Below are 127,935 nucleotides of genomic sequence, written 5' to 3'. Positions count from 1 at the left end.
CACAAACCCGGAGACATGGGGCTCCGGTGTGGCCTAGTGATTCACCAACCGGCCCGGCCCTCCAGATGCCCTTGAGGACAGTGCCTGTGATGAACAACAGGAATGAGATAGTCCAAGCATACCAGGTAGTGCCTTTCAGTAGTAGTGATATTCTGAATTGGAAGAATAATACTCCACCTTATAGTGAAGAACCCCAAGCTATGGCTAGGCTATTGGAAGGGATTATGGCAACCCATAATCCCACCTGGCAAGATTGCAGACAATTGTTGAATATGTTGTTCACATCAGAAGAGAGAAGAGCAGTGTTGAATAATGGGGTAGCCATAGCCCAGGTTGGGGCCCCACAAGATGGTGATGCAGCCGAGTGGGGAGCACAGAGGTTTACTGTGGAAATAGATCCCCAATGGGACACCGAGCAAGAAGGACATTTGCAGAGACTGAAAGGATTCCAGCGTATATTGGTAGAAGCGGTAAAGAGGGGCCCGCCACGACCCATCAACATTATAAAAATTCAGGGAGTGGTACAGGAAAAATCTGAGTCACCAACAGCCTTTTTGGAAAGGCTGGAGGCAGCATACAGAAAGTATAGCCCGTATAATTTGGAGGATGAAAACGGTAGGAGGGCGATTCAACAGTCTTTTATCAGTCAGGCGGCTCCTGACATCCGGAGAAAGATTCAAAAGCAACCAGGATTTCTAGGAAAGACTATGAATGAATTGTTGGCACTCGCAGATCAGGTTTATATGCCAAGGGACCAGGTAGAAAAGGAGAAGAAGGACAGGAAGAAGAAGCAGGAATACCAAGCATTAGTTACCATGATGGAACAGAGTGCAAGTGGACAGAGAGGAAGAGGAGGATATGCCAGAGGGGGACAAGGAGGAAGAAGAGGGCCCCCTCGGAGGTTAGGTCGAGACCAATGTGCTAAATGTAAGAAGTTTGGACACTGGAAAGGTGAATGCCCAGAAGGAAAAGAAGGAAGTCAGGAAGGACCGAGAGGAAGAGGAAGGCCTGAGAGAGGAAGAAACCCAGGAAGGGGAAGAGGACGTGGAAACTACGTACCTTTTCCTGCGAGAGAGGTGATAGCTGCAGCAGCTGTGATGGAAGAATGGGAAGATATGGATGGAGGAGAGGAATGAGGAAGCCAGGCTCTTGTTTTGTTGGACCCCGGGGAGCCGATGGTCACACTTGAAATCGGGGACCAACAATTGGACTTTTTAGTGGACACAGGTGCCGAAAAATCAGTAGTAAATACAAAAATTAGTCCACCAACTCGGGAAACTACGAAAGTAATAGGGGTGTCTGGGAAGACCCAGAAGTGCCCCTTCCTCAAGGAACGCACCTGCAATCTGGCCGGACATCAGGTCAAGCATAAGATGTTATATCTTCCAGACTGCCCAGTCCCTTTGTTGGGAAGGGACATTTTATCAAAATTACAAGCACAACTCCAGTTCATGAAGAATGGACAAATGGAAATATCATTTCCTATGGAAGAGGAATGGAGACTGTTTCAAGTTAGGATTTTTACTGAAGAAATACAGTGGCCATGGCATGAGACTCCTTTAGTATGGGCAGAAGATAATCCTCCAGGATTAGCTAAATATGTTCCACTGGTGGTGGTGGAAGTGAAAAGAGGAATGGGACCCATATGTAAGCCACAGTATCCCGTCAGTCGAGAGGCGGTGCAGGGGATCAGAAAGCATCTAGAGCGACTTCTGCAGCATGGGATATTGGTACCATGCAGTTCCCCGTGGAATACGCCCCTGCTCCCAGTCAAGAAACCTGGAGGACAAGGAGAATATCGCCCAGTTCAAGATTTGCGGGCTGTGAATCAAGCCACCGTTCCCCTAACCCCAGTAGTGCCTAATCCATACATCATGATGAGTCTAGTACCAGCATTTGCCAAATGGTTTACTGTATTGGATTTAAAGGATGCATTCTTTTGCATTCGATTGGCCCCTGTATCCCAACCGATCTTTGCTTTCCAATGGGAATCTCAGCAGTCAGGGCAAAGGACCCAGTATGTTTGGACACGCCTTCCTCAGGGGTTCCAGAACAGCCCGACCATTTTTGGTCAAGCCCTGGCCAAAGACTTGCAAGATTTTGTAATACCTAAAGAAGAGGGAATTTGGCTTCAATATGTAGATGACCTGCTTATCGCTTGCCGGACACTAGGGGGCTGTAGAGAGCATACTTTGAGGTTACTCAAGGAATTGGAAGAGAAGGGTTACAAAGTGTCAAGGAAGAAGGCCCAGTTGTGCTGTCCCACGGTGAAATATTTGGGGTTCCATCTGACCGAAGGAAAGAAGATGTTAGGAGCTGAAAGAAAGGAAGTTGTTTGCGCCATTCCCACTCCCAGTACCCGGCGACAGGTGCAGGAATTTTTGGGATCAGCAGGATATTGCAGACAGTGGATCCCCAACTACGCCGTGTTGGCTAAGCCGCTGTACCAGGCTACGAGAGGTGGAAAAGAAGATCCGTTTGAGTGGACAGAAGAATGTCAACAGACATTTAAGGCATTAAAAGAAGCATTGATGTCATCTCCAGCATTAGGACTGCCCGATTTGGAAAAACCATTCACTCTGTTCGCTGCAGAGCGGGAAGGAACAGCGGTTGGAGTATTGACCCAACCACTAGGTTCATGGCAAAGGCCGGTTGCCTACTTGTCAAAGCAATTGGACACAGTGGCTCGTGGATTGCCACCTTGCCTGAGGGCTGTGGCAGCATCAGTAGATTTAATCAAAGAAGCGAATAAATTGACCCTAGGACAGCCACTGACAGTTAAGGTGCCCCATAGCGTTAAGGCGCTGTTAGACACTAAGGGACCGCGCTGGCTCACAAGTGAGAGGTTAATGAAATACGAGGGATTGCTGTGTGACAACCCACTGGTGACCCTGGAGACTTGCTCCACTCTGAATCCGGCCACCCTGCTCCCGACTCCAGGAGACACCACGATCCATCAGTGTGCCCAGGTGATGGACGAGGTATTCTCCAGTCGACCGGACTTGAAGGATGTGCCACTGACGAAGGTGGACGACACCCTGTTCACAGATGGAAGCTCCTTTATGGAAAATAGTCAAAGACACTCAGGTTATGCGGTGGTCCGGTGGGGGGGAGAGACGCTGGAAGCAGGGTCACTGCCCCCGGGGACTTCTGCCCAGAAGGCCGAATTGATTGCCCTGACCCGAGCGTTGGAATTGTCAAGCGAAAAGCGGGTTAACATCTACACAGACTCAAAATATGCCTTCACTACCCTCCACGCACACGGAGCACTGTACAAGGAGCGCGGGCTCCTCACGTCTGGAGGAAAGTGCGTGAAACATGCCGGAGAGATTGTGGATCTCCTGGAGGCGATTTGGAAGCCAAGGCAGGTGGCTGTGATGCATTGTAAAGGGCACCAACGTGGAGACGATCCCGTAGTGCAAGGAAATAGGCAGGCTGATCTGGCAGCCAAAGAGGCAGCTAGGCTGCCCCATATTGAACATCAGGTAATGGCCCTACAGGTAGAATTAACTGAACATAACGTTACATATACACCAGAGGAAGAAGGATGGGCCTTAAAGGAAAAGGGTCAGTGGTCAGGAGAACTCATAGTGATGCCAGACGCCCGTGTCTACGTCCCTAAGGACTTGGCATGGCACATAGTCCAACACATGCACAAAAACACACATTTAGGAAAAATGGCATTGGCAAATCTGCTAGGACGACAGTTGTATATCGATGGATTACATAGCCTAACGGCAGCAGCAGCCCGAAGATGCTGGACATGTATCAAAAATAACCCCAGAGAAGGACCCCTCAAGCCACCAGGAGTCCAACATGTGGGTGGGGTACCCTTTGAAGCTTTAGTCACTGACTTTACAGAAATGCCCCCATACAAAGGATACAAATATTTACTGGTGTTCGTGGACACATACACAGGATGGGTGGAGGCTTACCCTACAAAGACTGAGAAGGCTGTGGAGGTTTCAAGAGCTCTAATGAAAGATGTTATTCCCAGATTTGGCCTACCCTTAGAAATTGGATCAGATAATGGCCCCGCATATATTCAACAGGCCGTGCAAGGATTATGTAGAATTTTGGGCATAAAATGGAAGTTACATTGTGCATATAGACCCCAATCTTCTGGAAAAGTGGAAAGAATGAATAGGACATTAAAGGCTCAGCTTGGGAAACTTTGCCAGGAGACAGGATTGCCGTGGACGGTGGTTTTGCCCATGGCATTATTAGGAATCAGATGTACACCACACAAACGGACAGGACTCTCCCCTTTTGAAAGACTCTATGGACGACCCCCTTTGAACTTGAAGGGAGCCTTAGAGACAGGAGCTGAGCAACACCTCATAGGAGAGAAACAGACATTGGCCCAGGTTCAGGCTTTGGGCAGACAAATGCAGCAGTTAGAAAAATACATTTCTGAATTGAACCCACCATTCCCTACCACACCTCTACATTGTTTTTCACCAGGTGACGAGGTTTTGGTCAAGGATTGGAAGATTGAGCCATTGGGACCCAAGTGGCGAGGACCCTATGTTGTGCTCCTGTCTACCCCCACTGCAGTGAAGGTGAAGGAGATTAAGCCATGAATACATTACACCCGTGTAAAACTAGCACCTGAGGAGTGGCGGACGGAGCGAGTTCCTGGTGAGGACCTGAGACTCAGGATCATCCGGCAACTCCCTGAGGGGTCAACAAGGCCATGAAGCTGATCCCTTCGGGTGCAACGGAGCGTCGGTGGTCAAGTATGTCGCAGCATGGCCCAACAAAGGCGCTCTCCGGGAGATGGTGGCTAGACATTTTGAGAGGAAAAAGTGGGAGACAAGTTATGAGGGGGGGGGGGAGGAAAGCGTACTGTTTTTGGTATATTATTTGTGCTGAGTTTTATTCTTTCTTTTGGAAAAAGAGCACATGGGAATTGGATAAAAGAACATGCCAATTATATGTTTGAACAGCATGGGAAAGAGGCAACATTGATTTATGAACACCCCCTCACCGTAGGAGATTTTTCATTTCTTACCGATTTGATTGATGAACCACAGATTGTTTTAGAGGGACTAGTAAAGGTCCAGAATGCGTGGCCACCCACTCTATTTTCAAGCATATCCCGGAAGTTAAACTCCACCCGATTCCGGCGTTTCAGATATCATGCCTCCACAAGAGGCCTGTGCTTCTGCCATGGGGGGCCGGAGGTTGATAATTCCATGTGGAAACATTGGGGACCCAGACAGGCATTCTTTTCCCGGTTAGGAAACTACTACTATTGCCGGGACCGTTTCTATCTACATGGTCTGTATAACAGATCATATGCCTTCCCTAATCTAGGTGATACCGAGTGGACATCCATGTACCCCGAATATCTTCCCCCCGAACCTATTCCCCCCGAGGACATGTTCAAAACTGACAATTCTACTGATGGTGAGGTGGGATACCTTCCTTATCTTGGGGGACTGGTCAGGTAAGACGGCCCGTTAGGACCCTGCCTGATATGCCGCCTTCATGGTTAATCAGAGACCCCAACTTGTGGTTCTTTTTTGATAAGTGGGCAACAAACTATCACCCAGGAGGCTATCGATGTGTTGGAATAGGATACTTAACTTTCCCCGTTAGAGTTTATCATAAAACACGACTTAGACGTAAGCGAGACATAATCCAAACTGATCCTCTGGGACCAGAATGTATAGATGAAGTAATTATTAATAAGGCTTTGTCAGGCTCAGAAGCTTCTCGTGTTGGAGGAGGCTTGGTCACTGGCTTATTGACCCTGGGTGCCTACCCAGGGATTGTAGCCCAGGCTAATCGTAGAAGTGTTCTAGGCCTGACTTGCCGTCTTGAAAAGTCCATAAATGCCACTGGTAAAATTTTCTGGGAAATCCAGTCTGAAGTAGAAGAAATCAGCCAGATGGCCCTGCAGCATAAGCTGGCCCTTGACTACCTACTGGCGGCCAGGGGGGGGTTTATGCGCCATGGTTAGAGGGCGTTGTGTAGTGAAATTTCATAACTTGAATAGTACTATTGAAGATGACATCGAGTCATTGCAAAAGTTAATTTACAATAATGTCCAGGAGGTAGGAGGTTGGTCTCCCTTCTCCTGGGTGACTAGCTGGTTACCCTCAGTAGAATGGTTAAAGGACATATTGTTGGTAGGGATTTTAGGATTGTTCATTGTTCTCATAGTTATGTGCTGCACTCCAATAATGATGCAAAGTGTATTAGGTGTGTCACACAATCTTTACCTGGAGAAAAGATAGCCATACTCCAAGCCAAGCGGGATTGGATGGAACCATAATGCTTTGCTTCAGCTTTTGTACACGCGCTTCGCAAAAAGAAAATGGGGGAGTGAGGTGGGAGGTTAAAGAACCCCAGGAAATGCCATATATGGGCAGAGATGGCGACGGCTAGCGACCCGGGTGCATAAGCTCACAGAAACATGTGATTTCTGGGAAATCACGTGTTTCTGAAGAAATGAAAGCTAAAGATAAACAAACTGCACGTGCGCACGCAGGCGCTCTGAGTGATTGTGAACACGACACAGAAAGAGTGCACCCGGGCCGCTGGTCAGCACTGATTGGATGCAAGTCGAGCCGCGTCACAACTCTAAGCCAATGAATTTGCTTGTGGGCGGGCATAACCCGAACCCTGTAATGTGTATAAATATTTACTCAGCCCACCGCTGGGGGTTCTCCCTTTGGGAAGCACCGTGTTGTGCTAGGGGGAACCCCAGCGGCCGCTTGCCAATAAACTGTTTTTCTTGGAAAGACTCCAGTTGTCCGTCTTCAATTCCTCCCACTGCGCTCGCAAGGACTGTAGCACAAAGGTTCCGCTACACTATATGTTACCAGAAATGGCAATCAAAATGTCAACCATTACTGTTATTGGCAACCAGTACACAAATGATTGTAACTGGCAACCAGTGATCTTGTTTGTTCTTCACATTTTTGTTGTTTTATTTTGCTGTTGTGAATGAGAGATTTTTACCTCTTGACAAAGTTCATACTTCTTTTCATTCTAAAACTAGCCCCACCTATTTGCCCTTCTCCCATTTTATATGTGATTGGGTTCAAAATCTATATCTAAATAAACATATATGCTTCCTCTACTAGAAATTGAGATTATAGTAAAAGTCATAACTGGAACACAAATACATACTTTTGCATATTTGTTTTACTTCAGCATTTCCAGAACCACACTCCTCAGTTTTCTCATTTGTGTTTCTACACTCTGCTTCCAATTTTGAAAGCATGAGCTTATGATATAGTCCAAACCAAAATTTTGGTCTCCAAATTGTGATATTTTATTAAATGTTTGGGGTTGCTGTTATGTTAAAAGAACTCTGTAACCATGTACATTTCTTAAGAAAAGAGAAAAAGCAGAATAATTCTTAGCTCATACTTCTTTTTCCATATGTAACTCAACATGTGGCAAACATCTGTATAAGTTGTAAAATTGTTTTTCTATACTGTGTGCACACTGGAGCCTACACACAATTGTGGTAAATGAGATTTGAGGAAGAAAAAATGGGTCTGTTTTTGTTTATACAGAAAATGAGAGTCAGAGAGAGGGGGAATAAAGAATATTGGCATTTATTTAAAAAATCAAAAGTTTAGGTCTTCTAATTGATCAGAACAGTAGAACATCTTTTCAGAGCAAGACACAACCTATGGCACAAGGTATTAAACATAAATCCTTGTAGTGGAAAATTTAAGCACATGTTAAAAATACATTTTGTCCGATATTTGTCATCCAACCTAGTTCCACTAGAAAAGTGGGCCAAATTGGCTGCTTCTGGGCCTTTTCTTTTGCTTTTTGGCTCATGCTGTGCTAATCAAATATTCAACGTTAACAAGGTACTTTGGCAAATTTTACCTGTGATCTTTTTAACTCAGTTGAAGCATTGCAGGCACATTTTGGAATGAAAACCAGAGCAAGACAGGACAGGTGGTTAATTCCCCCACCCACACCCCCTTTTAGAATAGGAAAATCTGCTTCAGAAAGTTTGATCTGTAGAGAAGTGGTTACATATGGAATTCAGCTTTATAAGAGAGAGAGAGAGAGTAAGCTTTAAATGGGTCATACTCTCATGTTTAGGAGTAAATTCTTTAAGAGGCATACCATAAACCAGTGAATATAATTTCTTTTTATAACTTTAATTTCCTTTACAAAACTGGAATGCAATTGAGTTGTTTTTGTTGGGGTTGCAGAATGAACGGATTAAGGGTTGGATTATAAAGTGTTTCATTATATGATTTTGGCAGCAAGACTGTTATATGCTTTGAAATGAAAAAAAAGCCTAAAATGCCAACAAAAAAGACTGGGAACTGAAGATCTTTGAAATGGTAGAAATGGACAACTATCAACTTTGATTGGAGAGAAATCTTTGGACAATTTGGAAGAGACTGGACTACATTTGTCGTTTATAAAGAAGAGAGAAGGGGGTCTGTCTTCAATACTGTATTTTAGGACTGAATATAAGGCAGAAATGTAAATGTCAGTTAAGTGGTAATAAAAAAGTATTTGATACTTTCCTAAGTAACCCTAACCCTACCCCCCCCCCCCCCATTTATTTATTTACAGTATTTATATTCCGTCCTTCTCACCCCAAAGGGGACTCGGGGCAGATCACAGAACATACATATATGGCAAACATTCAATGCCATTTTTATACACAGATAAGACAGACAATTATACATAGAAGGCTTTTTTCCATCTTCGGCATCTCAGAGGCTGTCATAGAATCATAGAATCATAGAATAGTAGAGTTGGAAGAGACCACATGGGCCATCTAGTCCAACCCCCTGCTAAGAAGCAGGAAATCGCATTCAAATCGCTGTGCTCGGTTCCAGCCATGGGGGGGATGCTGTCGCTCCATCTCCCTGCTGAAGAGCTGTTAGTAACCTTCCTCCTTTTTTGGTTGAATCGCTGTCATTTTTCTGGCATTTTCTTTTATGGGTACCTTAAAATACCTCCCCCATTTTTAAGCAGTACCTATTTATCTATTCACATTTTTTTGCTTTCGAACTGCTAGGTTGGCGGAAGCTGGGCTAAAGGCCAGGATTTCACCAGGGCTGACCCGGGCTTCAGACTGTCAACCTTGGATTGGCAAGATTTTACTGAAGCTGGTGGTTTAACCTGCTGTGTTAAAGCCTGGCCCAATCAATTCCTCTTACTTGAAGTGAAAACACAACAATAGTAAATTGATTTAACTAGCAAATAGTTTGCTCTTTTATGAAATTCTAAACCTGTGGTTCTCAACCCATGGGTCCCCAGATATTTTGGCCTTCAACTCCCAAAAATCCTAACAGCTGGTAAACTGGCTGGGATTTCTGAGAGTTGTAGGCCGAAACATCTGGGGACCCACAAGTTGAGAACTACTATACTAAACTGATTTCAAAAAGTAGCTGTCTCACTGTTCTTTAACTATATAACTATAGTGTTTGCCTGTTCTCCAGTTCTTTTGTATCTATCTCACAGTGTTTTAACTTCCATATACAGGAATCTAAATACATCTTGGTGTATATGAAACATATACAGTACCTTTGAATACAGGGAGGTGGAGTCTATGGCTCCAGCTCTGCTTATGTATCAGCTCAAAAGTCAAGCTGTTGCTGAATAAACATGAAAAGAGATTATATCTTACACCATTAAATCTAGTATTAGCATTCCTAGATGAACAAGAGCTATGTAAACCTCCCATATATGGGCAAATAAAGCAAAAGATCAACACACAGACACAAATACACACACCATTTCAGTTCTTTTGCAGACTCAGCAAAGACTTATGTTCCACCTGCATCTGAGTCTGGGTAAGTCAGGATTGTTAGAAAGAAAGCTGATCCTTACTTGCAGGAACTGATTCTGATAAATTGCATGTCGGTGAAAAGAATAATCCTTAGTCAGGGAAATCTAATGTTTCTCTAATCCATCAACAGTGGATTAAATACAGGACAACTACTGCATTAGTGGAACACAGCTACATTCAAAAGACTTAATAACTGCTGAATACTTGTACATGCTGAGGAAAGGATGGATTTCTTGACTTTGTTTCCCTCCTTCCTCTTGCTTGTGTTCAGTATAAGGAATCAAAGTACAAACCCTGATTCAAAGGAAAATAATATGTAACATCTCACAGTGGGAATTCCTGATTAATATGATACTGAGCAACTTAAGAATAATATTATATAATCATAGTATTGATGTAAGATTTTCACAGTTTCTTTGTGTACAATTTAGGAAACCAGCTAGAATGGGTCAAGTCATTGTTCCATCCAATTTTTTAGGGTTTGAGGGTTTATTTATTTATTCTACAGTGCCCCAGTGGCAAAGTGCATTAAAGCACTGAGCTGGAGACCGAAAGGTCCCAGGTTCAATCCCCAGGAGCGGCGGGAGCGGCCGCTGTTAGCTCCAGCTCCTGCCAACCTAGCAGTTCGGATACATGCCAATGTGAGTAGATCAGTAGATCCAGCGGGAAGGTAACGGCGCTCCATGCAGTCATGCCGGCCACATGACCTTGGAGGTGTCTACGGACAACGCCAGCTCTTCGACTTAGAAATGGAGATGAGCACCAACCCCCAGAGTCAGACATGACTGGACTTAACGTCTGGGGAAAATTTATCTTGAGACACTGAGTTTTCTCTCCTTCTGAGGGATGTAAGCTTTATATAAGAGCATGTGTATCATTTTGCAGATGGGCTTACATTCAAATGATTCAGGAGTCTGATCTGTCAGAATTGTAGCACTAGGAAAAGTTACTACTTGATGTAGGACTGGCTTGCCTAGTGGGGGACTAAATTGTAGAAAATGCCAAGTAGATTTTTTTACCTACAGTGCATCTACATAAGTGCAGTTTAACACCACTTCACCTGCCATGCAGACTTAACAGTCTTCAGTGGAGGTGCGCAAATGTACTAGAACCAGGCACAGATTTTCTTTGTTGTCATGTGCAGAGGGGTTTGTCTGAGATAACAATTATTACTCATCTTGACCTGAGGTTGGATGAGCTGGCACCATATGGTGTCCCATATTACTAAAATGCCAGCTCTTTTACAAAAGACTAATAGACTTCTTTTTTTTCTATTTTTATTTTTTAAAATTTCTTTTTTCCCCTAAAGATATTATACCAGGAGGAAGGCAAGACAGGTGATGGCCGAGAGCGTTCCAGAGGGCTCTCAGTCGCTGCATGCCTTCTTCGGGCTGCCCTCTCGGCATAAGGAGGGGTCATTTGCGCTGTCCTTATGCCGGGAGGAGGACGAGACATGTGGTGGCTGAGAGTGCTCTAGAGAGCTCTTAGCTGCTGTGTGCCTTCCTCTCCCGTCCTTTCTGCATAAGGATGCGGTGGGCCACTGTGAGGTAAGTGCCTAGGGGGCTGCATCCAGGCCCCAGGCCTTAGTTTGCCCGTGCCTACTATAGAAGGATGCCTGATGATCAAAGTGTTTGTTGATTAATTATGTAATTAAGCTTAATAGTGTATTTTCTGACAGGCTGGGACTTTCCGAAACATCAGGAGAGTTTCCCCCCATCATCCTTTTAACTGGAGAGCCATGTTTTACCACTTAGCAACAGAACAAGGAAACAAATAAGAGGCGGGAGATTCAAGCAAGCAAGAGCAAGGGAAACAAGAAACACATGGGCCAAACCTCAGATCCTCATTATCTTGTTTTCTAAAAGTATGATGAGATCACATCTACAGCAACCTTAAATTGTTTTGCATGTATTTTGAAAGTAGACTCCACGCAAACAAACAAGAGGTTTATGAGGTGGAGATCAAATGACTCACTGATCACTCAAGACATTTCCTTGTATCTAATTGAATATATGATAAAGGCCCTTCACCAATTAAATCTCATTTTTCATTGCAAAGCTTATGCATGACTCACTATGTATCACCAAAATCAAGATTCATACTTCAAATGATCTCATCTGGAAGAAATGAACAGGAACTGTTTATGGTCTTTTTTTGGAACAGGAGTATTATGTATGCAAAAGGATCTTGTAGCACCTTAGAGATTAGCTGAGGGAATGAAGTTGGCAGCATGAGCTTTCATAGGCTTAAGGTGCATCTGCATGTAGTCTGACGTCACTTTAACTGCCATGGCTCAATGCTATGAATCATGGGAGTTGTAGTTTTACAAGGTCTTTAGGTTTCTCTGTTAAAGATGGCTGGTGCCTCAACAGGCTACAAATCACATGGTATTGAGCCATGGTGTCAAACTGCATTAATTCTACAGTAAAGATGGACCTTAAGAGTACTTCCTCAGATCTAATCTGTTTCCTCTGTCTCTACTTCCTGCCGTCAAGAACTTTCCATGCAAATTTATGTCCATGAAACAGATTGTCTACATCAGTGGTTCTCAACCTGTGGGTTCCCAAATGTTTTGGCCTTCAACTCCCAGAAATCCTTACAGATGGTAAACTGGCTGGGATTTCTGGGAGTTGTAGGCCAAAAACATCTGGGGACCCACAGGTTGAAAACCGCTGGTCTACATCGTTGCTATCTCCATAGTATAGGGTACAACACAAGTGCTGGTGGCATCACAATTTAGTGCAGTTTTCAAGTCCTACACAATACAAACTCCAATGAACGGATGTCTAAAAAGAAGAGCCCACACCCTCAGATTACCTTCTTTGAATCTATGTTACCTGGACAATTGCTCCTAATACAATTTGAACTTTTCTAACTACTGCTGAATAGCAGTTCCTTTAGGTGCACACCTTGAGATTGTGACACACTGTGACATGTGGGATGTATCAGCATGTGGGATATATAATTGACAATCAGTGTAGGGCCAAGTTGTCCACATTCTTAACATTTCCTTAAGAACAGTCTTAGGCCTTTGATGACAAATACAGTATGCTACCAGCTGGATCAAGACCTTCCCAGAATCAGGGAGTAAAAATTATGTTACTTGTAGGGTGGATTAATCCTGTGCAAAAGAGTAGGAGTGGGATTTCCTCCCAGATCATTGCTTAGTGTGGAAGAGAGTTAACTACACCTTTTTTCATGTCAGGAGCGACCTGAGAAACTGCAAGTCACTTCTGATGTGAGAGAATTGGCGGTCTGCAAGGATGTTGCCCAGGTGATGCCCGGATGTTTAATGTTTGGAAGGCTTTCATGTCCCTGCATGGGGAGCTAGAGTTGACAGATGTGATCTTATCCCACTCCCTGGATTCGAACCACTGACCTTTTGGTCAGCAGTCCTGCCAATACAAGGGTTTAACCCATTGCGCCACCAGGGGCTCTTAACTACACCCCTGTGATGATTGTAATAAAAATTGCTCCTGTTCCAAGTATCAATACAAAGAAAGTTATTTTTCTGGACTACAGATTTTCCCCTACCAACATTGTAGATGGTGAAGGAAGAGTTGAATTGTTTCCCAAGGATTGATGCAAAGAAAGTTATTTTTCTAGATTGCAGGTTTTCCCCTATCAACATTGTAGATGATGAGGGAAGAGTTAAATTGCTTCCCGTCAATTGATGTCTCTTTGTTATGTCAAGACTGTCAGGCAATCCTAGGTAGTAATTAGATGTACAAGAAAGAAACATGTGCTCAGCCAAAAGTGTCTGGAAGGTATTTCATATGGTTGATCACCTGAGTAAACAAGCAAGCAATTTTGTAAATGGGAAAATATCACTATCTAAGCAATTGGGGTGGGTGTAAGGGGTGATGGAGAAGAAAAGAAAGAGAAAACTTTAAGGAAAACACCAGTTGTTCAAGAGTACTTTTCAAACTGCACATACCTGCATCCTATGGAGTCCTGGAATTTGTAGTTCAAAGGGTTATTATTATTAGTATTTTCTTAATAAACTGAAAATCCAAGAATTCCATTGGCTGCAGCCATGGTAGTTAAAGTGGGAATCATATAATTCTGCTATAATTGTGTAATGCAAGAGAGATCTTGGATGGTGGCTAAAGGACCAAATACTAGGGAATTGGCATTGTTCTAAAGATATAAATCCAGGATAACTTGAACAGAAAAGGAAAAAAGGCCTTTTAAAATGTAGTAGAGATGAAGAGATTAGAAGTGCAAGAACTAAGAATTTAAAATGTTTTTTCGTATTAATTTAATTTATGAGAGCTTTATGCCTTTTCCAATGACTTTTGACTTTTCTGATTTAAGAACATTTGTGGGAAAAAATTGCACAAAAAACCTTGTGCATAATATTTTGCAGAGAAAATGATGTCGACACTTCTAGCAGTTAAACTATTTTGTTAAAACAAGAAATTTTACAGCTATCCTTTACACACACACATACCCACCCATTAGATCAAAAGATTACTGCCTCTTTTTATCCATAAATATTGCCTTTTGTTTTTGTTTTTTAAATGTGATACCTCAATAATAGAATGGACCAATATGATACCTCTAGAGCCAGTTCGTTTGTTTTCATTACAGGCTACATTCAAAAACACAAAATGTCAATGTCCCCTAAGTGGTGTCAGCTATTGAGTTTCATTGCTCCCTGAATGAAACCAGCATGTGAGCTCCTTAAATAACATATGGCATTTCATTAAATTAAAAAATATTAGTGTAACAACCTATAGTAAATTCAGTCCAGCCCAAGTTAATTTCCTTCTAATGAACAGGAAACTATTCCCTATGATTGGTTCAATCTCTTTTGGCATGATTCTGCACAGGCAAATAAGATTTTATGGAGATACATACATACATACATATACATATACATATACACACACACACACACACACACACACACATATATATATATATATATATATAGAGAGAGAGAGAGAGAGAGAGAGAGAGAGAGAGAGCAACTAAGGAAGAATGCTCTGTACCACAAATAAAAAAATCAGAAAAGAAGCTCTAGAATTTGTAATACAGGACATCACAGAACTCCTTAGGCGATTCCTCATTGTCCGAGTAAGATTGTCTTCCAGATGTAGTGTCCTGGCGGTGGATACATAGGTGATTGTGGAGCCCTGTTCTTGACCCTCATGTTCTTCCACAGTGAAGGCATCTGTTTCCAGATGGAAGGCAGTCCCGATCAGGGTTGGCTTGACACGCCTTCCTCTTGACACGTTTCTCCCTTTTGCCTTCCATTCGTGCCTCTTCAAATTCCACAGCACTACTGGTCACAGCTGACCTCCAGTTAGAACGTTCAAGGGCCAGGGCTTCCCAGTTCTCAGTGCCTATGCCACAGATTTTAAGGTTGGCTTTAAGCCCCTCTTTAAATCTCTTTTCCTGTCCACCAACATTCTGTTTTCCATTCTTGAATTAGAAGTACAGTAACTGATTTGGGAGATGGTGATTGGGCATTGGGACAACGTGGCCAGTCCAGCGGAGTTGATGGAATAGGAGCATCGCTTCAGTGCTGGTGGTCTTTGCTTCTTCCAGCACACTAACATTTGTCCGCCTGTCTTCCCAAGAGATTTGCAAGATTTTTCAGACGCAATGCTGATGGAATCATTCCAGGAGTTGAGTGTGACGTCTGTAGACAGTCCACATTTCGCAGAACTACCCAAAATTTGTAATGTGTAATTCTTAAGTTGTGGTCTGTGGCTTTGATGACCTGTAAAAAGAGACAGGTGTTTTATCTTCTGTTTTGTTCCTGTTACCTTAGAAACTATTTTAAGAGGATTTGGGGGACATTCTCAAAGGGGTCTGAACCTCCCAAAGGTTACAAACCACAGGCGTATATCCCCATTCATGTCAGGGTACTTGCCAAGAAAAGGCATGCGTTCTTTTTAGAAATGCAACAAAAATCCATGACTTTTCCTTTTGAAGCAAAAGAAAATTATATTAACATAGCTACACATGATGAACTGTTATGAGTCCATGGTAAAAGGCAAAAAACAGGGACATGTTATAAAATGGGGTCAACTGCACAAAATTAAAAAAAAGATGCCAAGAGAAAGTGCTCAACAAGCTAGATGGTACTTTGCATAGAACAATCCGCATTTGTGCTGGGATTTAAAATCATACCAATTATATATTTGCGGATAAATGTTCCAAACATTGCAGATATGTGAAGACATAGAGTGTATCTACACTGTGGATTTAATGCAGTTTGGCACCACTTTAACTGCCATGGATCAATACTATGGAATGATAGGCATTGTCGTCTTACAAGGTATTCAGCCTTCTCTGCCAGAGAGTACTTGTGCCTCACCAAACTACAATTCCCAGGATTCCATAGCATTTGCGTTATAGCAGGGATGTCAAAATGCATGCATCCCACACTGTGTTGTAGCTCAGAGTTATGAGTGTGTTGTTTGTGTAGAGACAGAGAGACATCCAGCCCATTATGGGGGGACTTCCCAGGCTCCCGTTTCTGTCATTTTAGGCATTTAAAGGATGCAAGTTCTTAAAGCTGTTTTTCTACTCTAGAGGAGAGGCTCTGCAGGGAGGCGAACACGCTTTGTATACCCAGGCCTGCAGGCCATGCACTCTTCCCAAGGTATTTTAATGAGGCAAGTTCTTAAAACTGTTTACTTATTCTAGAGGAGAGGTGCTGCAGGCAGAGCCGGCCCTAGGTATTTTTCAAGTGTAGGCGAACAGAATTTTGGTGCCCCCCCCCCAAAAAAAACAATCACTGAAAAATAAAAGCGTTGGATAAGCAAAAATGTTTGATAATAAGGAGGGATTAAGGAAACGCCTATTAAACATCAAATTACATTAAGATTTTACAAATTAAGCACTAAAACATCATGTTTTACAACAAATCAACAGAAAAAGCAGTTCAATACCTTGCGGAGGCAGGGCGCAAGAGACAGGAGTTGCCTCGATGGCGCCCCCAACAAGATGGCACCACAGGCAAATGCCTAGTTGGCCTGGTGGTTGAACCGCCTCTGGCTGCAGGTAAGGGCGCACACTTTCTCTCCCAGGCCTGCATGCTACACAGCACACACTCTTTTCAAGGCATTTAAAGGAGGCAAGTTCTTAAAGCTGTTTCTCCTCTAGAGGAGAGGTGCTGCAGGGAGGCATGCACACTTTCTCTACCACACCTGCACCACATCACACACTCTTTCCAAGGCATTTTAAGGAGGCGTCCGACTTCCAGGTAAGGAAGAGCAATGACCTCCTGGAGCTATCCTCCCTGGGCTTCCTTAAATATCCCCTCTTTTTTCTTGGCATGCTTCAATATCCTTTCTACTTTGGTTTGAATGCTTCCTTGGAGCTGTTTCTATTTTCTAGTAGAGAAGAGATAACTAGGTGGTAGTAGTTTTCAGAATAGTTTTCTGGGATTAATAAAAAAGATTAAACTGTGATGCCAAATAGGACAAAAGGAGACAAGATTTGTTGCAAAGTGATCCCATTACAGAGGGGATTCCATGACGGGTGGGCCCTTGCCATTTTGTTCACCCAGCCAAACCAAAGAAGCTGGATTGGCCAAAGGAGATGGCTGATAACAGATCCGTACACAAGTCTAATGTTCATTGGACTGGATCCAGAATTGATCGTGGTTAGAGTTAACCAAATGAAATCAATGGGTAGAAGTTTATCAATACTGACTTACTTCCCTTGCTTTTAAAGAGTCTGTTTGAAGTATGACTTTATTTAACTTGCAGCTGGTTAAGATATCAAACAGATGCCAGATTAATGTAGGGGATCTTTAAAAGGTTCAGCTAAATGTGTGCATACAATTACGCACACAAATGCATTTACATGCCTTAAGGATTCCAAATCCATGTAAACGTGTTCTCCTCCCTTTCTCACTATTTATACGAGTATACAGCAGCAAACTATCATTTGGCAACATGACAATGGGTACATGAAATGTAACTATGGTGTATGAAATATGCATAGCTCAAGGGGACTAGCTATACCTGATTCAGCTCAACTCAGGATAATTTTACCTGTTCATTAAGGTATTCAATAAATCCCTCAGCATGCCCTTTCATCTATATTTAGATTATCCTGGCTGTGGATAAATGATGCAAAGTTTTTAGGCTTGGAAAGCATTCACCTGTAAAAAGATATAGGAAGCAAATAAAGCACAACAACGACAGAGTGCTGTGGCTTTTGTTGCTCATGGAGAAAGAAAGGCTGTCTAGAACTATTTGTCCTTAATGGCTGTTTTATCTCAAAAGGGACCCTGAAGTAAAGAATAAATAAACTGTCAGAGGAACAGCGAGAAAGTCTCTTAGAGTCAAGGTGAAGGTTCATTGGTACAATGGCTCGAAAGCAAAACATTACCTCATCTTGGATTCATCTTGGCATATCGATGAATGCAAAGGTACAGATACAGTGACTTTTCTTGCTGAGATCTCTGCATCCATTAACAGCCATGTTTTAAAACAACAGCAACAAAGTACTTTGTAGGGGAAAGGCAATATTTTAAACAAATGGAGGGCAACTCTATTCCGAAAGGTTCAATCAAAGGTTTGGAACATGGAAAGAGATGTTATCAATGTTAGCAGTTATCAAAGTTAGCGGTACTAATCTCATGTGGTTTCCCCCACTCAAACAACCTCTGGCCCCGTTTAATTCAAACCATTCTTGTTCAATGATCCAAATCTAAGAAGTTCAGATATCCTACCTCTCTTATTTGTAGTATTTTTTTTTCTTTTCACCTGTTGCCTAATTGGATATTATTTCCCCTTAAATAAAATTATTCTCCACCATGGGATACTTTCCATGAAAAAAAAAAAATCCACCACTCAGAAATGTCAGATGGAACATTTTAACTCCAGTCTACATTGTAATAATATAGATGTGAGCCAAAAAGACCCTTCCCCCAATCTGTGCACACAAACAATGGGCGATCTCCCTTGTTAATGCTTAACCAAGGTCCCATTATAGTATGTTTGCACTCTAAACATTCCTATCGGCTTTGCACAGACCTTTATGCCAAAGCTTTGGTCTATATAATTTTCTTTTAAGGCCTCAGTGTTTTAATACAATTCCAGACCTCAAATTTTATGTTACCATTTTCTAACTCCTATGTGTCTATGACATGATGCTCTGGCACAACTCAGGCTATGGTTTAGAGATATATGTGAATGAATAACCCTTAAGCTTACACACTCCCTGTTTCTCATCTGGCATGGCCTCAAGAAAGAGATTTGAGCTTGTCCCTTGTAGTTTTGAACCTGGATGGGGATCATGTGGCCTTTGTTGTTGAACTGCAAACCCTTCTTGCTTTAATCAAATCAGAATTTCTGTCCACATTGGGAAGTTTGGCTTGACTGTAGTACAGTGTGTTGAAACAAGACAGTCAGAACAGATTTACTGGTCAGGTTAAAATCAGGAGAGGGATAATAATAATAATACTTTTTTGGATGCCCGGGCTGTGGCACAGGCTGATAAAGCAGTCAGCTGCAACAAATCACTCTGACCAAGAGGTCATGAGTTCGAGGCCGGCTCGGAGCTGCATTTGTCTCTGTCTTTGTTCTATGTTAAGGCATTGAATGTTTGCCTTATATGTGTGATGTGATCCGCCCTGAGTCCCCTTCGGGGTGAGAAGGGCAGAATATAAATACTGTAAATAAATAAATAAATGCCTCCAATCTTCTGGCTTAATCAAAAAAACAGCAAATGACAACAAAAAGCGTGTGGGCATCAATGCTCCTTCGTGTAACAGAAGAGTTCCCAGGTCTCAAGAACTGGCCTTGAATCTCTGCCTCCATCGACACTGCTCTATAATGCAGATTCAGAATTCAGTTTAACTGCATTGAACCGTATTATATGGCAGTGTAGACTCAAATAATGCAGTTAAACTGCATTATACAGCAGTGTAGATGGGGCCTCTATTCCTCAGGGTAGGGAGGAGGAATCTTAGGGTGAGAAAAGTGGTTTGAAAGGTGTGTGTTCTAAAAAAAAAAGCAATGATATACTCTGAAGAATTATAGATGATGAATAATAATATATTTTAATAGTATCACCAGAACCTGTTGCCTGTGGCATTGGCAGCAGACAGGGGCCACCTCCTGATCACAGGTTTTGACTAAAATCTCAGGATCTCATTTGATACTCACCTGGTAACCCTAAGTAGCATTACATTACATCTTAGCACTGCATGGACGACTTCTGAGGGTCAGGGCCAAAATTAGCACACTCTGAATTCATTGGGGAATTTCATCTCACCTGCAGTGGCGCAATGGGTTAAACCCTTGTGCCAGCTGAACTGCTGTCCTAAAGATTGACAGTTCGAATCTGAGAGACAAAGTGAGCTCCCATCAGCTCTAGCTTCCCATGCTGGAACATGAGAGAAGCATCCCAGCAGGATGGTAACACATCCGGGTGTCCCCTGGGCAATATCTCTGTAGATGGCCGATTCTCTCACACCGGAAGCAATGTACAATACGTTCACTTCTGACATGATAAGAAAAACCTCACATCTGCAATGCTGTCAAATACACTGCACCAGTGGTGGCAACCATGGAGCTTTCTTCTAGTTTCCCCTTTTAAAAAGAGATGGACAACTGTGCTGGGTCTGAGGGTCAATCTTTTGCTCTGAGTCACCCAAGTCTCAAGATACATTGCATGAGGGCTTTCTTTAATGAGGTCCATCTGGTGAGGACATGGAAGAGAACTTTTTTGGAGGCTGCTTCCAGCTAGTGTAATTCCTTTTTACGGAAGGCCCAATTGGTCCCCCCCCCCCCCGCTCTCCTTTTTAGTCAAACAAAATGTAATAATTAACTGGATACAGGAGTCTTTTACTGTGTTTTCAATGGAAATGATTTTCTATTTTTAAAAATTGCTTAGTCTTGCAATATGATGACTTATTTATTTAACCTTTTTATTGTTATTAACATGACTTTCTTGATTTAGTCTTGAATAAGTCACTTTGTGAAGCCCCCGGTGGCGTAGCGGGTTAAACTGCTGAGCTGCTGAACCCTCCTGGGTTCAAATCTGAGGAGTGGGGTGAGCTCCCGCTGTTAGCCCCAGCTTCTGCCAACCTAGCCGTTCGAAAACATGAAAATGTGAGTAGTTCAATAGGTACCACTCCAGAGGGAAGGTAACAGCAATCATGCTGGCCACACAACCTTGGAGGTGTCTACGGACAACACCGGCTCTTCGGCTTAGAAATGGAGATGAGCACCAACCCCCAGAGTCAGACACAGCTAGACTTAATAATAAATAAATAAATAAGTTATTTTTATACCCCACCTGCATCTTCGCAACGAGACTCAGAGTGACGTAGAAGGGGATGAGCCCAGTCAACATCATAGAATATAATCACATTAAAATACATACACAGTCTCATAAAGCAGAATGAATCAACAATTATAACAACATAGCACTTGTGATAGAATAAAAACAATATCGAACCAGCAATCAATGAGCCTGTAATAAAGTCAAAGGAAAACCTTAAGTCACCTTGAGTCCCCATGCTAAGGAAAATGCAAAACATACACAAACAAACAAATCAATTCCAAAAATGACCATGTCGCCTCTTCTTTTGAAAAATGTAGAGGAGCCTCCAGTGGCTCAGTGTGTTAAAGCGCTGAGCTGCTGAACTTGCAGACCGAAAGGTCCCAGGTTCAAATCCGGGGAGTGGAGTGAGCGCTCGCTGTTAGCTCCAGCTTCTGCCAACCTAGCAGTTCGAAAACATGCAAATGTGAGTACCACTCCGGCGGGAAGGTAATGGCATTCCATGCAGTCATGCCGGCCACATGACCTTGGATGTGTCTATGGACAACGCCGGCTCTTCGGCTTAGAAATGGAGATGAGCACCAACCCCCAGAGTCGGACACGACTGGACTTAACGTCAGGGGAAACCTTTACCTTTACCTAGAGTTTCAAGAAGCATCCCAGATGTGAGAATAGTCACATATTTTTTTTCTCTCCCTTCCGTATTTCTCTCTCTCTCTCTCTCTCTCTCTCTCTCTCTCTCACACACACACACACACACAAACACATTCACACTCTCTCTCACACACACACACATTTGGTTATTAATCCCTGAACCGGGCCAATTCGAGTTATACTATGTTCAATATTTCTTCCATGTTTTTAATACATTTCTCCTTTGATAGCCGCTAAGCATTTGATTCCATATGAACCACACAGCATATAAGATGGAATATTCTTTAGTAACGCAGCAGCAGTACTGATTTATTGTAAAACACAACAGGCGGAACTCTTGGATAACCTTATGGAGGCTGCTAGGGATCTATGAAACTATTTTAATGGATCAGAGAGGATTTGGAGACTGTTTACAATGGCTTAGTCCCTTTAAAGTCAATCAGTCTGATCTGTCATCTAGGCAGAATCCCCACCAGATACATATGTGACAGTCCAGCCCAGAAATGCTCCTCCTTGTACAAGCCCTTTGTGTAAGGAGGAGCTGTCTGCTTCCACTGAAGCCAACAGGGTACTTTCCAAAGTGATGAGTTGTCAGAGGATACACAGCTTTCAGGGCTGAGGTGATTTCTGGCAATCTTGCAAAACCTTCAATAGACTGGTTATTAATTTTCTGTCATTCCAACATTCCCTGGATCCTCTTTTCCTCCTCCCACTTTCTATATTTTCAGCTAAATTCAATGGCTGGAAATTGTGTTAGACCCAGGATTTGGAAAAAAATTAACATGTGGATGTGTTAGAATGTGACAATGGTACCCTAGGGCTTCTCCAAACTTTGTTAAAGCATGTTTTCACCAGTGGCAGCCTATCACACAGTAATGAATCAAGGGAGTAATGCAAGAAATAATGTCCCTTAAAAAGAGCAGCCTTCAGTAATGACAGCATGCATCCCTGGTGCTAAAATAACATATGGGACTAATAGAAAGACCAGATGCAGGTGGACTAGAGAGAGCACACCCTAAGTGAGAAGCTAGCTAGGGATCCAAGCTCTGTATTTGTACCAATATAATAGGGTGTAAAAGGAGGGATCCCAATAAGTGTGATTTGGAATTTATATTTTGATATAAATAAGTAATTTTTGTGGTACAATAGCAACTTTTACATCTGTTATCTAGAAGTGAAATGTTTCAAGAAAAGAGATTCCACTTAAACATTAGGAAGAAGTTACTTCTACAGTGAAATATGCTGCCTCAGAGTATGCTGGAGCCTTCTTCTCTGAAGATTTGAAGCAGAGGCTGGATGGCCGTCTGTCAGGGGTGCTTTGATTGTGTGTTTTGCATAACAGGGGGTTGGGCTAGATAGCCCTTGTGGTCTCTTCCAGCTCCATAATTTGATGATTCATTGGAGGAAATTATATTTTCCAAAATACACATGTACAATACAGGGTGTTTGAAAAAGAACTCCATAGTTTTAAGTTAAAACACATTAAAACTAGGGAGTTCTTTTTCAAACACCCTGTTATATCTGCATCATCTCAGATACATATGCCCAATATATGTGCACATTGTCTGTACTCATACACATAATCCTTAGTTTTTTTAAAGGTGATCTTATACTAACATACTTACAAATTTCCCTCCAAGCCTTTACCTATTTTGTATTGTTACACCTGAGAAACTCAGGTCTCAACCTGCTTAGCTTCAGCAATAGACCAAATGATCAAGCCAGCCATGACACAGATGATCTAGTCACAGCTAAACAATGTTCCCCCAAAAACATTCTGAGCAGTTGCTGAGGGCACTGAGTACATACACAAGGAAGGGGAAACACACAGAGAGAGATAAATTATACCTTCACAGTGAAGCTATATTTTGCCTCAGAAAATTCCCCCTTTTTGCACAAATGAACCTAAGAACAGAGATCCTACCATCTCTTTCTTTTGAACACCCTTATTGATTCCAACCTGGTGTGTATGTGTTTTTGCATTCAAGTTGTCAGGGGGTGTTGTGGTTTTCAACTTTGAATATGTTTTAATGGGTTATAACTGTGAATTTTAAAATATTGTTTATATTTAATCCTGTGTTAATGTTTGCATATTTATTTACAGCATTTATATACTGCCCTTCTCACTCCAAAGGAGATTCAGGGCAGATCACAGAACATATACACAACAAACATTCAAGGCCAATTAAACATACAGGACAGACAACAGATAGAGGTATTATGTCGGCATTTTTCCAACTTTGACGTCCTGGAGGTTGTGCTCAATTCCGGCCACAGGGGGTGCTGTCGCTACAACCACTATGATGACAAGTCCTTGGTCACAAATTTTTCCTTCTGTTCTTTGCATATTTGTGTATTTTACATTGTATGCTTTTATGTTAAGCTGCTTTGAGTCTTCTTCAGGAGAGATAATGTGTCCAGAGGAGGGCGACTAAAATAATCAAGGGTCTGGAGAACAAGCCCTATGAGGAGCGGCTTAAAGAGCTGGGCATGTTTAGCCTGCAGAAGAGAAGGCTGAGAGGAGACATGATGAGGGCCATGTATAAATATGTGAGGGGAAGTCATAGGGAGGAGAGAACACGCTTGTTTTCTGCTGCCCTGGAGACTAGTACGTGGAACAATGGCTTCAAACTACAGGAAAGGAGATTCCACCTGAACATCAGGAAGAATTTCCTAACTGTGAGGGCTGTTCGGCAGTGGAACTCTCTCCCCCGGACTGTGGTGGAGGCTCCTTCTTTGGAAGCTTTTAAGCAGAGGCTGGATGGCCATCTGTCGGGGGTGCTTTGAATGCGATTTCCTGCTTCTTGCAGAGGGTTGGACTGGATGGCCCATGAGGTCTCTTCCAACTCTATGATTCTATGATAAAGCAGGGTAGTAGTAGTAGTAGTAGTAGTAGTAATAATAATAATAATAATAATAATAATAATAATAATAATAATTGTGTGGTTTTCTGGCATTGTATATTTCTGCCGCTTCTGTGACTATTCATCTGTATTTTGTTTCTGTAGCCCACTTGTCGATGGATGTCCAGAATCTGCAGCATCCACTGCGGTCCATTTCATCCTGGGCGATGACCGAGCCAGTATAGACTTCGTTTTGGTTTGTTTCTCCATAATGCTAATGGGTTAGGTGCTCTTAGTTCCACTCTTCAACTGAGACCTCTCTGGCTTGGTTGGACCTGTCGGTAGTTACACTACCGCTAGCACAGCTCTCAGCATCCTTGGAGCAGTTAAGCCTCTACTACCACCACCACAAGGTGGCACTCATCGACGGGGCTTAACAGCCAGTGACCCAAAATGCAGACTGTGCAAGGAAGCTGACAAAACTATTGATCATATCCTCAGCTGCTGAAAGAAAATCGCACAGAACAACTCCAAATAGAGGCACAACTATGTGGCTCAAATAATTCATTGAAATTTATGTCACAAGTACCACCTCCCAGTAGTAAAGAACTGGTGGGATCACAAACCTGCAAAGGTAATAGAAAATGAACACGCAGAAATACTGTGAGACTTTCGAATCCAGATTGACAAAGTTTTGGAACACAACACACCAAACCTCATGGTTGTGGAAAAGAAAAAAAAATGGATTATTGATGTCGCCATACTAGGTGACAGTCGAATTGATGAAAAACAACAGGGAAAACCCAGCCATTATCAGGACCTCAAGATCGAACTGCAAAGGCTCTGGCATAAACCAGTACAGGTGGTCCCAGTGGTAATAAGCACACTGGGTGCCATGCCAAAAGATCTCAGCCGGTATTTGGAAACAATAAACATTGGCAAAATTATGGTCTGTCAACTGCAAAAAGCCACCTTACTGGGATCTGCACGCATCATCCAAAAACATCACACAGTCCTAAACACTTGGGAAGTGTTCAAGTTGTGATTATGTGATACGAAATCCAGCATATATATCTCGTTTGCTGTGTCATGCTATGTCTTTGTGTCAATAATAATAATAATAATAATAATAATAATAATACCCCATGAATTTCTTAGAGTTCTCTTGGAATACTCAAAAGCGAGTTGCCATTGGCCTTCCTCTGAGACATAGCTTAAAGCATTGGACTGGGCTTGAAATTCTCTCAACCTCAGGGGGATTAGATTCCCATATACATTTCTAATAAATAAGATCTGTGCAATTACTAGAATGGAAACATTTGATGCTTGAAAGGGGGGGTGTCACATAACTGGACTTCATTTCTCAATCTCCATGGATTTTATTTGTTTAATAAATTAAGATAATCTACTGCTTGCTATATCTGAAAAAAATATCTTGTAGTGTACTGTTTATTTTGTTATTTAACAAAACACAATTGTGTGCAGAAAAAAGCTGACCTATGCAATAACACAGGGATGGGGCCATTCCTTCTTGTCTCCACTGATTATTTCTAAATCAGTCATGTGTACAGACATTCTATAGGTCAAAAGAGACTTGAGAAGGGAGTTTCAAGATTTATATTCTTTATGTCTTTCTCATGAAAACAGTCCCATGGGCATCTGATTTGGATTGCGTCCATAATAGGAAGGGGGTTGTCTAATAATCTCCCTCCAGGTCAAACCTCAAACATCCCCTCTGAACTGCAGATCACTAGATAATGGTCAAAGGACAGGCCATATATTTTATTTCCAGATATTTTCTCCACTGCTGCAAATAGCAGTTTTGACAAAGAGAAAATGTACACAAAGTAATCATTGCGAAATCAAAGTGTGGTGGAGTCTCCTTCTCTGGAGGTTTTTAAACAGAAGCTTGGATGGCCATCTGTCAGGGGAGCTTTCACCGTGCATTCCTGCATGGCAGGGGTTGAGATGGATAGCCCTATGATCACTTCCAATTCTATGTGAAACATATCTTCCAACATTTCATTGAAGAAAACCAGGCCATGTGAGACCAAGCAGCATTAGATAGTCATGATGGCAAAGGTTATGAATGAAACAGAACACATAAGCCGAGAGGGATAGCAGCAATTTGCTTTTGCCTGAGCCTATTGAGAAGGACAAGGTTCCACCCCTCCTCTCTACCCTCCTGAGTTAATTGAGTTCAGATTACTTTTGTATTTTGGTCTCAAGCTGGATCTACACTGCCCCATATCCTTGGATCTGATCCCAGATTATCTGTTTTGAATTGAATAATAATAATAATAATAATAATAATAATAATAATAATAATAATAATAATACATTACAAAGACTCTGGCACAAGCCAGTCAAGGTGGTCCCAGTGGTGATTGGCCATGTGAGACCAAGCAGCATTAGATAGTCATGATGGCAAAGGTTATGAATGAAACAGAACACATAAGCCGAGAGGGATAGCAGCAATTTGCTTTTGCCTGAGCCTATTGAGAAGGACAAGGTTCCACCCCTCCTCTCTACCCTCCTGAGTTAATTGAGTTCAGATTACTTTTGTATTTTGGTCTCAAGCTGGATCTACACTGCCCCATATCCTTGGATCTGATCCCAGATTATCTGTTTTGAATTGAATAATAATAATAATAATAATAATAATAATAATAATAATAATAATAATAATACATTACAAAGACTCTGGCACAAGCCAGTCAAGGTGGTCCCAGTGGTGATTGGCATACTAGGTGGAGTGCCTAAAGACCTTGGCCTGCACTTAAACACAATCGGCACTGACAAAATCACCATCTGCCAGCTGCAAAAGGCCACTTTACTGGGATCTGCACGCATTATTCACCGATACATCACACAGTCCTAGACACTTGGGAAGTGTCCGACATGTGATCCAATACAACAGCCAGCAGAGTGTCTGCTGTGGACTCATCTTGTTGTGTTTCAAATAACAACAACAACAATAAATCTATATAATCTCCCCAAAGGGACTCATGTACACATATGGCAAACATTCAATGCTGTTATACAACTGACAAAGACAGTACATAAACAGTCAAGGCTTCCCTCTTTTTTTTTCATCTCTAGGATCTGGAGGATGTGCTTGACTCGGCCATGGGGAGGTGCTGTTGTTCCATTCTTCCACACCAAGGAATCTGTTGTCCATAGACACCTTCCTGGTCAGCAAGATCTTCTGTAGGTGGTGGTTTAACCCTCTGTGTTAGCTGTGACCCTGCGCTATGCTAGCTGCGGCCCTATATGAGTCTTCCCTGCCATATAATCTGGGATAAGAAGAAAATCTGGGATCAGATTCTGGGTTATAGGGCAGAGTAGAAGGGTCTCAGTCTACAGAAGTGGTTCCCAACCTTTGGGTCTCCAGGTGTTTTGGATTTCATCTCCCAGAAATCCCAGCCATCTTACCAGCTGTTAGGAATTGTGGAAGCTGAAGTCCAAAACACCTGGAGGCCCAAACGTAGGGAACCACTGGTCTACAGCCACTGAAATAGATTGAGGACGAAGTGGGGAATGTAGAACAACAGAAGATTAATTGATTTTATGAATTGGGATAGTTGAGGTATGGTTGAACCCTCAATGACTGTTTTTTCGAGAAAGAAAACACAATAGGCATTCTAATAACGGTACTTCCACACTAAGAAGAAACTATCCCATCACATTGAAATCTAGAGTGGACAGAAGATGGCCATCAGGATTTGCTGGGTGATCCTTTTTTGAGGGGCAGTGTCCTTCCTGAAAGTGTCACAGAAAGTCAAGTCATCTTTTAAACAGTGGTTCAAAATCAGAAATGAACTTTTGACTACATCTAGCTTTGTTTCCTTTTCTCCTTCTCCTCTGCCTTCTTTGTATTTCTGGCTGTTTTTACACTCTCCCTGCACTACACAAACTTGTGTTAGTTGCTTATCCCCCCCCAAAAGCATTGTTAGATCTCTTCCCCCCCCCCCCTAAATTTCACAGCATGGAAGATCTATGGGGGAAAGAAAAAGTGCACTTGGGAAAACTGTGGTGTTAAATAGCAAATCCATTCCACTGGGAATGAATAATTCTCAGCCACCACAGATGCAGGGGAATGTGTATGGGAAATATTTTCAAGCCACCTTCTAAAATTCCTTATTTAGTTTTATTCAGATTATATGAAAAACATTAAATTGACATATCTATTAAGAATAGGAACCAAGTGTCTGAACAATAGTAAGAAGAGTAACAAAAAATGAACAGTAAAGATAAATGAATATGAAGTCTTAATTGCTAGAACATATTCCAGTTACATTGAGAGTCATTCTGAGATTATCAAAATGGATTATTTCCCCCCAATATACCTATATAAGGGAGCCCTCAATGGTGCAGGAAGTTAAACAGTTGAGCTGCTGAATTTACTGACCGAAAGGTCGACGGTTCGAATCCGGGGAGTGGGGTGAGCTCTCACTGTTAGCCTCAGCTTCTGCCAACCTAGCAGTTTGAAAACATGCAAATGTGAGTAGATCAATAGGTACTGTTCTGGCAGAAAGGTAACAGCGCTCCATGCAGTCATGCCAACCACATGACCTTGGAGATGTCTACGGACAATGCCAGCTCTTCAGCTTAGTAGCTTTTGATCCAGTGCCAAAAAGAAGTGAATATCCTATTAGGAAAGTGTTCCAGATAACACTCTCTTCCTTTCAATCATATAAGGAGCCAGGGATAAGAAAGAAGATAGACATGGGGCCCTTTCCCACCACACCATTACAGCACTATGGTTCCACTTTAACTGCCATGGTTTACTCCTGTGGAGTCCCACACTCTGCATTGGTTGGGGATATTTAGAATTCTCTTCCATATAATATTTCTGATGTTTCTAATCAAACCACAATTCCTAGAATTGCATATTATAGAACTGTGGCAGTTAAAGTGGCATCATAATGCTATCATCAATTCTACTTGGAGAGTGGCATCATAATGCTATAATCGAATTTACTCGGAAGAGAGCTTCTATTCATCATCATAAAGCAGAGCCATGTTATTAGAAAGAGATGCTCTTGCAGACATTTGATTCCAAACCATTTAGCATTTCTAAGTTAAGCCGGATTCCTAAAGTGGGCTCTGCAATGAATAATCAGCATGAATGCAACTTATGCTGACATATGACACATGATTGATTTTTCCTTTATTTTATTGAACATTTTGTTAGCTTGTGTACAGTTGGTAGTAGGAGATTAAATGTTTACAATATTTACGTATGCCATATTTTACTGACTATTTAATAGTGGATGCTTTGTTAATTTTATATGGTTTGTTTTGTCAATTGTGTTATTGATTTTATACGTTGTTGCATTGCATTTTATGTGTTGAATGGTACTACTGTGTGTTATTTTGCAAGCTGCCCAAGTCCTTATGAGAAATGGTGGCAGGGTATACATAAAGTGTATTTTTATTTATTATGGATTTAATACAAGCAGTATTCCTTCTCAGCCTTTTTACCCTTCAAAATGGTTTACCTTTTTTGTTTAAAGCCCAAAAGACGTTTTTTGAGTTTCTAGCCACCAAAATCAATTATTCTGTTCTTTTGAAAAGCAATGTCATAGTTAACTGAACTAATATCTCTTACCCTACCAGTCCCTAATAGTTTTGTTACCTAACAAAGAGCCTTATTCCCTCATTCAAAACAGTTGTCAGCTCATGCCTAGATTCAAATAGATTAAATCTAGGTATGAGCTGACATCTACTGGTAGAAAAGTGGAAGTTGCAATACAGGCACAATTGGTAAAACAAACCCTAGAGTAGGAAAGGAGCAAGAGTGAGATACCAAAATGGAGATGGAAAGTGAAAACAGAAAATAATACTCAATAATAACACAGTGGCTAAAAATGCTAAACCTTTCTGAGAAACGCAGAGAGAAAAATATGTAAAATAACTTATGATTCAATTAAATTAGGGTTGCCTCCTAGGTGTTCTGAAGCAGAAATTCAGCAGAAGAAATATTTTAAAATATGATGGGGACAAGGATGGGGAAATTTGTTTGTTTAATTTATTCCCATTGTGCAGATATTGGAGGTTACAGCACTGTTGGGTAAATCCTTCCTCATCATATGCCTAGTGCCTACTATTCTATATATATATACATTATTATGCTAAGGAAGGAATATGTTCTGGCACAGCTTGCCCATGGTGTATATGTGCTAGGGATAAGGAAAACATAGACATTATGTGTTTTCACACCATAGGTATAGTCATCCTTCCGCATCTGTGGATTAAGCATTCACAGATTTGAGTATTCATGCATTGAAAAAAAAGATGTTCTCTGTAGACCACTAGTTTCCAAACCTTGGTCCTCCAGGTATTTGTGGACTTCAGGAAGCTTGGCCAACAGTCAAGAAGTCCAAAATATTTGGGAACCCTTGCTTTACACATGGCTAGGTCCACCAGTGCAATTCCATTGTCAAACAACCACTGCTGACTATAGAATCGCACTGGAAGATGCTGTAATGCCTAGTGGGAACATTTCTCTAGACTTGTCTAGGCTATCTTGCATGGTTCTATGGTCAATTTCCACTACAGGTTGACTCTTGAATCATGCTGGAGGAGCTAGAAGTCTTCTCTTAAGGGGAAAATGCCCCTATATTTGCTATCCTATACCTCTAACTCCCATGAAGGCAGATGGCCTTCTATAACACTATGATTCCACTTTGCTGCATTCTATAGACTTTTGAGATTTGCAACTGGGTGGTGGTGGTAGTAGTAATTAGACTACTATGCCAGATAACTTCTCTAGTACCTCTGACCAAGCTAAAATCCTAGAATTCTATGGGCTGGAATCACAGCAGTTCAAGCAGCATCATATTACTGTACTTTTAACTGTGAAGTGCAAAAGTGCAAAATTTTCTGTTCCTGGTTTTAAACTATTATTTCCTGTTTAATTGTGTGGTACTTACTTTGAAAGTAATTACTATACTCCAGAAACTTTGTTTTTGTGCCTGCCTCAAACTATGTTGAATTGGTTGAGACTCTGAGATATTTATTGAAAAACTATTGCAAAATATGCTGCAGGGTGTCAAGAAAAAACAAAGTTTTTGAAGTTTAAAAAAGTTTTTCCATGTTTCTATGATAGAAACTATCAGGAAATGGCATTTACAATGCAGGAACAAAAATCATGTTATATAGTATATGTAGGAAGGATACATACATTGGAGAAGTTGTGTCTTAGTGGTACAGCTTCATCTATGATAGACAGAAGTAAAAGAGATTAGGACTCTCGCCCCTTTAAGCACTGAACAGAACAGGATATTTGAATAGGTGTATCTCACAGGAGAAGCTACTGATGTTGAAACTCCCTTTCCTAAATAGCAAGTAAAGGGTCAAGCAGTCCTACCTTTCTTAACATTGGGTGTTCTCAATTTTCTCATTTGAAAGCCACAAAGAAGCTATAGGATTAAAGCTGCATTTGTGTTGTAATGTTTTCTCTGCCATTGTGTTAGGGCGTTTTTGTTTTGTTTTGTTTTTTAAGATTTGTACCACTGGCAGACACTTAAGAGGTGATATTTTCATATTGCTCTATCTCAATAACAAAATACTGGCCAGAATCTTGTTAGGACACAGGCCTTTGTAAATGAATGAAGAATGCACAATTTTGCTATTATTATATAATAGAGCTGACAAAATGCCAGTGTGCCATTATGCAGATTCATTGAATCTAGTAAATGTGTTTCTTAGCAACTCTGCTATGTAGCTAGGCATATATAAAAAGTTACATAAAGTAACAGGTCATACAATATTCTCACTAATGTTTATAGTTAAAATATTGTAATAATATGCAGTTTGTGTTGTTTCACTCCAAAGCAGCCCACATTAAATTGTTACATTGCTTAAGACTAAACAGTCAAAATAAATATTTGCTACTCTATTAGTTACAAATCCTAACTGATCTTGCAGGTGAATACTGTATGCAGAGGAGCTAATGGGCTGAAAAACACCAGAGCCCACTAACATTTTATTATTGCACTACTTATTTTAATGCATTTCTAAAGGTGAGATTTTTTAATTAAAGAAATTACTTTGTATGTATCTTGCATTCTTTATCAGTATTCATTTCCAATAAGCTTCGTTAGGAAATAATTTAGGAATTTGTTTTACATATTAGATGATCAGGTTGGACTGGATGGCCCATGTGGTCTCTTCCAACTCTACTATTCTATGATTCTATCAGGAAAACACATTATGAAAGGTAGTGAACCAACATCCAGAAGTTGTTGTATTATCTAGTTTTCCGAATTTGTACAATCAGAGTATAAACTCATTTTAAAAAATCAATTGTAAGATTATCACTGACTGCTATCAAGTCTCATAATATTTCAGCTAGTAAATGCTGAAGAATATATTTGTCCCTCATTTTTTCTGGGTACACTATATACTAATTACTGCTACTACAACTGACTTTTCAGATAGTAAGAATTTATGACATTAGGCTGCAGGGTAAGGCATTACCCTGCAGATTAAATGCACGGTTAATCTTTTGAGACAGTCCAAATAAATAGCAAAAATGTTGTACACTGGGCTATTTGACAGGAGAAATCTGTTTCTAATAAAAGCTTCCACATGAAAAGTTGATGAATATGCCAAAGAATAGAGTTAAATATTTCAGTTTTCCAGGTTTTAAAATGATTCCTAGCTTTAAAGTCTCAGAAAATAAAGGGCTGGTAGACTTATCCAAAAAACAAAGCCAGTGTGGTGTATTGGTGCCACTTCAAGAAATTCCAAAGCATACTTCAAACTACCCAATGAGAGCCAGTGTGGTAATGTTGAGTGTTGAACAAGGACTCCAGGAGACAAGGGTTTGAATCCTCCCTTAACCATGAAAACTGACCAGGTGACCTTTGGCAAGTCATAATCTCTCAGCCAGAGGAAAGCAATGGCAAACCTCCTCTAAGGTGTATAAGCCTGGCTGATTTACTTCTTGCCATTCTGCTATGTGTGACTAAATGCAAAAGAAGGGATACCTGTACTTTTATTAATTGTGTATGGTGCATTGCTCTACAACTCCAGATAATAGAATTCAAATCCCTGCTTGACCATGAAAGACACTGGCTTTGGGCAAACCATATGGTCTTATTCTCAGGGCCCTTCCACACAGCCCTATATCCCAGAAAATCAAGGCAGAAAATCCCACATTATTTGAGTGTGGACTCAGATAACCCAGTTCAAAGCAGATATTGTGGGATTTTCTGCCTTGATATTCTGGGATATAGGGCTGTGGGGAAGGGATCTTAGAAAACCGCATGATAGGTTCATTGTTAGGTGGCCATAAGTCAGAAATGACTTGAAGGAAAACAACAACAAGAAAAGAGAATTTCAGCAGACCCTTGTTGGGATGTTCCTTTTACACAAACAGAGGGCCCTTCCAGACAGGCTCTATATCCCAGGATCTGATCCCAGGTTTTCTGTTTATCCCAAATTATCTGGCAGTGCAAACTCATATACTCCAGTTTAAAACAGAAAACCTGGGATCAGATCCTAGGATATAGGACCTGTCTGGAAGGGCCCAGTGAAGATGTTGGGAGTCCTCTTTTGCAGTTGGTCACTGCAAAAAGAATACAAGGGCATGCAGGACAGGTTGGTTACTTACAACACAATTCTATGCCTGCTTATGCAGTATGAAGAGGTCTCATGGGTTCATTGAGTTCACTTGCACTTACTCTCAGATAAAAAGTACAGAGCATTTTGGAGAAATGAAGAGTGATCATTGAAAATATGAGTAATGCATACCGAGTTATCATATTGATACTCATTTACCCAATAAATACCAATGCTCTATTACAAAATTTGGCTCTTGATTTTGAGAATGGTCCATTCGTGTCTTTTTAAAGATAGAATTCAAAACAAGTCAAGGTGGAGGGGGTCTGAAAACAGACTCATGGAGACAAGCAGCCTTGTTAATTTCAAAAGTTATCACAGCCACAAATTTATAATTAATATATATATGATGCAATAATAAAAGAAAGGAGTAACCCCAGGGGTAGGAAATAAGCTGTGTTGTTTGACTCCTAACAGCCCTAGTCAACATAGCCAATTATGAGAAATTATGGGAGCTGTAATCCCAAACCTGTGGAGGGTCATGCTCTCTCCATCTTTGGATTAGTACTGGTGATTTTGAAATTTAAGTGCAAACATAAATCTGCTGACTTTGTAGAAACAATATGATAATCGAGTCTTCCTTTTGAGGAAACTTTCTGCCTCACATCAACACTAAATCTTAAAAATAGCAGAAGGCTCCACAATCACCTGACTGTAAGTAAAAGAGTTGTTGGCTTTGTCCTTAAATAGAGTATTATGGGGTGAGATTCTACTCCCCCAGAAAAGCCTTACCTATGCGACTGAGACCATAAACTCTTATTTTCCAGCCAAGAAAATTTGTAAAACCACCAGGTCTTTGTTCCAAAGTAGATTTCTTACAAACTCATAAAAAACTGAGTAGAAGCACCTGAGAATTCATGAAAGCCATCAGCTGTGGTGAGCCCTTATCTGCCTTGCAAAGGGTGGCTTTGAACTCATAAGAGCGACCTGGACTTCAAAGCAAAAAAGACAACTCTGTTTCAAAAATCAGGTAAAGAATGAAGCTTTATTCTTTTAAAAGAGCCTCTACAGAAACCTTGGGAAAGATAAGGTAAGAAACAATCAATGTATGTATTGTTTTAGTCTGCAGGGTGTGTGTTTTATGATGGACCAACATTATAGAAATATTCTTTTGGTTGACAAAGAGCTTTACGTGAAACTTCATAAAATCAAACAGTAGTAGGATTGGTGTGGTTCTTCAGCAGTCACTAGACAGCTTCCCTAGCTTCCCGGGAGTTATAGTTTAATAACATGATGATGATGATGATGATGATGGGTTGCCGAAGGCCTTCATGGCTGAAATCACAGGGTTGTTGTGTGTTTTCTGGGGTGTATGGCCATGTTCCAGAAACAATCTCTCCTGATGTTTCGCCCACATCTTCCCGAAGGGACTCGGGGCAGCTTATATGGGGACCAAACCCAACAAAAATTATAATCTAAAACACAATTAAAAACATAATAACACATAAACAATCTAATTTAGATCATTAAAAACAGCAGAATAAAAACATCATAAAAATACATCAACAACCAGTAAACCAAGACCTCTCAAGCATACATAACTCCCTTCTGTGATATATCCTTTTACTGAAAAACTATCTGGGATTTGCAGCTCTACAGAATACTTAAATGTACTCTAGATTGCCTTTTGGAGTTGCCACCTCCTTTTCTGGCAACATTATTGTGTCCTTAAAATGTTGACAAGAAAGCATCATTTGTCAAAAGACTCTTCTCTTGGCTTTGCAACATAACATTGCAGATCACACTGTCATCACCTGATTTATTTTGGCTGTCATTCCTAAGGTATCTGGAAGACTCTGGAGTCTTTCTGGTAGCAATTCTTTCAGTTATCCTTTTACTCAAGCCTTGTATTCTCTGTGAATGCTTGCCACTCTTTAGTGCTTCCAGAATCCTGAAAACTGTTTTCCAAAATAGTAATTCTTTTCAGCTCTTGTAATTATGTCACCAGAAACTTTGAGGATCTGTTTGCCATTTGTGTTCTATCAACCCTGCTGATGAAAATATCTGACTTAGAAATCTTTCATTTCCTCACTGTTCTGAAGGCCTAAAAATGCATATCCACCAGTTTATTGAAGAAAACCATATCTCTAACTATGTATATATTTACATATTTCCATCATTCACTTTCTAAGATCAGTTTCATGGCCAATTTCACCTCTTTGTTGATTTTGAGGAAAATAAATCCTTGGCTGGAGTGACAGAGAGAGAAAAAAGCAATTACATATTTTGGAAAAAGTCGAATATGCTCAGATTCTTCTGGGTGCAATCTTTTTATGATCCTGCAGTTCAAAGTCTAATGTCCAAATATGGGCAAGAATTTCTATTTTATGGCCCATCAAATGTAACAAATTCAGAATTTCTGGTATAATTATGGAGCTTCTTCAAATAAACTCAAGTAACGTGATGAATCAGACAGCAAAGCTTCAGTATCCTTTTACAATTTGATTGAACAACTCTTACTCTAGTACAAAAGGGGAGAAAGGACTTTAGTTATACTGTCCACACAATATTGGATTCTTATTTCAACACTCTACTGAAAATAGAAGCATGGATTCTTTAAATATAAACTTATGTTTTGGCCGTAACTATTGTGGCTTTTTAAACTAACCAGGGTTTTAAATCAAGATGTGCTCTGATTAATATGCCAAATTAAGTGAGTTCCTTGTTTGGGATACATTGAAAATGAAACTGAAGAGATTGGGGATGAAGTGCTGGATCTGGTGCACAGAGAGGAGATGTGGGGAAAGAGCTCATAAAATATGTTAACATACACAAATTTACAGCAAATATAAATTGTCACCAGTCTTAGGAGGAAAAACAAACACCAATTTTAGAAAGACCTTAAGATAAGCCATGAAGTGTAAACATGCAAATGTGAGTAGATCAATAGGTACTGCTCCAGCGGAAAGGTAACAGCTCTCCATGCAGTCATTCCAGCCACATGACCTTGGAGGTGTCTACAGACAACGCAGGCTCTTCAGCTCAAACGGAGATTACCACCAACCCCCAGAGTCGGACACGGCTAGACTTAATGTCAGGGGAAAACCTTTCCTTTTGAAGTATATCCATCACTGCAGGACAACTCTACATTTACATAGACTTCAGCTGTATTATAACGACATCAAGCAATGCATTCTATGCAAGTTCAAGCACCAGCCACTTTGAGTAGTAAACCTCACGAAACTTGATGTGACTGGTTTCTGTATAAACATACACTGGATTAGCCTGCTTCAGTGTTTATAGCTGTACAACTTAACTCAGTGGAATATGCACCAAACATGTATTTCACAAAAGGTAGAATGCATGCATCTCTTCCACTGTTGCCTGCCTAATTGCCTTTCTTTGTTGCTTGACTGTTAAAATGAAGTACAAGTAATCAGTCTATCATTTTGTGAGTGGTTTTGTGATGCTACTTTTACAGGCCAACATGAGTGGAATTAGGTGGAAATACTTGTGAAGTATGCAGGTGTTGCCATTGTGACAACATGCTGACATGATTAAAACCCACAAAAGCAGATGTGAAAGTTCTGACCTGCTCCCAGAATTTGTATATCAACTCTTTAACAGGTAAAATACTGTGACAAGAATAATGTAATTATTGTGATAAGAATCATCCACTGTTTCTCTTTGTGAAGAAAAGAAAATTGGATGGTATTAAAAATGAACATCCAATGTGAAAAAACCTATTTTAACTACATATTAAGCCAAAAGTTTAGCCTTACTATGAACTTGGAACAATGCACACTTTCTCTTACACTTGTGAGTAACAGAGGCTGCCTTGATAGAAAATTTATGGGGTTTTTTGGTGTCCTTTTTTTGTGAATCGGAAAGGGGGATTTTTTAAAGGCCTTAACTGGTGTCTGAAATAAGTATCTAAGGCAGCATTTCTCAACCTGGTGGTCGGGACCCCTGGAGGGGTCATGAGGGGTTTCAGAGGAGTCGCTAAAGACCATCAGAAAACACATATTTCTGACGGGCTTAGGAACCCCTTTGGCAGAGAAGGCTGAAGATCTCTTCACCTGTCCTTCTCTTCCTTTTTGGAAACAGATGGCAAATCCTCCCACCAAAAGCCCAGTGTGCCCAATTCTGTAGTTGGTAGAGTTCAAGGGGTTCTTTGATTGTAGGTGAACTATAAATCCCAGCAAATACAACTCCAAAATGTCAAGGTCTATTCCCCCCAAACTCCATCAGTGTTCACATTTGGGCATATTGAGTATCCGTGCCAAGTTTGGTCCAGATCCATCATTGTTTGGAGTCCACAGTGCACTCTGGATGTAGGTGAGCTACAATTCCAAAACTCAAGGTCAGTGCCCACCAAAGCCTTCCAGTATTTTCTGTTGGTCATCTGAGTTCTGTGTGCCAAGTTTGGTTCAATTCCATCATCGGCGGAGTTCAGAATGTAGGTGAACTACAACTCCCAAATGACAAAAATCAATCTCCCCCAACCCCATCAATATTCAAATTTGGGCATATCAGGTATTTGTGCCAAATTTGGTCCAGTGAATGAAAATACATCCTGCATATCAGATTTTTACATTGCAATTCATAACAGTATCAAAATTACAATCATGAAGTAACAAAGAAAATAATTTTATAGTTGGGGGTCACCACAACATGAGGAACTGTATTAAGGCGTTGCAGCATTAGGAAGGTTGATAAGTACTGATCTAAGGTATGAAAAGTTCAGTCCTGTTTTGTCCATTTAGAAAGATGATAGTAGCCCTGTGGTCACTTGAAATAGATGAGACAGATCTAGATGGTGGTATTATTATTAATGGCCAAACATAACACCTTTAGGTTTGTGCAAATTTATTGCCCCCATTCCCGCCATAACCCTTGTTTTTGAAAATCGGTAGGCTGGTGTCCTTTAGCTAGTTTAGGTGCTCTAATAAAGAGCCAAACAAGATTGAAAGTTAGGACTGAGAGAAAAAAACTTCCTAAGGGGAAGTAGTACCTTTGTAGCCAAGAAAATTTCATAATTGTTGAGCTGACTCAACGTGATTTATCTAATTTTGAGACAAATATTTAGGACAGGATGTTCTCAGATCAGCCTAAGCAATCATTCTGAACACTTACGAAGTACTGTACTTGATGTAGCAAATATTGTTTCCTCCTAACCAAATGATTCATTGCACAGGCACCAGTTAGCATCTTCACTTACTGCACTGTAGTGTATTATGTCTGTTGTGACTTCTTAATGGAGTGGCCATGTTTAACCTATATTTTTCCTAGTGTTTCAGTACCTTAATAATTGCTTTGAATTAAATCCTGTTAGGTTTTTGATAACATTTTAATCCTCACTTAAATACAAGTTTGATTTTTTCCCCTCATGCTACTTTGTTTCTTTGCTGTACCCAGAGGCGGTCCAACCATAAGGCGAACTAGGCACTTGCCTGTGGCGCCATCGTCCCAGGGGCACCATCGTCCTGGGAGGAGGGCACCACTCTCCACCTTCTTCTCTTTTGGGCCTTCCTGTAGCCACACTGGGCCTCCCGGTGCCCGTGCTGGGCTTTCCGGCCGGCGCAGACCCACCTTTGCACCACGGGAGCCCACCTTCGGGGCCTTCAGAAATTGTGAGGTCTACGAATCTTGTGCCTTAACTTGGATCAAAGATTGGCTATTTCTAAAGAACAAGAAAATCTTAAATCTAGAAGGTTTCGACCTAAAAGCCGACTGGCATTTATATATATGGCACAAAGCAGACAAAAACAATAAGAAAATATTCAGAAACCATATAATAAGAACTTCACTAAACAACATATGGGAGAAATATAAAATAAGAATGTTCACCAAAACTCCAATGTGGCTATCGCCACTAGCAATAACTCAGAAGAGTATCCAAAGCAACATAAACTGGCCCACATACAGAGATGTCCTCACAAGTCAAGAAAATGAATACGTACTAAAATCACAAGAAGAAGTATTGAAATCATTCGGTCACTTATCATGGATGCACTACAAGCAAATAAAGGAAGAATATATTAAGGATAAACAAGATGGCTTCATGAAGAAAGACTCAGAATGGGACAAAATTCTAGAGTCTGAAAACAAATTAATTACAAAGATATATAAGAAACTCTTGGAGTGGAATACCGAGGAAGAACAAATTAAGGGAAGCATGGTGCAATGGTCCAAAGACATAGGAAGGCCTATAAGATATGAGGAATGGGAATCAATCTGGAAGAAAAATATAAAACACACATATGCAACCGACTTAAAAGAAAATTAATACAAAATGATTTACAGATGGTACATCACTCCAAAAAAAAAAGCCATTACAACAAAAATAATCAAATAAAATGTTGGAAGTGCCAGGTGAATGAGGGCAGTTTCTACCACATGTGGTGGTCCTGTCCCGAAACAAAGAGGTACTGGAAAAAAATCCATGAAGAATGTGTAAAAATAATGGGAAAGAAACTACATATGAGACCAGAACCATACCTATTGGGCCTTAAAAATTTGAAATTGAACACAGATGAGGAAAAAATTCTAAACTATCTGGTTATAGGAGCCAGGATTGCCTTCGCCAAACTATGGAGAACAAACCAGATCCCTTCAATCAATCAATGGCTATTAAAAGTATGGGAAATAAAGACCATGGACAGACTAACCTTCCTGCGGAAGAAACACCATGGACAACCAAGAAAAGAAACTGACTGGTCAATATTTGAAGAATACATAAGGAAAAGACGGACATACCTCGAAGAAATTCCACAAGAACAACCAGAAATATACAAATCTAGCAACACAACATGTCGCTTCAGGAGGCAAACGGACCCCCCACCCCCCCACCCAAATGGACAGTTACCCATGGACTAGCCGACACCACAAGGGGACTACTCTCTGACATCCAAAGACTCAACTGACTCTCCCGGTGTGATGACTCATGGGCCATGTAGTCCCGTTCCTAGTACTATTGTGGCAGATGAAGAGGAAAACTTGGGTTTCCCACCGTTTCAGCCTGAATTGGAGCCCTTGCACCTGCAAGATGTTTGCCCACAAGAAGTCAGCCAAACAAGCCTTGAGCAGAAATCTCCCCCTTTTTCTCGCCGGGATTATTATAATCGAGATAGAGGCGCTAGGGAGGCGATTCGCAGAAGCGCCAGGATTGCTGCCAGACAATTAGCTGATTAAGCCTGTTTCCCTTGGGAAATCTTAAGGAGTCATGCATCTGGACACAGTATGGGTTTCGTTTCTTGTTCCCCAGGGAAAGTGTTCCTTGGCGGGAAAACAAGATCCTATATAGGTGTTTACCCACAAAGAAATCCTTGCGGAGTCAATTCGTCACCTTGTGGAGTGAGATCGTGTGTGGACTACGCTACTCCAGTCCCTTGCCTCCAGGACCAAGTTCTAAGCCTTGTTTCACGGACCTCGTTCTTGCATCCAGCTTTCCTTGTTTCCACGGACCACGCCACGGACCTCGTCCTTGTTTCTTGCCTCTTGTTGCCACGTATCAAGCCTTGTTGCCAAGAATCTAGTTTGCTTCCAGCCTTGTTGTCAAGCTTCATTGGACTAAAGGACCCTGTCATTTCCCCACACTTTGCCTGGCAAAGTGTGTGTTTCGGTTATTGGATTATAACTTTGGACTCTAATATCACATATTGGACATTGTTTTCCTGGACTATATTTGACCTTTCCTGAAAGGTCTACTTCTGAACTATATTCTTCACTTGTTTTTATTGACTTTATATATTCCTTTAATAAAGATATTAGATAGATTCTGGTCTCTGCGCATGGTTATTGGTGCTCTGCAGCCTGGGTCCTGACACCCGGGCCTCTCTCTAGCCCCCTCCCCCCTCCTACCCTCCTAAAACCCACCCCCTTTGCTTTTGTTTCTCCTCCTTTCCCCTTTTTCCTCCCCCCTCTTCTATAACCTCTCTCCCAGCCCCACCCCCTCCTCTCTACCCCCTACTTCCCTCTCCCATTTTGGAACCCCACTATTTTAAACCTGTATGCAAAAATACTTAATAAAAATTATTTTAAAAAAAAGAAATTGTGAGGTCTGTGGGAACTTGGAAGCTAGGTATGTGGGGTTTATATATCTGTAGAAGGTCCAGGGTGGGAGAAAGAACTTTTCTTTGAAGCAGGTGTGAATGTTGTAATTAATCACCTTGATTAGCATTTAATGGCCCTGTGGCTTCAAGGCCTGGCTTCTTCTTGCCTGGGAGAATCTTTTTTTGGGAGGAGTTAGCTGTCCCTGATTGTTTACTGTCTGGATTTCTTTTGTTTTCAGAGTGTTGTTCTTTATTTATTGTCCTGATTTTAGAGTGTTTTTTTTTAATACTGAGGGCTATCTGGGTTATCTAAGTCCACACTGCCCTATATCCTTGTTCAATGTTTAGTGCTAAATTCGCAAATATAGTAATTCCTACATAACATTACCATGTATTTAACTGCTTTTTCTATTGATTTGTTGTAAAACATGATGTTTTGGTGCTTAATTTGTAAAATCATAATGTAATTTGATGTTTAATAGGCTTTTCCTTTATCTTTCCTTATTATCCAACATTTTCGCTTATCCAACACTTTTATTTTTCAGTGATTGGTTTGGGGGGGGCACCAAAATTCTGTTCGCCTACACTTGAAAAATATCTAGGGCCAGCTCTGGCTGTACCTACTGAGTAAATGGATCAGGGAAGGCTTAGACTTTATATTCAATCGACCAATGGTGTTAACTAGCTAACAAAACCTCAGCTTTGTAAAGAGTTGAAGCTATTTTAAACTGCTTTAAACTTTATATACACTTGAGTAAGAAAGGAAGCAGGAAATCAAGATGCCTTGATAAAATAATGGCAATGGGTAGCAGCCGGATTGCTCATCTGAGTGGCATACAGGGAGCATACAACTCCCCTGTTGCGCCAGCTCCACTGGCTGCCAGTCTGCTACTGAGCACAATTGAAAGTGCTGGCTTCGGCCTATAAAGCCCTAAACGGTTCTGGCCCAGCTTACTTGTCTGAACGTATATCTCCCCGAACCAATTAAGATTGTCCGGGGAGGCCCTGCTCTCGATCCTGCCTTCCCCGCAGGCACGATTGGTGGGAATGAGAGACAGGGCTTTCTCAGTGGTGGCCCCTCAGCTATGGAACTCCTTCCCCAGTGACGTTAGTTGAGCCCTCTCCCTCCTAGCCTTTAGATGAAAAATAAAAACTTGGTTGTGGGACCAGGCTTTTAGTGAATAGGGCAGTGTAATGACAGATCTGGAAAATATGGAATGACTACGGAAAGGCCTGGACCATGATTGTGGATGGCATGATTTCTGATGTAATTTAATGTTTCAAATGTTTGATATGTTTTTTTAAATCTAATTTAACTTTAATTTTAATGTCTGTATTATATGTTTTAAGGCATTGAATAATTGCCTTCATGTAAGCCGCCTTGAGTCCCCTTGAGGGTAGAGAAAGATGGGTTAGAAATAGAGCAAATAAATAAATAAATACATAGGCCATCCAGTCCAAAATAGTTTTAGTTTTCATTTCATGTTTCAAAAAAATGAAACTCCAATCTCAACTTTCTTTAATAACTCTTGAAAACTACTTTATTTGGAATGAACTGAAGCAATGGTACTCCATTAGTGTAATTCTGAAACAATTCTGATCGCGATTGGTAGAATCGACAAAGGCTAAACTGTTACCAGGATCATGGGATCATTTAATAGTTTGGTTAAAACAGATTTATGTAATGAGCCTTGCCAATGGATCTTTATCTTAAAAGTTCCCAATAAATCTATTTTATAGTTGTTTCTCAGTACCTTAGGTGTAATATTCACAGCTGACAACTCACACCATACACCTGAAAGAGAGGTAGATGCTTGACTTCACAAGCCAGGTTATGCTCCTGCCTATGAGGAAGCCAACTCTGGAACCCAATGGGCACTTTGCCAGATTAATAAAACATTTAGAGCCTACAAGATTTCTCTGAGCAAAATACAGTTCAGACTTGGTTCAATCAAAAAGGAAAAAAAAAAAACCTCTGGCTCTCGAAATGTGAACTTGAAGCCAGAACAGAATAGTAGCAGTTACAAGTAATGATTTTTAAAAGCCATTCAATCTTGGATTGATCCAAGTGAATGAGGGATGCCCAAGCAGAACATCAGCTTTCTGGATTTCTAAGCAGTTAAAGGCATTGATCAAAGCACACAGTCTTCAGCTCAGAATTGGACCCAAGTTGGGTCAAGACAAACAGATTTTATGTCCAATTAGAAGTCAGAAGATTCTTGATCAAATAAATATACCTCCAGATACTTGTAATGAGTATGATATTAATGGTTCTTGGGTTAGCTTGAATTGGTATTTACAGTATTACAGTATGCAGTTGGCCATACTGAAAGAACATTTCCTTGTTCTTTCTTTTACTATGCACATATCCAAAAAAGTTATTTTTATTGTTTTAACCTCTCTAACAAGCCTGAGCATAATCTTTGTGTTAACTTTTCTGACTTTATGCTTATATATGCTGACTTCATTTTAATACCTCCTTGGTGATTTCCTCCCTTTTCCATTTCTTGTACTTTTATATTTTAGTTCAAAGTTATTTAGATGTCCATCCTTATTTCTTTAGACACCTCCAATATTTCCTCCCTATTGGAACTGTTTGAAATAGTCAATTTTAAGGAAATCCAGTCCATCGTGACAACCCCAACCCTCACCACATTTTAGTATTCTTGACCATAAGCTCACATCCAGTATTTCCTAACATTTACTGAAATCAACTTCCTTAAAATCAAGAATGGATTCTGACTACACTTCCACCTAAGGATACCACTATTTCCATCTCATTAGTGAGGCCATCACTGTTGGTAAGAACCAGATCTTAAATGGCCATTAATCACCTTCTGCCACCTTTGAGACAATGTGTAAGGCACATGAGAAATTTATTAGATTTGACATGCTTGGAAGAGCTTGACTTCCAGAAAATATCAGGATATTTGAAATCTTCCATTGCTACTCCTTTCTGAATGTTTGGTCATCTGTTCTAGGAAAGCATTGTCCAAGTCCTCAGACTCCCATAATGGCATTACTATTGTTTCTGAGTTTTTACCAGATTCTCCCAACCTAGCTTCCTGGATTTAGGTCATGGATCTCTTCAAAGGTGTAAACATCTTTGACATATAATGCTACTTCTCTTCTTTCCTTCCTGTTTGGTCTACTTTTCTGAAGTGAGTTATGCCTCTCTATTACTGAATTCCAATCATGAGATTCATCCCACTAGGTATCACATTTGCTTTGCTGTGTTCATCTTGTTTATTTCCTATGCTCTCAGCATCCAGGTATAGACATAAGAATGTGGACCATTCCTTGTAGCTGCTTATTTCAGCTTTTTCACCTCCCACTGTGAGGGCTTGTACTATTTGTCCAATTATCTCTATAACAGTTGGCCTGTTATCTCCAGCACATGATAAACTTCTTCATTCCAGAATATTATCTTCTTCCCCCACATACTTCAATTTAAAGCCTTTCTGGTTAGGTTTGTGAGACTTAGTACAAAAAAAATCCTGCCAAGTGCTCTGGGGTTCAATACACTCTTTCAAATCAGCTACATACCACACAGACATTCTCTTTATGCCATCTACCAGAATCCAAAGAAACCTTTTCCAGCCAATCATTTCAAGTTCACAGACCACATCATCAATTATATGGTTATGTTGGTGCTGTTGTTCTCTGATTCTAACATTTTACACTTGGATCTTGCGACGTCATCATACAGACTGATTTGTCCGTTGTACGCTGCTTCCTTGCCCCTTTCATGTGGAGCCTATTACACTACGCACATCTACTTCTGGCTGGGCTCCATGTGAAAAGGGAGAGGAAATGGCATACGCCACCACTGCGGCAACACATGAAGCTTCCTGTGTTGCCTTTGCTACAATGGGGGGAAGCTGGCCTGCGGATGCTTCCCCCCATTGGATGGGGCCAGTGGTAAGTTGGACGATGCGGAGTGTGAGGTGACAGTTTCTCCACACCCCCTGCTGGTACCCCACAGATTCGCCACAATGTGTGGCAAATCCCTCACTTAATGTGATAAGGTCCTCAATGACTGTTTCTTTAGTTAGAGAAGGTCCTTTTGAAAATCATCAGGATTCACCCACCCTTTTTAAAGGGAAGCCCAAGACTCAATACATATTGTATAGCTAATGACATGATGAATTATGGAGCTCTTGACTAGACTTCATAAGCCAGCCTGAAAGGTTCTATGACAGTTGGGAAGACTGTTAAGAAATCTAGAAGAATAGAGAGAAATATGAATGACTAAGGGTATGTGTATAAATTGCTGGTATCTCGCCCTTAAAAATAGCCCTGAATATAATGCCTTTTAAATATATATTTAGCCTATGCACATTGGAAAAGCATTGGGTTTAGATTATTTGAAGGACCATCTCTCTCTATGAGCCTTTTAGAACTCTGCAATCATTTGGGGAGGGCCTTCTCTCTGTCCCGTTCAATTGCGTTTGGTGGGAACAAGCAACTGGGCCTTTTTGGTGGCTGCTCCCAGACTTTGGAACTCCCTCCCATGGAAGACCCAGCATGGCCGCATCCCTTCTTGCTTTTTGGAGGCAGATGATGAAGACATATCTCTGCCCTGCTGGAGATGTTATGGATAGGATTTGAGGGGGATTAACTTTTAGATGTAATTTTAATTATATTTTAACTGTTGCATCCATGACACAAATATTTAATCGTTTAATTTATGTATTCATCTTTTTTAAAAAAACATGGGTTGTGTCATGTTAGCCATCTTGAGTCCATATGGGGAGAAAGGCAGGATAGAAATGAAGTAAAAAATAAATATATTCCTGTCCTGTTAGTGAAATCCCCCATTCATGCTGATACCTTTGAATATTTTGCAATATCTTGCTTAATGGGGTTTTGTTATCCAATACCATTACTCAAAGCATGTGCTTGTGCTTGCAGTGAATATGTAACATGGATGCTCTTCAGTGGATGTTTCTTGTTGCAGAAAGCTAGAAAGACCCCCCCCCCAAAAAAAAATACTTGAGAAGAATTTGCTGTTTTGATAGCTTGTTTTAAAGAAATATTTAGTCACAAAGAACTATGGATTAAAACAAGATATGGTAATTCATACCATATTCCACTTTCCACCCCAACTGTAAAATATCATAGTTTGTCTGGAGCAAAGACCAATCAACAGAACTTTTTTGCAACTCTTTTTACTTTACAGATCTTCTGCTGAAGACATTGACCTACAAAGTAAGATAAATGCACTAGGAATAAAAATGACCACCCCAACCCAACCTCACTTGACAATAGTTAATCCTCCGCCTCCAAAATATATCAATGTCCAAGGAACTGGCCGTTTAACAAATCAGCTTCAATATCTGCAGAAGGTGGTCATGAAAGCGATGTGGAGGCATAGCTTTTCTTGGCCATTTCATCAACCTGTAGATGCTGCAGGTTTAAAACTTCCGGTAAGAACCTACTTGGTGTCCTTGTACATAAATTTTGGGTAATATTTTAACAAAAATAAAAATGTGCATTTCAAGGTGTGATTGATCTTTATGAAAGTTCCTCAAATGCATTGTGAAGAGATTTACTTTAACTCTCTTGTTAGTTCCACCCTTGATAGACAACAGTAAAGTATCATTTGCATACAAAACAAGTATTAACAATTACACTATGTAACAAAATTTGAAAGTATTATTCCTGTTTAATTATGTAGTATTTACTTTGAAAGTAGTTGTTATACTTGAGTCCCCTTCGGGGTAGAGAAAGGCAAGATATAAATATTGTATGTAAGTAAATAAATAATACTCCAGAACCGTCATTTTTGTGGCTGCCACAAACTATGTCGAATTGGTTGAGACTCAATGAGATATTCAACTTTTAATAGGTCGTACATGACCAAAACAAATACCCCTTTAAAAAGTTTATTGTGAGACTGCAGGAAATGTAAGATAATACAAAACTGAATAAGGAAAAAGTAACAATTGTTTTTATCTCCTGTTTTGCTTTAGTGTTTCCTATTATAGGAAATCACTAGAACCAAAACAGCAAAAAAGAAAATGAAAAAGTTGTACCAATTTGCTATTTGCCCCAGCAAATAAAATCTGGTCCCTTTTCAATTAATCATATGATGTTGTAAATTTTTATTTTTATTTTTTATTGTTTTTATTGTTTTTATTGTTATTTTAAAGCTAAGTGTATTGTTTTAATCTATTTCTGTAAACCGCTCCGAGCCAAACTGGGAGTAGCAGTATACAAGCCTAATAAATAAATAAATAATTTAGCAGTTTACTGAAAGATTGTTGTCAAGTCATAATTGGTATTGGTATTTATCAGTATTCCAGCCCTTTTCTCCTATATCTTTTTAGCTAAACTTCAAAATATATATTTAGTCTGTGAACCTTTTTGGCTAAAAATCATTCTAGGCCTTTGATCTTTTCAGTGAAGGCTAAACCCCTCAGACATGTTTCTGTTTTCGTGACAAACTCAAATGGTCAGTTTGTCCAAAAGTGCTTTCAAAGTGACTGTCACCTTACATTTCTGGTGTTGGATTTCAAGAGAAACTGTCACTTGAGGTTAATATTAGAGGTCACTCACTCAATGTACTTTTAAAAATGGGATCTACCCTTGGGCCAGTTCTGCCTGTTCAGATTTCTGAGTCAGACATTAAATTGTATTTCATCTACATGTACGAACACTGTATCGCCAACTTTTGACATGCAAAAGATGACCATTTGGGAATATAAACAGGAGGAAGGTGGAGGGAGGAAAAAAAATGAAATATGGAATCATCTCAAAGACTAACCAGTCTTTATTTTTGCACAAACCTTTGTGTTTACAAGCCTGTTTATTTGGATTTCAGAGTGCTATTAAGGCCTCAAATATAAAATGTATTTATACAGTTTTGGAGGTGGGATAAAAAGCAATAGGATCTGGAAAGATGCAAATCATGACCCTGGTGCTAAATTTTCAAAAGACTTCATGAGACAATACAGATTTTTCAGATCTTTACAGTGCTCAGTTTGTGTTGGTGTTGAACGCATAAATATGCTTACTGACATTCAGTTTTCCAGAATTGAAAAGTATCTCTGAGAACATTCCTTTTTATTACATATTTTCTAGGGTACCTGGCGTTGCCTGGGTTATTTGAAAAAGTTAATGTTTCAATTGTACAAAATGGATAAAGTTGGGGATTAACTACAACTCACATCATGCCAGGTTAACCCTGAGAAACTCCCATCCATACTTAAAGTTTGTTACATTGGGCAAATTTGCTCTGGATGCATGGGGTTCAATGTGCTCTCTGGCTTTACAGTAAACTACAACTTCCTCTATGGTGAGTCAGTGCCCTCAAACCCCTCCAATAGGTTGAGTTAGTCATGGGGGTTCTGTGTGCCAAGTTTGGACCAGGTCCATCATTGGTGGAGGTCATAGTTTCCCTGGTCGTGGGTGAACTACAACTCCCAGAAAAGAAGGCAGTTCTGCCCAAAACCCCTCCAGTAATCAAATTGCATCATATCAGGTATGCGAGCCAAGTTTGGTCCAGATCCATCAGTGTTTGGGTTCACAGTGCTCTCTGGATGTAGGTGAACTAAAAAGTGGTTTCCTCAATCTGTCAAAGAAATTAGGAAAAGCACAAAAATGTATGAGCAAAGAGCTTGGAAGAACTGATCATGCATTCTTTTGGTCTCGGCTTGGTATAAGCTAGTTAGGAAAGGCCAGATATATGAGTAAAAGGTTTTTTCATTACAAAGAAGAATACACACCTACTTTTGTTTTGATTTCTTGATAAATTTGCATTAACAAGGGTTATCTTAAATGACGTAATGCTGTTTTTCATAGTGAATCAACAGAGCTTTTATGTAAATACACAAGGTAATAAATTCCTGTTCATATCGCTGTACTTTAGGGGGAAAACATCACTTTAGAACATTTTTCCAAGGGCTTCTTTTCTCATTTCTACAGGATGCTAAGAGTTAAAGGCCAACTGATTTCCCAAATTAGAAGGATTTTTTAAATTCTAATTATCTGTAACGTCTCCAAAGTGAGCTATCTTTTGGGGCACTGAAGCAAAACTACAGTGCTTTTGTGTTTCATTTGCTATTAGCACATTACAAAGCATGATGTGGAAGAACTATCAATCACTGTAGTGTAAGAAGCACCAACTCCACATAATCTCTTAATAAAATTTGAAAAACACTATTTGTTTGGGTTAAGATGTCATAATAAACCATCATGTATTTTGATAGGAACCATGCTTAATACACAATGCCAGAGCTCATGTACCCTTTCCTTCTCCTTCCAGCTCAGTTGTAAGAGCCTGGAATCTTTTGCTTCTGTTTTAGATTAACTATAGCTTGTCATGATTACTGAACCCAATGGTTAATTATGGGAATAATTTGAAACACAGCACAGATCTGGCTTTTTTCAATAAGTCATAATTAAAAAATAACCACAGCATAGGGTTGGATCCAATATTAAATCGCAGTTCATTGAAATCGGAGACTTCCAAGCTTTTTTAGATACTGCTGAAGGGAGGAAAGGTGTGTACAAGCCCAGATGTGGCCTGATAAATTCTGGTTGCAATAACCTATGGTTTATTATTATATTACTGAATACAGCCTTTGTTTTGAAGATGAGAAAAGTACAAACCTTCTTAAAAGCTATTTAGTGTGACGGAAAAATGTGCAAATCAGGAGGTTCCTTTATTCCTCTATCACTTTAGCTATGACCTTGCTACATCTTGGACAAATTACTCTTCTGTGTATCATAGCTTGCATTTCACCATCTCCACATGGTGGCACACATCTGCCACTATAAATGAAAAAGATGTTGGTACTATCCTAATCTTTTATTATTATTTTGAAGGTTTTATTAATGGCAGGGCCTCTTTTAATATACAAATAACAAGAAATACATTGTCAGTATCCTAGGCTAGAAACTGTGCTCTTTAAATACAGAGTAGTCTGATGGTTGTCTCTCCCTTCCCTGTTTTCTGTTTTTAAAAACAGGATTATTATAATATTATTAAAAACCCAATGGATTTGACCACCATTCAGAAACGCCTGGAGCATAACTATTACACATGTGCAGCGGAATGTATTGAAAACTTTAAAACAATGTTTGCAAACTGCTATTTGTACAATAAGGTATGTAGAATATTAAAATCCACATACTTTGGATTTATTTAGTGGTCTGACTATGCTATTTGCAGTTTTCTAACACTAGCAGAATATATGTTGGCACAATAGGATGGAGAAAGCAAGTACTGGAGCATCATGAAAAAGGTAAGAGCACGTCTTCTAATACACTGATACCTGTGTTAACAACTTGGGTGTGTTTCTGAGTTTTACTTATTTAAAAGAAAATTTGGTACCCAAGGCAAAAATAATATGGAAAAAATAGAGCAGTTCAACATGTTTCTGCAAATCTTTTATTCAAAAGTAATTGAAGTACCACCGTGACATAAGAGATCAGACAACAAAATATGGAACAAAAGGCTATTTAAACTGCAATCAAGAGCAGGAAAAAAACTAATCTGGAGGAAGCAACAAAGAAATAGGTCATGACAGAGAAATGGATATTACCCAATGACTGCCTCCTCGTCTACCTCTGGGCGAACACCTGACCCCAGGGGCAGTCCACTTAATGGCTTGCTGACTTGGATGGTCATTACTGGAAGTTCAACATGTTTCTGTAAATCTTTTATCCAAAAGTAATAATCTCCGCATGTGAAATGTAGCAACCAAATTGGATAAGTCTTGGATAAGTAAACAAGAACATTTGAATCTTATAGACACCAGTTTAGAGCTTTTCCCAAAATGTAGGCATTTTCATTTTGGTGTCCGAACATATAGATTTCTGTTTCATTGAAACGGTAAATGCTTTTAGTGTGACAGGCATGTCTGCTTTCCCCCTTTCCCTCTTTTTTGCTACTTGTGCATGCTCTGTAAGGCATTCTGGCAGCAGCTGCTGTTTACCTTGCCTGTTGTAAGTAGGCACGCACAGAAGTACAGGCACTACAGCAGAATTTCATTTTTTCCCTGATCAAACTTTTATTGCACAGTTTACTTCAAACACACTGTTGCAACCCAACACATGAAGTTGGTAATCTTGCCAATGCTGCTATATTTAAGAAATCAGGCAAGGCTGGGAGAGCATAAAATGACTTTGTCAGAGGTTTGCTAACCTAGCTACGCCTGACTTCATTTCCTGGCTATTGCTCTGTATGACATTTCCTGTCTCCGTAGATTGCTTGTAAATAGATCCATGAATGCACAAAACAAGCAAACAAGACCAACATTTAAAAAATCAAAACAAATACTAACATTTGTAACTTGGGGGCGGGGGGGTGGGGTTGCTTGTAGATTGTGCAACTGCCTCAGTGCAAAAACTGCTGAACTTTTCCAGGAGTGAAAACGCTTATTTTATTACTAGAATATTGGTGGGGAACTTCTGGGTCAAGGGAGATTCAGACCATACATGACCTGCAACCACATTTTCCCTCACTTGTACTGAGCAACAGGGAAATGTCTATAGTTCTTATCACACTATGCTGTTGTGCAGGGTTATACCATTTGAAAACCAATTTAACTGTACTAGTAATGACAGCTGTTGTTGACGTAGTGTATAATATCCTTGCTACATTTGTACTGCAATAGCATTATCTGCCAATTTACATCTGCACTAATGCTGTTATCACCACTCCATTTGCCCTGCCTTCAGCTTCATGATTGATTTGCTTCAGTATTTTTTTTTAATATACTGTAGTTGTAATAACATTATTGTGGCACAACATCATTATGGTCAGCCCACTGCTTCCCAAATCTCTCATCGTGATAGGTAGCACAGAAAGAAAAACAGACTTGTATGACTTTCTCGTGTGAAAAATTAAAATGCTCATCCCACTCGGTTTCAGACCATCTTGTTAAAAACTGCTCGTTCCTACCTTTTAAACTATGATAACACTATTACAGCATGACATCATTGTTGTGTATCCATCACTGTCAAGATCTGATATTGTGAGAGATGACAAACAGGAACAAAAATAGGACATGCCATCCTCTTTCCTGTGGAAAAATGTTTTTATTATGGTATGATGTTATGCCATAATAGTTTCAAGTTGTGTTATCCAAAAACCTTTCATTTATACTCATTAAACCATAAAAACACTATTATGGCATAACATCTTGGCATTATTACACCATTAGCTTAAAAAAAATAAAAAGTAACACTGCGTAATAAGAAAGCAATTAAAAACCTTTAGAAAACATCTCTATGGAGTACAGCTGTCTAAATAGTGGCTTTAAATGGTTTATAGGTAAAAATAGCATCATTATTGCACTATAGCGGCAAGCCATTTACTTTTTTATTTTTAGAAAAATCTGAAAAAGGTTTCAAGAGTTTCAACCATAGAATATAGTTATTTTCTTTAGACATTTTGTTCTCTGTCCAAATGATGGAAGTGGTTGGAGGTTTTGCTGCTGAAGATTTTGCTGCTGAACCTCTTTCAAATGGCAATAGTACTAGGGATTCTTTTTCTGGGTGTATCCTGCACTCAAAAGGAGGAAGCAGTTAATTGGTTTCCAGTTTTCTTCCAAGCTCAATTCAATGTGTTTGTATTGACCTGCTAAGCCCTAATGACTTGGGGCCAGGATATCTGAAAGATCTCCTTCTTCCATATGAACCTGCCAGAAATTTGAGATCTTCATAGGGGACATTGTTTGATGCCCCCAGTACCTTGTGTAACAGGGATTTTTCTGTAACAGCTCTTTGGCTGGAGAACTCCCTACCCAAGGAGGTTAGGCGGGACCCAGCTATTTTAAGCTTCCTACAAGAGGAAAGACCGAAAGGCCGCAGGTTCAAATCCCTGGAGCAGAATGAGCGCCCACTGTTAGCTCCAGCTTCTGCCAACCTAGCAGTTCGAAAACATGGCAATGTGAGTAGATCAATAGGTACTGCTCCAGCAGGAAGGTAACGGCGCTCCATGCAATCATGCTGGCCACATGACCTTGGAGGTGTCTACGGACAACGCCAGCTCTTCATCTTAGAAATGGAGATGAGCACCAACCCCCAGAGTCAGACATGACTGGACTTAACATCAGGGGAAACCTTTACCTTTACCTACAAGAGAAAAACAATTATATTCTGTATGACTGAAAGTGCTATTTTGAAACTCAATTCTGCATTATTTTTAGACTGCTTTTAGAGTAATGCATTTTTAAAATATTTCTATCCTTAAAATGCTTTAATCATGTTTTATTTGATCATTGCTATGTGGGCTGGGAAATTACATATATATTTTAAACAAATATTTTCTCTTTTGGGAAAACTCCTTTGATGCAGTGGTTCCCCTAGAAATCTGGTGCAGAACAGGAGCTTGTTTGAGAGCTAATGTTGCAAGCTCTTGCCTTATTCTCAGCCTGCACATATGTTTAAATTAAACCTCCATCACTGAAACATCATTAGTCTCCTCTCCAGTGACTTCCTGCTGACAGAGTCCAATTTCTGTTGCTAGAGGCCTTTGCATAAATTCATATATGCTCAGAAATGCATGATACAAAAATCACATTTATTAGTGTAATTACTGGAAATATGATGGCTATAAAACTCGTTAAATAAGAGATTTTTAAAAGATGAAGTAAACAAAACAAAAAAATGTGGGTCGGGTGGGGATAAAACCAGGACATTAGCATGAAAATAAAAACCAAATTCAAGTAGTACTTCCCTTCTCTCCCCCAACCCTGGCACCAAACATTGGGGGGGGGGGGCAATGCTAGACCAAAACTATCTGTATCTTTCCAAGATTCTGCCAATCAGAGATCTGGGAGAAAGCAGTTGACGGTATGTGTGGGAAAAACCTGTAACAATATCTTGAAAACATTACTTTCGAACTGATATCATTGCCTGCATTCCCTAGCAAATGACTATACTGGTTTGGGTATTCTGGGAGATATAGTCCTCAAAAAGCAATGTTTACAAGCTCTTTATAAATCTTGGCTCAAGGACTGGGTGGGAATGCTACACAAAAGAGTACTATAGATTAAGGGTGCATCTACACTGCAGAATAAATAGAGTTTGACATCACTTTAATGGCATGGCTCCATGCTATGGAGTGCTGTGAGGTGTAGTTTGGTGAGGCACGAGCACACTTTCGCAGGAAAGGCTACAGACTTCGTAAAACTACACCTCCCCTGGTTCCATAACATTGAGCAATGGCAGTTAAAGTCGTGTAAAACTGCATTAATTCTGCAGTGTAGATGCATCCTAAGACAAAACTAATGAAGAGCTAAAGTGCAGTGAATGATCTACTAATAAAAAGCAGTTTGTTGCAGTGTGTCTTCAAGTCCGTTCTGACCAGTAGCAACTCTAAGGTGAAACTATCACAAAGAGGTTTTTGGACAAGATTTGTTCAGAAGGGTTTTGCCTTCCTCTGGAGCTGAGAGAGTATGACAATCTCCAAAATCATCCCATGGGCTTCATGAACAAGTGGAGATTCCAATCGTTAGCATCCATGTTTTATATTTTTAAAAGCCAGGGGTGGACATATCCATCGCCCCTTATCTGAAAGGCTTCAGTCAAACCCGACACTGAGTCTAGAAGTATTGCAGCTGTGTCAATTACTATGTGTTTTTTTTTTCAGCCGGGTGATGACATTGTTTTCATGGCTCAGGAGCTAGAAAAAGTCTTTATGCAGAAAATAGCACAAATGCCCCTCGAAGAGAAAATAATTGTGATCAATCAAGGAAAAAGAAAAAGGAAAACTACAGAGGGTAAGAAAATACTTAACAAAATGTGTTAGAAGAAATTTAGCACTTTGGGCTGGAGTAAGATATGAACCAAAGATAAACTCCACCAATTCCAGATGCCTGGAATAAAGTATATAGCCACAGTAAAAAAAAAATTGCAAATTAGGATCCTGGGTTTGTCCAGACTGGTCAAGTATGTTGAGACATGGCAGTTTTTATCCCTGTGCTTACCGCTTTTATTTCTGAGGTTCAAACAACCTTTGTCTTATATTGGTATCTTTTCTGGTAACTCCTGACAATTTTTTAATTGCCTTAATTTTTTCTTGTCCTGGTACATTTTGAATTCAGTATCCACATGTCTAGTGCAACTGCTTCTAGTTCTTCCCTTGACATGCTAGGGAATAGCTTTTTACAAATTGTAAGGCAAAGGGGGAGCTATTAGAACTGGGGAGCAAATGCATGCCACTTCTTGTCTTTGGTTTTAAGGCAGTATAGAAACCCACACTGTCACTGCCGCCACTGCTGTCCTATGACATTTTTAATAGGGACTTACAAGCCTCACTTCACATTTGCAGTTTATCTCAGTCTCACGAAGCTTGCCCAAGGTGAGCCTTAAAACTTTCTATTTAAAATGGCATAGGGCAGAAGCAGTGGCAGCAAATAATCCACAAAGAATCAAATCTGCAAAAATTAAACTTTCAATTGTGGAGGATCAACTTTATTCTCTTCAATTATGAAGTTTCATGACTGCCTCAGAAAATGATTACCATGTCATGGGATTCTTGTTTTTTTTAGCCAGGTAAACTATGACTAAGGAGCCCCGGTGGCAAAGTGTGTTAAAGCACTGAGCTGCTGAACTTGCAGACCGAAAGGTCCCAGGTTCAAATCCCTGGAGCGGAGTGAGCGCCCGTTGTTGCTCCAGCTTCTGCCAACCTAGCAGTTCAAAAACATGCCAATGTGAATAGATCAATAGGTATCGCTCCAGCGGGAAGGTAATGGCGCTCCAAGCACCTCCTTGGAGGTGTCTACGGACAACGCCAGCTCTTCGGCATAGAAATGGAGATGAGCACCAACCCCCCAGAGTCATACATGACTGGACTTAACGTCAGGGGAAACCTTTACCTTTTTAAAACTATGATGAATGCTTTTGGGAATTCCAACTATATAAGGATAACTAAAGTTACAGAACAAACACTGTTTAGACTGACAATGTTGCCTACTGAAAAGGTTCTCTGACATTATTTAGTGACTGTACAGAAGTCTGTAGTTACTGTGAATATCTTGAATGGACTCTGGTTCTTTGTCTTGCATATTAATAGTGAACATTCTCTAAGCGCTGATTGTTATGTGGTGAAAAGGTGTGAATGTATGTAAATGCGTGCACACATGCACATAACACAAAGTCTTTGAAGAACCTCAAGGTTTGAAAAAGTACAAAGATCTAGAGAAAAATAGCATCATAGGCTGATCAAAAATGATTGACTGATAGCTGAACATGTCCAACACACTAAGGCACAGGTTGGCAATGCTGGCCTAAAGATAAGCAGACTTTTAAAGTTTGTGTCTTAAATAACAATCCTTACATGAAAACAAGATATAGCTTATGGTCAAGGTTTCCCAGCCGTGACAGTAGACCTGCTGGCAAAGGACAAAGGAACTATAACTTCAGTTTCTGAAGCATTGTTGAAAGTAGGCATGTGCATGAAATTCCTTTCTACCATTTCTACTGTTTCTTTCGTGTCTTCCGTTTCTTCAGAAGCATGAAACAGGAAGCCCACTCCTCACACGAAAATCTGCTTGACATGAAAGCCTGCTTTTGTATGTATCTGAACTTGCCTCCTTGCCTTGGAAAGAGAGTGCGTGTGTGGCGGGGTGTGCAGGCATGCAGGCATGGAGCTCAGCTTCAGGCATGCTCCAGGCCTGCCTGCACCTCCCCCCCCCCGCCACATACATACACACACACTCTGAGTGTGGTGGGGTGTGCAGGCAGGCAGGCCCAAGTACACCTCCAGCTGAGTGCCTCTTACTCTAGAGCAAGAGGCACTTGGCTACAGGCACTGGCAGGCTTTTCCTTGGAATGTGTGTGTGGCAGGGCGTGCAAGCATGCCCAGAAAAGCACACGTGCCTGCCAGTTCCTGCAGCCAGGCACCTCTTACTCTACAGTAGAAACAGAAGGTGCCAGGTAATAAGAACACACACCGGAAAGGAGAGCCAGTGGGTGTGAAGCTCCCCCCAATAGTGGTCCGATTTTTGGGCCCCAAAACAAAACAACTGAAAACAACCCTCTCAATTTCAGGAGGCTTACAAAAAGAATCAGGGCACCCAACAAAAGCCAGGACATGAAACGGGACAAGATTTCCCCCGAATGCACATCCCTAACTGGAAGTTATTTACTATTCCATTTGTTTCCCTAGTTGCTGAGCAATCTGATGCAAGTATCCCACAAGCTAAGCAAAGTCAACCACCAAAGCCACCTAGGAAAGTTAGGCAGTTTCGGATGACAGTGCTGCAACAACACACCCCAGATCCTTCACCTGAAACCGAATCAACAAATGTAATGTCAGCCACTGAAACAGGAACTAAAGTAAGTGATTTTAAAGGGGGAAAGTTGCTGAGCAGATGAACACTAATCTGAACAAACACTGTATTATAGAGTTCACTGTAATGCTAAACTATGGATAATTGTTAAGAGTATGAGATGCAGTGAGATTTGGAGTTATGCATTTCTTTGGCAAAACTGTGGTTTGGATATTACTGGATGAACTGGACTTTTTAGTACTTCTTTTTATGTTTGAATTTTAAGAACACTTTAACTTACAGCTTGATTTATATTTTAATAATATAACCAGTGCAAACAGTATATCAGTATGTATAACTTAAAGTATTTTTATCAGTGATGTTTTTACTGGCAGATGTTTTGTAAATGCACCAGAAGCTGTCTTTCACCTCAGATGGTATATATTACTGTATAAACAGATAAATAACTATCCTATCAATTTTTTCCACCCCCAATCTTTCAACTTCTTAAAAAGATTGCTGATAGTGCAATTTTTACATGTCTATTCAGATGTAAAGTTCCACTGAGAGTCCTTATGCTAAAGTTAGTGGTATATAGATTCCAACCTGAATACATTCTGAAAAATTACCAGCCAAAATCTAAATTCCTATAGAAGATTGCTTTGGACTGGAAATGAATGAGATGAACAAACAGCCCAGCTGCATGTAAATCATAGTTAGATTTATGGGCATCGTATCTGAAAACTTTCTAATATAAATTTCAAATATTGCAATTCACCCCTTAGTTAAAACTTGGATGTGTTTTAATTTTGGTTTGTTGTTTTGTTTTGCAAAAGGGTGTGAAACGGAAAGCTGATACCACTACTGCAATTCTCACAGCAAGCAGTGAATCTTCTCCTGCGCCAAACGAACCCAAAATTTCAAAGATCATCTCCAGAGAAGTATGTGAAGAGCTTCCAACAAAAAAAGGCTTGCCGGATTCCCAGCACCCACCTGAACCCACAAAAAATATTAAGCTCACGGAATCATTGAAATACTGTAATGAGATCCTTACAGAAATGTTTTCAAAGCAGCATGAAGCTTATGCCTGGCTTTTTTATAAACCGATAGATGTTACAGCCCCAGGGCTTGAGGATTATAATGATGTTGTGAAATGTCCTATGGATCTTGGAACTATTAAAGTAAGTGAGTTGTGGCATCATAAATGTAGTTTATTATCAGTCATATGAATGAATTATGCAGCTGTTATAATATTAAAACACACACTTTTGGATCTTCAGTGGCTGCAAGTCTATGTACTATATCTAGCATAAAAAAGGAACAATATGTAATAGGTGGTCTCAGCTGGCTAACCACAGAAATTTCTTCAACTTGTCCAGAAGCATTCTGGATGTGATATAAGATCTATGGAAAAAAGAGAGGCCATTATCAAGTGGTTGTGATTGAGCTAGATAAGAGTAGTCTGAATATCTTGTATCTCAGAGTTTGAATCTATAGTCCTTTTATTCTTCACAGAAGAAAATGGAAAACAATGCGTATAAAGACACACAAGAATTTGCCGCTGATATTAGGCTAATGTTTATGAACTGCTACAGATATAGCTCTCCTGACCAAGAGGTGGTGACTATGGCAAGGAAACTTCAGGTGAGTCTATGAAAATGCATTTAATAACATAACAGTAATCTTGCAGGATTTGACTATTTAGTTGCACTGAGGCCAACCAGCTGTTTATGAGAGGTCCACAGGTGAGACATGAGTGCAATTGTGCCCACCCTAAAATACCAATAAAATACAGAATGTGTTTTCAGTGCAACACAATATTTTACATTAAAATTATAAAACTGCTGAAGTAGTAATGGCAACTCCACAGTTACAGGCAGGATACCCATAATGAAGTATATGGAGGTTGCAGCCCTCCTACATGTTCCTCATCCCTGTGCTAAAGAAATCTAACCCTTTTATCATGTCAGAGTTTTAAAGTTACGTAATTCTCTTCCGTTTAGGATGTTTTTGAGATGCACTTTGCCAAAATTCCCGACGAACCAACATCTCATAAACCTCTCTTGTACTCCACTGCAAGGCCAATGGTATCTATTTCTAGTGAAAGCAGCAGTGATGCCTCTTCTGAGGACTCGGATGAAGAAAGAGCAAGACGACTTACGGAGCTCCAGGATCAGGTAGGTGACAATGCTCATATTCCCATCAATGTGTTGTTATACTTTTGTAATAAGGCAGTATGTTGGAGAATCAGTGGGCAATGGAGCTCCACTCCAGCAGCAATAATGAACGCAAAATGTATCCGTTGTCATCAAAAAGACCACAGCTTCATTGGTTACATCTCAAGATATTTCATGCCAGTATGGATTCCAATTCAGGCATTAGTTGGCTCACCAGTCAATTGATGGAATCCAAATCATCCAGTTCTTTTGCTGGGTCAGTCTGGAAGATAGACATGGGATTCCACATGGGTGGAAGTCACTGCATGGTACTCCTACCACCTGGGAATATGACAAAGTCACTTACCAGGTGGCTGGGGTGGACAAGATCCTGATTGCCCGCTCTCCCAACATCCGTCAAAGAGGATGTCCAGCCAAGTCTGATAGGTACACCGACTCCAAAATGGATCCAGGCCCTATGCTAAAATCCAAAAGATACATACTGCCCATGACAAAGAAAAATGACTGCAAGACTACCAGAGATATATCTGAAGACAATACAGGAGAGATGGTGGGTTGGAACAAATTTGATTGTCAGAGCTAGCTGGATACATGAATTTGCTTAGCAAACCTGACTTCCCTATCTGCCAATAAGAGTTCTCTATTAGTTGACACAGAAGAGAGGGCAGGACTTCTGTAATCACCTTCTTTGTCAGCATTTTCTGATTGGCTACAGCTAGAAATGTCTGATAAAAGCGGGTTTATTCGTGACAGCTGCATATAGTAACGAGTTTGGAAATGTGTGAACATACATTGAAAAGTGTTACAAGAGTTAGATGTACCAAACCAACAGATTAAATGATGACCCACAAACAGAAGTCCTGTTTTGGTGCTAAATTAGGCATCTTCAATTATAGCTGTTCCTTATGCAAAGAATAAAACTCCCCTATGTATTTCTTCAAATTGTTTTATTGCATTGTCTCAGCAAAGCTACAGTAATGTAATGAGAAACAAGAAATAAAGGGATATACTCTATCTAGTCAACTTATACACATTACACAACTAACGTGAAAAATGTTCCAATATATGTATTATCATATTAATTGCCTTAAATATTATTTGCTTCTATTTGATGTATGTTTCCTATTACCCTACGTTCTGCATGATCAAGTTCCCCTTTTCACCGTAATATATGGATAACAGCCTACAGATAAAGTATCCAAATTCCTGAAAACAGCAATAGCTTTATTTGGGAACCAAAAATGCACAAAATAGTTATGCAAGCTTTCAAAGCTCTGTTGGTTTTTTTTCATCAAGCAAAAGTGTTAAAATTGCAATGGAGGAGGGAAAATTGTGATGTTAGAATCACAACCTAGATTCTCAGGATGGCATGAGGAGCAATCTACCGTGGTTGGCCTCCTCCCTCATGCTATCCTTAACTGGCAGGAGCGTACGTTCTTTTTTGTTATTTTCATCTCCCCTCTTTGGTCATATGGGAACTGGAAGACAAGAATAATAAAATCCAGGCAGTCAAATTTCAATTAGCAACTTTCCTTGAGATCCAGGCTGTATGTGGCCTGGGTAAAGCTGTCCATCCCTTTCTTAGGCAGAGAACACTGAATTGAGAAGCCTCTGTACTGTTGCATCTGGAAAAATCATATAGGTGCAGTAGAGGAAAAACCAACCAAATGCAGTCCCAGTGAAAATTTTTACCTTTCTTGAAGGTAGAAACTCTAAGACTTCAGTCTCAATCCATTGGCTCTCCCTTCATTAGGATTCCCCTGTTGTGGCTAAATTGCCATCTCAAATCTGGAAAACATATTCAGGGGTAGTTATCTTGGCCTATAGAAAAAGAGGTCAAAATATTCCCTTCTCTTTCACACACACAAAGATTCTAGAGTTTTTAGTATTTTCCTTCCCTTTTTGGTAGCCATATTCCTAGACCTTGTTTAAAGATGCGCAGAAACATTTCTCCCTTTTCTTTGCAACAGCTTAAGGCTATTCATCAACAATTGCAAGCTTTGGCTAAAACTGCATTACCCAGACTGAAAAGGAGGAAGAAAGGAAAATCTCAGAAGGATAAAAGAAAAAACAAAGTCAAAAACAAGTATGACCGTCAAAAGAAGAGAAAGATGAAGCAAATGAAGAGACTGAAGAAGAAAATGTCTTTGAACATGTAAGATTGTTTATGGGTAGTAAATGGGACTCAAAGCTGTTGGCAGTGTAGTTAACTCATTTTTATTTTCTCTTTTTGCAGTTGTTCAAAGAAAATCAAGCAGCAAGATGAGCCAATGTACAAGTCTGAAGATGACGAAAGTGCCAAGCCTATGAGTTATGATGAAAAGAGGCAGTTAAGTTTGGACATAAATAAACTCCCAGGAGAAAGGCTTGGCAGAGTGGTCCATATTATTCAGTCAAGGGAACCTTCACTGGGACACTCAAATCCGGGTGAAATAGAAATAGACTTTGAAACTCTCAAAGCGTCAACATTAAGGGAACTGGAGAAATACGTAATGGCTTCTTTGAGAAAAAGACCCAAGAAACATTATGGTGTGTATGTAATGTTCAGAAAAAACTTTGGGGTGGAAAGCATAAACTCTGTTTTTTTTCCAGGAGTGATTGACTATAGCAATCATCATATTTTATTTTTTGTCCCTCTTTGCTATGCAGCTAAAAAATCAAAGGAGGAATTTAATTTTGAGAAGAAGCAAGAATTAGAAAGGAAGCAGGTGGACGTCAGTGGACAACTTAGCTCTAAGAAACTGAGTACATGTAGGTGAACCCAACACTGTGTGTAGATTTGAAGTGAACCACATTGAAATCTTGAAGAGAGTGGGGGGAGATGTGGCCATTGTAACTTGGAAACTTACTCCATAGTATAGTTTCCTGTAAAAAAGGCCAAAGGAGCAAAATAATTTGTTCCTATGGCCTTTTCCAGAATCAGTGTTCAGCAACCTTGATTAGAACAGGTCTCTCTGTTAATGGTGGACCTTCACTGTCACTTGCTCTCTCTTCTCTGACAGTATTTTGTTCAGTTCTCCCCAATTTTGCAGCTGAAAATAATGCCGTGCTATCGAATATTGGAGGATCAAGCCGACTGAGTGAAAGCAGCAGTAGCAGCAGTTGTAGCAGTAGTACCTCCTCTGACTCGGAAAGCACCAGTGGAAATTCCAGTTCTTCGGACAGCAGTGATTCTGAATCAGGTTCACTTGCCTTCTCTCCCCTGCTCCTCTCCATTTATTAATGAACCTCTTCAAAGAAGGAACCAAGCAAACTTTCTTTAAATCTGTGGTTCCCAACCTTTGGACCTCCAGGTGTTTTGGACTTCAGCTCCCACAGTTCCTAACATCTGGTAAGCTGGCTGGGATTTCTGGGAGTTGAAGTCCAAAACACCTGGAGGCCCAAAGGCTGGGAACCACTGATTTAGCTGCTGAAGTGGGATTTCTTCTCTGTCATCTTCTGTCTCATTCTTTCTCCTGGGAGCTTGTGATTAAGGACCTCTTCACACTGGCTGCTGGAATCACCACACATTGTGGTGAATCCGGCGACTGCTATTGGGGACATGGGGAACTTGTCGCTCCACGTCCCGCATTGCTCAGTTTACCTGCAGGGCGATCCCATTGGGGGGGGGGGGGGAATCGACCATTGTACTAAGGCAATATGAAAACTTGCTGCTGTGGTGGCATGCTCTACTTTGCCATCCCTTTAATCATGGATTAGTAGTACATTGTGTAATAGGAGCCGGCAGACTCTGTGCTCAAAGGGGCAGTGAAGTGGAGCATGCTGCTAATTTTTCGCCCATCTGATGAGGGTAAAAGAATGTCTTTATGTTACACAATTATACTAGTCTGATACTGTTTTAATTGTTTTGGATATATTTAACTACAGTAGAGTCTCGCTTATCCAACCTTTGCTTATCCAACATTCTGTATTATCCAATGCATTCTGCCTCCCACCTGGATCCACAGCTGTTTCTCTAGGCAGCAACTCATAGTAGGCCAACATGCCCAACAATAACACAAGTGCAGCCACACTCCCAAACAACTGGGAGACTTGTTGTAAAACATGATGTTTTGGTGCTTAATTTGTAAAATCATAATGTAATTTGACATTTAATAGGCATTTTCTTAATCCCTCCTTATTATCCAACATTTTCACTTATCTAACGTTCTGCCGGCCCGTTTATGTTGGATAAGTGAAACTCTACTTTATTGTAATTCTCAAACAGCGTTGTTTTGAGGAAAAGGTAAATAATAAATAATGTTACTACCACCACCAAAAATAACAATAATAACAATACTACTTGAAGTATGGGCCATAAACTTAAAGAAGGAGAAGAGAATTGTCTGCCTAAACTATATTTGCCACTGAATATGTTATCACTTGGGCCATTCAAAGTTCGGAAAGGCCTTGAACAGAAAAGTACAAAATGAGCAACAAGGAATAAAAAGAAATACTGTGTGCCATACAGAGTGAAAATTATAACACTATCTTGAATGCCCATGTCATTAATATATGGATCACTCTATCTTTTAAAGAAACATGTTTAAACCAAAATGGAAATGGGAAAAGAGGTCTGTTTTGCAGAGAACAACTTAAGGTACATTTCTCTCATTTTCCTCTATGTAAAATGCTTAGAGCTTTTACTGTTACTTTCCACTTAGCTCTCCATGTTTCTTCAATATGCTGACATCTGTGTACATGTAAATGACATAGCAGTACCTGAAGATACATTGGTTTACTCCCTAAAGATATCTCTGTTCTTTCCTAAACCTTCCCTTCTTCTACAGAGAAAGAGTGTTCTCTTTCTCGACACTCTGCTCCTTTGTAGATGCCTGATTTTCAAGGAGAAATTAAGGGGGGGGGGGGTGTTAATGCAAGGGGGTGTGTATGTCTGGAAACTTTTTGGAATAGACAGCTTAAAGCAGTGGTTCTCAACCTGTGGGTCCCCAGGTGATTTGGCCTACAGCTCCCAGAAATCTCAGCCAGTTTACCGGCTGTTAGGATTTCTGGGAGTTGAAGGACAAAACATCTGGGGACTCACAGATTGAGAACCACTGGCTTAAAGGAATAGGGATTATCCTTGTTGAATTCTTTCCATCAGCTGCCACTGCTCCATTCACGGACATCCAGCAATATTGTTTCCCAAGTTCAGAACATTTCATATATTAGCAAACAGTCTCAAAGACCAACAGGAGCAAGATTCCACCAACAGATATCGCAACATTCCCAGATGGTGCAGCGTAGCCCTCTAAAGCTTCGAGAGCAACACACCCTTTCACCCGCAGGTAAATCTTCCACAGAAAACTGATTCAGTAGGATGCTTTTAAGTAGACCAGTCATTATTGTTTTTAGAACTGCTGCCATGTTGACATGTATGGAATAAACATAGCTTGAACCTGGCTTTATTATTATTATTATTATTATTATTATTATTATTATTATTATTTATTAAATATTAACGTTATCAAGAATAAACTGTTAAAATTTTGTTTTTGTTTTAATCAATGTGGAATTCTATGGAAGCACACTGGATTTAGTTTGCTTTTGGACTAGGGGGTCCTGGCACATTTTCAGTGTTTCTTCAAGTATACAGACTTACATATTTTAATGCTGACATATTTCAAAAATCTAATTATCAAGAACAAAGTGGTAGGTTTTGAAAATATAATAGAGATATCCATTTTGAAAGTAAATGTGATTGTGAATATTTGAACTGAATTAAAAGTAAGCAAAATTATACTGGCTTGCTACTGCATATCACTTTCACAAAGAGAAAGGGTCCTGCTTTATATTTAGCTAGCTTAGTTATGCATGTGTATTTTCAAATTCCAAGTTATTGTTTCTCATTTACAATCTATTAAACATCTCAGACCTTACTTGATGAAGGAATTGTCCCCATTCAGAAAAATCTACAGCTATAGAGGAATATTTTTGAAAGGATGTGTAGGCATGTCCGACTCCTGACTTCTGTCTGGTCACTTTTAATCAAAGCCATAGTGACAGACCTGCTCACAATAATCAGAGAGCAAATATAGAGCAGCACAGTAGTGTTGCCAGTAGGTCAGTATGTTTCAGATAAAAGATAGAGCATTTGCAGAATTCAGTGTTATGTCCTATACTCAGACATACAGAACACGACATTTCATTATAGGAACGGCCCGGATTAGGCTTGTATTGTGATTGTATTGCTTTAATGTATTTTATTATTCTATTTAAATGTTCATTTTAATTGTAAATTGTTTTTAAGGCATCAAATAGTTGCCTATGTGTAAAGCCACCTTGAGTCCACTTCGGGGTAGAGAAAGGTGGGATAGAAAAGTCGTAAATAAATAGTAAATAAATTTGTTTAACCACAGACTCAGATAGGTAAAGGTAAAGGTTTCCCCCTGACATTAAGTCTAGTTGTGTCCAACTCTGGGGGTTGGTGCTCATCTCCATTTCTAAGCTGAAGAGCTGGCAGAGTCCGTAGACATCTCCAAGGTCATGTGGTCGGTATGACTGTATGGAGCACTGCTACCTTCATGCCGGAGCATTATCTATTAATCTACTCACTTTTGCATGTTTTCAAACCGTTAAGTTGGCAGAAGCTGGGGCTAACAGCGGGAGCTCACCCCTCTCCCCAGATTCGAACCGCCAACCTTTCGGTCAGCAAATTCAGTAGCTTAGTGGTTTAACCCATTGTGCCTCCAGGGGCTTCAGTGCAGACTGAGATAGCACTGCATTAAAACTATCCTAAAAGTTTCAATACAGGCTATTTACATTGGATCAGAATCCTAACTGAGCATTTATACAGTTGCACATGATGAGCAAGAAAGCCAGAGTGATGTAGTGGTTTCCTCACTGGACTATGACTCTGAATACCTGGGTTCAGATCTTCATTTAGCCACAGAAACTCACCGAGGAAGACAATGGCAAATCACCCCTGAATCAAATCCCATGATATGTTTGCTATAAGTAAAAAAATGATTTGATGGCACACAACAAAAATAACAACTAATGTCATGAACAACAGGGTGTTTAGTTCTGGGTAATGGGAAGCGATGATCCAAATGCCACTAGCAATAAATAACACAGTGGACCATGTAGATCAGGGGTCCCCAAACTTTTTAAGCAGAGGGCCAGTCCACAATCCTTCAGACTGTTGAGGGGCCGAATTATCATTTGAAAAAAATACAAACAAATTCCTATGCAAACTGCACATGTCTTATTTGTCGTGCAACAACAACAACAAAAGAACAATACAATATTTAAAAATGAAAACAATTTTAACCAACATAAACCTATTAGGATTTCAGTGGAAAGTGTGGGCCTGCTACTGGCCAATGAGATAGTCAAGTGAATTAGAATTGTTGTTGTTGTGTGCCATCAAGTCATGTCAGATTTTGGCCGAGCCTAAGTCTAAAATTAATTATTTATTTACTGCATGTATTTACTACATTTATATCCCACCCTTCTCACCCCGAAGGGGACTCAGAGCAGCTGTATGTACATACAATATATTATATTATTAGCATAACACAATATTAGCATTATATATTACTATATTGAACTATATCATTATACTATTATATAATATGTAATATATAACATATAATTAATATTATTATATGGTATTACTATTAGTATTATATTATATAACATAAGATTATTATCAATATTATATGTATATACAATATATTATATTATTAAAACTAATAAAAAATATTATATTATAAAACTGAGGGCGAGGGCCAGGTAAATGATGTTGGAGGGCCGCATCCGGCCCCCGGGCCTTAGTTTGGGGACCCCTGATGTAGATAAACCTACAATGTGCATGTTTAAAGTAGGATGCTATCTCAAAGGAGATTTCTGCTTAAATTATTTCAAGGGATGTATATATCTACTTCTTCTGGTTGACTGAACCCTTCCATATCACCAGTTCACATTGTTTGTGTGTTAGGCCACATTGTGTGCTACCAAATTCATTGGATGTTTTATGCAGAGGCTGTGTCATTCTTCTATTTTGTCCTACCTCTTAACAGGTATAGTAGCTGTTGTGTCTCCTCTGCCCTGCACTCCTGTTCAAGAAGCATCTCCAAATGACTTACTGGACACTGACCAACCTATTATTTCGCCTGGTCACTTACTTCCACAGGTGAATATTATTGATAAAAATGAGAAACAGTGTGGCTAAATGAAAAAACTGTTTTCGTTTTAAAACTTAAAGCTTCCAGTGGTTTGCAGCCATGGCAGAACACTGGAGAAGACACATGCTCTTCTCTTTATATGACAGATACTGGATCCAAAGCTTTGCTTCTTACAACATAATGGACTTAAAAAAAAAAGGTTTAATTTGTCCAGATGGGAATCTTCTTTGTCTGCCATTAACTTCTACAATTAAGCCTGGCATTAGATTTTTTTAAGACATTATTTTTACTTGCGTTATTTTCTTGGTCAGATAATGTCTACTCTTGCCAAACAATTTTTTGAGAATTATATAGAAGCCTCATAACATTTAATAATGTGGGCTCAGGATCATCTTGGCTTTAACATTTTTTCTTAACAAAAGTGATAGAAAAATTTCTGATGGAAAACACAGAGGAGAAGAAAAAAGAGTAATTAGTGTTCTCCATGTTTAAAGCAACCAAAAATTACCATGAGACTGTGGAGTTTGACAGTGGTGACAAATCTTGGATTGTTTGTTCTATAATTTTTTGTAGGTTTCTTGTTCTTCCTCACCAAATATCCCACTGGGTGATAACAAAGAAATTGGGAAAAGGTCATTCCATCAAACACAACCATCTCCTGTCTGCACTACAACCTCTGTACCATCTGCTGACTCATATCCTATTAATCAACCAAAAAGTATGTATTCTGGTAATACAAATATTAACGTAAGTAAGGTACATGCTAAAATTGTGATTATTCAGGTCTAAATAAAGTGATACAAAAGGGTGCTAGTTTTACTGGTTTATTGAAATGCTGGTCCACATAGTCTGTAGAATGAGAACATTTTATGGAACATTTTGCCTTATTTCACTAAAGTACTGTTTAAATATATATATGTGAGGACCTTTTGACTCTCCTTAAAACATTTAGTCCCCCTTTCCCATTTTTAATGCATCTGCATCTCAAATAGTTGAAATGAACTATTTTGCAGATCTGCCTTAAATGAATAATAATAATAATAATAATAATAATAATAATAATAATAATAATAATAATAATCTTTATTTATACCCCGCCACCATCTCCCCAACGGGGACTCGGGGCGGCTTACATGGGGCCATGCCCAGAACAATACAATATAACAAAATATAATAGAACAACAAATCATAGCACAGTAAACAACACAATAAAAGAAAATATACACTACATTAAACAAGATCAAAAGAACAATAAAACCATGGGTGGGCCACATGAACACTAGATTAAAACTCGAGGTGAGAAAGGAAGTAGGAGTAAAAACCACAGAGGACAGAGTCATAAAGTGGCGGTGCGATCTGGAGGACAAATATTGAAGGAGAGCAGCAAAAAGCAAAATGTATGTAGTGATTACTCTCCAAAGGCACAACGGAAGAGCTATGTCTTCAGATCTTTCTTAAAGGCTGCTAGTGTGGGGGCTTGCCTAATCTCACCAGGCAATGAGTTCCACAATCGGGGGCCACAGCAGAGAAGGCCCTCTCCCTTGTTCCCACAAGGCAGGCCTGAGATATTGGCAGTGGTGACAGGAGAGCCTCCCCTGACGATCGAAGGAATCGGGCAGGTTTATGATAGGAGATACGGTCACGAAGGTAGGTGGGTCCCAAACCATTTAGGGCTTTATAGGTGATGGTCTGCACCTTGAATTGGGACCGGAAAATAAACGGCAGCCAGTGGAGCTCCTTGAACAAGGGAGTGGATCTCTCCCTGTAACTCGCCCCAGTTATTAGTCTGGCCACCGACTGCTGGACCAATTGTAACTTTCGGGCCGTCTTCAAGGGAAGCCCCACGTAGAGCGCATTACAGTAGTCCAGTCTAGAGGTAACTAAGGCATGAACCACCGTGGTCAAGTCAGACTTCACGAGGTATGGTCGCAGTTGGCGCACGAGTTTTAGTTGTGCGAAAGCCCTCCCGGCCACCGCCGACACCTGCGCCTCAAGCGTCAACGCTGAATCCAGGAGGACCCCCAAACTGCGGACCTGTGATTTCAGGGGGAGTGCAACCCCGTCCAGCACAGACTGCCACCCAATACCCCGATCAGACGAGCAACTGACCAGGAGGGCCTCTGTCTTGTCAGCATTGATCCTCAGCTTGTTCCTCCTCATCCAGTCCGCCACAGCAGCCAGGCACTGGTTCAGCATCCGAGGGGTTTCCTTGGAGTCAGATGGGAACGAGTAGTGGATTTGCGTGTCATCTGCATAGAGATGGCAACGCCCTCCAAAACTCCGGATGACCTCTCCCAGCGGTTTCATGTAGATGTTGAATAGCATGGGGGATAGGATAGACCCTTGCGGGACCCCACAGGTCAATGGCCAGGGGTCCGAGCAGGTGTCCCCCAGCTTCACCATCTGGGAACGACCCTCCAGGAAGGACTGGAGCCACAGCAAAACCGTGCCACCAAGCCTCATCCCGAAGAGCCTCCCCAGAAGGATACCATGGTCGACGGTATCAAAAGCCGCTGAGATGTCCAAGAGAACCAGCAGGGTCACACTCCCCCTGTCCAGCTCCCTGCGGAGGTCATCCACCAAAGCGACCAAAGCCGTCTCAGTACTGTGCCCAGGCCTGAAGCCAGACTGCGAGCGGTCCAGAAAATCAGTGTCATCGAGGAATTCCTGGAGCTGCGTGGCAACCACCCGCTCCAGAACCTTGCCCAGAAACGGGAGGTTGGAAATTGATCTGTAGTTGTTACATACAGATGGGTCCAGGGAGGTCTTTTTTAATAGCGGTTTTACCACCACCTGCTTAAAGCAGGATGGAACTGTCCCCTGGCCCAAGGAGGCATTTATTACAGCCACAAACCAATCCATCAACCCATCTTTGGCCAGCTTAACCAGCCAAGAAGGACAAGGATCCAGAGCGCAAGTGGTGGCCCTCACAGACCCAAGAATCCCCTCCACGTCATCAGGAAGAACAAGCCGGAAAGAATCCCACAAAATCGGACAGACAGGTACCTCAGTTACCTCCGCTGGAACTACAGTTAAGCTGGAGTCCAACTCACGGCGTATCTGAGCAACTTTGCCTGCAAAATGGTGCGCGAAATCGCTGCACCGAGTTGCCAAGTCATCGGGAAGCCCCTGGGTCTTGGGAGGCCGCAGGAGCTCCCCAACAACTTGGAACAACTCCGATGGCCTGTTGGCCGCAGACGCTATGCGGGCAGTCATGAAAGCTTTCCTGGCTGCTCGCAAAGCCACGGAGTAAGCCTTAATAGCAGCTTTAGCCTGTGCTTGGTCAGACACATCCTGAGATTTCCTCCAGATGCACTCTAGTCCCCTCCTCGCACGCTTCATCACAGCCAGCTCCTCAGTGAACCAAGGAGTCGATGTGACTCTACGCAGCGAGAGGGGACGTTCGGGAGCAATCGTGTCAAGTGCCCTTGACAGCTCACTATTGTAGTGATCAGCCAGGACATCGACAGGATCGCCAGTCTCCAGAACAGGAAGATCCCCAAGAGACCTCAGGAGTCCATCCGGATCCATCAGCCTCCTGGGGTGGACCATCTTAGTGGGTCCACCACCCCTGCGGAGGTTAGAAGACACAGCGAAACTTAAACAGATCAGATGATGGTCAGACCATGACAATGGAAGGATGTTTTGCTCTTCCACTCTGACTGTCCCACCGTCCACAATAAAGACAAGGTCCAGAGTGTGTCCCGCCTGATGTGTGGGCCCAGATATAACTTGAGTCAGACCCATGGTCATTATGGCAACCATGAAATCCTGAGCTGCACCTGTCAATGTGGTCTCGGCATGGATGTTAAAGTCTCCCAAAACTATGAGTTGTTGGGAGACCAGGGCCGAATTGGAGACCACTTCTGCTAGCTCAGACAGAGAGACTGCTGGGTCGCGGGGTGGACGGTACACCAGCAGAATTCCCAAGCTGTCTCGGGCTCCCACCTTCAAGAAGACACACTCAAACCCCGAAGATTGCGGAACGGCGCATCTGATCAATGGAAATTTTTATGTCCATTTAGTTGAATGTGGATTATGCACAGAAACCAAGTATGTGGAAACATACCGTAAGAGCAAGCACAAAGTGGGTATGACTGTAATCTTTGTCCCAAGAGTTCAGTTTTCAAAGGAATATGAATTTTTGTTCTGACAAATTGTACCTGTCATTGAAGGTGCAGCACTGCAGTGACGTTTCTCAATTGCTTTCTGTGAAAGCAGAGAATTTGTCCTTCATCTAGCTAACTTTTCTTGATAGGGACTTAAAATCTTTATATTTGATTCCATGCACAGCTTAGGTTTCAATAAAATTCATTATTTAAAAGCTGCCTTCGTAGTTAACTTTCTAGAATATTGGCCTATATCTACTTTATCTAATCACTAAAAATGCATTGAAAGATTGTGATTGGTAATTCAGTTTTTCTATCTAACATGACAGATTTTGTCTAAATATATGGCTTCTGAGACCCCCAGTGGCAAAATTTTCAAAGAGTAGTAATGATAAGAAGAGGGCTTCGTAATGTTTCATTTCCTGTGTTGTAGGATCTCTGCAAACTGATGAACTAGTTTTAATTATCAAAATCAATTGCTGAAAACCTGTCTGTTCAGGAATAGATATAATATATCTATTATGTATGTTGCAAGTATACATTCGAAAGTGTGTAGGAAGTGTTTCATGGAATTTCAGAAACCAGAGAGATGGGAGGAAGGGTTTATTGTTGAAAGATTTGTTTTATTGTTGTATTTTATATTGTCTGTTTTGCCTGGGCGTGGCCCCATGTAAGCTGCCCGAGTTCCCTCGGGGAGATGGGGCGGGGTATAAAAATAAAATTATTATTATTATTATTATTATTATTAATAATAATATTCTTAGAATAACAGGTCCATACGTTCTGTTTTTGAGGGTTCCCTATCAGCAGCTTAGAAAGATTTTGAATTGAGCCATATAACATTAGCCTGAACTTATTTTGTCAGAATAACTATTTTAAATTGGATATTGTTACTTTCAGTGTATAACGTCTAACTTTGGGATATGTGTGACCTAGTGGAAATGAACTAGAAGTCTATATCATGGGGTTGGGGGATGAAGATAGAAGCAGGCAGCATGGAGAACTGTACCCTAAATACAAGGTTACCTAGTAACAGGCTCTTCTTCCCTGGGGAACCTGGGAAAGAGCATCACAGGAGACAAAATGGTCCCTGTTCGGATGGGGGTAGGGAGCAGGAAATGAGTAACAGAAATGTGTATCTCCTACACTCAAGCACGCATCTGAAAATAGAATACTGTAGGCACACGGGGAGTTCTTGCCCTGCTGCTTCCTTGGAAATTGTGCCAAGTAAACAAAGGACAAATACAACATCTCAAAGTGGAAAGAGTTTAAGAATGATAAAAGGTGCCTAAACCGGAAAGATTTTGGTGTAGAAATTTGATAATAAGAGATTTTATAGAGATTTTCAATGCCCCCACCTTTGAAAAATCTCTTGCCTTGTTTACATTCCAGAACCAAAGAATAGTTTTCCAGATGGTCTGTGTGGGCAACGTATGACTGATTCTACACATGCCACTGTTTCAGCGAGCTGCTCTGATAAATGCGAGGGAGAGAAAAAAAGAGATGCTAAACCTCAAATTTCTGTAGCAAAGGTAATAAGGTGCTGTCTTCTAGGATGGTCTTTTCTAAAACGCTGATGCCTAAAAGCTAAGGATCTTTTGTGAGCTAATTTACTTGAAAGTGTGGGAATTTTTAAAACAAAACTGTCTTAATTACTAAGTTTCAAACTAAGGCTACATGTCTAGGGACAGATAAATTTTCTTGATCAACATGATTTGAACTGGTGAAGAGTGACTAACCATGCTGTAAATGCATGCATTCAATACACAACAACAGTAGTACAGAAGTGGCAATATTGGGACATGTACTTTATTAAGCCAGTCATAAAATCAACTATTATACTCCCAAAACAGAATTGCATGTTCTATGCTTGAGTTTTGGCTTACATTTTTGGATTTTCATACATCTAGCATTCTTGTAAATGAACTAATAGCTTCATATTATTATGGAAAATAAGACAAAGGTACTCATTGGTACTTGCTTTTAAGTCTAAAAATTGAAAGATCTGAAGCAGGACAGAAAGTTGATTGCCCTTCTAACTGCCCTACATGAAATTGAAGTTATACTCAGATGATGCTGTTTTATAATATTCCAGAATCCCATTAGGAGCAATAATACATCATATTTTTTTAATGTATGGAAAGGTTACCGGATATGAAGCTAATACATGAAAATTGAAAAATATAAGCACAAATGTTACTGAGAAGAAAAGAAACAAAATTCTTACTAGATTTAAGTGTAGAACTAAATAATCATAGAATATTTCCTTCTGACATTGTTTGCATATCAGATCAAAACTATATTGGGCTGGCCTGGGTTAGCTATTTTATGGCTGGGCAGGATTAAAATATGGGTATTCAAGTCTCCTGTGCCATGATCAAAATGGAAATATTATTTCACAGCCAAATGGAGATTCAAGCTGTGTTTTCCAGAGTAATGTTTCCACATTCAAACCACCATGCTAGCTCTCAGTATCTGATATATATCCTTTTAACTACTCACAATAGCCCCCTGTCTCGCAGTGGGTTAAACCCTTGTGCCGGCAGGATTGATGACTGACAGGTTGGTGGTTCGAATCTGGGGAGAGCGGGAGAGCTCCCTCTATCAGCTCCGGCTCCCCATGTGGGGACATGAGAGAATCCTTCCTCAAGAATGGTAAAACACCAAATATCCAGGCATCCCCTGGGCAATGTCCTTGCAGACGGCTAATTCTCTCACACCAGAAGTGACTTGCAGTTTCTCAAGTCGCTCCAGACATGGGAAAAAAAACTACTCTGAATAACTCCTAGGCTAATGTTCTGCCAGATAAGAAGATATGCCTGGTCCCATGCTGGGAAATATTGGGTGGAAAACCAAGGGAAAATGTGTATAAATTTCTACATAAATTAATTGAGATATTACATAACATAACATAACATTCATTCCTGCATCCTAGTTATTGGAGATGCATAACTAGGACAAAACCATTCCTTATTTATGTTGGGTTTATCCTTTTGCTAGAAATTATTGGGAAAATGTGATAAGAAATACTGAAATTTTAAGAGATCACAATCCACAGTCAAACTCCATAGCAATCTTCAAGAATCCTGAAGGAATGAGATACGTTAATAGGAACCAGTATTTTATTTGTGAAATTTTGTGAAACTTCACAGATAGGATCAATATAGCAATGAAAAAAGATATTGTTCAGTAACCTCATGCATAAAATATCTAGCTATAAGGCAGTGTGAGGTTATTGAGATTCTTTGCAGATATTTGGGAGGAGGATCTTGTCTTTGTATTAATACAACATCAACTAGATGAAGTTGTGACTTTGGATATTTTATCTTTGACATAATTTTAAAATAATTTCATTGTGGAGTGGGAGTATGGATGAAGTTTAACTGTTGGGCATGTTGGGCATGTAGACAACCTGGTCATGATTAATCCAGTCATATGACCTACTTTTACATTCTCAAAATCACAAAAGCAATTAACTTGATTTTTATTAATGTCCAAAGGGAAATCCAATAAACATCTCTTAGGACTAACAGAATCCCCCTCCATCAGAAAAACACTTGACTGGATATGCAAATTTAGCAGATGGTTTTATGTGAAAGAATCTTATGAGTGGCAGATTTCACAACAACTACTGAAACTGGAAAACTACATAAACTTATTTTATCATCATGTTATAGCTTTCATATGGTCCTACATAATTTTCACATGTTTCTTTCCCCAATCAGGTTCTATATGAGACTAGCTAATTTTATACTTAACTCTCTGGGCTTCCTAAAACAACTTACGATTGCTAAAATGAAAACTTGAGAGATCCTTTGTACTTTTCATGGTTGTATAGAAGAAGGAGCTTCAGCAAATGTTGCTTGTTATCCAGTTGCATGACAAACAACAGCTGCTGCAATTCTCTCTTCCACACAACAAAAGTACAGGACCCCTATCCAATTTTCTTTCTGGCAATACTGCTAGCTATTGCTTTATCACAGTTAGCAGGCAATGGAAACAAAATATTGGCTTCAAATGGCACTTCATGCTGTGCATATACTATTTAGCAGAGTCAAGATTCCTCCCTATATAATATTTCCTCAGAAGTGCATCCCATTTGACAACATTAATTAGAAGCCACTTTCCAGCAGGTGAGAGATTAGAGGGAAGAGAGAAAATGGAACATTTTAAACACTGCATAAAAGATGGGTTGAATGAGAATTAATTGGCATTATCCCTATCCAATTGGTACAGTTGGAGGGTGTGCAAGTAGGCTTGTCCCTAAACGCTTCTATATGTGTATCTAAGATTCCCAACTGGCATAAGGGTTTGTTTAGAAATACTTTAAAGATATGCCTATTGCCCATATCTTGTGTGTTTTATGCTTCTTTTAGACAAGGCTGTGAAAGGGGCTTTCTGAACATACACCACACATGGTGAGGGGCCGTGGGAACCTCCCTAGTCAAAAAACAACATTCCCTGGTTTAAAAAAATGCTCCTCAAAGGAAGGAGTGAGACAACCCCACACTTTGCAGCCTTCAGTTGAATTTAGCTTCCAGTCAAACTATGGGAATGAGATCACATTATATCAATATGCATATACCTATGGGAAAGACATGAATAGGTCTGATTCTACTCCTACCTAGCCGTACACCTTTAAAAAAATTAAAACACAGATGGGGGAGATTATCAAATTATGAAAGTAGAGGTCACAATGAGTACAAACTATCACAACTTCAGTGCACATATCAGATGACCTTCAGATAATCAAGGTTGGCTCAAATTACTCTCTAAAAGTGTTTGCATTAAACCATGTCTACCCAATTTCTTTCATCTAGATCTACTAGAATGCTTTTGTCACACCAATGTGCAAGTAATGTAACTCACTCTTAAACCAAACTTTGATGAATCCATATAGATACCATTTATTTATTTATCGTGTTAGAAGTGAACCGAGGGTACAGTTGTAATGTATTTAAAAGCACAAAGTTAAAAACTTGGCATTATACTAAATATCCTTTGACCAGTAGCTGGCCACTTGGAGTGCCTCTGGTGTTTCTATAAGAAGGTCCTCCATTGTGCATTTGGCAGGGCTCAGCCTGCATTGTAATAGGTGATCTATGGTTTGCTCTCCACACTTGCATGTCGTGGACTCCACTTTGTAGCAACATTTCTCAAGATTGGCTCTGCACCTCGTGGTGCCAGAGTACAGTCTGTTTAGCATTTTCCAGGTCACCCAGTCTTCTGTGTGCCCAGGAGGGAGTTTCTCATTTGGTATCAACCACTGGTTGAGGTTCTGGGTTTTAACCTGCCAATTTTGGACTCTCACTTGCTGAAGTGTTCCTATGATTATCTCTGTAGATCTTAGAAAGCTGTTTTTTTTATTTAAGGCATTGTCATGTTGGCTGATATCCAAACAGGGTATGGGCTGGAGATGCCACTGCCTTGGTGCTTTCATTATTGGCTGCTACTTCCCAACAGATGTCAAGTGGTGCAATACTGGCTAAACAGTATAATTTCTCCAGTGGTGTAGGGCGTAGACATCCTGTGATAATGCGGCATGTCTCATTAAGAGCCACATCCACTGTTTTAACATGGTGAGATGTGTTCCACACTGGGCATGCATATTCATCAGCAGAGTAGTAAAATGCAAGGGCTTTGCTATAGATACCATGATTAATATATATTTGAAAATAATCATTTCACTTTTCCATTGCTATTGGGGATAGAAAGTTGCATTATCTGCTTGTGATTACGGATTAGAAATGCTCCTATTTTAAAATTCCAGGACATAAAAGTCAAGCATGCAGAGTCATGGACAAATTTAGGTAAAATAATACCTACTCCAGCCCCAATCAAATCCTCCAGCGAAAGTTTCAGGCAGTTCCAAAAAGTAGCACTAGAAAAAGAAGAAAGTGAGTGGGCAAAGGAGAGAAGAAGACAATTGGAGCAAGCTGAGAGGAAACTGAAAAACCTCCCACATGAAAAAGAGAGGTTTGTAATTCCATATAATTAAATTGAGAAGCTGTATACCACATGTCCTTTTAACTACCTGCATATTGAAAGATTTCCAACTGAGTTGTTTTGTGGCTGATTCCTATTACAGTGGGAAAACTGCAAACAGCAAGTTAGCATGCTGGTAAAATACCAACTGAATATCTTTTTCATAGTTTGTACATACAGTAGAGTCTCACTTATCCAAGCCTCGCTTATCCAAGTTTCTGGATTATCCAAGCCATTTTTGTAGTCAATGTTTTCAATATATTGTGATATTTTGGTGCTAAATTCGTAAATACAGTAATTACGGCATAACATTACTGCGAATTGAACTGATTTTTCTGTCAAATTTGTTGTATAACATGATGTTTTGGTGCTTAATTTGTAAAATCATAACCTAATTTGATGTTTAATAGGCTTCTCCTTAATCCCTCATTATCCAAGATATTCGCTTATCCAAGCTTCTGCCGGCCCGTTTAGCTTGGATAAGTGAGACTCTACTGTATTTGATATGTACTCATGTTTGTTTTAGAGCACTACAACACTTACATCAAACTAGCACTCACTTCAGATTTGGGGTAACAATGTTGCTACTCCTTTGCTAGTATAATGTACAGTAAATCATAACAGTATATTTTCCAAACTGTGCACATGTATAACTTTTTTCCCTTTCTTCTATCTTTCCCAACCCCACTATTGTTCTCACTCTTTCTATGTACAGAAACACTTAGTAAAAACATTTTTTTAAAAAAGGAATTGCTTTTTAGCTGAAGAATTACTGTTTTAGCTGTTTCAGAACTGTATTGTAGGATTGTTTTGAGACTGCTTTTACTATTTTAAAATAGTCTTTTAATATGCTTAAAATGTTTTTAGCTTTACATTGTTTAAATTGGTTTTTATTTGTCCATTGTCTCAGAAACCCTTGTGGCCTGATTGGTGATATATAGATACTGTTTAAAAATATATTGAATGTATGATGCTTGTGAGCATTTGGGGTTGGGGGAAACTAAGATCCAAATGATTGTTACTGTGTTTGTTTCTCATGTGCCTGTAAGTGAGTTTCAGTTAGCGGGCACCCTAGCCTAGGGTATTCCTGGCAAGATTTGTTTAGAAACAGGTCTGCTGTTGCCTTCCTAAGGCTGAGAAAGTGTGATTTGACTAATAGATTTCCATGAGTGAGTTGGGATGCTAAGTTGGGTCTCCCAGACTCCTAGCTCCACATTCAAACCACTACACCACATTGGCTCTATGTTATAATAACCACAAATTGTTGTTTTTTTTAGTGCTTATGACTGTTTTTTTATTTTGAAGAAGGAGCAGTCATGGGGCTCTGACCCTGTGGCAACACCAACGTAAGATCAGACCCCATGTTACTTCTCTTTTACCCATCTTGAAAATCTGGAAAGGACTGTAGGAGTTTTTGCAATGAACTTGGTCAGGGTATATGTATATAAAGATTTTTGATTTCTACACAGTTCTACACACCAATAATTAAGTTCCCAGAACAGAGGGTAGACTATTATTTCATTTATATTAAATTGTTTATTCTGCATCTCCCCTAACCAATTGAGGCTGCCTTCATTTATTAATTAAACTATTTATACAGCACTCTACCCCAAATATCTCAACTAATGAGATCCCAGAGGCTTTAATGAACAGATGCATTTTCACTTGGCGCTGGGGCGAAGGCATTGTTGGTATCACTAGAGGCTTCAAAGTGAGAGCATTCCATAACTGGAGTATCAAAGCAGGGAGGCCTCTGTCCACCATTTTCCCACAGCACATTGCCCTGGTGGGACACAGAAGAGGACCTATATATATGGGGAGGCACTGCTTCAAGTATTGAGCTCCTACCAACACCTTGAATTCAGACCAGAAGCAGATTGTCAGTGCATTGCTTCTTAGAGCTTGGGGAAAATTGTAGTGGTAACAGTGCTGCAATTTCTATATCTCTTTTGAATGAATAATTTACTCCCTCACTTGGGTTATTGCTGCCCATATCTTGAGAGGTAGAAAAATGGATGAGGAAATGAATGAGTCATGGCACCTTGCTGCATCATCAGGCATAGACTGGTGGATGTATTCCATATGGTATATTTTTTCAAGACACACTCCATCTTTTACTATGACACATAGTGTGGGAACCACTGTACAAAATCACTGCTGATTGTAAGTTATCGATTGCTTTTTTTACACTTATGTCTTCAAAAGTGGTGTCTACTTACAGACATTTATTTATATATATATGTACATTTTAGAAACAATGGACAGGCAAACCTGAAACCCACTGCAGTAAAAGAACATTCTTCACCTGCAAAAGGAGAAACATCTATCAAAGAGAAACTGTGTTTACCACAAAGTTTTATTGTGGACCGTAACTTAGCAAGAAAAATGGAACAAGAACGCAGGAGGAGAGAAGCAGTAAGTAAATGGCAGATATATCAGCTCAAACAATGCAGCACTCCCTAACACAATACAAAAGTCAATATCTGTTCCAATAGATACATTTAATTTTTAATGAAGGGAATGGAACCTGATTGGCTCAAGTTATTTGAAGAGCCTGTTTAGAAACAGAGGTTGGTAACTGAGGACTAAACATGGATGTGTTGTTTGTCTTGAGTACTTTTGAAATAATAAAATGGTATTGGCAGGCTTTCATCAAAATGACACTATAATATGGGTGGAGCATTGCTCCAGCAATGGTCCTACTTGAAACAGGTTTCCTCCATGCCTGCTATTTGAGATGGAAGGAAAACTCCCATTGGTGTAAAGAAAAACTAAGCCTTAAAACCCCTACTCCCAATCTGGCTCATGCACACACAAACCCCTCCATACTAGGTGTGTATGGAACACTCACACATACACATATAGAAAGCATAATACGGTTAACTAGGTTATTTGGTTATGTAACATCGTATGAGAGTCTCACTTGTTACTATATGCTTTAATTTTTAAAGCAAAATCTTTCATTGATGAGGAGGAGACTCCTGGCATGTATGTAGACAGAGATATTACCCCCAAATAATAGCCAATATCAAGTTCCCCCTTTTCTTGCTCACTATCCCCATTTATGCATATTTCTGCTCTATTCAAAATCATTTCTTGCCACTTGTCGAAAAGGAAAAATGCACATTATTCTGCTGCTATCATTGTCCATGTCAGTAGAATGGTGATTCTGTCCTGGTTTTTTTGTGTGTGTGGTTAATTTGGAGCTATTTAAAGGAGCTATTTAAAGTGCTTCCAATATGTCCAGCAATTTGGTTAGCTCCTATAATGTTTATACTATAAACAGGCATCCTCAAACTGCAACCCATCAGCTGTTTGGGCCTTCAGCTCCCAGAAGCCCTGGACAGCTTGTTCAATGGTGAGGAATTTTGAGATTTGGAGTCCCAAACAGCTGGACAGCTGCAGTTTGAGGATGCCTCCTATAGAATTTATTTATCAATCCACTGACATTTGACCCATAAGCCTCCTCTGATCACAGGATAGACTACACCTGAAATTACTGATGGGAGCTAAACATTTTGCAATTTATAGTTTTGCCTTTGATTTTGGCTATTCTCTCTTGCATATACAGTTGGAAATGAATGACTAGATCCTAGTGCATCTTGATTTCAAATCAAATTCTGATAAATTAAATACCACTTCTTTTCCCCTGCTCCCATTGTGATTTTTTTAAACAGCTTACCGGAACCATTGATATGACATTGCAGAGTGATATTATGACAACATTTGAAGAAAACCTATATTGAGAAGATAAGGAACTCTGTTAGTTCTTTTAAAAGTCAACATGGATTCCAGAAAACATTCAAGACCTTTTGCTTTTTTGTTAAAATATGTTTGAGTAAAATATCTTCATATGTTATGTTTTTGCTTTATAAAATGTGTACCATTACAACCATAAAAGTATGAGTAAATCTTTGGTGTATAGTCAATTAGTAAATCTTTTTGGCAGTTTTCTAATCATAATCACAAAGGAACAACTCCTCCTCCTCCTCCAGCTACTAGCAAACTACTTCTATCTTTAAAGAAGGCTTTATTTTATGTGTGTTGCTCATTAAGCAAAGGTATTGTTTTGGAAATTCAGACTTGGTATTGAAATGCATTTGCAACAGATGAACTATCTCTTTTTTTGTATTTACTGAACTAACATCTGTCTGTGTACATGGAAGTACACAATTGTGATGACACATTTTATATATAACGTTAACATTTTGACAAATGTGTCTGCAGGTTAATTTCTGTTTTTACATTGTTTTCAAATTAATGTGTTTAAAATGAAATGCTTTTCAGTTCACATAACACTTGCCACTTGAAAAATAATATACTTGCCATGTGCTATGCATTTTTTCTCTAGTAAAGAAGAAATCCTGTAAATATGTAGTCATTTCTTAACATTTCATTTTCATGTATATTTTTACTTTTGACTTTCTTTTGGACTTTGGCCTGCAGCATTTTGCATACGATGCCAGTCTGCCTTAAATTTTTACCTTTCAAATTATAACAATAGATTTCTAAATTCCTGAAACCTCTTGCCAAATTTTGATCAGGTATGGGGAACATTTTGTCCTCCACATGTTGAATCGCATCACCCTCAGGTAAAAAGGCCATGTTGAGGGATGATAGAATTTGCAGTCCAGTGCCTTTTCCTACACCAGATTTAGATTTTTCATTCATCTCTGGATTCCCTGACTGCTTTCTGAAGGGCTTTCAACTCTTCAGCCCATGAAACTCAATAAATTGCTGCTAAAAGAAAAAAACATTTGAGAGCCTCAATTTTCATAACATTCCTGCAAAGAAGAGAATCTCCTTTAGCTGTAAAATAGACTTAGGTAAAAGGTAAAAGTTTTCCCCTGACATGAAGTCTAGTTGTGTCCGACTCTGGGAGTTGGCGCTCATCTCCATTTCTAAGCTGAAGAGCCGATGTTGTCCATAGACACCTCCAAGGTCATGTGTATGGCATGGCTGCATGAAGTACCATTACCCTCTCGCCAGAGCGATACCTATTGATCTACTCACATTTGCATGTTTTTGAACTGCTAGGTTGGCAGAAGCTGGGGCTAACTGCAGGAGCTTATCCCGGTCCCCGGATTCGAACTGCCGACCTTTCAGTCAGCAAGTTCAGCAGTTCAGCAGTTTACCCCACTGAGCCACCGGGGCTCCTCTTGGATAAAACAACCTCTATTAAAATAGAATCAGTTAAAAGATCCATGTACCGTAAGCAATATATCAGACCAGCTGAATTCACAGAACGCAGATATAAAGTGCTAAGTAGTTAGCAATCAGTTCTGGTTAGTGGCTCAATGTTATCAAATGCCTTCTGGGAATACTCTTTCCAAAAGTGTTGTAGTGTACTCCGTATATAGCAACAGAATCCATGGTGTGCTTTCTACACTGTAGAATTAGCTCAGTTTGACACCACTTTAGCTGCTCTGGCTCAATACAATGGAACCATGGGTAATTGTGGTTGGACTGGCATGAGCAATCTGAGAGTGTCCTTTCACTGTTAAAGCCCTTCCACACAACCATGTAACCAAGAATATCAAGGCAGAAAATCCTACAATATCTGCTTCCTGGATTCAAACCGCCGACCTTACGGTCAGCAAGTTCAGCAGCTCAGAGGTTTAATCTGCTGTGCCACTGGGGGCTTACTACTGGATAAACACAGATTTAAACTGGTGCTAGCATACTGTAGTGGTGTGAGCATAAGAAGAAGAAGACGACGAAGACGAAGACGAAGACGAAGAAGAAGAAGAAGAAGAATATATGTGACATGATTTTTTGGTCCTGGGTTTAAAAATGTCATTTCCTAATTGGGTCTAGCATAAAAACATGGAAAAAGTTTATTAAACTGCAAAAACTTTGTTTTTGTGGAACATCCTCCAGCACATTTCGCTATAGCTTTTCAGTGAATATCTCATAGGGTCTCAACTGTTTCAACCTAGTTAGGGGCAGCCACAAAAAGTTTCTGGAGTATAACAACTACAGTAGAGTTCCAGTTATCCAACTTCCGCTTATCCGACACTCCATATTATCTTACGCGCCATCAGGGGCTTGGCGACGCGACGTATTCTCCCCGCCGCCACCACGCTCATGGCTGCCTCTGTCGCTGCCTCTGCCTCCCCCTCCTCTGAGCCTCCTCCTGAGGCAGCCCAAGGAAGGGAGCACTGCTGAGGTGGAGGGAGCTCGAGAGAGGGAGAAGCAGGACTTTTCTCTCCCTCTTCCTCGGACTGCCCCAGGAGGATGCGAAGGAGGAGGCGATGGAGGAGGGGGAGGTAGACGCAGCGGCAGAGGCAGCCATGGAAGGTAAAGGCCTGGACCTTTGGAGAAACTCAGAGCGTGTTGCTAAACAGCAACATGCCCCGGGTTTTTCTCAGCCTGGCCCTTGCCAGAGGGAGGAAACTCTTCCCTCCGGTAATGGCATGGCCTTTGGAGAACCCGGAGCATGTTGCTAGACAGCAACACACACCGGGCTTCCCTAAACTGGGCCTCCCTATTATCCAACAGATCCAGTTATCCGACATTCAGCCAGCCCATTTAAGTCGGATAACCGGAACTCTACTGTACTTTCAAAGTAAGTACCGCACTATTAAATAGGACATAACACTTTCAAACCAGGAACAGAATTTTTTCTCAAATTTAGTTCCATAGTGTTATTAGCTTTTGGACAAGTCACACTTTCTAAGCCTCATAGGTAGGATTTGTCAAAACTCTTCTGAACAAATCTGCTTTGGTTCACCTTAGGATTGCCATAGGTTGCGTTGAAGGATCACCAGTGAGTTGAAGGCATACAAAAACAACATCCAAGCAGAAATGCATACTCGGTTAGTATAAGACCGGACTCCTTTTGGGCTGGCCCTGGCATTAGGCCAAATGATGTTGTCACCCCAGGTGGAAAATTTGTTGTTGCAAAAGGGCATTGTTGTTGTCAGCAATGTAAAGAAATGCTTGTTGGCTTTCCTATTTCATTTGTTTAAAAAGGCCATGACTAGCTATTACAGTGGTTCTCAACCTGTGGGTCCCCAGATGTTTTGGCCTTCATCTCCCAGAAATCCTAACCACCGGTAAACTGGCTGGGATTTCTGGGAGTTATAGGCCAAAAACATCTTGGGACCCCCAGGTTGAGAACCTCGGAACTAGTACCATGTGTGGACTTCATTTATTTATTTACTATATTCATATCCCGGCTTTCTCAACCCCTGGGGGGACTCAAGGCAGCTTATAAATGGCACTATGTAGTGCCCACAGCATAAAACATGAGAAAATTACATTAATATTAAAATAAGCATACATAAAAACATAGAAACAAAACATTATCTTGGGAATGAATGGTATTTGCTTTTTACCTCAGGCACCATAGCATCTTGGGCTCCTTCTGCATTGACCATTTGTTGTTGTTGTTGTTTGTTGTTTCAGTTGCTTCCGACTCTTCGTGACCTCATGGACCAACCCACGCCAGAGCTTCCTGTCGGCCGTTGCCACCCTCAGCTCCTTCAAGCCAGTCACTTCAAGGATACCATCCTTCCCTCTTGGCCTTAGTCAGCCCCTCTTCCTTTTTCCTTCCATTTTCCCCAGCATCATTCTCTTCTCCAAGCTTTCTGTCTTCCCACTATGTGGCCAAAGCACTTCATTTTTTCCTCTAATATCCTTCCCTCCAGTGAGCAGCCGGGCATTATTTCCTGGAGTATGGACTGGTTGGATCAACTTGTGGTCCAAGGCACTCTCAGGATTTTCCTTCAACACCAAAGTTCAAAAGCATCTATCTTCCTTTGCTCAGCCTTCCTTATGATCCAGCTCTCGCATCCATAGGTTACTACAGGGAATATCATTGCTTTAACTACGCAAACCTTCATTGCCAGAGTGATGTCTCTACTCTATTAACCATTTAATGCTGTTTAAAGATACAAACTCCCACAGAAGAGTGTCAAAGAAAGCCCTTAATGCGCCTCACTCTACTGAGGTTTGTGTCATCACCACTTCAAACTCCTTCAAGGATTTCTTATGTCATGGCCTGCACCAAAATCACTTTCACCTATAGAGAAACCATTTTCTTAATGCCAGTTTGAAACTGCATTAAATGGTCAGTCTAGATGGGGCCTCAGTCTGGTCCTGCTCCTGGTTTATGGCCAAATAGTTGCGCAAGTGTTTGAAGTCACTCTTTTGTAGCTGAAACGTGTGAACCATGTGGGGAAAGGAGACTGATGCCAACAGTCTTCCTGGCTCATAACATCCCTCTCTTCCTCGGGCCTTATCCACTTGCCTCCTTGGATGCTTTCTGCAGCTGCGAAAGGAGCCAGGAAGACGACCTATTTGTAAAGGATAAACCTGTTTCTGTTTTTTGCACCTAACCCCCACTAAATATTTAACTATCACCCCCCCCCCTTCGTGTTTCTACTCTGCTCATTTCAAAGAGGTGGCCTGTTCTGCAGGAAGAAGAAAATGAGTGTGGCGGTTGCTAGGCAACCCGCGGCATTCCTCTACTGCAGCCAAATTGGGAGATGAGGCAGAGGATGCTGCTAGTCATTAAGGGGCACCTGGGACTATCCCCCCCTTCCGAAAATGGACTGTTCTCATCTCATCTTCATGCCTTTCATTCTTATGCTTTGGGACAGGCTATTTCCCTCTTCCCAGGGGGTCCTGAAAAGATGCTTGTCTCAAGCACTCTGTGTGTCTCCTGTCAACCTAAAGCGACTCCATTGATTTCATAGGGTTTCCTAAGGCAAAGAATACTCAAAGGTGTTTCAGCTAATTCCTTCCTCTGAAATATAGCCTCCAGAACCTGACAGTCTACCATCCAGGTGCTAACCAGGCCTGACCCTACTTAGCTTCCAAGGCCAAGCAAGATTCAGAATCTTTAGGCCAGGCATGGGCAAACTCCGGCCCTCCAGGTATTTTGAACTTCAACTCCCACAATTCCTAACAGTCTGTTAGGCATTGTGGGAGTTGAAGTCCAAAACACCTGGGCGGCCCAAGTTTGTCCATGTCTGCTTTCAGCTAACTATACTGAAAAGTGTGATGTTGTGGCCTGTGTGATGTAGTGGTTTGATGGATGGACCAAGGATGTGTCTACACTGTAGAAATAGTGAAGTTTAATACCCCATTTAACTGCCATAGCTCAATGCTATGGAGTTATGGGGTTTGTAGTGTGGTGAAGCACAAGCACGCTTCGGCAGAGAAAGCTTAAGGGCTTTTGAAAAAAAACTGCCACAACTCTATTACATGGAGCCATATAGTGGCATCAAAATGCATTAAATTTACCCAGAAAACCACACAAGGAAGAGAAAAAACAGAAGACTCGAGAAACTGCAACATTGACCACTGAAGAACAAATCCCCCCTTAAAACCCTTACAACTAACTACATGTACCAGCAGAAGATATCATCCGTCACCCCTCGAACCTCATCACTTGACAGATCCTCAAAACCCCTAACCCTCCCCCCCACCTTCCCTGCCGCTCTCTTTCTTCCCCTCCTCCTTACCCACAACCCCTTGATCTTAATTGTAACAAATAATCACCAATAAAAATAATTTTAAAAAAACAATCTGCATTAAATTTGCCGTGTAGACAAGTAGTGTCAAACGACAATTTCAACAGAAAAGAGGAAACCATGAAAATGAACAAAATCTGGCTACCAATATTAAAAAATATATAATCAGGACAGTAAATAAAGAACAACACTCAGAAGACAGGGGAATTCCAGACACAAAACAATCAGGGCCAGCTAACACCTCCCAACAAAGGATGCCCCCAGGCAGGAAGCAGTCAGGCCTTTGAAGCTGAAAGGCTATTCAATGTTAATCATGATGATTGCAACATTCACACTTGCCTCCAACAAACAAGTGTTTATTCTCCTACCATGGACCTTTCACAGATATATAAACCCCTCTTGCCTAGTTTCCAACAGACGTCACAATTTCTGAGGATGCCTGCCATAGATGGGGGTGAAACGTTAGGAGAGAATGCTTCTGTAACCTGGCCATACAGCCAGGAAAAACCCCGGCAACCCAGCATCAAACTCATTTTCACTGAGGGCCACATCAGCCTTACTGTTGACTTCTAAAGGCTGTTGAATCCATGGTTGGAGAATCTGTGTATATAGGTGGCCGACTATAACTCTTTTGCATAGTAGTTGGTTCTCTCTAGTTGTTACCCAGTTTGGATCCCTAGATGTTGCTGAATTACAACTCCCATCATTTTTTGTTATCTGCCATGCTGATAGGGGATAATGGGAATTGCAACCTAACATCACTTGTGGCTCAGAGGTTGGGGAAAGGCTGAAGGACATTTTAAAGGCAGGCATCATATCCTTGGATCAAAATTCAAACCACACAAGAAACAATCAGGGCCAGCTAACATCTCCCAACAAAGGATTCCCCCAGGCAGGAAACAGCCAGATTTTGAAGCTGCAAGGCCATTCAGTGCTAATCAAGTTGGCCAACTGGAACATTCACACTCTACTCCAACAGATAATAATTCTTTGTCCCACCCTGGGCATTCCATAGATATATAAACCCCACTTGGCTAGTTTACAACAGACCTCACAACCTCTGAGGATGCCTGTCATATGGTAGATGTGGGTGAAACATCAGGAGAGAATGCTTCTGGAACATGGCCATGAAGCCTGGAAAATTCATAGTAACCTAGTGATTCCAGCCATTAAAGCCTTCAACAACACATCAAATCACACTATTGGGCTAAATAGTACAAACTGCAGCCTTTCAGATCTTACTGTATCACAACTCCCATTAACTCTAGTCATGATTCCTAATTATGAGGAATACAGGAGTTGTAGTCTGGCACCAGGGGGGCGACATAAATGAAATGGTGGGCTGGTTTTGGAGTTTGACACATGTGGTGTAGATGTGTCTTAGACCAGGGTTTGAATCCCTTTCACTATGAAAAATCACAGGGCAAATCACACTCTCTCAGCATCAGAAGACATTAATGATAAATCCAGTTAGAACAAATCTTGCCAGGTAAACCCCATGGTAGGATTGTTTTAGGGTTGCAATAAGTTGGAAATGACTTGAAAGCATGCAACAACAATACTTAAATGGGAACAAGAAAGAAGTAACTATTCTGCCTCTCTATAGAGTTAGGAGTGGAGCCCTTCTGGACCATTACATTACAAAAAACAATAAGAGACAGAGAAACTGCACTACTCTTTATATGTAACATGTGACATGCACTTTCTTTGTTTGCAGAGTTAATGGGTTACAATAGCTCATCTAATGTACCAGAGGGTTATTATGAGTGTTAAATGGGTTATATTTAATTATGGATTTAATATGACTAAATTTTTAATTTAATAATTTATTCAACACAATTAAAAACATAATTTAATTATGCGTTTCATTTATTAGATATTCTCTCTTGAGCTCATTTGAAGGAAAGGAATGTGTGTACACACACACATACAGGAGACACATTTTTCCATGTGTGCCCTTTAAATAAAATAAAGGACAAATATACACTTGGCCACAGATGTTGTACTGCAACTTCCATCAGCTTTGTTAGTACAGTTATACTCAATCTGAGGCCCTCCTTTAGAAATCTGCCTAGTCAATGTGAAAAATCCTATCTCTGTATCCACAGTTTCTGCATCTATGGATAAAACCACCTACAGCTTGAATTTTTTTTAATCCCCAAACTCTTCACTCCTGGTTTAACTTAATAATATCAGTAATTCATATTTAACCTGTTTTGAGTCCCTCTATAGCCACCTTGAACCCCTATATCAGAAGAAAGGCAGGATAATAATTAAGTAAATACATAAAATAACATGCTCATCATTCAATATACCCCACCTATGCAAGAAGTTTTCATTGTAATGCACAATGTAACACATTTTGCTTTCACACTTAACTGAAAAGAAGGGAATTACTTGAACCTTTGCCTTCAGGGGCTGCAACTGCACTGTAGAATTAATTCGGTTCAACATCACTTTAATTGTCATGGTTCAATGGCATGGAATCCTAGGTGTAGTAGTCTGGTAAAACACCAGCACTTTTTGGCAGAAAAGGCTAAATACTTTGTAAAGCTACAACTCCCAGGATTCCATAGCATTCAGCCATTGCAGTTCAAGTGCTGCATTCATTGTAAGTGTAGATGCACCCAGTTATAATCCAATGCTGTAATCACCTCGCTACACTGCTTCTGAAACTTCTGTGATTTAAAGGATATTAAATATATGGATTTTTATAGTAAGAATAGAATCTCACTGAAGTTTACACCAAGGGAAGTTGCAGCCAAATGAACACAGAATAAAAGGACAACACACCACATTTCAACACTGACAGCTACTTCCAGTTTCCAAAAAAAAAAAAGAGTATAGTTGGACCTCCCGCTTCATTGATTCTGCATTCATATATCCAACAATCCATGCCTTGAAAATATTCAAAAAGGAATTCCAAAAAGCAAGCCTTGCTTTTGTGAAGTCTGACTTGGCCACAGTAGTCCAGGTTCTTGTTACATCCCGAATAGATTACTAAAACATGCTCTATGTGGGCTTACCTTTGAAAACTGTTTGGAAGCTGCAACTGGTCCAACGGGCCACAGCCAGATTACTTACCGGAGCTACGTACAGGGAACACACAACCCGCCTGTTGCACCAGCTCCACTGGCTGCCAGTTTGCTACCGAGCACAATTCAAAGTGCTGGCTTTAGCCTATAAAGCTCTAAACAGTTCTGGCCCAATTTACCTGTCTGAACGTATCTTCTCCTATCAACCATCTCAGAGTCTGGGGAGGCCCTGCTCTCAGTCCTGCCTGCCTCACAGGCACAGCTGGCGGGAACGAGAGATAAGGCCTTCTTGGTGGTGGCCCCACGACTATGGAACTCCCTTCCCGGGGAGATCAAATCAGCCCCCTCCCTGTTGATCTTCCACAAGGAAGTAAAGGCATGGCTCTTCGACCAAGCTTTTGAAAACCTGGTGCAGCAATAGAAATGAAAGACTCGGAATTTGACCAATGTTACGGCCCGGAACTTGCTTTTGGATCACATGATATTAATGGTTTTAACTGTGTTTTATTGTGCTTTAATATGTATTTTAAATGACTTTCTGAATTTTTTTGGTAATTGTTTTAAACTGAGTCCCCTCCGGGGTGAGAAGGGCAGGGTACAAGTAGAGTAAATAAATAAATAAATAATGGACACCATTTTACTATGTGGTTGTATATAATGGGACTTGAACATTCAGATTTTGGTATCTACAGGGATCCTGGAACCAAACCCAGTGGATACCAAGGGTCCATTGTAACCCCACTCCACCACAGAACAGCTTTCTCAGAGGTGGGGAACATACAACTCTCCAGGAAGCGGTGCTCCCCTTCTTTCACAAAGCAGGCACCATGTAAACCAGACCCACACGTGTTCTTCTCAGTACTGTCCAACCTAGACCTTTGGCTGGGAGTGTATCTACACTGTAGAATAAATGCAGTTTGACATTACTTTACCTGCCATGGTCCCATGCTATGGAATCATGGAAACTGTAGTTTTACAAGGTCTTTAGCTTTCTCTGCTAAAGAGTGATGATGCCTTGCCAAGCTGCATCTCAGGATTTCATGCCTTTAAGTCATTAAAGTGGTATCATTCTGCATTAATTCTATATTGTAGATGTACCCCTCATTACTCTTCATGGGCCATGGGGTCTATCCTACCAGCTCTAAATTAGTCTAAGGGCCCTTCCACACAACCATATAACCCAAAATATCAAGGCAGAAAATCCCACAATATCTGCTTTGAACTAGGTTATCTGAGTCCCCACTGACATATATTCCAGTTCAAAGCAGATATTGTGGGATTTTCTGCCTTGATATTCTGGGTTATATGGCTGTGTGGAAGGACCCTAATAATGAACGGACACTCTCCGATTGCTCATGCCAGTCCAGTCACAATTACCCATGGTTCCATAGCATTGAGCCAGGGCAGCTAAAGTGGTGTCAAACTGAGATATTTCTACAGTGTAAATGCACCCTCGGATTCTGTTGATATACCAGAGCCCCTTCCACATAGTTGTGTAAAATCCACATTGAATTGGATTATATGGCAGCGTGGACTCAGATAATCCAGTTCAAATCAAATATTGTGGTTTATCTGACTTGATGCTCTGGATTATATGGCTATGTGGAAGGGCCCTGAGTACCTGAGAAGAAGGGATTAAATGGGTCTAAGGTGGCTAAACTGGGGTCAAACTGAGTTAATTCTACAGTGTAGAACGCATGCCTTGGATTCTGTTGCTATACACCAGGCATGGGCAAACTTCGACCCAAACTTCAGCTCTGTAGGCTGTTAAGAATTGAGGGAGTTGAAGTCCAAAACACCCTGAGGGCCGATGTTTGCTCATACCTGCTATACAGAGTACACTACAACACTTTAGGAAAGAGTTAAAAACTTGGTTTTCCCAGCAGGCATTTGATAACGTTTAGACAGTAACCAGAACTGATTGCCAATTACTTATAATTTTATATTTACATTCTGTGCATTCATCTGGGCTGCTATATTGCTTACGGTACATTGATCTTTTAACAGATTCTATTTAAACTGAGGTTTTTTAAATCCAGTTTATATACCTGGTTTATGTAATGTGATTATATATTTTCATGTTGCTGTATTTTATGTATGGCATCTTTGTGTGCTATTTTACAGGCCACCCTGAATCCCTATGGAAGATGGTGGTGGGGTATAAATAGGTAAAGGTAAAGGTTTCCCCTGATGTTAAGTCCAGTCATGTCTGACTGGGGGTTGGTGCTCATCTCCATTTCTAAGCCGAAGAGCCACCGTTGTCTGTAGACACCACGTAGGTCATGTGGCTGGCATGACTGCATGGAGCGCCGTTACCTTCCCGCTGGAGCGGTACCTATTGATCTACTCACATTTGCATGTTTTCAAACTGCTAGGTTGGCAGAAGCTGGAGCTAAAAGCAGGTGCTCACTCTGCTCCCCGGATTCGAACCTGTGACCTTTCGGTCTGCAAGTTCAGCAGCTCAGCGCTTTAACACACTGCGCCATTGGGGGCTCCTTGGAGAATAAATAAAATTATATTATTACTAGCTGTGCCCAGCCACGCGTTGCTGTGGCAAAGTATTGTGGTCTGGGAAATAAAGTATTGAGGAATTGGTGGTAGTTAAGGTAAAGGGTAAAGGTTTTCCCCGGACATTAAGTCCATTATAAATATAGCTATGTGGAAGGGCCTTGAGTCTACACTGGCATATAATCAAGTTAAAATCAGATAATCTGTATTTTATAGGCAGTGTGGAAGAAGCTTAAGTGAGGCCTAACTCTTCCTGTCCCCTGGGCTGAGTGGGTTGCTAGGAGACCAAGTGGGTGGAGCTTAGCCTTCTAACTGGCAGCAATTGGATAAAAACAATTATTCCTCTCCCTCTAATTAGGACTTTATTTTTCTTTTCTTTTTGTTGTATGAACGTAGAGGCATGGATGAGGGATTGTGCTGCCAAGTTTAGTGTTTCTGGGATGTGTAGTTTTGTTGTTTTGTCCTAGGCCGAAATTTCATTACCCTTTTATATATATAGATTATTACTACTAGAGAAGATGGTGTTAAAGTGATGCATGGCTCCATGCTGTGGAATCATGAGAGTTGTAGTTTTACAAGATCTTTATCTTTCTCTCCCCAAGAGTGCTGGTGATGCCTTTCTAAATTGCAGCTCCCAGGATCCCATACCATTGAGCCTGGGGAGCTAGAGTGGGGTCAAACTCCATCAATTCTCCACTTTAGAGGCACCCATTGATTCTGATTCAGCACCAGGGAAGATGGAGGGGCGTTGAGAGGGGCTCCCCATTTGCTGGAAGCACCCCCTGTTTCCAACCCAATGGACCCCCTGGCCTCCCTCTTTGCCCGGCCTGCTTGCTCGCTTGCCTGGCTGCTTATGTGCGGCAGAGGCGCTTGCCTATCTCTCTGCCCCCCCCCCCTTCCAATCCAGCTGGTGTGGTCCGCGCGGCTGCTGTTGTTGATGCCTGCCTGCCTGCCTCCTCGCGTTGGCAGAGCCCATCTCGCTGTCCCTGGGAGGGGGGATCGGCTGTGTCGGAGGAGGAGGAGAACGAGCGAGGCAGCCAGAGAGCGCCTTGGCTTCTTCTTCTTCTCCTCCTCTTCCTTCCTCCTGCCTCCGTCTCCTTCTTCGTCCCTGGGCTGCGCATCCCCGACAGGCTGATGGTGACACTCGGGTCCCTGCTCCTCTGGGCTCTGGTGTACACTTACTGCGGGCTCTGCGCCTGCATTGAGCTGCTGAAACTTTTGTGGAGCCTCGGCACCAAGCCAGGCAAGACCTTCCAGTGGCTGATCCGGGAGAACCCGCCGGGCTGCCTCAATGACCCCTCCTTGGGCACGCACTGCTATGTCAGGATCAAGGTAAAGCCAAAAACAAAACAAAAAAGGGGGGGAGCAGAGCCAAGCCAAACAAATAGAAGCCCCAGAGCTTTGGGATCATCTTCACTCCCACCCTCTAAATGGGAAGGCAGAGTTGACTTTGGCTGTCAAAGGCAGACTGCTCCCCTTTGCCTCCAAGAGGTTGGAGCTGCTCTTGTTTTCCTTCCTTTTTTCTCCTCCCTCCCTCCCTTCCTCCTCTTCCCCCTACTCTGGTGTATTTATTTATTTATTGTCTCAGTGGATGTTGATGGAAAAAATTTAAAAAGCAAGGATGTAGATTGCAATAAGGCTATGAAAGCAGGACCATGGCTTTCTCCACTTTTTTGTGGATTGAGCTGTGTGTGTTTGTGTCCGGCAGTGGTTCTCAACCTTTGGGTCCCCAGGTGCTTTGGCCTACAACTCCCAGAGATCCCAGCCAGTTTACCAGATGCTAAGATTTCTGGGAGTTGAAGGCCCAAAACATCTGGGGACCCCAGTTTGAGAACTACTGATGTACGAGAAAGTGTGTGTCTCTCTGACCTCTCCACTGAAAATATTAGGGAGGATGTATAGGAAAGAGTGGGGTGCGTAGAACTGCAAACAACCATCTGTTTAAACATCCAAGTAAACATTGTAAGCATTGAAGCAATTGGTTCAATGTTTACAAAGCTCAGTGGGTACTAGACTTTTGATACATTTGATATGTTTGAAAGACTATTTTTAGTTGTTATGTATATGTTTTTCTGAAGAGCCCCTGATAGCACAGTGGGTTGAACCCCTGAGCTGCTGAACTTGCTGACCAAAAGTTTGCCAGATTCAAATCCGGGGAGTGGGATGAGCTCCCGCTATTAGCCCCAGCTTCTGCCAACCTAGAAGTTTGAAAACATGCAAATGTGAGTAGATTGATAGGTACTGCTCCGGTGGGAAGGTAACGGCACTCCTTGCAGTCATGCTGGTCACATGACCTTGGAGGTGTCTATGGACAACGCCAGCTCTTCGGCTTAGAAGTGGAGATTAACACCAACCTCCAGAGTCGGACACGACTGGACTTAATATCAGAGGAAAACCTTTACCTTTACTATATGTTTTTCTGAAATTTTTATTGTCAGAATCTGGACTGAATTGTTGCCATAGTTTGTAAGCCGCCCTGAGCCCCCCTTCAGGGGTGAAAAAGGAAGGGTATAACTACAGTAAATCCAATAATAATAATAATAATAATAATAATAATAATAATAATAATAATAACAACAACAACAACAACAACAACAACAACTAGCAGAAACAAAGGGTTTAGTCGGTTTGTTGTTGTGTCCCCAGGTATGTATGCATAGTATATGTGTGCATGTATCTATCTGTTATGTGTGGATATATCAATATCTATTTCTATGTCCTGCTTGATCTTGGAATGTGCTTTGTGTCTTCACTGTCCTTTCTGAGGGTCAACAGAGTGAACCTTGCAATTTTAGGAAAACTGGTGCAAATCAGTCATACGAGGGAGAGAGGATGTTGTCTGTTTACCTTAACTTGAAAGATGTTTTTCATTCAAATATAGGAAAGGAGAGGCAGGACATCTGAGAGAGTTCAGGTGATTTGCAAATGTACTTATGCAACCTTTCAGTAGTTACTTCGGTAAAAGTACTGAGCTCCTTCCAAGCTTGCCCAACTCCAATACTCTTAGGCTACTAGTATTAAGTACTGGGTTGTAATATAATGACCAACCCAGACATAGTAGATCAGGAGATGATTTCTGTGAGAAGATAGCTGGGATGCTACTGTGTTCGTGCATCAGTTTATTATTTTATAAACTGGATGACTGTGTTCTCCCAAGATGCAAAAAAGTTTTGTGAACCTTCACTGAGGAACTGAAATGGTCTAGGATCAATATAGAATCTGAGAAGACCCCTTATTCGGTTGGAATAAAATGTCAGCTTTGAGATGGTCCAGTGCCCCAGTAACACTCAGACTTTCAAATCTCATTGAAACTATCAGTGCCAACAATACTGATTCAATGTGTTGTCGAAGGCTTTCATGGCCGGAATCACTGGGTTACTATGAGTTTTCCAGGCTGTATGGTCATATTCCAAAAGCATTTTCTCCTGATGTTTCATCTGCATCTATAGCAGGCATCCTCACAGATTGTGAGGTCTGTTGGAAACTATGCAAGTGGGGTTTATATATCTGTGGAATGTTCAGGGTGGGAGAAAGAACTCTTGTCTGTTTTAGGCAGGTTTGAATGTTTCAATTGGCCACCTTGATTAGCATTGAATGGCCTTTCAGTTTCAAATTCTGGCTGTTTACTGCCTGGGGAATCCTTTGTTGGGAGGTGTTAGCTAGCCCTGATTGATTTATGCCTGGAATTCCTCTGAATGTTTTGAATGTTGTTCTTTATTCACTAGCAAGCATGTGTATAATTTCAACAGAAAGGAGGAAACTATGAAAATGAACAAAATCTGCCTACCAGTGTTTTAAAAATACTGGACAGTGAGTAAAGAACAACATTCAGAAAACAGAAGAATTCCAGACATTAATCAATCAGGGCCAGCTAACACCTCCCAATAAAGGATTCCCCAGGCAATAAACAGCTAGACCTTGAAACTGAAAGGCCATTCAATGCTAATCAAGGTGGCCAATTGAAACATTCACACCTGCCTCAAACAGACAAGAGTTCTTCCTCCCACCCTGAACATTCCACAGATATATAAACCCCACTTGCATAGTTTCCAACGTATCTCACAACCTCTGAGGATGCCTGCTATAGATGCAGATGAAACATCAGGAGAAAATGCTTATGGAACATGACCATACAGTCTGGAAAACTCACAGCAACCCAATACTGACTGAGGCAAGAGATATATAGTTAATTTATTGATCATTTACCCACCTCCACACACTTTTTATCTGAGAGGCATGAACGATACACACACAAACACAAATGATCTCAAGTTTCATTTTGTGATCATTACTTCTTTTACATCTGGGCCTGAGTCAGCGTTGTAGGGTTTATGGAAGTAACACAGTCATGCCTACAACCGTGAGTAGAAATTTCTCTGTTAGATTGTAGGTAGAATTGTTGACAGATAACAAACTGCAAAAATGCCAAGGGAGAATGTTATTTTCCATACTATTAATAGTGTAGCACGAAGATACTATAAAGCTTGGCCTCCTTATGTTGAGTTCTTCCCTTCTCCCTGCCAACATGCAAATGACTCTTTGTCATAGCATTATCCTTCTGTTCCCTTCTTCGGTCCCACCAGCCTCAGCCAATGATGCAAAACAGTGATGAGTCAGTGCATCATGTGATGAAATCCAAGCATGGGTGAAATGAACATGTTTCTCAAGGAAAGGGGGAGTCTCAAAGGAAGGAGTGTCTTAAGGAAAAGGGGAGAACGTAGCAATAAGGAAACCACTTGGCATTCTGTGTACTGTGTAATTAGTTGTTCTGTCCTTAAACGGTAGAGGAGTTAAGTCCTGGCTGCTATTACATTCAAATAAACTGTTAGGAAGAACATAGGGAAAACTCTCCTAAATCAGACCAAAATATTCATCTACTCCAGCATACTCCTCCTCATAGTGACTATCAGGTGTTTCTGGGAAACTCACAAGTAGGCCATGGAAGCAGTAGTCACTCCTATATTTGTTCCCTAGCAAATGTTCCTAACGAAGTTGGGGCTAGTAGATTTCTCTGTGATTTGTCAGTAAGTGCTTGAGCAATATTGGTACTGACAGTAATGGCCACCTGTTAAGAACCTTGCACACTTGTTGTTAAATACTGAAAGATAAATTGCTCAGAGGGTTGGCACTTCCAGATGTACTTAATCACTTCTACAGTGTTGTTAAACATTTATCTCGGAATATAAATTAGCATTATATAACAAAACAGTACAAGGTGATTATGAACATAAAGTGCTGTTAATATGTTTAATTGAATTACATATCCAGTCAGTAAGTTAATTCAATATGAAGTGCCCTTTACGACAATGGAAGTCAATTATGTAGACTTACTGTTTGCTAGAGGGAAAATCTCTATAAAGGAAAGAATAAATGTTTATTAATCTACACTAAGGCGATGAAGTTTATACAACCAGCAAGAACTGATCTCCATTTTAGAATGAGGTTATTTTGATGTGCATCTAAAATTCAAGAAGGGTTAAAGCAACTTTATTTTCAGCAGGGGTGGGCAACTTGTTAGTTGTTGTTGTCACATGCCTTCAAGTCATTTCCGATGTATGAGAACACTAAAGTGCCCCTATCATGGGTTTTCTTGGTAAGGCTTACTCAGAGGGTATTTGCCATGGCCTTCCTTGTGGTCGAGAAAACATGTGTTGCACCAGTGAGTATCCAGTCAAACCTGGATTTGAAGGCGTGTCTCCAGAGTTGTACTCCAATGTTCACATCATTGAGACTAGGGTGAACCACCATGTTGGCTCTCACCCTGATCTCAGGTGACCTTCAGACTACTTTGAAATGCCTCTCACAATTGATCAGTTTAGGCCTCTATAAGAGCAACCCATCTCTTCTTTAGGGGGAGGAAGAAATGGGGAATGGGAGACTGAGAGAGAAATCAGTGGTACAGAGATGGGGAAGAGGGTATCAAAAAGAGAAAGAAATAATGGACTTTCCAACTTTTGTGTTCAGCTCTAGTTCCACAATACATTGTATCTGAGGGCACAGAAAGGCATTTTCCCCTGGAGGGGGGGCACAACTTGTCAGTCCCAATTTACAGCAATCTTATGTTTTATTATTGGAAAATAACTAAACCCAGTCTCTGGACACATATCCTTTTGGCAAAAGTGAATCTCCATGAATATGTGGAGGCCACCATTTGAAAACCACCAGTTAAAAAAAGCATGACCTTGTTAGAAGTCAGCTCTTTGAACAAGTGATATTCACACGCATTAATGTGATGGCACAAGGTAACTCAGCTGTTAAACTGAAGAACCATGTCTTTGAACTGCCAAGGACAAAGACATGCCACTAAAAATATCTATTTGGTTAGCAGAGCATGGTTGTTTCTTTAAAGTTAAAATTGCAGTTTCATTTACCCAAAACATATAAAAGGTAAAGATAAAGGTTTCCCCTGACGTTAATTCCAGTCGTGTCTGACTCTGGGGGTTGGTGCTCATCTCCATTTCTAAGCCGAAGAGCCGGTGTTGTCTGTAGACACCTCCAAGGTCATGTGGCCGTTATTACTGCATGAAGCGCCATTACCTTCCCACCGGAGCGGTACCTATTGATCTACTCATATTGGCATGTTTTCAAACTGCTAGGTTGGCAGAAGCAGGAGCTAACAGCGGGCGCTCACTCCGCTCCCAGAATTTGAACCTGCGACCTTTTGGTCTGCAAGTTCAGCAGCTCAGTGCTTTAACACACTTCGCCACCAGGGCTCCACAGTGGGTATATGTATCCCAAAACATATACACTCCCTTTAAAACCTTTTAGTGTAAAATATGCACTGAGAAAAACAAAAACAAAAATCTTCTTTGAAAAATAGCATATCTTGTTTACTCATAATCTTGTATCAATTCACCATAAGGCACATTTCTTATTGAAGTTCAGTTATAGATAGGATGCAGCTTCTCTCTGTGTTGTGTACACAGAGTATCATTCTTAATCAATAGTCCATAGTCTTTAAATATAATTGTACTGAGGTCTGATGCAAACATTATAACATTGAAGTCCAAGAACATACTTCTCCATTGAAGTCCAAACAGCAATATGCATCCACCTCCACTGAGTCTTGAGTTTGAACATGCTAAGTACAATCACATGTCTATAACCTCTCCCACACCAAAGAGATAAGTCAAACTGGCAAATCATCATACACATAGAATACAGGTTAGCAAATATATACATTAGCAAATAAATAGCAAGAGGCTTGGGAGGTTGCTATTTCCAACATTTATAGCAGTATCCCATCCAGAACCTCACATTAAGCCCTGTACCCCAGATACCATATTTGTTTGAGACACAGAAGAGGACTTCTCTGGCAAAGCTTGGCCCTTAGGCAGATATACAGAGAAAGAGGCACTCATTCAAGTATTAAGGCCTCAGTCCTTTGGATAAATTGATTTTTAAAATGTTCCCATCTTATGTTTCAGGCACATACTGCTGTGCTATGTAAAGTAAGTAAGGTGTCTTTATCCGAATGCATGTTTGTCACTTTAGGTTCAGATTTGGTTTTTGTTTTTCGAAAGTGAAAACAACCCTTTCTGAAAAGAGATGTAAAATCAGTTCTGGAGATGGGGTCAGATAAATATATGACCTCAGATACCAAGCAATTTTAGAATTGTTCCCCCAACCATGAGATTCGTCTCTGAGAAGAAATGTAGTTGTAAGGAAGTTCATGTATTTCCAAGGTACAAATCCAGATAAGAAACCTTCACATGATTAGTACTGTAGTACCATCCAAGCTTTCTGTGATGCCTCTGATGAGCCACTGTGGTGTTTAGCCAAAGTGGTAGATGAGCCAGGCTGTGGTCCCATGTCCGTAAGTAACTGTTTTGAGACCCTCTACATATTTCACACTTGACATCAGGCTTGATACGGTTCTGCACTGCTGGGTAGATATGCTATAGGACCTGAGCCCAGGAAAAGTGGGATGAGAGTCAAAATAACTGCCACTGGTTCCAGTTAGCAATTGGCTCACCTGCCTTGACTGCCCCTGGTGCAGGATTTGGTTCCTCTCCCTGAATTAGCTTAACCCAAGGCTAGGCTAAACTAAGACAACCTTGTCCTGGGTTAAGCTGGATCAGCCCTATGTGATGTTTAGTCACCATGGGGCTGATCTGCACACACACCAACCTAAGTGGTCAGTGTAGATGTGCTCTCTGGCACAAAATGCTCTTGGTGACTGAGAGAAGTGTATATGGCTGGCTTCCATTTTTTCCTTTGTTTGAAAATTGTGGTAAAATGAATCTCATGGCATAGTTATCAAAACTGCTTTGAAACTAACGCTCTTTATACAGTCAATCTCATTTCAAAACCAGTGAAGATATCGGGGCTTACCCATAATGTTGGAATGTGAACGTATTACAGATTATATCACTGAACTGTAATCTATTATACTTTAGAAAGAAATAGAATATGCCCTTATCAAGAAAAACATTACATAAGTAGAAGTCATGTGCGTGTTGGCCTCTCACAGCTGTCTGACATCAAGTGTGAAATGAATAGAGGCTCTCAAGATAGTTACTAATAGACAAAGATCCACAGTCGGATTGGTGTCTTTATTAGCAATTTCAGCAGAGAGCTAGTTTTTTTCATCTGAAAGAGTGTGACAACTAATATGTGGCCAGTTAAAGTACCACCCTGGCTGAAAACCACTATTGCCCATTAGAACTACTGTAGAAAGTTCTTGTAGGATCCAATCTAGGATATGTACTCATCAGGTTAATTTCACACATCTGTTGTATTTGATAGAATTAAAGGGGACAGGTGTTTTCAAAACATTCCATTTCTGCCTGAGCCAGGCAACGGAGAAGAGAGAACCTTTAAATTAGAATCCTATACCCACACACCTGGAAATAAGCTATAGGACTCAAATAGAACTTATTTTTGAGTAGGTATATGTGTACAGGATTGAACTGTTAAACAGAGTATTTGGTTTTGTACAGAATCAGAACAAAGTCAACAGCTGTTACATTTGCTTCTCTTCTACTGCCTCCCATTTCTCCTTTTGGTGGGGGATCTATGTGCATTTGTGCAAATGTGTATCACTGGGAATGGCAGAAGAGTTCATAAAATAAGCAGATGATTAATATCTTGCCAAAGCCCAGGCAGAAAACACCCTTGGCGGCAGAGGGATAGGCTCACCTCATCCCCCCTTTTTTGATATGGAATGAACAGGATGAACACTTGAGGTGTCACTCAAAGGTTTTGATCATATGGAATGTTCCTACATTTGCATATGAATAAAACCACCAAACATTAAGAAAGGCACAGCTCAGAATGTTAGACTCTTTTTTTTCTTGGATATGGGAATATGTGCTGTGAAAGACATTCCTTTCTATGAATGAGGGAAAGAAAGAAAATGTCTCTTTAGAAGTGACATGTCTGACATCTCACATTGCATTAAAAATAATTAGCATTTTTTCCAAATTTCGGGTTACCTTTTCTACTAAATTTTAAAGGAAACACTGTGATCTTAATGCTTTACACATTCAGTGGTAATGATCCTCAGACAACATACTGTGGCCAAACCTATCCAACAATGACCAAAAAGGAGAAACAAAAATTTATGTGGCCAAACCTATCCAACAATGACCAAAAAGGAGAAACAAAAATTTATGATCTCACCAATATAGATAAGGTCTGTATTTCTCAACTAGTTTGTGGATATTTTATAAATTCTATATTTAACCCAGTGGTTCTCAACCTGTGGGTCACCAGATGTTTTGGCCTATGATTCCCAGAAATCCCAGCCAGTTTACCAGCTATTAAGATTTCTGGGAGTTGAAGGCAAAAACATATGGGTTGAAAGCCCACTGATTGAGAATGTTGTGACTCAGCTTGAATCTAGAATTGATTCTGATGAGGAAAGAGAGATTCAGGTTCAAAATATCCCCAAAAGGCCTGTAGCTTTGGAAGATGAGGAACAGACAGTATAAGTTCAGGTTCCCACAGGCAGGGTTGGAGTTGATGACCCTGAATCCAGTGAAGCCAGCCAGGTGCACACTGACTTGAGAAGGGAGAATGGGAGGTTGGAAAATTCCCAGCTTACTAATGAATCTCAGCGAGTTAATAAGCAAATTGACCTTGATGGGATAGGTTCCTTAGATAGGGCTGAGCCTTTGGAATTGAGAGTGCGGTGTAGTGTAAGGATTGCAAACAGATGGGGGGAGGTGAGAGGGCAAAGAAATGCTTTCATGTGTTGCAAAGAGTGATGTGATAAAAGCTGTTGTCAAAGCAACTTTCTTGCGACCGGAGAAGCAAGCTCTAGTTTCCCTGCTGGGCTTTGGATTATCTTGCAGTTCATGTATTCTTGTTTCTTGGATCTTGCCATGTTTCCTTTGGATGTTGTTTATTCCTGGTAAGCTCTGGACTATCTCAAGACTATATTTGTAACTGAATTTGATGCTTTCTTTTGCTTCTTGAAGAACTTTTTACTATTTATCTTTAATAAACTATAAAAACTCAAACCTGCTGTAGAGTTTGTGTGTCAGAGCAAGGTGAATCAAGGCTGAGGTGCAACAGAGAACCACTGATATAACCTGTCTGTTGAACACAACCCTTTTCAGTGCTTGGATATCTGAACATCCTCATACTATATTGACCTCTTGTTTAAGTCGAGGGCAGGTTTAAGAGCCAAAGTATTGGTTTTGATATGACTCATAAATTACTCAAATATCCTTTTGTAGCAGTGGTTTTCAACCTGTGGGTCCCCAGATGTTTTGGCTTTCAACTTCCAGAAATCCTAACAGCTGGTAAACTGGCTGGGATTTCTGGGAGTTGTAGGCCAAAACACCTGGCGACCCACAGGTTAAGAACCACTGTTCTATAGTGAGGAAAAAGCATCAATGCCATCTCAGCAGATTCAGATGCCATTTTCCCATCCAGACTTTCTAAAAGACCAGAAGTTGTGGTACAGCAGAAAAAATAAAGGGGATCAGTGCTCATTTTGAGTTCTCCAGAGATTGTGATGACTCATGGGCCATGTAGTCCCGTTCCTGGTACTATTGAGGCAGATGAAGAGGAAAACTTGGGTTTCCCACCGTTTCAGCCAGAATTGGAGCCCTTGCACCTGCAAGATGTTTGCCCACAAGAAGTCAGCCAAACAAGCCTTGAGCAGAAATCTCCCCCATTTTCTCACCGGGATTATTATAATCAAGATAGGGGCGCTCGAGAGGCGACTCGCCGGAGCGCCAGGATAGCTGCCAGACAATTAGCTGATTAAGTCTGCTTCCCTTGGGAAACTTTAAGGAGTCATGCATCTGGACACAGTATAGGTTTCGTTTCTTGTTCCCCAGAGAAAGTGTTCCTTGGCGGGAAAACAAGATCCTATATAGGTGTTTGCCCGCAAAGGAATCCTTGCGGAGTCAATTCGTCGGCTTGAGGAGTGAAATCGTGTGTAGACTTTGTACTCCAGTTCCCAGATCCCGGATCAAGTTTCCAGCCCAGCCTTGTACCATGGACTTCTATGGACTCAGTTTTTGATTCATGTTTGCCTTGTTTCAAGTTTGATCTTGCCAAGTTTCAAGTCTTGCCTTGCCTTGTGTTTTAAACCACGGACCTTGCTTCTCTGATTCAAGCCTTGTTTTCCAGTTTCCTTCGGATTTACCTTAAGCCTCAAAGACTATGGACAGTTCCCCACACTATTGCTTGTCAAATAGTGTGTGTTTCGGTGAAGTGGATTATAACTTTGGACTTTAATATCTCATATTGGACTGGACTATATTTGACCTTTCCTGAAAGGTCTACTTCTGAACTATATTCTTCACTTGTTTTTATTGACTTTATATATTCCTTTAATAAAGATATTAGATAGATTCTGGTCTCTGCGCATGGTTATTGGTGCTCTGCAGCCTGGGTCCTGACAGAGATAGACTAAGCTCACACCTTTTTCCACATTACTCAGAGGGAATAGTTCTTTTCTCGATTGAAGTTAAGGTATAGTACAGAGGTCCTCAAACTAAGGCCTGTAGGCCAGATGTGGCCCTCCAGGGTCATTTACCTGCCCCTTACCCTACACTTTAGACTTAGGGTCATTCTAAGTCTAAAATGACGTGAAGGTATTTATTATTATTATTTACAGTATTTATATTCCGCCCTTCTCACCCCGAAGGGGACTCAGGATGGATCACATTATATACATATAGGGCAAACATTCAATGCCCATATACACATAGAACCGAGACAGAGACAGACGCAGAGGCAATTTAACCTTCTCCTGAGGGGATGTTCGATTCTGACCACTCTGAGCGCACTTCCTCATTCCAATGTCCTAAATTAGTTAAATTTGCCTCCCCACTTTTTATAAGTGGTACCTTATCTCCTACTTGATAGATGCAACTATCTTTTGGGTTGCTAGGTCAGCAACGAGCAGGGGCTATTTTTAATTTTTAATTGACGGGTGCTCACCCCGCCACGGGCTGGCCTCAAACTCATAACCTCATGGGCAGAGTGATTTATTGCAGCAGGCTGTTCACTAGCCTGCGCCACAGCCCGGCCCCAACGCTTCCAATTGGCCCACACTTCCATTTGAAATACTGGTGAGTTTATGTTGATTAAACATGAATATTGTACTGTTCTTCCATGTTTTTTGCATTACAAATAAGATGTGTAAAGTGTGCATAGGAATTCGTTTGTGCTTTATTCAGACTATAGTCCTGCCCTCCAAAAGTCTGAGGGACCATGAACTGGCCCTAAGCTTTAAAAGTTTGAGGACCCCTGGTATAGTACTTGCATTAACCTATTTGACCCAGATTTTTGGGTTGATTTTGTAACTCCACATAACTATATACATCATGTCTGGGTGTAAACTCCCTTGTCCTCGTTCAGGCAGAAATGAGAGATTGCAGGGCAATATTAGGGAAATCAAACTATTTGGAATTGCTCATGGAATCTTTTGAAAACACCTTCTTAGATAATGTTAAAATACAGACTCTCTTTTTCACTTGCAGGACACTGGGTTAAGATTCCACTATGTGGCTGCGGGAGAAAGAGGTAAACCACTTATGCTGCTCCTACACGGCTTTCCAGAATTCTGGTAAAAACTTCCTTCTTGGTTTCTTTATGTTAGCTTTTTATTACCCATGTTTCTCTAAAATGACCACATCCATGCTGTTGCTGTTGTCTGTTTGTATTCCAGCTTGTCTAAGAACTCTAAAATTAGTGATTATTGTCAGTAATAATCCGCAAGACATGAAAACTGTTTTTATCGTGCACTTGGCAAACATGACTGGTACACAAACCTTGGTGGAATTTCATATAATACTGACTAAAAGATTAGTTAGCAACAGTAGTTGCTGGTTATTCCTCCAAACACCTGTTTCCTTCTGCCCAGCTGGTAACCCAATAGTAGCAATATATTTCTTGCTAAAGTTTGGATGAAACTAAGAATGATTTTGGCAAATTTGTTTTGTCGTAAAAAAGGCTTTCAAAGCTTTGCAGTCTGTGTTGTAGAATTAATGTGGTTTGACACCACTTTATATAAATAAATAAACAAACAAATAAAATTTTATTTAAACCCCGCTACCATCTCCCTGAAGGGACTTGGGCCGTTCACAGAAGCACTTTTTTCAAGTGCCACATAAAACAACAGTAGATAAGCATATCAACATCAACATAAGTATAAAAACAAAAACACACATAAATGCCCATCTGATAAAATTGTAAAAATTCCTAAAATGCTCTAGAACCTGTGAATAAAGCTGGCTCTCTGTAGTGACAAATCAAAGTGCAGAGTGATGCAGTAAGTGGATCCTCAAGATGACCATAGATTACACAAGGTCAAAGGCCTGTATGAAGAGCCATGTTTTTAAACTCACCTGAAAGGCTTGAAGAGTGGAGGCTAACCTAATTTCTCTAGAGAGAGTATTCCAGAGCTGGGGAGCCACCATCGAGAAAGTCCTCTCTTTCGTCCTCACCAACCATACTTGAAATGGTGGCAGGACCGAGAGAAAGGCCTCCCCAGCAGATCTCAATGTCTGTGCCGGTTCATAGAAGGAGATACAGTCTCGAAGATAGTTTGGACCTGAAGCATATAGGGCTTCATAGGTAATAACCTGCACTTTAAATTGAGCCCGGAAACTTGTCGGAAGCCAGTGGAGCTGTTTTAAAAGGGACGTGGTATGTTCCCTAAAGCTCACCCCAGTTAGTAATCTGGCTGCTGACTTTTGTACTAAGTGCAGTTTCCAAGCCATCTTCAAAGGCAGCCCCATGTAGAGTGCATTACAGTAGTCCATTCTGGATGTAACTAAGGCATGGACGATCGTGGCCAAGTTAGGGGTTTTGAGGTACGATCACAGCTGGTGCACAAGTTTTCGCTGTGCAAAGGCCCTCCCGGCTAGTGCCAACCGACACCTGAGCTTCAAGCTTCAATCCAGGAAAACCTCCAGACCGCGGACCTGTGTCCTTGGGGGGGGGGGGGGGAGAGAGAGAGAGAGAGAGAGAGAGAGAGAGAGAAGTAATCCCTATCGAGCACAGGTTGCCACCCTATACCCCGATCGGCCTCAATGCTATGGATCTTCAGAGTTGTAGTTTGGGAAGGTGCAACTATTATTTGGAAGACAAGGTTTTAGACTTTGTAGAATTGTAACTGCTTTGATGCAAAAGCAAAGCAGTTTAAGTGGTGCCACACTGCATTAATTCTACAGTGCAAATGCAACCCTTGAAACTATTTAAAGTGCATGATTTATTGCATGCAAAATTCACACAGTACTTTTGTACAGGAAACAGTTTTTTGTATAAAAATATGCAGAAACATTATGCAGAAACATTGTTTTCTGTGCAGAAACTGCTATTTCTTACATAGAAAATGCTGTAACAATCCCATGTGAATTTTATGTAGAATTAATCTCAAATTTTGAAATGCTCATCAGTCCAGGCTTCTGTTCATTTTTCACCCCTTTTATGATAATATTTTTAAAATAGTCTTCCTATTCCCACTTAATGGCAGAACTTGGAAATGGTACTTTTCGAACTACTATCCCAGAATCTCACAGCAGGCTAGGAATACTGAGAATGGTAAACCAAAAACAGTAACCTATCCCACCTCTGACAAATTCCTGAAATTCAAGCACCATTTACTTCAAGCACTTCCACACTTGTGAGTGGTTACTATCGGGCAGAGATCTAGAAGAAATATTTGACATATAAATAAAGTTTAATGTTAATGTTCAAATTGCCTCTACCCTTATATATTTTTAAAAACCCGCAAGCTTGGAATATCTGTTTTTCACATCTTGAAAGCATTCTTATTTTTGTTATGAGTGAACGTGGGATATTTTCCTTGATTGCAATCTGATAGAGCCCAGAAGAACTCGGCCATGTTGTCAAATGACATATTGGCTGAGTCTGTTGTATGCAATGTCTGAAGCTTATCAAAATAGTTTCATGGGGTGTGAAGTAAACATGTTATATAGGCCATCATGAACATAAATAGCACAATTTACACCCAATGTTGTTGATGATTTGGAAAAATACAGTGTTAAAATAATTTATTACTTTGAAATCACAGCATATAATATTCCAGCTAAAAATACCTTAGTTGTCTTACTATGTCAGTCTAGGCAGATATTATTTATAAGCTTGGATCCTGTTATATAAATTACAGGATTAAATAATTACTTCATAAGAGCACTTCAGAGTACCAGAAAAGCTTCAGCATCTTCAGAATGAAAATAAGTTACACAACACCAGCTCATATTCTACAAAATTGTTGTGCTGCCAGTATCTCAAGGTTAAATTTAGGACAAAGTAAATAACCAGTTGGGAATCACTTCAAGTACAACAAAGAAGAAAACCTTTTTTTTTTAAAGTATCCTTTGAGTATCCTTTATTCAAAATACTTGAGACCAGCAGTGTTTTCAATTTCAGATTTCAGAATATTTGCATCTACATAATACAATAGCCTAGAGATAGGACAAAGGTCTAAACATGAAATTCATGTAGACACCTTATACACATAACCTGAAAGTGATATTTTAAAAAATATGTTTGTGTATGAAACAAAGTATGTGTATATTGAGTCATCAGAAAGCAACGGTGCCACTATCTCAGTCACCCACATGAATTTCGGAGTATTTCAGACTTTTGGAATTCCAGATAAAGGCTGCTCAACCTGTAGTTGTTTATATGCACTAACACTTGTAGGTATCATGAGATACATATTGGGACCACCACGATTAACTCCTCCAAGGCAGTTTAGCCCATTGGTATGAGAATGTGTACATATTATGCTTGACAATAAATAGTACATTAAGATTTTCACCTGAGTGAATCAGTAACAGAGCAGAGGACATATTTTGACAGTGATGCCCCAGTTATGGAATGTTCTCTCTAAAGAGACTCTCCTGGTACCTACATTGCAGATGGTAAGAAAGTATTATTTACCCAGACATTTTAACATGTTAATATATTAGCATAGTTTTAATACATTTTCTTGGTTGTTCTAGTATTCTGTTTTATATGTTGGTATAAGTTATGGCTATTGATCAGTTGCCTTGGTGGATGACTTACACAGACAGACAGACAGACAGACAGAGGGAGGGAGTATGTCCCTGTTGGTTCTCCTGGACCTCTCAGCAGTCTTCGATACCATTGATCATGGTATTCTTCTGGGCCATCTTGCTGGGATGACATTGGGAGGCACTGTCTTACAGTGTCTCCAATCTTTCCTGGAGGACCCTACCCTGAAGGTGGTGCTGGGGGACTCCAATTCAAACCCCTGGCCATTATCCTGTGGGGTTCCTCAGGGTTCTGTTCGTTAAATATGCTATTTAACATATACATGAAACCACTGGGAGAGATAAACCAGAGGTTTGGAGTATGGTGCCACCTATATGCAGATGACACCCAACTCTACTACTCATTTCCACCTAATGCTAAGAAAGCTGTTTTGACCCTAAACCAGTGCCTATCATCAGTTATGGACTGGATGAGGGAAAACAAATTGAAACTTAATCCAGACAAGACAGAGGTGGACCTGGTCAGTCAGAAGGCAAATCAGGGAATAGGGATCCAGCCTGTGCTGAATGGGGTTATACTCCCCCTGAATGCATAGGTGTGCAGTTTGGGGCTCCTCCTCAACTCATAGTTGAACTTGGAGGCCCAGGTATTTGTGGTGGCCAGGAGGGCCTTTGCACAATTAAACTTTGTGTGCCAAATCTGTATATATTTCAGATTTCAATATTAATGTCAAAAATGTGTAGTTTACATAGGATATGGCCATGGTAGTACATGGCTTAGTTACATCCTGTCTGGATTACTTTGACACGCTCTACATGGTGCTGCCTCGGAAGAGTGCTCAAAAACTTCAGCTGGTCCAAAGAGCTGCAGCCAGGTTGCTCACTGGGAATGGACAACCCCCCTGTGGTTTTTTGCTTTATGTTTTTATGGATTTTAGCTGTGATTTTTAGAATACAATTTATATTTAATTCTGTTTCGGTGTTTGTGTATTTTTAGATTTTAAATTGTATTGAAATGCTTTTAATGTAATCCGTTTTGAGTCTCCTTGTGGAGAGGAAAAGCGGGGTATAAAAGAAGATGAAGATAAAAAGAGGAGGAGGAGGAGGAGGAGGAGGAGGAGGAGGAGGAGGAAGAGGAAGAAGAGGAAGAAGAAGAAGTAGTAGTTTTGCTTATACATTGTTCCAAAAGCCAAGCCTGATAAAAGATGCCATATGGATGCTTTAAATAATGAGGCTGACAAAAACCTCTTTAGGTTCAGTTTAAGCATTATCTTGGGAGCATAGTTCTCCCTGTTGATTTAATCCCTGTGAGTGTTGTTGATCAGAGTGCTTAACCACCCATTTTCCTCTGTGGATTAAGCTGATTGTAACCAATGAGTGAACATTCTGAATTTGGGAATGATTTGCTTGTGCTCACAGTGCACATTCCAGTACTCAGAAGTACTGCTTTAGTTTGGCTTCCCAGAGCAGGTTTGCTACTGGAATGACACATGAATTGAAGGCTGATGGAAAATCAAAAGAAGAATATGATATTGTGCCCCTACAGTAAGATGCAAGACACCAATATTGGGTACAGGTTGCCTTGGTCTCGAAATAGCTGCAATTGCTTATCCTTGAGAATGCAAAGGCATTTCCTAGAACAATTCTGGCACATACTTCTATTTGTCATGATAAGCATTAGGGTAACGCTTTTCTCAGGGTATAATCTGATTTCTGAAGATGACCTGTAAAGCCTTATATAGCCTCCCTGTAGCTATAATCTGGTTATGACCTATAAAAGCCATATATGGCTCCTTCTACATTGTCTGAAGGATAGAATCCCCATGTGACACTGGCCAGGTTCTAAGATCTAAGGCTCTTCGCTTAATCTCACCATCTTTTGGGGCACATTTGATGGGTAAATGCTGACTGCTTTTAGGAAATTGAAAACTCTTCCCATGGGCATTAGCCTACCCTGTCATCCTTCTGCTGACAGAGAAAGACCTTTTTGTGCAGACATTTATTTGTTTATTCAGTCAGTCATGAAATGGTTCAATCTAAATGAAGGCAGTGAACTTTTAGTGTTGTCATTTACTTACTGTTTTTACGGTATTTTGATATTTTGGAGTCAATGCACAATTTTAGTATTTAACTTACAGTGTTTCAATAAGATGTTTTAAGATATTGCAAGCCACCTGGCATCCTAGGACTTTTGCAAATTTTGTGTACCCTACACTTTTGGGTTTGAAGTATCATTTTCTGTTGCTTGATTGATGAATTGAGGTAACATAGTATGGCGTGTGGATGATATGACTCTCCATGTTGTTGGATTCCAGTCAGCCCTTGCTAGGACAGCTAAAGGTGAGGGTTGATGTGAGCTGCTATCCACAAACCACTGGATGGCCACACATTCCATGCCCCCGCATTCCAAAATTGAACAGAAGGCAATTTTCTTCTCTACCTTCCCACCCTAAAACAAAACCTCCTTCAGCTTGGTCCACACTGCAATAGGAGACAGAGAAACCCAGAGATTCCTAACAAGAGATTTATAATAAATGTGACGGCGCGAGTGGCGCCATCTATATGTTGGAACTATAAGTTTCAAGATTTGAATTGTTGTATCATGCCTGATTTTGCCCTTACCCTGTAAATGTAGTTGGATTGGTTATTTATATCTGTCAATCAATGTTGTTTGTACCTGTTATATTGCTCACTCAGCAAAACTGTTTGGCTCCACCTCTTCCTGGAGTAGGACTGTGTTTCCTCCTTTTCATTCCATCAGCAAGTTCTTATCGGATGGACGTGAAAGAGAGGCTTGGCTCAAAAAGCCCTTCAAAAGTTACCTCTCAGCACCAATTCTGAGGTTCTTACCCTTGGGACTCACACTTCATGTTCAGGGCCAACCTGAACAACGTTGAGGAGTCTCAAGCGCCTTCACATCAGTCCTTTGGCAACAGAGGAAGACTCTTGTCTTCAGATATAGGTCATTGGACTGAGGCTGAGTTTGCTCCGGCATTCACAGCCAAAGAAAGAGGGATCTGGACAAGCTTCATGGACTTAAACAATCAAAGACTGTAATGTATATTTTCTTTTACCCCCCTTTGTGAAAAATAAACCCAGTTTTTGAGTTAACTACAGTGTTTTGGTCCTTGGGAGTTCCAGTTTCCCTAAAGGAGGGCAAGAAGCAATCCCCTGGGGAAAGATGTCACGTCCATGCCTCTTTCACTAAGAGTTTACAGCCCCAGGCGCGACGGCACAATAAACGATACAGCAGAAGTTGAAGGAAAGGCCTTTACTACTACATACCTCAAATGAAGATTTTTTTAAAAGTAGAAAATAAAACAAGAGACATGCAAGACATTTTGCAAACTTTTTTCAATGAAGTCCAAACCTTTTTAACCTTTTAAAATCAATCAAATTGGTTCTCCCTCTTTGCACTGACAATGGGATCTGAGAAGCAATTATGCTGTATCATCATGTTTATACCACATGGTTTGTTAAGCACCTTCTAGGATCATTTCAGTGTTCCACATTGTTGTTGTGTGCCTTCAAGTCATTTCCAACTTATGCTAACCCTAAGCTCACTCTATCTCAGGGTTTTCTGGGACTGAGTGTGTGTGACTTGCCCAAGGCTATTTACTAGGTGTTCATGGTTGGGTGGGGAAGCAGACCCTGGTCTCCAGAGTTGTAGTCCAAAACTACCCCATACTAACTTTCCCATTTTTATTCAGTTGTAATAAATTATGGCCTCTCCTCTAATTGTCATTCCATCTTTGTGGTCATTTTTTTAGCTGTAGAAAAGAGAAGTCAAAACAAGCATGCACAACCCTTTGGCTTAGCTGAGAGAAAGATCAGAAGTTTGGCATTTTCTCTCCTTAATCTGATTTTGGGCCATGATAAGAAGACCAACAACTTTCACGTGCACTATATCCTTTATAGCTGCATTGAAGCTGGCTTTTAGAAAACCTTTACAGCATTCAGAACTGATCCCAAAATTGGGAACTGGATACTCTATGGCTTGCCATATGTTGTGGAAACTGCAACTTCCAGCAGTCTGTCCACGTATAGGTGATGGTGAGTTGCAGTTCAACAACATCTGCAATAAAGTTGATGCCAAATGTTTTTAATGGCAAGATCTTCTCAACAACATCTAAAAAAAGTCAGATTTAGAATATTATTTTCTGGCTAGCAATCTAAGTTTTATAATCTTACAAACCAACAAGGTTTCCTTTCTTAAAAAGGGTTTCCAGTTTTCCCTTTCCCTCTCTCCCCTCCCTATGCTAAACCTAAGGGCAAGAAGCATTTAATTTGTTTTTAAACTACTCCAGATGTCTTCTTGGCTAGAAGACAAGTTATAAGTGCTTTAAATACTTAATAGATAGATGATAGTACATTAGGCACATACCTATCTATCTAAGTCAGATTTCTTCAGCTTTTAATATTATATAATACATTCCTAGTAGTTTGATGGTGGAAATTATACAGAGATACCAATTTAATGTCAGCTGATAATCTTCATTGTTAAGAAGCAAGGGAGACTGATTGAATCAGGACATACTGAAAAATACAAAACAGATGAAAAATAAAAAATATCGGTATTGAAGCTCATCTGTTACACATTTTACATTTTCCTTTGATTGCGAGTAAACACTGTACCCTTCCTCTCCCCTCCTGAAAAAGAAGTAAACATTGTGCATTATATTATTCCTGAGGCCTAATTTTTCTGGCTCAGATAGTCCCTGGTTTGTCTGTTGTTGTTTTTAAAAGAAGATGAGGAAAAAAGCTTTCTCTTCTCGTTGCTGCATTCAATTCAGAACCTTATTCAAAGAGACCCAAGGCCACCATAAACCATTAAGAGAGATACCTCAAGTTACATTTAGATGCATTGCTGTGTTTACTCATAAGGATTTCAGGGGAATAGCTTAGGGATAAAGAAGCTATTGCTCAGAAATGTTTATCTTCAAAAGCAATAATTCCAGTTCAATAGATTCCACAAACTATGGCAGAAAAGACAGAGAAAAACCCCAGTGCAGCAAAGATGAACATCAGTACCTTACTGCCAAGTCCCCATTGACTGTATAATGTAGCCCTATCCATCAGATGATAGAGAAGTCAGCCTTACCTGTTTCTGGGTCTTTCCACAGAGCCATATAACCCGGAATATCAAGGCAAAATATCTGCTTTGAACTGGGTTATCTGAGTCCACGCTGCCATATATTCCAATGCAAAGCAAAAAATGTGGTATTTTATTAAGCTGTGTGGAAGGGGCCTCTGTAGAATCTATTACTTCCAAATTTGAAAGCAGAATATATTGGAACCATATCAAGGAGACCTTCAGTACCAAATCTGCTAGCCCTGTTAAGCAGAGGAAGCTCCACGTGTCTCCCCTTCAGCCAATGTGCAGCTATTTTTTTCTGTCTCCAAATTAAAAGTTGCCAAGTTGAGCCCCTAACTATTTCCTTGAGTTTTCTTGAAGTAGAGTTTTCTTGAAGTAGATGTTGCCATCTTCTCAAACTCTAGCTATGGATATCTACGAATACAGTGAGTCCTTCACTTTTACTGGGGCTAATAGTGCAAGTCCCCTGTGAAAGTGGGAAAACCACACATTTCAAAAATTGTATTATTTTTTTGCCTCTCTAGAAATCTCTAGGCTTTCCAGCATGAGTCTATGGCCAATGTGCAGCAGAAGGTGATCCTAAAGTCACACTGGACGTTCTAGAGATTTCTAGAGATAACATCTCAATCAAATCCATCAAATCTGTGAAAGTAAAACCCACAAATATGGAGGACTATCTGTCTTTATATACAAAATTCTGGAGATAACTTTTCATGTATTTCTTTTCATTAACTACTACTAATGAAACATCAGTAGATCATCCTGGAGTATTTGCTACCTGTTATTCTAATAAAGGATGATCTCCTATCGTCTGTAATGAAAGGAGTTTTGAATGATGTCTTTTCTTACCACAATGATTGTTTCAATTTTTCTTCATTACTTTTCTTCTCGCTAAGAAGAAGCCATGTTTCACTTTCCCTGCTTTATGGTAATCTTGATATTAAAATCATTAAGAAAGTTGCCAGGATATATGGTATTTAAGGAAATGTGTTTTTTAAAAAGAACTGAACTGTAGTTTTTCCTGTTCCGGTTCTATGTGTCAGTGATGGCTGGTGGCTTTCATGTCACTAGGACTGTGAACCCACTCTGGGTTTTAGTCCAAACTTTAGAGGAGCTGTCCAAAGTGATGAACCTTTTTGGGTTGAATAACTCCTTTAAACTTAGTTCATCTTTGTTTTATTTATGTTTTATTTGCCAATATAATGTTTCTGTTATCTTTAGTTTTGTGTTTCCTGCATGAATGGCTTATTTCACTGGTGGTGGTAGTAGTAGTAGTAGTAGTAGTAGTAGTAATAAAAATAATACTTTATTTATATCCCGCTCCCTCTCCAAACAGGACTCGGAATATAAACAGATTATAAATGTACAATACTATGAAATTTTGCTCTTTTCTTATTTGCTAGGTACTCCTGGCGTCATCAGATGCGGGAATTCAAGAGTGAATACCGAGTTGTGGCCTTGGATTTGAGAGGTTATGGGGAAACAGATGCTCCTATCCATCGTGAAAATTACAGACTAGACTGCCTGATTACAGATGTGAAGGATATCTTGGAATCTCTTGGTTTGTTAATAGTAGCCTTGCTGCCCAGTTTATAATATTTCTTCAAAGCAAAATAGGTAGATGATAGCATATTTCCCTGAACAAATCCCTTTTCAAGGTGATTGTTCATGCGTGCGCACATACAGCATATGCCATTTTTCTCACTTTCAATTTAATCCAAGAAAATTTCCTTGGCTTGCACTTCTTGAACTGTTTAACGGGTTTTGTACTTCATTCAGAATGAAATTGTCGATACTTATTGTGCTTTTAGGCTCAGTGTTAAACTGAAGCTTTCTTTTGAGACAGTAGTTATGATCCAGAGTTGTACAGAGTAAAGCCTTTGAGAACTGGTTGACCCTTAGAGCAAAAAGGAGTGAGACAGTTTTCACTCTATCTTATAGTCCCAGCTCATCTCCCTGGTCTGTCGATGCAAATACCTGCCCTGTAGCGTGAAGATAAAGGAAGAATCAGGACAATGTAGGTGAAATACTTTTGCTAAAGGAAATCTGGACATTTCCAGAGAAATCACCAGTGAAATGTCACTTCCATTTTTTGTGGGGAAATACAGTACACGCATCCCTCCAAGCCAGGATTGTACAGGTAGTCCCTGAGTTACAAACATCTGACTTACAAATGACTCCTAGTGAAGAACAGGGATGAGAAAACAGGAAGTGAGAGAAATCTACCCCTAGGAAGGGAAATTCATTCTCGGAAGAGTTGTCATGAGGAAAAGTGGTCTCCACTGAAACTTTAACACCAAGCCTTGTTTCCACAAGCTGGATTTTTGAAAATCCAATTATCACAGGGACAGAAAGGGAGATGAAATCTTCTGAACAGGGGCACAGGCAGCAAAACAAACACCACAGGGGTGTTCGCCCTTCCCTATGCTATCCATGTGTTTGCCATGGGGAAGGTTCATGATTTATGAATCACCCATTTACCTGGCATCTTTCCCCACACAAGAAGAATCTCTCTCACTCTGTAAAAACATGGAAATTGGCCAATGTACCAGTGATAGATAATTGCTTCTGGGTCAGCCCCTGGTGGCGCAATGGGTTAAACCCTTGTGCTGGCAGGACCGCTGACTGACAGGTTGGCAGTTCGAATCTGGGGAGAGCAGGTGAGCTCTCCCTGTGAGCTCCAGCTCCCCATGCGGGGACATGAGAGAAGCTTCCCACAAGGATGGTAAAACATCAAACATCTGGGCATCCCTTGGGCAACATCCTTGCAGATGGCCAATCTCCCACACCAGAAGTGATTTACGGTTTCTCAAGTCGCTCCTGACATGAAAAAAAGCAGAATGGTGAATCCAGTCCAGATTTTAATCCAGGATTTCAGAGAGTTGTCCAAGATGGTAATTGGTTCAGCATCTTGACTTGCTCTTTGGGAACTACCCAAAAGTCATAGTGGATTCACTGCTCTGCTGACAAGGGAGCCACAATTGCCATGTTATTACTGCACACATTGTACTTAGTTTTATCATTCAGTTTGTGAATGTGCAGAACCAATGGTATACTGTGATATGTCTTGAATGGTTGGATGAGCCCTACAGCCTTATCATACTGGGGCTGTAATGCAAGCAGCCCCGTTCTTCTGGCACGAACAAATTTCTGGGAAATGTAGTTTGAGAAGAAGAGGACCCCTGTAGCAGAGTATTCAAACTACATTTCCCAGAATTCTGCTCGCGCCAGAAAAGGGCTGCCTCCATTAAAGTCCCAGTATAATAAGAGGGCTGGTTTCATACCTGAAACTAGAGCATTTCCTAAGCAGGAGTGTCAAACCTCAGTCTAAACTATTAAAATAGCTTTTTCATTCTGCCAGCTACCATTTTACCAACTGCAAAGCTTGAACAACACTGACATGTTCATTTACAGCAGACGATTCAGCTTTCTTAATGGTCTTGGTTACTAGTTTTGATCGACTCCTCTTTGGTTAATTATCTGTTCTTGATCCACTAGATACCTTATTTTTCCAATTTGCAGGCCCTTCAATTAATCACATAAATCTATAAGCAAGTGGGAGTCATGTATAGCTATGTCAATGCAGCATCTGGATTATGCAGTATCTAGACACTAGCCCCTAGTAGGAAAATCTCTTCCAGATGCACATATCATATAATACAGATCTATCTATAGATGGCATGCCAGGGTTCTAGTTCTTTCACAGGCGTAAGCCAGCGTGTACAGTAACTCCGGGTTCACTACTAGCCAGAACAGAATTATGTATTTTTTGACTACATCTCTTAGAATCTCCCAACCAGCATTCCCTTTCTGTACACAGAGCAACTAGTGAAAAGTGGGGACTGATCGGAAACTACCTCTACTGTCAATCACAAGTGGCAATTCACATGACACATTCCATCTCTGTGAACTCCCATTCTGTTCACCTTTCCCACTGGGAATGGAGGAAGGAGGGAGAGAATCTCCCTCTTATCTCTGATCTCTAGTAACATCAGGGATCTTTTCACTACACTTTCCCAATTGGGAAGCTCAGTGGCACATATAAAGAAACAGTTATCTCCAGTCTCAGACTGGATACGATGAACTCTGGGTATCCACTGTGGTTTGATTCCAGTCCCCGCCATATGATACAAAAACTCATATATATACAAGTCCCATTATATACAATGGTGTTCTTTGGCTCCATTATTGGAGGGCTATAAAACATTCCAAGTCTCTTTAAGGTCTTCCTGTAGTGACATTTCTGATTGGATGGTGTCTTTTCTGGTTACATTCCCTTTTTTCTTTACATAATTGTATTCATATTTCCTCTTCATTTTTTATAAGCTGATTTATATACATGTTGATGAATTATGAATCAACTAACTTCAGCTGCACTGGAGACAGGGCAAAGCCTTGGTTCATTTAAACAGAAATGTACTTTCAGTCTCCTACTTTGAGTTCATGTATCTCTCAGCTCTGTTTCCTAAACAGGTTTATTAATAGAAGTGAACACCTATCTGTGATGGTGTAAATCATTTACCAAGGAGAGAAAGAGCAATTTTGAGATATTGCTAGCAAATATACTGCAACATCTCCTGTCATTTCCTTTGATGTGATAATTTATTTTCAGGCAACTGTTGGTAAACAACTGTCAAAATCTATTTTTAAATAACAGGATACAGCAAGTGTGTGCTGATTGGTCACGACTGGGGTGGAATGATTGCTTGGCTGGCTGCTATTTGTTACCCGGAAATGATAACAAAACTGATTGTTATTAATTTCCCACACCCCTCTGTTTTCACAGGTGAGTACACAGGACGGGATCCAACTGTCCATATGTCTATAGCATTTTCATGTTTTGCAGAAGATATCTCACAATAGGTTAAGGAATCTATAAAGTGAATTTTAATAAATTATTATGATTATCTAAATCTCCTAAAGGCTTCAGACTCTGTCTGAACTTGTAAGCTAAGCAGGGTTGCCCTGTTTAGTACTTAGATAGAATGTTATCAATGGATTTGCAGGTGCTGCAGGCTATATTTCAGAAGAAGGAACTCTCTGCCCCAGCGTGTGATGGGGCCTTTTCTTTGGAGACTTTTAGGCAGAGGCTGGATGGCCATCTGTTGGGGGTGCTTTGAATGCTATTTTCCTGCTTCTTAGCAGGGGGTTGGACTGGATGGCCCATGAGGTCTCTTCCAACTCTATGATTCTAAGGAACTGATTAAAAACCCTATTGAGTATTACTTGCCCTAAAAACCTCTGAAATTCATCAAATTGCCCTACATCAACTGGTGATTTCAAGGTACTTGCACACACATTATGATTATTTAGATTTATATTCTGATTTTCTCCAAAGAGGTCAATATAATATACCCAATTTGTTTTCTCCGCTTCTCCCATTCCCTCCTCTCTATAATTCTGTGATGTATTTTGGAGTTAGTGAAAGTCATTGATGCAAGGTCAACAGGTAAGCTTCCTGTCCAGGTGGAGATTTGAAGCTGGAACCTTGAAGCTGGATGTTCTAGTCCAACATCCTAACCATTGTACCAATGGAGGACAGCTGTAGCCCTCTAGATGTCTTTGGTCTGTAGCTGCCACAATCCTTCTCTAGTGATAATGCTCAGTAGTGATGCTGGAAACTGCAGTCAAAAATACCTAGAGGGCTATTCCTACACTACATTACTAGTGCCCAGGTACAGGAGGAATAATTATAGTTCCAGTGAGTTCAAAAGAAATGACAGAATAGAGTGTGCCAACCTTAATTTCTTTTGGTCCTGTCCAAACTTGTATTCTCACCAAGCCTCAGGGCCCCTCCAGGCAGGCCCTATATACCAGGATCTGATCCCAGGTTTTCTGCTTTAAACTGGATTATATGAGTCCACACTGCCAGATAATCTGGGATAAACAGAAAATCTGGGATCAGATCCTGGGATATAGGGCCAGTCTGGAAGAGCCCTCACTCCATTGTCCCTTGAACAACTTGGAAAATCGATGAAAGCACTGTCTCTACAAACTTGAGATTTATGTGATGTCCTTTAACTTTGTTTAAGCTCATTATTATTTTAGCTGTCTAATTTGTATATTTGTAATCAGATGATGGCATGTAGGTTTATTGATGTAGGCATGATTACATTGGCTATCTATTTAGACAGTATCCCAGGACTCTTGGGTCAGTTTGCTCATATATATTACAAGGTGTGTAACAAACATCAGTAACACTGGCTCCTACTGTTCTTAGGGTTTTGTTGTTTATCGTGGTTGCCGTTCTTTCTTGTTTCTCCTGTACATTCAAAGAAAAAAATCAGCAGGATTTCTAAGTGATCCTGAGAGAGAGAGGAGTGGGGGGATAAATGACTTATTTTCTTCTCAGATCACCAGTCCTTGAGCTATAAGTAATTGGTCTTACTTTCTTCTAGAAAAGGAGTTCTCAACTGGGTCTTTATATGTTCTTTTGTTAATTGCCATCAAGTCAGCTTTAACTTATATCATATGAATGAAATACCTTCAGGCCACCCTGACATCAGGTCTTGCAAAGTCAGACTTGTGGTTTCCTTATTGAGTCTATGGGGTCTTCCTCTTTTCTTACTGTCTTCTACTTTGCCAAGCATCGTAGTTTCCAGAGAACCATGTCTTGTCATGACAAAACACAACCATATTCCATCAGCACATTTCAAATTATCCTTTTTGATCAGTTTCTTTCACTGTCTAGCTTTCACATCCATGCATAGAAACTGCAAGTACAATATCTTGTACAATCCTGACTTTGGCATTCAGTGATATATCTTTACCCTAGTTCCTTTGTAGCTGCCCTTCCAAATCCTAGCTTTCCGATTTCTTGACTGTCGTTTCCTTTTTGATAAATGACTGAGCCAGGGTATAAGTAATTTCCGACTATCTCACTCAAAGGCTGCAGTCTGAAACAGATTTACAGGGAGTTAGACTAACTGACAATGATGAAGCTGGGTTCTGAGTAAACATGAACAAGATTGTACAGTGATGTTAGCAAATCATAATTATAAAAGAATAGTAGACTTGATTTGAAATGGTCAGCATTTCACGTTAATTCATACATGTGCTTTTCTTTTCAAGAGTTCATTCTGCGACAGCCATCACAAATGATTAAATCTGCCTACTATTACTTCTTCCAAATGCCATGGTTTCCAGAACTTATGTTTACAATAAATGATTTTAAGGTGAGTATGTCTTGAAAGAGAACTTGTGTGCATCATTAAGGAAAATGTACTATGTAGAAATGACAGGCATGCAAAGATATCATACCAGTTGTGCTAAATTGCAGGCATGTAACTTGAATGTCTTATTAATTATGGCCGTATTCTTTACACTAGGTTATGAGCTCAGGATTGAGCTATTAAGCAATTTCACAGAACACAGGGGGAGAATTTCCCCTCTTACCTGGTCCCTTCACCCAATATTTTGTCTGCATTCACAGCCATTGACAACATTTTGACCTGTATTTGGGGTCTCTCAACCGCATATTTTTTCCATAATCTTTTGCCCGGGAATGGGTGGTGACCTACATACACTGGGATTCCCGCAAGATTGCCAAAATATCCCTATTGTGCATAGGAGATGCCATTCTGGCACTGCTACATAAGCAATGATGCTCATTCCTAAAATGATCATGGCACCACAACAAAATATTGCCACAGTCTTTGGAATTATGTCCCTAAGTCACATTGAAGTGAAAAGGCAAGAAGGGTTTGGTTTGGAGACTTGTATTGTGTCAGTGTGTGGTGATTTTTCTTTTCTTAGTACTGGTGGCTGGGCTTTTAAACAGGTTTTTTGTTTGTTTGTTTTTCCTATTGTAAGCTTCCTCCCACTCCTCTTGCTTTTTTCAGCTATTATTTTCTCTGCCAGAGATTAGCCTTTCTCTGCCTACTTTTCAAGCTGTGCAAAATGACATCCGTCAGCCTATGTACTCAGACCTTTTTTAAAGCAAGGCATGGGATTATTGTCTATGATTGCCCCTGTGGGGGCTTTTTCTACTTTCCTGCCTCACTTAAAAGGGGATGAGCAGAAACTATTCACATGGGCAGAAACTATTCACAACCAGAGTCTCTCACTGCCGCTATAAGGCATTCTGTTGAACCTCAGAGGCTGCTGATGGGGGCTTTTTTTGAGACTGACATCAAAAAGGAATAGATTGATTAAAAATGAGGAGGAGGAGGAGGGGGGATCATTTAGATGCTGTTGAACTCTTGTCTGGGTAGTAAGATGGGAAAGCAATCTCCAGGGTGTTGCTTGATGGGCATCCCAATGTTGGACACTTTAAAAAATAGAATGTGTTCCTCCTAACCAAATGAACAAATGGGAACCATTTCAGAGCACTGTAAGTCATGGCTATATGCAGTGCTATTTTTGCCAGTCTATGTATGTTTGAATTCCTTGGATGTCCATTCTTTTGATAGATTTCAGCAAATTTCAGGATTCTTCTGGCACCTACCAATATTTCTGTCTTCGTTGAATGTGAGATGCATCTCTGAATTTCATTCACATCAGCATTCAAGGCTAAACATGAGACATAGAAGGAATGACAGAAAACTGCTTGTTTATTAAATCAAAAAAGGAAAATAATATAAAAGCTAGTAACTATCGCTTGGATTGATGACAGATCTATAACAGCTTTTTATAGATTTTTATAGGTCAACTGACTGCAAGAAAAATAAAACTGCAGATCACATATATCAGTAATATTTACCGCTTTAAAGAAAATTATGTAATAATCATAAAAGAGCTGAGTAATGGTACTACATTTCTTAAAATCTAGTATTTGCATTGGGATCATATAGTTAATATGAATAAATGACTCAGAAGAGCATCTTGGGACTGTTCTAATGATAAGGCCACCTAACAATTTTCTAGTTTTTTGACAAAACTGTATGTAATAAGAACATGGCTGATATGATCTCGTCATTGCTACAGGGACAGTTCCTGTCCTGTTTTGTCCACAATGCCAACTGTAGTAGTTTGATATCATTTATACGGTCAGCTGTCTATCCTATGGAATCATAGAATTTGTAGTTTGGGAATGGATTTAGAATCACATGTTGCATGCTGTGGTTCAGAGCAAGACACTAAAGTTCTGGAGTCTGTGGTCCTCCAGATTTTTTGGACTATAGCTACAAGGGGTTTAATCTAGAATGGTCAGAAATTCTAGGAACTGAAGCACTAAATACTCCAAAGTTCACAGTTTGAGTCCCACTGCATTGGAGCTTTTTCTGGTAACTACAAACTCCAGAATTCCATAGAATGGAGATTAAACATTCAATATCTAACTGTATTCACTGGTGTATTTTTGTTTTCCTATATATACATATGTCAAGGGTAAGATAGCAAAGCATACCAAAGAAATACCTTTCCTTTCATTTGGAACCCAAAGAAACCTTAAGATGTTATCAAATAATATGACAGCATTTTTGACAGGCTTGCTTAGGAATTCATATCTTTTCCTAACTTTTTTTAAATATAGACCCTGAAAAATCTTTTTACCAGCCAGTCCTGTGGAATTGGAAAGAAAGGCTGTAGGCTGACAGCAGAAGATATTGAAGCTTACCTATATGTATTTTCCCAACCAGGAGCACTAACTGGTCCTATAAATCACTACAGAAACCTTTTCAGGTAATTATAATGTTCTTGAGTCAAGCTAATAATTCCAGTCTATCTGGAGTGGCATAGTTTTTGATTCTGAGATAGACAGCATCTTTTTGAAATAACAAATATTACAATCAATACATATGTATTTTGAAGTAAGCTGTAATGCAGTAACGTGTTAAGTCAACACCTTTGTAAGCTTCCTTCATTAAACTGGTAAACTCTTGTTGGAACTAGCAACTGGATCTTCTCTGGAACAGCGTCTTCAAATGATGGCAAGAGTTGTCGTAAATGGAAAGCATACACAACCTGCAATTCTGTTGAAAACTCTGCCCCGGAGTGTGGTGAAGGCACCTTATTTGGAGGCTTTTAATCATACTGAATGCAATTTCCTGCTTCTTGGCAGGAGGTTGGACTGGATGGCCCATGAGGTCTCTTCCAACTCTTAAGATTCTATGAGCCATGTCACACATAGGTCTGAAACAAGCAAAGGATTAATATGTTAATGTCCAAAAGATAAAGGATATCTAGGCCTTTTTTGTACTTGGTACTAAAAAAAAACATCATTCTGGGCGGGGGTGGGGAGTGATTCAACATCAGGGATTCTTGTTTTTATCTATATCAGTGGTTCTCAACCTTTTTTTTTTTTTTGACCAGGGACCATTTGAACAGGGACCACTCTCCAACATTAGTACCAAAAGGGTTATGAATCAGTTTTTGGTCAACTTTAGATTTGGTTTGGCTATTTGGGGTGCTGATTCAGAAAATGCATTGGATAGACCACATCAGCTCTAGTTTCTGATACAGAACATATGCCATCCAGTAGTCGCCACCTGCTCATCCACAGAAAACCATATTTAATAATCTAGAGCTAATGTGGTCTGCAGAAAGGAGCTAAAATAAAATAAAATAAAGAGGAAGGAGGTTCATATACCTGATTTTTGTTCTCATGGCCTACAGGTTGGGAACCACTGATCTATATTGAGAGATGGGTCCCAGTTAGTTCATTATGTCTTGAATGAACATGCGGAGCACATATATACACATATATACCTGTATCCTCATTGGTTACAGATGGAAGCTTGGGTTTCTGCCTAATACATTTTGCCCAATTGAAGTCATTATCTATGAAATGCAAATAGTCCAATAATAATAGTTTCTGAAATAGTTCAAAAAATATTTTATTTTTTTATAGTTGCCTGCCTCTGCAACACCATGAAGTCACTATGCCTACCCTGCTACTCTGGGGAGAAAAAGATCCTTTTCTGGATGTTGAAATGGCAGAAATCACAAGGATGTATGTCAAAAATCAGTTTAGACTAACTATTCTGTCTGAGGCAAGCCACTGGCTCCAACAGGATCAGCCTGACATTGTGAACAAGTTGATATGGACTTTTCTAAAAGAAGAGTCAAGAAAGCGAGAGTGACCTTTTATTGCCAGCACAATCTAAATGTTTCAAGCTCAAAGTTAATTGTGATCAGAGCCTATTTGCAGCCAACTTTAGGATGAGCTCTGCTAGAGAAAATGTTTTCAATGTACTGTATGTAATGATGCCAATGTTATCACAAGAAGGTGGTGTAAGACTATGTAACAGTAATGTTGGTTTTACCTGTATTCTGTATTTTGCACATGAGACACTTGCCTTAAAATGTTTGTGCTTGTACAATAAGGAATTCATAGAGAGTTGCTTAGTTTTGGTGTTATGATTGAGCCTCATGGCTCTGTTACTGACAGACGTGGGCGTAAGACTCCTCGAGAGTCAGATACTCTCGAGGAGCGAGAGAGAAAAAGACTGCGAGACATATTTGCAGCACCTTCTGACGAGGAATCTTTCGAAGGGTTTACGGAGAGAATGGAGGAGGGGCTGGTTAGCTCAGAGGAGGATGAGATGGATTGGACTCGGGTAAGGGAGGAAGTGGGGGCCACTGGCCATGATGGGACAGAAGATGAATGGGGACCTTCAGGATTAGACCCATGGTTTAGCTGGAGGGATGGGACGGGATCCACAGCTGGAGATGCTGTTGGGCGTAGTCAGAGGTGTTCCAGCTCTGACGAGGAAAGTGATGAGGAAACGCCCGGGTTAAGGAGGACAGCTGACAGTGATGAAGATTTGTAACTGGCATAAAATGGGGCTTGGGAGCAATTGCAAATTGCGTTGGGCAAGGTAATCTGGGCAAACGCTTGGGATCCGTGTGTGTGTGGGACGCTTCCCTGAAGACTTGTGTGCTTTCCTGTGCTGTGACGTAAGTTGATTGGAATTCAGGGTCAGACGGCGGGAGGGATTGTGTGGGCATTTGTTTGTGCAAACCTGTGCTTACTCTTATTAGCTTGACCCTCCGTCGTCTTCTTGACGGACGCCATCTCCTGCTTTGAGAACTCGGACTGAACTGACCACGGCTTGTCTTCCCCCCTTCTTGGACTTGGAAAAACTACAAACGTCTGCTTCTGGCTTTGATCTACGGAACGGAACTGGTCTACTCAACTGCTACAATCCTTGGCTGTTTTACTCGTGTTGGAGATCCTGTCTGCTGTGTGTGTGGGGGAGCGACGCAAGTTACTCTAAGCACAGTGTTGGCAGCAGAGAGGAATCTGCTGCCAATTAGTTGCATTCTTTGTATCTTTTGTTCCTTGGCTTTCGTTTCGTTTATACCCAGGCTGACGCAAGCAGTTTGTTTTTACCCGGATTAAACTCCGGTTTAATCCGGTTTATCTTTTGAACATTTACTTTTGCCTCTTTTTGCTCCTAAAGGCAAAAACTGCCTGGCCCTTGTGTTTTACGGGCATTTTTGAGTTCTGTAATCTAATAAACTCTGTTACTTTGAATCTTGTGGCGTTCTGTCCTTGACAGATTGCCCAACGCCATAAAAAGTTTATTGCAGCAATAAACCCGTCAGGAAGACGATGGATGAGTTAAGGGCCAAAGTAGACCAATTGCAAACGGCTTTTACCGTTAGCCAAACAGCTCAGGCTGTGAAAGGACAT

The 127,935-nt window shown here is 40.5% G+C and overlaps 2 protein-coding genes and 1 long non-coding RNA gene across 12 annotated transcripts; 2 read left to right on the top strand and 1 right to left on the bottom strand.

Annotated features, from left to right (window-relative positions):
• Nucleotides 1-34,063: 34,063 nt before the first annotated feature.
• On the top strand, nt 34,064-83,538 carry brdt (bromodomain testis associated). Of its 10 annotated transcripts, none has more exons than XM_016993172.2 (21): nt 34,073-34,161; nt 37,604-37,749; nt 47,359-47,605; nt 51,152-51,289; nt 55,783-55,912; nt 58,303-58,472; nt 59,242-59,586; nt 59,921-60,049; nt 60,409-60,582; nt 62,553-62,737; nt 62,819-63,111; nt 63,232-63,333; nt 63,585-63,764; nt 65,100-65,161; nt 65,666-65,849; nt 68,586-68,698; nt 69,264-69,408; nt 74,192-74,331; nt 78,570-78,775; nt 81,037-81,199; nt 82,462-83,538. In XM_016993172.2, the coding sequence occupies exons 2-21, from the start codon at nt 37,676-37,678 to the stop codon at nt 82,528-82,530; spliced, it is 3,249 nt and encodes a 1,082-aa protein (XP_016848661.1). In that variant the 5' UTR covers nt 34,073-34,161; nt 37,604-37,675; the 3' UTR covers nt 82,531-83,538. The 10 variants fall into 10 exon arrangements, with proteins under 10 accessions (XP_016848662.1, XP_016848661.1, XP_062834067.1 ...); XM_062977997.1 differs by lacking the exon at nt 34,073-34,161 and adding an exon at nt 34,950-35,152; XM_008109254.2 differs by lacking the exon at nt 34,073-34,161 and adding an exon at nt 34,950-35,212 and having other exon boundaries at nt 63,615-63,764.
• Nucleotides 51,558-92,032, bottom strand: LOC134298315 (uncharacterized). Its single transcript, XR_010005329.1, has 2 exons — nt 86,125-92,032; nt 51,558-54,263 (listed from the first exon to the last, which is right to left on the bottom strand). It is a non-coding gene; the product is annotated as an uncharacterized LOC134298315 (long non-coding RNA).
• Nucleotides 92,033-93,029: 997 nt separating this feature from the next.
• On the top strand, nt 93,030-126,647 carry ephx4 (epoxide hydrolase 4). Its single transcript, XM_062979762.1, has 8 exons — nt 93,030-93,137; nt 94,512-95,141; nt 106,757-106,842; nt 116,762-116,919; nt 120,016-120,144; nt 122,430-122,533; nt 124,831-124,979; nt 126,148-126,647. The coding sequence occupies exons 1-8, from the start codon at nt 93,030-93,032 to the stop codon at nt 126,377-126,379; spliced, it is 1,596 nt and encodes a 531-aa protein (XP_062835832.1). The 3' UTR covers nt 126,380-126,647.
• Nucleotides 126,648-127,935: the final 1,288 nt, after the last annotated feature.

Source organism: Anolis carolinensis, chromosome 4 (genome assembly GCF_035594765.1).
Source record: "Anolis carolinensis isolate JA03-04 chromosome 4, rAnoCar3.1.pri, whole genome shotgun sequence".
Classification (NCBI taxonomy): Eukaryota; Metazoa; Chordata; class Lepidosauria; order Squamata; family Dactyloidae; genus Anolis; species Anolis carolinensis.
The sequence above is the reverse complement of the archived record's forward strand: the minus strand, read 5'-3'. Positions and strand labels throughout refer to the sequence as shown.

Coding starts and splice junctions, on each gene's coding strand:
- brdt (XM_016993172.2), top strand. CDS start 37,676: ATGATTAAAACCCACAAAAGCAGATGTGAAAGTTCTGACCTGCTCCCA. Junction 62,738..62,818: donor AAGAAAATGTCTTTGAACAT/GTAAGATTGTTT, acceptor CTCTTTTTGCAG/TTGTTCAAAGAAAATCAAGC. Junction 68,699..69,263: donor CTGGTCACTTACTTCCACAG/GTGAATATTATT, acceptor AATTTTTTGTAG/GTTTCTTGTTCTTCCTCACC.
- ephx4 (XM_062979762.1), top strand. CDS start 93,030: ATGGGCAAACTTCGACCCAAACTTCAGCTCTGTAGGCTGTTAAGAATT. Junction 122,534..124,830: donor TTACAATAAATGATTTTAAG/GTGAGTATGTCT, acceptor TTTTAAATATAG/ACCCTGAAAAATCTTTTTAC. Junction 124,980..126,147: donor CACTACAGAAACCTTTTCAG/GTAATTATAATG, acceptor ATTTTTTTATAG/TTGCCTGCCTCTGCAACACC.